This window comes from Nicotiana tabacum, chromosome 17 (genome assembly GCF_000715075.1).
Source record: "Nicotiana tabacum cultivar K326 chromosome 17, ASM71507v2, whole genome shotgun sequence".
Classification (NCBI taxonomy): Eukaryota; Viridiplantae; Streptophyta; class Magnoliopsida; order Solanales; family Solanaceae; genus Nicotiana; species Nicotiana tabacum.
This window is the reverse complement of record NC_134096.1, coordinates 8,020,202-8,164,380: the sequence shown is the minus strand read 5'-3', so window position 1 is coordinate 8,164,380 and position 144,179 is coordinate 8,020,202. Positions and strand designations below refer to the sequence as shown.

The 144,179-nt window shown below is 36.9% G+C and overlaps 5 protein-coding genes and 1 pseudogene across 6 annotated transcripts; 4 read left to right on the top strand and 2 right to left on the bottom strand.

Moving 5' to 3' along the window:
* The first annotated feature begins 30,225 nt into the window (after positions 1-30,225).
* LOC142171508 (sterol 3-beta-glucosyltransferase UGT80A2-like) lies at positions 30,226-50,069 on the top strand. Of its 2 annotated transcripts, none has more exons than XM_075233976.1 (14): positions 30,226-30,596; positions 37,518-37,705; positions 41,476-41,715; positions 43,001-43,112; positions 43,834-44,004; positions 45,345-45,408; positions 45,543-45,600; positions 45,762-45,939; positions 46,180-46,310; positions 47,947-48,049; positions 48,229-48,305; positions 48,761-48,808; positions 48,888-49,037; positions 49,602-50,069. In XM_075233976.1, exons 1-14 carry the CDS (start codon positions 30,416-30,418, stop codon positions 49,767-49,769), a joined length of 1,869 nt encoding a protein of 622 aa, XP_075090077.1. In that variant the 5' UTR covers positions 30,226-30,415; the 3' UTR covers positions 49,770-50,069. The 2 variants fall into 2 exon arrangements, with proteins under 2 accessions (XP_075090077.1, XP_075090078.1); XM_075233977.1 differs by having other exon boundaries at positions 30,458-30,596; positions 37,441-37,705.
* A 1,546-nt stretch (positions 50,070-51,615) lies between these two features.
* Positions 51,616-54,691, bottom strand: LOC107797118 (uncharacterized). The gene is made up of 4 exons (XM_075233974.1): positions 54,345-54,691; positions 52,545-52,606; positions 52,336-52,440; positions 51,616-52,015 (listed from the first exon to the last, which is right to left on the bottom strand). Exons 1-4 carry the CDS (start codon positions 54,586-54,588, stop codon positions 51,878-51,880), a joined length of 549 nt encoding a protein of 182 aa, XP_075090075.1. The 5' UTR covers positions 54,589-54,691; the 3' UTR covers positions 51,616-51,877.
* A 14,382-nt stretch (positions 54,692-69,073) lies between these two features.
* LOC142171681 (uncharacterized) lies at positions 69,074-69,761 on the top strand. Its single transcript, XM_075235367.1, has 2 exons — positions 69,074-69,301; positions 69,472-69,761. Exons 1-2 carry the CDS (start codon positions 69,076-69,078, stop codon positions 69,759-69,761), a joined length of 516 nt encoding a protein of 171 aa, XP_075091468.1. The 5' UTR covers positions 69,074-69,075.
* Positions 69,762-77,299: 7,538 nt separating this feature from the next.
* On the top strand, positions 77,300-81,802 carry LOC142171507 (uncharacterized). The gene is made up of 7 exons (XM_075233973.1): positions 77,300-77,482; positions 78,051-78,082; positions 78,200-78,256; positions 79,676-79,762; positions 80,524-80,612; positions 81,131-81,181; positions 81,301-81,802. The coding sequence occupies exons 1-7, from the start codon at positions 77,409-77,411 to the stop codon at positions 81,322-81,324; spliced, it is 414 nt and encodes a 137-aa protein (XP_075090074.1). The 5' UTR covers positions 77,300-77,408; the 3' UTR covers positions 81,325-81,802.
* Positions 81,803-84,974: 3,172 nt separating this feature from the next.
* Positions 84,975-92,804, bottom strand: LOC142171506 (transcription factor PIF1-like). The gene is made up of 8 exons (XM_075233972.1): positions 92,321-92,804; positions 91,489-92,218; positions 88,061-88,159; positions 87,908-87,973; positions 87,748-87,813; positions 86,465-86,854; positions 85,943-86,018; positions 84,975-85,189 (listed from the first exon to the last, which is right to left on the bottom strand). Exons 1-8 carry the CDS (start codon positions 92,413-92,415, stop codon positions 85,185-85,187), a joined length of 1,527 nt encoding a protein of 508 aa, XP_075090073.1. The 5' UTR covers positions 92,416-92,804; the 3' UTR covers positions 84,975-85,184.
* A 16,856-nt stretch (positions 92,805-109,660) lies between these two features.
* Positions 109,661-125,819, top strand: LOC107786451 (subtilisin-like protease 3; annotated as a pseudogene).
* Positions 125,820-144,179: the final 18,360 nt, after the last annotated feature.

The window sequence follows — 144,179 nt, the reverse complement described above, 5'->3', positions numbered from 1 at the left end:
GGCTGATTGTGCTTATACTACACTTCTTTACCTTGCATGCATATCCTTGTGTTGATGATGTTGTGTACGACGAGGGCTGGCATTGAAGATGTACTTGCGTTCCAGTTATGACTATCACTTGTCCTTGGTAGCATTAGATTCGGATTCTGTTCATTTACATTTCAACTAGATGTTGTAATTATTTCAATTCAGTTTTTTGTAAAAATCTAAGTCTTAGTGGCTCATGAGTTATACTACTAGTTCTTGGGAATTATTTGTATAAAAACAATTTCAGTTATGCTATTAGTATTTCTCTCAGTAAATCTCATTTGAATAGGATTGTTGCTATTTGGCTTACCTAGCGGTTGGGTTAAGTGCCATCACGACTAGTTGGATTTTTGATCGTGACAGACTATCAACATTATCTTTGGAGGAAGCAAAGTCAATGGTGTTACCTTTTCAGTAGCAAAGAAAACAAAGATATCGGTGACTCGCAACAAGAGACTCTTGGAAGTCGCATAAGATGATATCACCTTCACGGAGGACGCTGACAGACTTCTTCTGCCGCACAATGATGCTTTGGTAATTTCTCTCAATGTTTTAAATTTCAAATTAAGCGTGTTCTGGTTGATCCAAGAAGTTCAGCCAATATCATCCAATGGAGAGTTCATGAACAAGCGAAGTTAACTGGCAACATCGTTCTAGAGACAAAACTCTTAGTTGGCTTCAACTTGACTAGCGTGACAACTCGAGGAGAGATTTTGCTGCCCACACATGCCGAAGGGGTAACGAAGACCACTCTTTTCGAAGTGGTGGATGGAGATATGGGTTACAATGTAATCCTCATAAGGTCGTAGATATACGAGATGAAGGTTGTACCCTAAATATATCACCAGTTGTTGAAATTTCCAATGCTTGAGGGAATCAAGCAAATAAAAGGAGACCAGCTGACGGTGAAGGAGATGAACACGACAACTGTTTCCAAAAGCAAGGGGAAGGAGTCCAACAAATAGTAATTACAAGAACCGATGCATTCTCCCATTTTGAATGAAGACGATAAAGGCGAGGAGTCATCGAAATCCCATCAGGTTCCAAGATATTTTTAGGTACCAGAGGAAACGGATGCGACCAAGTCAACCGCGGAAGAGCTCGAGCTAGTAGCTTTGTTCAAAGGGTTTTTGGAAAGGAAGTTTCATCTAGGAACAAGGTTAAATCCTGAGCTCAGTTTAAGAAAAAAAACAACAACAACAACAACAATAACAACAACCACCTAGTAAAATCCCACAAGTGAGGTCTGGAGAGAGTAGAATGTACGCAGACCTTACTCCTACCCCAAGCTCAAGTTAGAATTTATAAATTTTCTTAAAGCTAACGTTGACTGCTTTGCATGGTCGCACTCAGATATGATAGATATCCCATTGGAGGTAGCGGTCCACAAGCTATGTCTGGATCCAAACTTTTTACTGGTAAGGCAAAAGAAATGCCTGATAGTAGAAGTCAGGAATAGGTTTGTTAAAGAGGTAACCCGATTACTCAATATTGGTTCAGTCCAGGAGGTAAAATATCCAAAATTGTTAGCCAACATAGTTGTAGTACCCAAAAAGAATTAGGATGTGCGTAGACTATAAGGATTTAAATAAGGCATACCCTAAAGTCTCATTCTCGTTGTCGAACATTGATAAAATGATTGATGTTGGACGGACACGAGCTAATGAGTTTCCTTGATGCTTACTCCAGGCACAATCAGATCAAGATGAACCCGGAGGATTAGGAAAAAACCTCTTTCATAACAAACATTGACACATATTGCTATAAGGTGATGCCTTTTGGGCTTAAGAACGCCGGAGCCACTTATTAGAGGCTCATTAATAAAATGTTTGAAAATCAGATAGGCAAAACAATGGAAGTATATATTGATGACATGTTGGTCAGGTATTTTTATGTAGGAGATCATTTGAAACACTTCCAAGAGACTTTCGACAATCTGAGGAAGCATAACATGAAGCTCAACCCGAAGAAATGTGCGTTCGGGTTGGTTTCGGCAAGTTCTCGGGGTTCTTGGTCTCGTAAAGAGGGATCAAGGTAAATCCTAACAAAATCAAAACTATCGAGTACATTCCGGACCAATTGACAAGTGTGAAGGAAGTACAAAGGCTAACTGGAAGGTTGGCGGCTCTGGGCAGATTCATCTCAAGATCCTCAGAAAAGTGTCATCACTTCTTTTCACTTCTGAAAAAGAAGAACGATTTTGAATGGACTTCGGAATGCCAACATGTATTTAAAGACCTAAAAATGTACTTGTCTAGCCCCATGTTACTGTCAAAACTAGGGGAAGGTGGCAGTTGTTGATATATCTAGCGGTCTCAAAAGTAGAGGTAAGTGTCTTTTTGGTCCGAGAAGATGAAGGTACGCAATTCCATATTTACTACGTTAGTAAAATATTGTCGGGAGCCGAGGCTCGTTATCCGCACCTCGAAAAGTTGGAGTTGGCTCTCGTAGTTTCCTCTTGAAAGCTTAGGCCTTATTTTCAGTGCCACCCGATAGCCATTGTGACAATATTTCCCTTAAGGAATGTCCTTCTTAAGCCTGAATTGTCAGGCCGTTTGGCTAAATGAGAAGCCACAATTAGTGAATTCGACATTGAGTACAAACCAATAATTGCGATCAAGTTGCAAGTTTTGGCCAATTTCAGTCCTGGTTTAATGCCCTTGGCTGCTAAGAAAGCAGTGCTGGTGTCGGAAATGACATAGGGAGTTTGGACCTTGTTTACGGATGGAGATTCCAATGTAAAAGGGTCCGGTCTCGAAATAGTTCTAACCATACCCCCGGGGGAAACCCTGAGATAGGAAATTAAAATTATGCTGTTAACTAACAATGAAGCCGAGTATGAGGATTTGTTTGCAGGACTGGAACTAGCCCAAGGACTAGGCTCCGAGTTTATCAAAGTGAAATGTGACTCCCAGTTGGTAGTAAACCAAGTGAATGGGTTTTTTGACGTAAAGGAAGAACGCATGTAACAATATTTGAATGAGGTTCAAGTATTGCTTGCACGATTCAGAGAATGGTCAACCATCCACATTCAAAGGGAAGAAAATGTGGAAGAAGATGCATTGGCTAATTTGGGGTCATCCATGGATGAAAGGATCTGATTCTGGTACGGTCGTCCAACTTCTACATTTGATGTTGGAGGTGGATGGTTACTGCGAGGTAATTTCGACCAATTTGGCCTGGGATTGGAGGAACGAGTTCATCAAGTATCTCTGGATGGTAAATTACTCGAGGAACCAAAGGCGTCACGGGCATTACAGACCAAAGAAGCTCGCTACTGCCTCGTAGATGGGCAGTTATACATGAGATCGTTCCAAGGACCGTTGGCCCGGTGTCTAGGCCTTGAAGGCGGATTACATGGTGAGGGAAGTCCATGAAGGAGTTTGGGGGAATCAATCTAGTGCAGTCTCGTTAGTTTTAAAATTAATTAGGGCATGTTACTATTGGCCCCAGATGGAACATGACCCAAATGCATTCATTCAAATATGTGACAAATGTCAACGTCATGCGCAGTTGGTGCACCAACCAGCAGAACCTTTGTATTCGATGTTGTCCTCATGGCCATTCATGAAATAGGGAATTCACATAGTTGGTTCTCTACCACCGGGTCCCGGAAAGGTAAGATTTCTTTTAGTTTTAATTGATTATTTCACTAAATAGGTTGAAGTAGGTCCATACCAAAAGATCGGTGAATGAGAAGTGGTTGACTTCATGTGAGACCACAAAATCTGCCAATTTGGAATACCAAAGGAAATCACATATGACAACGGGTCGTAGTTCATAGGTTCAAAAGTTACAAAGTTTTTGGAAGGCTTAAAAATCAAGAGAATTACGTCTTTACCGTATGACCCAAGTGCTAACAGACAGGCATAATCAACCAACAAGGTAATTATTCAGAACCTTAGGAAGAAGTTAGAAGATGCTAAGGTCAAATGGCCAAATGAGCTATCAGGAGTACTATGGGCATATCGGACAACGGCGAAGTCGAGCACTAAAGAAACACCCTTCTCACTCGTGTACGGTGCGGAGGCTCTAATACCGGTAGAAGTGGGGAACAAACTTTAAGGTTTTCTTGAGCAAATGAAAAGGCAAACACTAAAGTGTTGCTGTTGAAGCTGGACTTGCTCGATGAACACCGGAACTTGGCGTACGTAAGGATGGTGGCTCAAAAGAAAAGGATGGAAAGATATTATAATTGCAGGGTCAATCTCCGTTATTTCAAAGTAGGAGATTTGGTTGTGAGGAAGGTGACTCAGAGTACTCGGGAAGTCAATGCCGGGAAGATGGGTCCAACATAGGAAGGCCATTACCTGGTTTCAGCTATAACCGGTAAGGGATCATATGAGTTGGAAAATCAAGATGGGGTCAAACTACCCAGCAATTGGAATGTGACTCATCTCAAAAGGCATTATTGTTGATGATTCCTGCCGACACTGAAAGTATGTGTTGTACTCTTTTTTATTTCAACCAGTTTTTGTCCCAATCAGATTTTTTTGGCAAGGTTTTTAACGTGGTAGCGACGAAAAACATACTACGAAGGAAGCGTCATCGGTAAAGGAAAGACCTTTAAATATAAAGGCACTAGATTTTTCACATCGATGGTAAACAACTGTGTGGATGGTTAAATAATCTTTGGGTCGATGGCAAGTTTTGCCTTCCATTATTAAAAAAAATATTATTTAACCATTCACAAGTTGTTTCCACTGGTGAATCAGCAATATGGGTACAAGACTTTCAATGTTCAACTTCGCATGATTCACATTCGAATACTAGGGGAATAGTATCTGAAAATGTACCAGAAATTCCACGAGAATCGGGATTAGTATTTCATCACGATCGGGGACTGCGTGTTCAGTCCCGTGAAATAAGTAGTACAAGTTAGCCATATGCATTGGCAATTCTATTTACTTAAGTAAATGAATGTCTATGTACTTTTAAAGGTAAAGGGAATAAAATAAAGTCCTTTTATTTTTATCTTATTTCTTGTCTGAATGATGAGTTAATTTTATTGTTTGAAAGTTAACAAAAACTTCAAATGCTTGTGCTGGAATGAACAGGAGACATGCTCTTCAAGAGCACCGTAATCTTTTAGCAAATGGTAGATTCCGGAAGAGTTTATGCCCGGAATCAAAAGCTATCGGATGAAAAAAAATATACATGAGGCTTTATTCAACTAGACATAAAAAGGATATTTTTGCACAAAACTTCAGCAAAAAATTCTTTTATTAAAGTGCCAAAACTCAATAAAAGTTTTGGCATAATTATATAAGGTAAATAAAAAAATATTATACACCATTCGTACCGCCAGAACTCGTAGGAGGAGGAGAAGGCGGATCCACTGCCAGATCGGGGGCTTCAACTTCTTCAATCTCCCCTTCGGTTCCCGAATATTTGGAACTACTATTCGAGAAGTCAGTCACTACGGGCCGAGAGGGAAGGTTTTCACGAGCAAATAACTCCAGTTCCCCGGCCTGGGCAATACAATTATCTATATTGGTGATTACCATTTTGTCCTCCTCCATGGTCTTCCTCTTTATATGATATATAACATAGGTCTTTTCGAAGACAAGGGAATGCTCTTGATCCTGAAATTTTTCCTGGAATTTATCGATTTTGGCCTGAAGCTCTTCTCTTTCAGACTTCATGGCGCTGAGGCAGGAGTCAAGCTCAACATTTGTAGTTGAGTGAAGCAGGTTTTGCTCCATGGACCTCTTAAGCCTCTCTTCCATTCGGGCCATCTTCTCCTTGGTAGCGTTGGCCTCCTCGGGTTCGGAGCATAAGTTGATCTTCAAGTTATTGATTTTCTCCTCTAAGGAAGGGTCGTGCTCGGAAGCAGCGATGGCAACATCGTGAAGTTCGGCCCACTTAGCCTTAGCTTCTTGAAGCTTTTTATGTAATTGGATAGCTTCTTGGCTATGGTCCATTCTATCTTGCTCGTTATGCTGTAACCAATCCTCAAGCTTGTCCATCTCTGCAACTTTTACCTCCATCACCGGGAGGCGCACGACAAGCTGGTTCCTTTCAGTTAAAAATTGATCTCGCTCTGAAGCAAGTCCTTATTTATCAAGGATCAACCTTTACATGCCTTCAGAAGCAAGAAGGTTGGCCTATAAAGAGAAAGTTGAAGTTAGGATTACCATTATAACACGTAAGGAGAAAAGAAGATAGGAGGAAACTAGTATGGAACCAGCGTCGAACAGTGCATACTGTTATTTATCAGGCACTCCCCAGAAAAGGAGCCTATCTTCTTCTAATCCTTCGTTGATGCCAGTGGCTTCATATAATTGGCAAGTTTCACTAGCCAAGAGAGGATGTGACATTCCTTCGAGATTGAAGAGTGGCAATTCGCCTTCCTTAGGGATCCTGAGAAAGCATAGCATAGACGCTCTCCAAGTTCCCGTGGTCAGGAGACCGAGGAGGAGAAACATCCTTTTCTCGATCAGCTGATGCCGATGGAGGTAATGTAGTTGGTACCAGTGTCAAAGGAGCAGGCAACGTCGATGGGCGAGAAGTTGTTGTTGTAGAAGGAGAAGAAGCAGTTATGGCAGAAGGAGTGTTGGTTGTTATTTACTCAGTGGTCGGGAAACGAGAATCAGCATTCTCGACCAAGTACATCTCATCCCAAAGCGCCTGAGATTCTTCTAATGGTGGGGTTTAAAGCTCCCTCAACTGAGCATTCGATTGAGCTAAAGAAGATCTCCTTTGAAGGGAAGCCTCTTCATTACTGGCTTCTCCTTCATCAACAAAAACAACTATGGCCAGCTCTGATGGTATTTTCTTCGCTCTCTTCCTCTGAGTCACAGTCAAAGAGGAGCGTCTTCTTTTCGATTTCCTATTCTCGAATTGGGGACTCCGAGAGGAGGCACCCTCACGAAGACTCGGGGCAGATCCACGAGCTCTGCTTCGAGCTAGAGCATTTTGCAGCATCCTCCTAGCCTCCTCAGGATCATCTAAGGCAACGACTTCGGGACAGATGACAGAGCCCCTCAGAAGCCATGTATCAAGCAAAAATGGGGTTAGAAACTTATCCATGAGACTTATTGTGTTCGAACAAGGATAAAAGAAAAGAAGGACTTGGCTTACCATGGTGCTTGGCATTCCAGCCATATTTGGGGGCCATCTCCTTCCACCGTCGGGATTATGGAGTTGTAATTTCCAGAATATTTTTAACCCATTAGCCCAGGCCTTGAACCCGTGGTGGTTCCCATCGGGTTGCTAGAACGAAGGAAACAGAAAATCAGCAAAACTGAAAAATGATCTTTTACGAAGAAAGAAATCAAAAAACCAAAAACTTACGAAAAAGGTTCCACGACTCAGGAAAGTCTGGAGTTGTGGTCGGGATGATGTCCCTGGTAGAAATAATGATGAACCGTTCCATCCATCCATTGTCGTTATCGTTGCCTATGCTGGTGAGGAGAACGCGGTGACCATGCTTGCTAAAGTTTATTAATCTCTCACAAAAAATCTTGGGAGAGTAAAAGTTCATTATATGTGCAAGAGTTAGGATTTTCCCGGTCTCAGTGCACAATTGACGAAGCAGGCCACCGTCCACCATATTGATGGGCCTATTGTGTTAAGCAGACCTGATATCGATGGCAAAACTCCAAAATTATTGGGTCGAGCCCTCCACTCAACCCCAAAGAGAACGGACCCAAGGTAAAGGGATACATATAGACATACACAAACCCCTCCTTGGAGTAGGTAACTCTCTCTACCATATCTGGGGTGCAGATTTCAATATCGGGATAGTTGCAGTCCTCCTTCACAGTTGGGATACTGGAAGTGCGAATGGAGGAGGAAAACATGTGAACTGGCCAAAACCGGTGGCATTGAGAAGTTGTAGAAGGAGCTTTTTCTTGAAGGTTGTTTGCGGTGCTGAGCTGAAGAGGTATGGTGGTGCTAATAGCTGGAGGTTCAGACTCAATGTCAACCTCCTTGTCTTTATTTTTCTTTGGTCATACACCGAAGAAAAGACCAGTATTACCAAAGGTAGCAGTGTATGAAGACATAGTGGTAAGAAGTTTGTAAAAAAAAGTTCTTGGTGAGAAAGTTAAAGATTATTAAAGGTTTTTAAGCAAATGCAGAGAAGAAGGAAGACATATGAACGTTGTGGGAGTAAAGAAGTAAAAATAATGAGTAGTAGAGAAGTTATAGACAACAAAAATCGTGGTCATGATTAACTCAAAAATCAGGGAAACATTTGATGTATCGTGGGGCAACACGTGTTTAGGATATTAAATGCAAGAAGACGTGCGTCCTTTCAAGTGTGAGAGACTGTTCAGGAACTTTTCCGCCAAGCAAGGAATCTTCACCTACTTCCCGGTAACACTAAGTTGCATCACCGGAAAGTAGGGACTATCTGTATGGGGTAACATTGGTTGATAACAGGTGGTCTAATGGTAAGATGACACGTGGAGCCGAAGATAGACAAAGGACGAGTCGGGAAATAATTAGTACCGAATACGACATGTGTGACCGGTACAGGATGAATTCTGAAAGGAACGTAGTCGGCGGTAGAAGTTCAAAGATTTTCCATCGGACACCATTCAATGAGGGAATATTTGCTAGCGCTAAATGTGTAGTCGTTATAGAGAATATTTGCATTCAAGGCCTGCGTTACATATTTATCAGTGACACTTTTATTCTCATTCAAAGAGGAGCTTAATCGTAGGATCTTGTTTTCCTAAGTAAAACTATAAATAGTGGGGTTAACGGCCATTGTGGGGGAGAAAACATTCTGCACACAAAAGCTATACTTCATTATTTTGCTTCCATACTTTACTATTTAGCGCTCAATTAAAGAGCTTTATCATTGTTTTATTATTATTATTATTATTTTCGCCTCTGCTCTCGAAAAGGCTGAGTTCGGAACTATGCTTGTTATCCTCTTTAATTTCAATCGTTAAATCTCAATTTTAATCTTGTTTTTTAATCACTTTTTAGGTCAAATCGATTCGCTTGTTTATAAACCATATTATAAATTCAACTGTACCATTTTAGGAGTAAACAGAGGTGCCTTAGTGTATAATATTTATAGATGACATAGTTTTGATTGACGAAACGCGGGGTGGTATTAACGAAAGGCTGAAGGTTTGGAGACAAACTCTAGAGTCTAAAAGTTTCAAGTTGAACAGGACCAACACATAATACTTGGAGTGTAAGTTCAACGATATTACTAGGAAGCGAATATGGATGTGAGGCTAGATATACAAGTCATCCTAGGAGAAGAAGTTTCAAATACGTTGAGTCTATAATACTAAAAAATGGAGAAATTGAGGAGGATGTCACACATTGTATCGGAGCAGGATAGATGAAATGGAGGCTTGCTTCTTGTGTCTTTTGTGATAAGAATGTGACACTAAAACTTAAATATAAATTCTATAAAGTGGTGGTTAGACTGACTATATTGTATGGGGCAGAGTGTTTGCTAGTTAAGAACTCACATGTCCAGAAGTTAAAAGTAGCTGAAATGGGGATGTTGAGATGGATGTGTGTGCATACCAGGTTAGATAAGACTAGGAATGAAGTTATTCAAGATAAGGTGAGAGTTGATCATGTGGAGGATAAGATCCCAATTAGGATGTATGAGAGGTTGGCCTTGATGGGTACGAGGAATGGTAGAGGTAGGCCAAGTATTAGGGAGAAGTGATTAGGCATGTGCCACAGCTGGAGCTTACTGAGGACATAAACCCATGATAGGAGCGTGTGAAAGTCAATGATTAGGGTAGAAGGTTAGTAGTTAGTCGAGCATGCCGTTGTTTGTTTCTTAGTCTGATAGCATTAATGTTAGTATGGGTTCGTTTTATTCTTAGATTGCTATTACTACTTTTTGATTGAGTGCTACCTTTGCTTCGATTTTCTTAATATCTTGTATTGTTACTACTTGTCGCCACTGCTTCTTCTCATCTTTTCTTCAACCGATGATCTATTAAAAATATTCTCTCTGCCTTTTTCAGAGTAAGGGTTAAGGTTGCAAATATATGACGCTCTTCATACTCACTTATGAAAATACACTAATTTGTTGGTGTTGCATAACTTTATGAATTCTACATTGCTAATGTCCCACTAAAATCTTGTTTCAAAAGGGAAAGAAAAAAAAAATGTTGTGATCAGTATTTTATTAGTTTGACGTTTGAATGTATCTTACCATTATTTAATTTAGTTTGATAGAACCACCCACTCAAAAAGACAACATTAAAAAAAAGAAAAGATTATCAGTTAATGAATATAATTTAGGCGTTTGAATCACGAAATATATTCACAAAATCTTTTATTCTCCTAAAAAAGGTACTCCAACTCATGACGAGAAAAAGAAGGAAAATAAAATATTCGCCAACTGGAAACACTATCATATGAAGGAAATCTCAGTTCCGTCAAGCCAAAGCCAGTTGATATTTATAAAATGTTACTATATGTTCAATTATTTATTTGAATATCTGTTAATGTTAGAACTCCTCTTTTCTCGTTTTAGATGGTATTTTTATTATTTAAAAGTCAATGAATTTATTTACCTATAATATTTATAACAAAATAAAATGTGGTTTAGCTATAGAAATTTGTGATTTCATTTTTCTAATCGTGTAAACTTTGCTGCAATATGACTAAAAGTTTAACAAAATTGATATGTTCATCCTCACACTCTAATACTGTCGTTAATTTTTGGGATGCATAAGATACTTTTTATCAATAAATTTGGACTCTAGACAATTCTTTAATAAGTCAAATAATAGTTGTATGATATTTTCTTACGGTTTGAAATATTTTTAGCTATAAAAATTATGAATTCATCTTTATATAACTTCTAGGATGTGAACGTTTTCTATGAAAAATATTTTTTGTTTTTTAATTTATTTTTTGGTGTTGTAAGTAAGTACAAAATATTATTTCAAGAACATTAATATATAATATAGACAAACAATATAAAGCCTCGGGTCTATCAAAAACAATTTATCTCTACCTTCACAAGGTAGGGATAATGTATGCATACATATTATCCCCTCATACCCTACTTGTGGATTATATTGGGTTTGTTGTTGTTATTATTGTTGTTAGACAAACAATATGAAGGTAGGGATAGGAGAGGGAGTTGGGGCGTGGTTGGGGGTGAATACGACATTATAAGTTTTTTTTTTTTTTTTTTTAAAAAAAATCCCTCCCAAATTAGGAGGATCTATAGTGTTTCTACACTTTCACTCCGGCGTGACTCAAATCCAGGACCTAACGATAGTGGGTGGAGGTGCTTTTACCAAATACGCAAGCCTCACTTATCGATTATCATGTTGAAATATCACTTATAATTTTTTATTTTTTTTACTTCCACCAGAGAAGTCATTTTTCTTATTTTTAAGTAACTTATTCTATTAAATTTTGTCCACTAAACATGAAAAAATTTCTCCCTGCTCAAGATTTGTTTCAAAATCATTATTAACTTAAGTAAATATATGTATTGACCCTCGTATTTTAGATCCTGACATTTCTTTTTGATGAAGGGCGTATTCTCTTTTCGTGAAATTTGGACTTTGGACAGTACCAAACAACCTTGGTGAAATTCAAAAATAGCTAAATTTATAAGAGGTAATTGAAAAATATTGACAGTTTCAAAAGTAATCGAAATTTAGCCACTTTTTTATATAAAGATAAATTTGAACGAAAACACTGTTCAAAATCCAAAAAATATTCCAGCATAATATACTGAAGTTCGAATTTTTTACATATGAACTTCCAGCATAATATACTGGAGTTCCAGCATAATATACTGGTCCAGCATAATATGCTGGAAGTTCATACACAGGCGCCCCAATCTCTAGTATACTATGCTGGAACTTTCCGTGTACTAGAGTTTCAATATAATATGCTGAAAATCTCATACACAGGTGCATCAATCCAATATATTATGCTGGAACTTTCCGTGTTGCAGTAAAATAATGGTTATTTTTTAATGATTTTGTAAACACTAAATATTTCAAATACCAGTCCGAAAATTAATAAGATCGTGCTATTTTCGCAACAACCAAAAGGGAATATAAAACAAGGGAGGAAACGAAGAAAAAGAAAAAAAAATTACACATGTAAAGTTGACTTTTAGAATAGATTTTTCCATTTTCTTGTGCATTTGGCACATGTGCTAAGAAAATGGGTGTGTTTGGTACGAAAAAAAATATTTTTTGAAAAATATTTTTAAATTTTTTCATGTTTGGTTGAACTCATTTTTCTCTAATTGGAGAAAAATATTTTCCCTATTAAAAGAAGAAAAATATTTTTCAAAATATTTTTTCAACCTTCTCCATTCTATTCCCTATCCCCACCAACCCACACCCATACCCCACCCACACCTACACCCACCCACACCCCGACCCCCACCCATACCCTAAATAGAAATATTATTAGGATTACTGTCTTTTAATGTTATAAATAGAGTACTTTATTTTTTATTTCAACAAAAAAAAGTACTTTTTTTTCATAATGCAAAAAACACATTTTCTTTCGTTTAAAAGAAATGATGTAGTAAAAAGTATTTTCTTTCATTTCAACAATATGATATAGAAAAAATATTTTCTTTCATTTCAACAATATGATGTAGAAAAAATATTTTCTTTCATTTCAACAAAATGAGTACTTTCTTTTGATGTTGTAGAAAGAGTATTTTTTTTTCAACCAAAAAGAGTATTTTTTTAGTTATTGATCACAAATTTCAACGTTGTTTTTGCGTGAAAAGTAAACCAGCACATTAGTTCCTTTAGGCTTGTATGAATTTTTAAAAGAATAATTAAATTTTTGAAAAAAATAGAGTTTTCAAAATATTGGGCATTGAGGGGGAGGGGGGATGACACAACAAACATGGGGATTTGGGGAAGGGGGTGAGGAGAGTGGCATAAAAAATTATTTTTCTAAAAAATATTTTCTACTCTATAACCAAATATTAGAAAATATTTTCTGGAAAATGTTTTTCACTCACCAACCAAATAAGGGTGTGTTTGATATAACAGAAAATGTTTTCCAAGAAAATATTTTCTTGAAAAACAAGTAGTAATCTTACTCATTTTTCTGTGTTTGGTACGCAAATTAAAGAAAATAACTTCTCAAGAGTATTCATAAATAATTTAGATACAATAAACATGAAACCTTAAACTTTCGAACCAACAACCTTCTGAACCCACAAATTTCATAAACTTCTGAACCGCTAAATTTTCGAACGTGTAAACTCTATAATTTCTAAACCCGCAAACTTTCAAGCACATAAACCTCTGAACTCATAACTTTAGAACTCGTAAAATTTCGAACCTGTAAACTGAACGGAAAAAAATAGAAAATTGAAGTTGGAGGGAATGAGGTTGGGGCGGGGGTTGGGGTAGGTGGGTGGCGCATACAAACCAAAAAAAACATAAAATTGAAGTTGGAGGGGGTTGATGTTAGATGTGAGGGTAGGTGAAGTTTTTTTAAAATCTTTTCCTAACTTTTTCTAAGGAAGCCATTTTCCTCCAATTTCAGGAAAATGTGATATCTAGTAAAATATTTTCTAAATTATTTTGTGCAACCAAACAGTGGAAAATGGGAAAATATTTTTGGAAAAATGTTTTCCGTCATACCAAACACACACCAAGTGATAAAACCACTCATTTTCAAGAAAATTATTTTCCAAAAATATATTTTCCTCCGTACCAAACACACCCAAAGACCTAGTGGGTGTTTGGATATTGGCTTTTAAGCTGGTCGAATAAGCTTTTAAGCTGGTCAAATAAGCTTTTAAGCTCTTTTAACTTTTTTCAGTGTTTGGCAAAATTAAAAAGTGCTTAAAATAAGTCAAAAGCAATAAATTGGGCAACCCCTACTTATTGCTTTTTGGCTTAAAAGTCATTTCTACTAAAAAGCCACTTTATAAGCCAATCCAAACAGGCTCCTAGTCGCAATCTTGAATGTCGTGGTAGAAATTTTCAACTTTTAATTTACCAAAAGTGGTGCTTTTAGTCCTTTCTATGTAAAATACGCGTGTGCGCATATATATATATATATATATATATATATATATATATATATATATATTACAAAAGGAAAAAGAAAAAGGGAAAAATCCCTTTGCCGAAACAAACACTTCTCATTAGTAAACTTCAATTATAAAAATTTAATTAAAAGTAAATCAAGAATGTAATAAAAAAGTTATTAATCTTGGAGTTTAAATAATATAACTTTCACTAATCTCAAATTGAAATAAAAATTCGCGTTTAATCCTAAAACTATCCGTTTGATTATTGTTTAATGGTCCTTTTGGATGGTCCATTAGAAAACGAGCAAGAAAATGTCACCTATGAGAAATTCAAGGTCAATTATGCAAATATGTAAATCATGATTGGCTAAATTTAAAAGTTTGCCTGGACCATGAATGTAAAAGTTTTTATTTAATTACTTTATCTTTAGTTAAAAAGGAGACAACGAGAACAAGAATAAATACCACCATAATAAAAAGGAAAAGTCTGAAAAATTAAAGAACAAAAAGGGAAAAGGACCACACGAATATTGCAAAGTCGTTTTTATAATATAAATGGAAAGAAAAAGGAGTGTTCAAGAATCAACACGACTTGAAACGTCATAGTACTATCAAATTTAAAATGAATTTTTTAATCATTTATCTTCAGTTAATATGGTTTGTAAGAAAGTTTGATAGTTCATACACGTTTAACAGTAACAGTAAAAAAGAATTCATTTATTTATTTTAATTTATATAACACTCTTTTTAATTTTACAATATCATAAATTATTAGAGCCATTTTTTATACACACTTTCACAAATTTCGATTATTCAAATAGTAGAGCCATTTACTTTAACTCTGGTATAAACTTTTTTCTATATTAAACCGTTTTTTTATACACACTTTCACAAATTTCGATTATTCAAATAGTAGAATGAAATATCAAAAAACGGTTTAATATAGAAAAAAGTTCATACCAGAGTTAAAGTAAATGGCTAATGATGATAGATAATTTTGAACTTAAATTTAATATTTTGAACTCTATGTCTAGTATAACATTGTATAATAAAATATAATGGAAGGATTAATAAGCGATGAATTCATACTACAGGTGAATTTTTTTCCAGATTATTATAAAATATTTGAAGTGATTTAATTTCACTTTTCCCTTTTGTCAAGTGAAAATTACAAGAATTTAATGAATTACCAATAATTTGATGGAATTAAAAAATTAAATAAAATCAGAAAAAGTAAAACCAAATAAAACTTGTTGTATGTTTAGTTCGATTTTGATTTATATATTTAAAACACCAAGTTAAACGATTTAATTCTTTTAAACAAACGAGTGAAAGTAAATGGAATTACAAATACCAAAAAAACTAACTTAAATGTGATTCATGTGTCAAACATATTAATTTATCATAATTAAATAATACTAGCTTTAATAAATAAAAATACACTCCATTATTTCCAATCTATGTTACACAATTTTGCTCGACACAAAGTTCGCAGAGAAATAAATACTTTTAAAACTTATAATTTTAAATATGTCATAATATTTTTATAGTCATAAAAATCTTATTAAGGATAAAATAGTAAATTTTTGAAGTTAAAATATTTTTAAACGAACTAATAAGAAAATTGTATTACATATTGAAACATGAAGAGTAATTAGCAATAATTAAAAGTTATAAAACCATAAATACAACTATCCTTTTATTTTATTTTTTTCCTACCCGATACGTTATAGCCGGTTTGAGGTCCGATTAATTTGATTCAAACTGAAAAACTCCACCCTGAAGAATAAAGTGTTTCGTATCAAACAGTGGCATACATGGGATTTTGTATCACTATTTAATGAAGAACCCCAATAAATAACATCTATCATATATAGAGAGAGGGGGAAAGGGGGGAGAGATAAGAGTGTTAGCCCCTTGGTTTAGTTGAGTTTTAAATTATAAGAGGTCTAGGATTTAATTTCACTTAACCATAATTTTTTTAACAATATAGGCTCCCTCAGACCGGGAAGCAATTATTTGTCGAGTAATGTCATTTCTTTACATTCTACATTTTCTCATAATATTACTATATATATTTATTAACATTTCGTTGAATTAATATACCTACATTTTCTTTACTATCTAAATATTAATATATGCATTTTTTGGGGGGTCAAAACATATAATTTTTATATATACTAGTTAGTTGTTCATTACAATGGGCTGATGTGGTACATTGCCCGTCTCCACAAACAAGGAGTAGTCTAATGCTAAATTAACAATATTACAGACGTTGGTCTTTCTTTCAAAAATAGGCCATAAGGTGTCTGACAATAGCATTTCATTGGCAAACACCAGATAAACTACCAAAAAATTATTTTCGCTTTTCCTTTGACAGTTTGTCCGCCACCCTATTTGCCACTCTGTAGATATTGTTTATTTGTGGATGCCCCAGTGCTGTTAGGAGTAACCTGCATTCACAGACCATAATATCATAAATCAAATGACCTTTATTTATGCATTGAATTACTTCTGCTGAGTCTAAGTTAATCTCCAATAAAAAAAAAATTGTTTGATGCTGCCATCTTTAGCCCCTTCATGAAAGTTGTTAGCTTGGGATGAAGTGTATTAGTGCAATGTGTATTTCAAATGAACCCCATTATCCGGTCCTCACTATTATTTCTATTTACTCCTCATATACCTCCTATTCTTTCTTTTGGTAGATTGCACAATCGGTGTTTAACTTGTAAGACCCTCTCCTTGGTGGCTGCCATTTCACCCTTATTACAGGACTTGGTTCTTTTCCTTGGCTTCCCACCGTCACATGTATGAACTCTACTACTCTAATTATAGCATTTTTCTAGGAGGCAGACTCTCTCTTGTGATTGAAATAGTTGTTATTCTCGATGAGCCAAATTTTCCATAAACAGAAGGAAAGTAATGTCCTCATTTCAGGAGGTTTAAAACTATCGTGTTTGACTCTGCTAAGGGTAGAATCCCACTAATTTTGACCAATCAAAAGATTAGTGATCCTAAAGGTGGTTTAGCTCTATTGTGAGAGCTTATCCCAACATTGTTTAGTATTATCACAGTTGATGAGGATGTGCTATATAGTTTCCTCCTCTTTGTTACAGAATAAGCACATGGGACTTAAATTTATCCCTCTGGAGTGAAGGTACTAGCTAGTAGAGAGCCTACCATGAGTCACAAGCCATAGAAAGTATTTAATTTTATTGGGAAGCTTTTGTGACCATACCCAACTGAAGTTGGCCCCTAGCTTGTGCCCCTGTTATTGATTTTGGCCTACAATTAAGGTATAGGCAGATTTGATCGAGAACAACCCATTCCTAGTTTGGTTCTAGACCATATTGTCCAATCTCCCATAATTGTCATTGATTATGGTAGAGTTAATGGTGGTCACTACACTGCGAGGGAGGCTGAATGACAGATTATTGAGGTTCCATTGGCCATTAGAGTAGCAGGAAGATACTCTCAGGCTCTCATCACCACTATTCAGGGGTCCACTAATTATGGTTCTCAGGGGTTCCATGTTAGGGATCCATCTATTCTTATAGAGGTTAACTCTATTACCTTTATGAACTATCCGCCTAGTAGCTTTACTACACTCAGACCACCTATTCCTAACACTTTGCCAAGTCCTAGAGGCTATATGCCTAGTGAGGTTCCTACTAGTGCAGTGTTTGTGAAACAACACTCTAGCCTATATTGCATTAGGGTTGTTATATATTCTCCAAGCCAGGCCTGCATGAGTGGCAGTATTCCTAAGCTCAGCTGTGTGCACACCCATGCCTCCTTCCTTCCTCAGTTTAATCATAGTTCTCTACCCCACTAGGTGCATTTTTTTCTTAACAACAGTGGTACCCCATATGAAATTTCTCTGAATTCTATCAATTTGGTTGCTCACCTGGGTTGGTAGTTTTATGTACTACATGACATGGTTGGGGATACACCCTAGTGAGGACTGAGCTAGAGTGGTTCTCCATGCCATGTTTAAGAAATGAGTTTTCCAGCATGTTAGCATTGCCTGCATACTATCAATGATGAGCTGGAAGTCTCTATTGGTAGGCCTTTTGTGAAAGATAGGGAAGCTTAGGTACTTACCAAATGATTTACTAGCTTTGATGACCATGCTCCTGGCCAGTCTATCTACTTTTCTCTGGTGACAGTTCAAGGAGAAGACAACTTTGGACATAAGGGTGTTGACCCTCTGGCCAGATTTACAACTAAAATCATGAAGAGTTTCCATCATGGTGGTATAATTCTTAGAATTTGCTCTAGCAAAAAGGGTGAGATCATCAGCAAAGAAAATATGTGAGATTTTGGGTCTCGTGTGTGGGACTAATTTTAATGGGGTAGCAACTACCAGTCTGCAGTTGGGCTTTAATACTTCTAAAGATCCTCTCTATATACATAATGAAGATGTAGGGAGACATAGAGTATCCATGTCTAATGCCCCCTACTAGGGTAGAAGAAATCATCCTTCCCTCATTAACCAAGACAGAAATAGAGTTAGAGGTTATGCAAGATAGGATCAATTTAGTAATGTTATCAGGGAAACCAAAGGACACCAATGTGTCCCTGATGAAAGACCACTCCAATCTATCAAAAGTCTTTTCCAGATCAATTTTGAGGATCATGTTGGCATTTTTTCCTTTTATTTTATTAAAATGACTGATGTATTCTTGTACAATAATATTATTATCATTGGCCCTTCTGTTGGACAGGAAACTAGCTTGGCAATGACCTATAATAGAAGGAAGAACATGCTTGATTATGTTGACAATGATTTTGGTAATCAACTTGTACATTGTATTACGTCGGCCTATTGGCATAAAGTTCTTTAGGATTGTAGCCTTTGCATATTTAGGTATCATGCATAGGTAGGTTGTGTTGATAGCAATATTCATTTCAAGAGTATGAAAGACCTGATTTCAAAAGTTGATTACCTTACCTATAGGACATTCCAATATTTTTGGTAGAACAGTGGGTGTAGGCCATCAGGGCCAGGAGCTTTCGTAGGTTTGAAGGCAAACATGGCATTCTTGATCTCACTATTCCTTAATGGGGCTTTCAGGTTAGTCTGCTTCCTATGTGAAAGAGTGTGTGTGTTGTAGGGTGTGCTCTGCCAGCTTGTGGGTGATGAATGATGGTCAGTGGTGTAGATGGATGAATAGAACTGGTATATGGCATCATTAATTTTTTTTTGATCCTCGATCCAATTCTATGTCTCATCCTGAAGGGATGTGGTCATATTACTTCTTCTCCTATTGAGAGTGGAGGTATGAAAGAATCTAGTATTTGCATCATCTTCCATAAGCCAATTGATCCTGGATTTGGTCCTCCTGAATTTCTCTTTACTTCTAATAATAGATGGGTATTCTTCTGAGAGCCGGGCCTCTAGGTTTTGGAGAAAGGAGCTAAAGGGGTAGGCTCTAGACTTTTGGATGCCTCCTAGCGTAGCCAGAATATTTTTTTTTTGTGGAAGATGTTGCCAAAAAGTATTCTATTCGAAGTAGTGACTTGAGATTGAAATTTGGAGATTCCCTCCTGGAGGCTACAACTACCTTCATAAGCCTGTTAAACAACATTGAGAGAGGGGTGACTGCATCACATGGGCTCAAACCTAAAAGGTTTTGTTAAGGTATTGTTTGGGTTGTGCCACAAGTTGACCAACATGGGACAATGATCAAAATGAGTTCTAGGGAGGTAACTAATTGTACTAGATGGGTATTTCTGGATCCAATTATCATTAGCAAGGCATCTATCTAGTCTCTTGGGATTAATTGACTTCTATTTCGATAACTCATGTTAGTCCAAGTATACTTGCTGCCTTTGAAACCTAGATCAATTAATTTATAGTGGTTGATACACTGCCAGAATAGGTTGGCTCTTGGAGAAGAGATGCAATTTTTCCCTTGCTTGTCTCTAGCTCTCAAGACTTCATTGAAGTCCCCACCTACTAGCCAGCTCCCATTATAGTTCTCAGGTATTGCTCTAAGTTGCCGTCAAAGGTTTCTCCTATTTGCATAGGCGTTACTAGCATAAACAGTAGTAAAAATCCAAGGGTTAGAAGATGATGTTACCTTGACCATAAGATTGATGCCTTAAGGGGTGGTAGAGACCTCATCAGTTTTCAAGATGTCATCCTTCCACATGATGACAATGTCTCCTCCTGACAAACTCACAACTGGGTTTTGGATTTGGCCTGAGAAGCCCAATTCCCGAATGAGGTGCTTATGCTTAGCCATCCTAGTTTCCAGAAGGACAAGCATTGCAGGTTTGTGCAGCTTAACTATCTCAACACAGTGCCTCCTAAACTCCCCACTATTTCCCCCTACCATTCCAGATGATGAAATTCATTAACAGCTTGGAGTGGGTGGGTAACTTACTCTTAAGGCATTTGGCCTTCTCTTTCACCAGTGGACCTTCCTAGTTCTCCTGCACATGACTGTCCTGGTTGATTTCCTGGGCCATTACTGGGCTTAGCTTTACAGCTGAGTCTCCTAAGCTTTGTTTTAAGGCTAGCCTTAGATTTACACCGCACATTACCATGCTCTTTGGGCATAATGCGATAAGCATTTCTCCCCCGGGCCTTGTGAACACTATTAGTTCCTACTGTTGCAGGAGCATTGCCTTTGTTTTGGGGACCCCCGGCTTTGCTATCAGTTCCTTCAGCTCTGTGTTGGAAGCTTGTAGGTGTTAGTGGACTTTTCCTGACCATACCATTTGTGTTGCCATTGATGGTTGGGTCATAGTCCATGCTGGTGTCCATGGAGAGATGGATGGGCTGGAAATTTCCTCCCATAGTGAGATTAGTAGAAATAAGGGGAGGGTATGGCTTATCTGGTCCATGAGTACACTCATTTGATTGGTCGACATTATTTGTTGGTTCAGTGCTAGTTGGGCTTGTATCAGGGTTGCTAGCCATAATTGGTGCCCGAAGTTCATCATTGCATGATTGAGGTATGCCGTGACAACTTTGGCCAAGTAGTAGAGGTTATGCATGACCACTGTGATGGGCATTGACCCTATTGTGAAGGTTAGTAGAAAGGTTGTTCCCTGAATAGCCATTTCCATCTATGAGGTTAGGAAATGGTCTGGTGGTAGAGGTGCAAACTTCACAAGGAGGGGCAGTGGTTCCCCTTCTTGGTTATGCATTTGGGCATTGACATGCAGGCTGTTTGGGTTGTTTATCATTTGGGGATGGGTCAGAAAGTTGGTTAGCTCTAGTAGACATGCCACTAGGTGCATTTTTTTCTTAACAACAGTGGTACCCCATATGAAATTTCTCTGAATTCTATCAATTTGGTTGCTCACCTGGGTTAGTAGTTTTATGTACTACATGACATGGTTGGGGATACACCCTAGTGAGGACTGAGCTAGAGTGGTTCTCCATGCCATGTTTAAGAAATGAGTTTTCCAGCATGTTAGCATTGCCTGCATACTATCAATGATGAGCTGGAAGTCTCTATTGGTAGGCCTTTTGTGAAAGATAGGGAAGCTTAGGTACTTACCAAATGATTTACTAGCTTTGATGACCATGCTCCTGGCCAGTCTATCTACTTTTCTCTGGTGACAGTTCAAGGAGAAGACAACTTTGGACATAAGGGTGTTGACCCTCTGGCCAGATTTACAACTAAAATCATGAAGAGTTTCCATCATGGTGGTACAATTCTTAGAATTTGCTCTAGCAAAAAGGGTGAGATCATCAGCAAAGAAAATATGTGAGATTTTGGGTCTCGTGTGTGGGACTAATTTTAATGGGGTAGCAACTACCAGTCTGCAGTTGGGCTTTAATACTTCTAAAGATCCTCTCTATACACATAATGAAGATGTAGGGAGACATAGAGTATCCATGTCTAATGCCCCCTACTAGGGTAGAAGAAATCATCCTTCCCTCATTAACCAAGACAGAAATAGAGTTAGAGGTTATGCAAGATAGGATCAATTTAGTAATGTTATCAGGGAAACCAAAGGACACCAATGTGTCCCTGATGAAAGACCACTCCAATCTATCAAAAGTCTTTTCCAGATCAATTTTGAGGATCATGTTGGCATTTTTTCCTTTTATTTTATTAAAATGACTGATGTATTCTTGTACAATAATATTATTATCATTGGCCCTTCTGTTGGACAGGAAACTAGCTTGGCAATGACCTATAATAGAAGGAAGAACATGCTTGATTATGTTGACAATGATTTTGGTAATCAACTTGTACATTGTATTACGTCGGCCTATTGGCATAAAGTTCTTTAGGATTGTAGCCTTTGCATATTTAGGTATCATGCATAGGTAGGTTGTGTTGATAGCAATATTCATTTCAAGAGTATGAAAGACCTGATTTCAAAAGTTGATTACCTTACCTATAGGACATTCCAATATTTTTGGTAGAACAGTGGGTGTAGGCCATCAGGGCCAGGAGCTTTCGTAGGTTTGAAGGCAAACATGGCATTCTTGATCTCACTATTCCTTAATGGGGCTTTCAGGTTAGTCTGCTTCCTATGTGAAAGAGTGTGTGTGTTGTAGGGTGTGCTCTGCCAGCTTGTGGGTGATGAATGATGGTCAGTGGTGTAGATGGATGAATAGAACTGGTATATGGCATCATTAATTTTTTTTTGATCCTCGATCCAATTCTATGTCTCATCCTGAAGGGATGTGGTCATATTACTTCTTCTCCTATTGAGAGTGGAGGTATGAAAGAATCTAGTATTTGCATCATCTTCCATAAGCCAATTGATCCTGGATTTGGTCCTCCTGAATTTCTCTTTACTTCTAATAATAGATGGGTATTCTTCTGAGAGCCGGGCCTCTAGGTTTTGGAGAAAGGAGCTAAAGGGGTAGGCTCTAGACTTTTGGATGCCTCCTAGCGTAGCCAGAATATTTTTTTTTTGTGGAAGATGTTGCCAAAAAGTATTCTATTCGAAGTAGTGACTTGAGATTGAAATTTGGAGATTCCCTCCTGGAGGCTACAACTACCTTCATAAGCCTGTTAAACAACATTGAGAGAGGGGTGACTGCATCACATGGGCTCAAACCTAAAAGGTTTTGTTAAGGTATTGTTTGGGTTGTGCCACAAGTTGACCAACATGGGACAATGATCAAAATGAGTTCTAGGGAGGTAACTAATTGTACTAGATGGGTATTTCTGGATCCAATTATCATTAGCAAGGCATCTATCTAGTCTCTTGGGATTAATTGACTTCTATTTCGATAACTCATGTTAGTCCAAGTATACTTGCTGCCTTTGAAACCTAGATCAATTAATTTATAGTGGTTGATACACTGCCAGAATAGGTTGGCTCTTGGAGAAGAGATGCAATTTTTCCCTTGCTTGTCTCTAGCTCTCAAGACTTCATTGAAGTCCCCACCTACTAGCCAGCTCCCATTATAGTTCTCAGGTATTGCTCTAAGTTGCCGTCAAAGGTTTCTCCTATTTGCATAGGCGTTACTAGCATAAACAGTAGTAAAAATCCAAGGGTTAGAAGATGATGTTACCTTGACCATAAGATTGATGCCTTAAGGGGTGGTAGAGACCTCATCAGTTTTCAAGATGTCATCCTTCCACATGATGACAATGTCTCCTCCTGACAAACTCACAACTGGGTTTTGGATTTGGCCTGAGAAGCCCAATTCCCGAATGAGGTGCTTATGCTTAGCCATCCTAGTTTCCAGAAGGACAAGCATTGCAGGTTTGTGCAGCTTAACTATCTCAACACAGTGCCTCCTAAACTCCCCACTATTTCCCCCTACCATTCCAGATGATGAAATTCATTAACAGCTTGGAGTGGGTGGGTAACTTACTCTTAAGGCATTTGGCCTTCTCTTTCACCAGTGGACCTTCCTAGTTCTCCTGCACATGACTGTCCTGGTTGATTTCCTGGGCCATTACTGGGCTTAGCTTTACAGCTGAGTCTCCTAAGCTTTGTTTTAAGGCTAGCCTTAGATTTACACCGCACATTACCATGCTCTTTGGGCATAATGCGATAAGCATTTCTCCCCCGGGCCTTGTGAACACTATTAGTTCCTACTGTTGCAGGAGCATTGCCTTTGTTTTGGGGACCCCCGGCTTTGCTATCAGTTCCTTCAGCTCTGTGTTGGAAGCTTGTAGGTGTTAGTGGACTTTTCCTGACCATACCATTTGTGTTGCCATTGATGGTTGGGTCATAGTCCATGCTGGTGTCCATGGAGAGATGGATGGGCTGGAAATTTCCTCCCATAGTGAGATTAGTAGAAATAAGGGGAGGGTATGGCTTATCTGGTCCATGAGTACACTCATTTGATTGGTCGACATTATTTGTTGGTTCAGTGCTAGTTGGGCTTGTATCAGGGTTGCTAGCCATAATTGGTGCCCGAAGTTCATCATTGCATGATTGAGGTATGCCGTGACAACTTTGGCCAAGTAGTAGAGGTTATGCATGACCATTGTGATGGGCATTGACCCTATTGTGAAGGTTAGTAGAAAGGTTGTTCCCTGAATAGCCATTTCCATCTATGAGGTTAGGAAATGGTCTGGTGGTAGAGGTGCAAACTTCACAAGGAGGGGCAGTGGTTCCCCTTCTTGGTTATGCATTTGGGCATTGACATGCAGGCTGTTTGGGTTGTTTATCATTTGGGGATGGGTCAGAAAGTTGGTTAGCTCTAGTAGACATGCCACTAGGTGCATTTTTTTCTTAACAACAGTGGTACCCCATATGAAATTTCTCTGAATTCTATCAATTTGGTTGCTCACCTGGGTTAGTAGTTTTATGTACTACATGACATGGTTGGGGATACACCCTAGTGAGGACTGAGCTAGAGTGGTTCTCCATGCCATGTTTAAGAAATGAGTTTTCCAGCATGTTAGCATTGCCTGCATACTATCAATGATGAGCTGGAAGTCTCTATTGGTAGGCCTTTTGTGAAAGATAGGGAAGCTTAGGTACTTACCAAATGATTTACTAGCTTTGATGACCATGCTCCTGGCCAGTCTATCTACTTTTCTCTGGTGACAGTTCAAGGAGAAGACAACTTTGGACATAAGGGTGTTGACCCTCTGGCCAGATTTACAACTAAAATCATGAAGAGTTTCCATCATGGTGGTACAATTCTTAGAATTTGCTCTAGCAAAAAGGGTGAGATCATCAGCAAAGAAAATATGTGAGATTTTGGGTCTCGTGTGTGGGACTAATTTTAATGGGGTAGCAACTACCAGTCTGCAGTTGGGCTTTAATACTTCTAAAGATCCTCTCTATACACATAATGAAGATGTAGGGAGACATAGAGTATCCATGTCTAATGCCCCCTACTAGGGTAGAAGAAATCATCCTTCCCTCATTAACCAAGACAGAAATAGAGTTAGAGGTTATGCAAGATAGGATCAATTTAGTAATGTTATCAGGGAAACCAAAGGACACCAATGTGTCCCTGATGAAAGACCACTCCAATCTATCAAAAGTCTTTTCCAGATCAATTTTGAGGATCATGTTGGCATTTTTTCCTTTTATTTTATTAAAATGACTGATGTATTCTTGTACAATAATATTATTATCATTGGCCCTTCTGTTGGACAGGAAACTAGCTTGGCAATGACCTATAATAGAAGGAAGAACATGCTTGATTATGTTGACAATGATTTTGGTAATCAACTTGTACATTGTATTACGTCGGCCTATTGGCATAAAGTTCTTTAGGATTGTAGCCTTTGCATATTTAGGTATCATGCATAGGTAGGTTGTGTTGATAGCAATATTCATTTCAAGAGTATGAAAGACCTGATTTCAAAAGTTGATTACCTTACCTATAGGACATTCCAATATTTTTGGTAGAACAGTGGGTGTAGGCCATCAGGGCCAGGAGCTTTCGTAGGTTTGAAGGCAAACATGGCATTCTTGATCTCACTATTCCTTAATGGGGCTTTCAGGTTAGTCTGCTTCCTATGTGAAAGAGTGTGTGTGTTGTAGGGTGTGCTCTGCCAGCTTGTGGGTGATGAATGATGGTCAGTGGTGTAGATGGATGAATAGAACTGGTATATGGCATCATTAATTTTTTTTTGATCCTCGATCCAATTCTATGTCTCATCCTGAAGGGATGTGGTCATATTACTTCTTCTCCTATTGAGAGTGGAGGTATGAAAGAATCTAGTATTTGCATCATCTTCCATAAGCCAATTGATCCTGGATTTGGTCCTCCTGAATTTCTCTTTACTTCTAATAATAGATGGGTATTCTTCTGAGAGCCGGGCCTCTAGGTTTTGGAGAAAGGAGCTAAAGGGGTAGGCTCTAGACTTTTGGATGCCTCCTAGCGTAGCCAGAATATTTTTTTTTTGTGGAAGATGTTGCCAAAAAGTATTCTATTCGAAGTAGTGACTTGAGATTGAAATTTGGAGATTCCCTCCTGGAGGCTACAACTACCTTCATAAGCCTGTTAAACAACATTGAGAGAGGGGTGACTGCATCACATGGGCTCAAACCTAAAAGGTTTTGTTAAGGTATTGTTTGGGTTGTGCCACAAGTTGACCAACATGGGACAATGATCAAAATGAGTTCTAGGGAGGTAACTAATTGTACTAGATGGGTATTTCTGGATCCAATTATCATTAGCAAGGCATCTATCTAGTCTCTGTGGGATTAATTGACTTCTATTTCGATAACTCATGTTAGTCCAAGTATACTTGCTGCCTTTGAAACCTAGATCAATTAATTTATAGTGGTTGATACACTGCCAGAATAGGTTGGCTCTTGGAGAAGAGATGCAATTTTTCCCTTGCTTGTCTCTAGCTCTCAAGACTTCATTGAAGTCCCCACCTACTAGCCAGCTCCCATTATAGTTCTCAGGTATTGCTCTAAGTTGCCGTCAAAGGTTTCTCCTATTTGCATAGGCGTTACTAGCATAAACAGTAGTAAAAATCCAAGGGTTAGAAGATGATGTTACCTTGACCATAAGATTGATGCCTTAAGGGGTGGTAGAGACCTCATCAGTTTTCAAGATGTCATCCTTCCACATGATGACAATGTCTCCTCCTGACAAACTCACAACTGGGTTTTGGATTTGGCCTGAGAAGCCCAATTCCCGAATGAGGTGCTTATGCTTAGCCATCCTAGTTTCCAGAAGGACAAGCATTGCAGGTTTGTGCAGCTTAACTATCTCAACACAGTGCCTCCTAAACTCCCCACTATTTCCCCCTACCATTCCAGATGATGAAATTCATTAACAGCTTGGAGTGGGTGGGTAACTTACTCTTAAGGCATTTGGCCTTCTCTTTCACCAGTGGACCTTCCTAGTTCTCCTGCACATGACTGTCCTGGTTGATTTCCTGGGCCATTACTGGGCTTAGCTTTACAGCTGAGTCTCCTAAGCTTTGTTTTAAGGCTAGCCTTAGATTTACACCGCACATTACCATGCTCTTTGGGCATAATGCGATAAGCATTTCTCCCCCGGGCCTTGTGAACACTATTAGTTCCTACTGTTGCAGGAGCATTGCCTTTGTTTTGGGGACCCCCGGCTTTGCTATCAGTTCCTTCAGCTCTGTGTTGGAAGCTTGTAGGTGTTAGTGGACTTTTCCTGACCATACCATTTGTGTTGCCATTGATGGTTGGGTCATAGTCCATGCTGGTGTCCATGGAGAGATGGATGGGCTGGAAATTTCCTCCCATAGTGAGATTAGTAGAAATAAGGGGAGGGTATGGCTTATCTGGTCCATGAGTACACTCATTTGATTGGTCGACATTATTTGTTGGTTCAGTGCTAGTTGGGCTTGTATCAGGGTTGCTAGCCATAATTGGTGCCCGAAGTTCATCATTGCATGATTGAGGTATGCCGTGACAACTTTGGCCAAGTAGTAGAGGTTATGCATGACCACTGTGATGGGCATTGACCCTATTGTGAAGGTTAGTAGAAAGGTTGTTCCCTGAATAGCCATTTCCATCTATGAGGTTAGGAAATGGTCTGGTGGTAGAGGTGCAAACTTCACAAGGAGGGGCAGTGGTTCCCCTTCTTGGTTATGCATTTGGGCATTGACATGCAGGCTGTTTGGGTTGTTTATCATTTGGGGATGGGTCAGAAAGTTGGTTAGCTCCAGTAGACATGCCACAAATGCCTTTTAAGTCCTCCCTTTCTTCAGTTGGTTTCTATAAACTAAATCTACCATCATTTGAGATATTTGGGAGGCGACGACGACTGTTAAGTCATCCGAGAAGAAATGATGATGATGATGGGGAGATAAGGGCGTAGGAGTTTGAGTGAGAAACAACTCACTCAGAGAGGTTAATTCTCTGTCTCCTTTGCCAATATTGGTAGTATACCCTAAGGATTTTGCCTCAGTCCTGTCCCCCACCAACCGACTTTTAATGGGAATGGTTGGTACCAATTTTGGAGTAGAATCAGGTATGTTATACTTACCCGTTGTAGGTGAGCTTATTTGCCCTTGGGAGGTATGTCAGGTAGAGAGTGTGTGCGTGTTCAAAGGGCGTGCGTGCTGCGTGTGTTCGTTGTTAGGTCTGGGCTGAGGCACGTACCCTAAATGTGGGCTGCTTATCAGTGGCCCATTTTAGTGGTTCTTGGGTCGGATTAGCCTTTGCTGACTAGCCAAATGTGTACTAAACTGGGGTGGCCCATCAGAATTGTATTAGTCTCGTTGGGCTAGTCAGATTTGCAGCCCTACGTTCCCCTTCCCCATAGTTTCCCAGGACGGTGAACTTACCTGAATCCGATGTGAAAGATCCGTTTTACGTTCCACTGCCCATTGCTCCCATTTGCCTATGCTTTTGGGGCTCTGTTGCCTTCCCCTTTTGCCTTGTACTCCTTGGGAATTCTACCGTTTTCTAGTCTTTGCCTTCTTGTGCACAGGGACACGCCATTGGCATTTTCAGTTTTTCCTCAGTCCCTAATGATGCATGTAGTGGGCATTTCTTGGATAGGTGACCGATTCTCTCACACCCCCTTGCAAAATATTCCCTCACCTTCATACTCGATTGGTTGTCTGTGGTTTTCAATTTCCAAGATGTTCGCAGTGGTACCTCAATAGGCACTTGGATGCAGATCCGTGCATATCTGCCTCTAAGGGTAGCATATGTGCACGTGTCTATCTTCAACAGTTTATCTATCTCCATCCTTACATGTTCTAGGATTTCCTTGTCGTAGAACTCAGTAGGTAGTTGTGGTAGCCTAATCTGTATATTTGTTGCTTGGATATTTGAGTTTGCCGGAACAAAATTTGGCTTCCAGTCCCTGACAGAGAGGAAGTGGCCCATAACGAATCATCTCCTCTGTGTAATGCTTTTGTCATATTCTCCTCCTTCACGAATTTGATGCTGAAAAAAATCCCATCCCAGGTCTATGAGGGTTAACTGCTCACTTGGGATCCAAAGCTGTTGTAATTTGTTCTTTAGGATGTGGTGTGAGAGTTTTCGTCCAATACTTTAATGATCACTAAGAACCTCCATGGATGGTAGATTCTTAACTTTTGGTCTTCGCTTAGGATAATTGGTTCAGTATTTTCCTCTTGCAACGACATTTCTAACGATGCCTCTGTCTGGTGATAAATGGGGTGATAGACACTTGATTTTGTCAAATATTTTTCCGCTAAGACTTCTTTGAGTTCTTCTTTGGTATCGTTTCAACTTCCATTGGTGATACGGTAATATCAGGCGGATCCGGGGGTTTCAGTAATGTTAATGAAATTGGGTCCTGCGCAGGGATGAAGATGGATCCATTTTAGAGAAAGGTTGAATAATTATACAAGTGGCCAGAGTCTCTCTTAAAGTTTTTAATATATGCATTTTAATTTTCCGCAACATGTATTCAACATGCATCTGTTACCAAAGATTTTTTTTTTTGGCTTTCTTAGAACTCGCCTTGGGGTTTGCTCCAGGCGGGATAATATTTAGATGCGTAAGTTTTAGTTCTAGTGAGACTTATGTCTCAAGCGCCTAAACGCATCTAACCCTTAGCGCTCGAAGCTCGCGTAACAGTTACTAACGTAAATTATGCGTCAAATTTTCTAATTAAGTACAACATTTCGCCCCTCCAATCTTTTAAAACATTATTTCTGACTCAATCTTGAATCTGGTTAAATATTTTTTTATCACTCTACAACTGTAAATAGCATACATTTAATATTATTTCAAATTATTTCAATCCATGACACGTTTTTCAGTCTGTTGAGCTTGGTTGTCCTCCAGCACAATTTCTTTGTCCTTTTTTCTTTTAATTTTTGTTGTTGCTAAATTCCAGCACAATCAATTTCAGACCCTTTCTCCACTCATCTGAACGTGGTCCCCTTTCTCTCTCCTCTTCTTCTCATTCTCTCTCTCTCTAAAACCCTCTCATTTCAGCAAATTCATCATCACTTCCTCTATATACTCTTTGTGTTTCAACAGACTTATACAAAAATTCGACAGCTTTTGAGAAGTTTCGAGAATCTACCAATGGCGGAATCGTCATCGAAATTTGATCGGCCGAGCTCTTCTTCTTCTAGTTCCGGCGAAGTTTCCGTGACCGTTGAGAAGGACGTTAGTGATGAAAATGGCAGTAAAACTGGTGGTGAAGGTGCTGACGTGGACAATAGAGAGTCAGTTGGTGATTCAGTTGGCATTACTGACTCTTCAGGTTTGTAATCTGTCTGTCACGCAATTCTGCTATTTCTCAGGGATTATGTCAATAGTAGAATTAACATACATAATTGGAAATTTATACTACCCCATTTCTTTTTACTCATCCATTATACTATAAATTAAATCTCTTTTAATTATAGCGTATCAAGAGAGAATTAATTATTTTTTCCACTTGTATCCTTAATTATAACCTTAATAAAGGTAATTTAGTAAAATAAACACTTAATTAATACTTTAGTAGCCGAATCAGTATACAAACAAACAGCTATATGAATGAAATCTTTCTAACCAATTCTGCTATTCCCCAGGTATTCTGTCAATAGTGAATTAATGTAATTGGAAATTAATACTACTTCCTCCGTTCCTTTTTATTCCTTCATTATACTAAGAATTCGTGATCGCGAAGCACAAAAACCTAGATGCAAAAATTTATCTATATGCGAACGCATTTTTTTTACTTGTCCACATTAGCAAATCAAGAGAGAATTAATTATTTTTTCCACTCTTATTTTTTTAATTAATTACACTTAATTAATACTTTTAGGAAGTGTGCAAAATGCATACTGCACGAGAAAAAGGAATGAGGGGAGTAGTATATATTACGACTTGTCATTGTGGAAGCTATTTTGTTGCATTTTATTAGCCGAATATGTAAACAGACAAACAACATATGAAATGCTTTCTCTTTCCTTTCCCGTTTTTATGCATGTGTTTGAGTAGACACGAAGTTTGAGAAACAAACAAATAATATCTTTTGATACCTAAGCTAATAATACGCAAAGTACCAAAATTGCCCATAATAAGAACACAACAATTTAATTAGAGATTGTAAGAGTTCCACATGCTCCTTTATCTTTCTATATCTGATAAAAAGAAATTGGCTTTTATATCAAGTGTGTTCCAATAGGTCATGTTAGAGCCCGTTTGGATTAGCTGATTATAAATAGCTGATAAGCTTGAAGTGCTGAAAAGCATTTTTAAGTGCTGAAACTGATTTTTAAAATAAGCATTTACGTGTTTGGATAGACGTGCTGAAACTGATAATAAACAGTTGATATGTTTGGTAGAAAAGTACTGATAAGTTGTTCTTTTGTTAAAAAGACTAAAATACCCTTAAAGTTTTTACAAAACATTATGAATTAAAAAGTTTCTTTGTAGAAAAAATGATAAACAATGAATATGGAATGAAGAGAAAATTAAAAAATCGGAAAAGGGCCTAAAATGGCCCTTTACTATATGAAATAGGACAGGCTAGCCCTCCGTTAAAAGTTGGTATCTATTCTGCCCTTGCCGTCAACAAATGGGCTCGTATATGCCCTCCATCACTAACGTGAGACTCATAAAGCCACGTGGGATATATGTGAGGGCAAGTTAGACCTAGTTCGAATTGTACAGGGGCATATATGAGCCAGTTATAATAGTCATTTCTCAAACACTTCACAACTCCATATCAGTTTGCTTAGACACCTATTTGACAACATCAAACTAATTATCATAGCAAATAAACTCAGTCATAAACACAACAAATGAACGACAATGACTTCATTAAATCCTTGTACAAAAACATAATGCTTCGTTACATAATAAAAGACAACAATTAAGCCACAATAACACTAACATTACATATCATTTCCCACTGATCCAAAGAACATAACAAAACATCCCAATATCCCACACATGAAAATCCACATCTTCTTCTGAAATTTAGCATCAAGCACAACTGAGTACTCTAAATCGGTCATTTTCTTCATTAGAACATTTCTTTCCAATTCCAAGGCTTCTATTCCTCCATGATCGACGAGCATCATAACATTCTCAAGATCAAATTTTCCTTTGGAGAGCAAATCTTTCACGGATTAGAGCTTCATTTTCCTTCTTTAAACTGCATATGAGATTTGAAACTCTAGGAGGAAGCTCTTCATCTTGCCATTCCCAATAGGAATATTTTTCATCCTAAAAACCAAAAATAAATAAAACAAATTTACAAACAAATCGGAATAATTAAAAAAACCCATCAAAAAATTTACTTACCTCATGCTTCGGGCACTTGAAAAAACTACTCCCAGCATTTAAAGGAGTCCATGCCATGAAATAATTGGCAGCAAGTCCGCAATGACACCTCTTATTCGGCCCCTTTGAGCTACTAGAACATTCTTATATTGTCTTTTGTTATGATTCGACCCCTTTGAGTAATGGTAAAAAATGGGGATATTAAGATAAAGTAATTACTTCCCCTATCCCAATTTATGTGACACATTTTCCTTTTAAGCTTGTCCCCTAAAAAAAGGTACCTCCCTCTATTTAGAAATAATTTAACTTTAAAATTCTCATTTTCCCTTAATGAGATGATTTATAGCCAAGCACCTAAGGGTTTAGCCTAGTGGTCAATGAAGTGGGTGGAGAATCATGAGGTCGCACGCTGAACGCTAATTCAGATTTTTATCCTTATAATCATGTATGAGGTTTAAGGGAGAGTCTAGTAATAATGATGTTGTTGGGAGAAACAAGGGTAAGAAGGTCTTATTAATTTCTCGATGAAGTTAAAGATTATTTGTTGGAATGTTAGAGGGATAAATAACACGGAGAAAAGGCGGATGGTGGATCTTCTTCAGAGAAAGTATAATACAGACATAGTATGCCTATCAGAAACTAAAATGAAGCAAGTGGATCAGCCATGTATCAGGCAGATCGGAGGTTCGAAGTAGACTGATTGGGTGGAATTGGGGGCACAAGGTAGAAGTGGTGGTATCCTAGTTTACTGGGATAAAAGAAGATGGAGTTGTTCAGATAAACACATAGGGCAACATTCAATTACTGTATTTTTGAAGGAAGAAAATACTGATTTTCAATGTGCATTCACTGGGGTCTATGGACCCTGTGATAGGAAAACAAGAAGGATTTTATGGAAAGAGATGGGAGCAGTTTCTGGATTAGTGTCTATGCCATGGGTTATAGGAGGAGATTTCAATGTTGTCAGATTTGAAGATGAAAAGATGGGAAGGGCTAGGAATACAAGAGCAATGAAAGAGTTTAGTAGAACAATTCAGGATTTACCACTTCATGGAGGCACTTTTACATGGTTCAGAGGTAATAGTAATCAATGTGCATCGAGAATTGATAGATTTCTAATCTCAGAGAGTTGGGATGATCAATTCAAATTCATAAAACAAAGAGCACTGCCTAGAGTTACATCAGATCATTGCCCTATTATACTGGAGTGCGGGGAATGGAGCAAAGGGAAAGGCTATTTTAAATTTGAAAACATGTGGTGTGAGCATAAGGATTTTAATGTACTTGTGGATAAATGGTGGAATTCATATTGCATTCAGGGGAGCCCTGATGTGATTCTAGCAAGAAAATTGAAATTGCTAAAGAATGATTTGAAGAAGTGGAATAAAGAAGTTTTTGGTAACTTGGAGGAAATGAAATCTAAGGCTATGTCCAGGTTGGAGAGACTGGACCAAGAAAGAGCATACAATCAGATTAATGAGCATGATAGAATTTCTATCATTAAAGAACCGGAGGAAATTGCTATTGAAGAGGAGATTAGCTGGAGACAAAAATCTAGATGTTTATGGGTTGAAAAAGGTGACAGAAATACCAAGTTCTTTCACAAACAGGCAAATGCACACAAGAGGTTTAATACTATCAATAAAATGATGATAGAGGGGAAACTGGTGGAAGATGAAAAGCTTATCAAAGATTATATTTTTAACTTCTATGAGAAACTGTTCTCTGAATCAGAGAATTGGAGACCTTTGTGGTCAGATGAAGAGCTAGAAAAACTCTCAGAGGATGAAAAAGAATGGATACAGAGACCATTTACTGTGGAGGAGGTGGAAAAAGTTGTCAAGTTATTTAAGGGGGATAAAGCACCTGGGCAAGATGGTTTCAACATGTTCTTTTTTCAAAATTGTTGGAACATAGTTAGGGAAGATGTCTGGAGAGCAGTGGAGTGGTTTTATCAGGAGAGTACATTCACTAAGAGCCTAAACTCAACTTTCATTGCTCTTATTCCTAAGAAAAAGGGGGCAGTGGAAGTGAAAGATTTTAGACCCATCAGCTTGTTGGGGAGTGTGTATAAAATAATTGCAAAGTTGATGGCTGAAAAATTAAACACGATGATAGGAAAATTGATATCAGATAATCAGAATGCCTTTATAAAAGGAAGGCAAATTATTGATGCTGCTATGGTAGCTAATGAGTGTCTTGAATATCTATTCAAGAGGAAGATTAAAGGGGTGGCCTGCAAACTTGATGTGGAAAAGGCTTATGATCATGTAAATTGGTCATGGCTGTTGAATCTGATGAAACATATGAATTTTGGGGAAAGATGGATTGGGTGGATAAAATTCAGTATATCCTCAGTTAGCTTCTCAGTTTTAATTAATGGGAGTCCACATGGATACTTTAATTCTCAGAGGGGGCTAAGACAAGGGGATCCAATATCCCCTATTTATTTTTGCTGGTGATGAAAATCTTTAGCAGAATGCTTTTAAAAGCAGAAAAGTTAGGGTGGATTAGAGGATTGAAAATTAGAAAAAGTGAGAGGGGAGAACTGTATGTCTCACACATACTCTATGCTGATGATACATTGATATTATGTGAAGCTGAAAAAGAGCAACTCTTACACCTCAGAGGAGTACTACTAGCTTTTGAAGCTGTCTCAGGATTGAAAGTGAACTTGGCAAAGAGTAATGTGTTTAGTATTAATGCCGAGCGTTGTATTGATGATCTGGCAGATGTTTTGGGTTGTAAAGTGGAGCAGCTACCATCCACCTATCTGGGTCTACCACTTGGAGCAAAAAAGAATGATGCAAAGATGTGGCAGGGGGTCTTCGATAGATGTAGCAGTAAACTGGTGTCACGGAAAAGACAATATTTATCTCTTGGTGGTAGGCTTACACTGGTCAATAGTGTGATGAATGGTATACCTACTTATCTAATGTCTCTCTTTAAAATGCCAACATCAGTGGAGAAAAACTTGAATACTATGAGGAATAAATTTTTGTGGGAAGGTAATAATGATAACAAGAAATTTCACTTGGTCAAATGGCAGGAGGTGATGAAAGAAAAGAAAGGAGGGGGATTAGGAGTGAGGAATCTAAAGATGCATAACAAAAGTCTTTTATTTAAATGGCTGTGGAGATATAATTATGATGGGAATAGATTATGGAAAAAGGTGATAGATGCCAAGTATGGCATGAAGGACATGTGGGCTCCTCGATCAATTCAATCTTCTTCAAAAGGGGGAGTTTGGAGCACAATTAGTAATCTTTGGAATGAATATAGTCAGTTTGTGAAACTGAAACTTGGAAATGGTAATAATACCCTGTTTTGGTCTGATATGTGGTTGGAAAATGGAAGTCTTAGATCAAAGTTTCCTGGTTTATTAACAACTCAATTAACAAAAACGGAAGAGTGTCAGACTTCTATTCAAGCACTGGCTGGCAGCTAATCTTCAGGAGAGGCCTCAATGACTGGGAAGTTGATGAATTTTCCCAATTGATGCAGTTATTGGATAATGTTAGATTGGAGGAAAACAGGAGAGCCTCATTAATATGGGCAGCAAGTAATGATGGTATTTTCACAGTCAGCAGTTGTTATAGCTTGTTACAAAAACAACAAGGGCTTTATCAGTTAAATTGGCCGTGGAAAGCAATATGGAAGTCAAAAGCACCTATTAAAGTAGCCTGTTTTGGTTGGATTGCAGCAAAGGAAGCTTTTCTAACTCAGGAGAACTTGCAGAAGAGAGGTTTTGCTCTATCTGATCGGTGTTACATGTGTGAAGGAGAGGCAGAAACAGTCAACCATCTAATCATCCATTGCAAAGTGGCAAAGCAGTGCTAGGAGCTCTTCCTAAATATATATGATGTCAAGTGGGCAATGCCTTCCAGTGTAAAGAGTTTGTTGGAGACATGGCAACAACAAAAAGTGGCAAAGAGTCAATAGATAGTATGGAGAACAATTCCTCTGTGTGTGTTCTGGACAATATGGTTGGAAAGAAACAGGATTTGCTTTGAAGGGGAAAGGCAGCATGTATCCAGGATTAAAAACAGATGCTTATTAAACTTGTATTTCTGGTGTAAAAGACATGTAATGGAAAATATGGAACAATATATGAATTTTCTAGAGGAGCTAGGAGGAATGTAGTTGCTTTGTTGTATTAGTTTGGATGTTTGTAATTTTTTACCATCTTGGTACCTTTTAATAAAATCTTACCTTATCAAAAAAAAGCTTCCATATCCTTTTTATGCTTAGCGCTTATAATTTTTTTTTGCGGCTCAATTCAAACGTGGTGTCCTGCCGGCTCTAATTTAGCTTTGTGTTTTAAAGCAAGCAAGCTGGATGCTAATTCAGATTTTTATCCTTATAATCATGTATGAGCTTCCATATCCTTTTTATGCTTAGCCCTTTAACTTTTTTTTTGCGGCTCAATTCAAAGGTGTGTTGCCTATATCTGTCGAAAGTTTTTTCTTCCTTCTCATGGACAAAATAGATGAACATTTATAGGAATAGGCTTTCTCTTGCCTATTGTTATTAAAGTCCAAGAGTCAATGTTTATCCTTCGATTTTTTACTTTTAAAAAAATGACATGCCTTGTTTTTTTTTAATTTAAATTTGGAAAAAGCAACATTTCCTTGCCTGAAAAAAAGATGATATTTCCCTCGTATAGTTCTGACCAGTTATTGCTATACCAAATTATAGTTCTATAGTAAAGAAATATAAAAACATGATTGTCGACAACTTTCAAGATAAAAGAGGAATGAACAGGGCTTATCTGTCATGCATAACAATTAGAAAATGACTGTTTATGAGTTGTGCAACTGGAAATGCAGTTGATTACTGTGGCTTCCGAAGCTTTTTGAAATGGACCATCTGAAGCTGACCGCAAGCCTGCAATTTAATATGCTAGGGACCCCTGCGATGGAACTTACAAGAGTAAATACGTTGCCTCCAGAGATTTTGACTTCTGAGAAGCCACAATCACCTTCGCATCATCTTAAGTTGGAGAGATCAAAAACTGAGACACCAACACATAGTAGCGGATTTGCTCAAGCGGCAGCAAAAATATTTGATAATAAAATTTCTGAACAACAGAAGGTATAGCGCAAAATGATCTCATCATGTCACTTCAAGTTTAAATTTTTTCTTCTATGATTAATATATCATGTCATAATTCTTTTGAACTCTTGTATTCATCCTTCTTCTCTGCTATCCTTTCTGTTGAACATAACCTGCATTCTTTTCCACTTACTTTTAACCTTTTATTAAACGATATGATTGCCAAGACATGTCTATAGTCCAGAATACGGCTTTTTGCAAAACATTCAACTGTAGCATACTCCTGAAATATTGGCAGGAAACATGTCAATCTCCATCCTATTCAGTTGCTTGCGACAGAGCTGGCATTGCTTAACTGCAAAATGGTAGAATCATTTGTCAGGAGACAGACTTTACCCAATGACGAAGTTCAAAAATCTGTCTTTCCTCCGAGAAAAACATGCCAATGCCATTTGAGTAGTGTGAGAAGAATTAGATATGCTTTAAGAGATTCCATTATTTGAGTATACATACTTTACACTTTAGTCCAACCCCCGAAATACATTACTACAGCAACAACAACAAAAAACTCAGTATATTCACACAAGTGAGGTCTTGGGAGGGTAGTGTGTACTACACAAACCTTACCCCTACCTAGTGAAGGTAAAAAAAGGTTGTTTCCAATAGACCCTCAACTCAGAAAGAGTGAGGAGTAAGAAGAAGAAGAGGAGAAAGAAGAAGAATGAGGGGAAAAGAAGGAAAAGGAAGGGGGGGGGGGATAAGTAGTGCAAGATAATAACAACAGGGAATACCGTACCTGAAGCGAACTATACCACATGCCGTAATATAGATCTAAGAATATGAAGGAACATGAGTGATACTAAAACTACCGGTAAGAAAAGGGAAAACTTTCAACTACCTACTAATCTTCTACCCTAATCCTCGACCTCCACACCCTCCTATCAAGGGTCATGTCCTCAGTAAGCTGAAGTCGCGCCATATCCTGCCTAATCACCTCTCCCTAGTACTTCTTTGGCCTACCTCGACCTCTTCTCAAACCCGCCATGGTCAACCTCTCACACCTCCTAACAAGAGCATCAATGCTTCTCCTCTTTACGTGCCCGAACCATCTCAGCCTCGACTCCCGCATCTTGTCCTCCACGGAGGCCACTCCCACTTTGTCCCGAATGGCTTCATTCCTACTATTATCTCTCCTGGTACACCCACTCATCCATCTCAACATCCTCGTTACTATTTCCTAAAATAGAAAAAAATATAGTATTCGTATTTCAGATTAAAAAAAAAAAGATTAGTACATCAAAGAACACAACCAATCCCAAGTTAGCTGGTATTTCGTTAGATATACAATAAAGCTGAATTTGAAATTTACATTGCTCCTTGATATGTGTCCATTGGACCCTTTTCCCCCTTAATAAAGGGTTTGAACCATTGACACACATGTCAATTATGTATTTTTTTCTAGCCACTGGAATAAGATTGGTTAATAAGTGCACAGGAAAGAAAAAAGAGGAGAAGTATCCCCAGAGTTTGGTTTACTTGGGGAGTTTAGAAAAATTAGTGTTACTTATGGAAAGGCAGCCGGTGAACCAAGGGGCAGAAGCTTGGAAGGAGAGACCTTCTTTACTTTCTCTTACTTGGCCTCTATTTTGTGCTATGGCCTATATCTAATTATCAATAAAGCTTTTCTCTTGCCAAGAATGATCCAACTTAATCTTTGGAAGCCATAGCAAAAGAACTCTTGAGACAACTTAAAGTGAGCCCCTACATCCTTTATTTTTTTATGACGGAGAAATCTGTTGGGCCAACGGCAACCTTTGAAATTCGGGGATGATGGGTCCCCCTCTATCCTTATCCACCTAAATACAAGAGTTAGTTCGCTTGGCACAAGGCTCGAACCTATTACCTAAGACGACAAGTCCCTCAACCTTAGCCAATTGAGCTAAATTTTTTGGGGCTAAGCAACTACATCCCTATGGAATATAAGGGCCAAAGTCACAGGAAAAAGCAGGGGTGTCGCAAATTCTCAGTCATATATATTTCAAATTATTTCTTCCCATGTGTTTAAGCCTTAATGGACAGAGTTATCCGGTACTTGTGCTGGTAGGAGGTAGAAGGTACCTAATGGAATTAGTCGAGGTGCGCACAAGCTGGTCCGGACACAACCGTTTTTAAAAAAAAGAAAATATCACAGCCAAAGGCTGGAAAAAGTTTAAAAGAGATAAGGAGACCTTGTGGTTGCCAATTTGGGTAGGTGATGACTTCAGAAATTTGGTTTAGAAGTGTGTATTGGCAAATGTGAAGATACAATCAAATAATGTTATTGTCTTCCAGCAAACTGATTAATCATACTAATAATATGAAGCACTGACTATGAAATGAATGATGAGGTCTATAGAGTGAGGTCCAGTTCATGGAATGTGCTGCTACGGAAAAGAACTGCATTTTCTTTCAACTTGGCGAGATATGTGAAGAGCAGAACTAGCATCTAATTACTTTTGAGATCCTTTACATAATATACAAAATGAAAGCTTGAGAAATAGTAGGCATGCATCGATGAGCAAATGATTGGCATTGATTTCTTAAGGCAAACTATCGCAAAAACTTTATTGCAAACTGAGTTGATGATTTGCTTTGAGCGTGCTGTCGTAGGTAGAGCTTTTGCCTATATGAATTGAGAGAGAAGATCATATAAACTACTAAGTAGGAAGACTAGAGGGCCACTAAATTAAAGTAGTTATCCCTAAGATTCTGTAGCGTTAAAAGTGACACATATATACTGGCTAGCCACATATAAACTTCACTTGCATTCAGGTTTTGCTAAGCCTTATATACTGGCTAGCCATGATTCTCATTCGTGTGGATGGGGCTATTCTCCTAAATAGAACTTTAGGGGTGAGCTTCTGTCAATAGTGTCAAAACAGATCACAAAATCAGTCTTGCCATACAAAGAACGTCTTACCCAATTGCAAAACAAGCAAGGCTCAATCTTCGCCCTTTGACTCATAGTTTGCATTGGGTTTCGATTTCTCTATTGCAGATTCTAAATTAGGTTTTTCTTTCCTTTTTCCTTACTGTCTGCACTTGGCTCTTTGCAGGCTGTTATAAGTCAAATATGGAATGGAGGTCTTAGCGATGCCTACATTAATCTATATATAGTAGTGCGATTAGACTGGAAGCATGTTTTCTGAAGAGGTTACTAGAGGCCTAAAGAAAGGAAGAACAGTGAGTGAATTTTACCGTGGAGAAATATGGGAATGGAGGTTTTAATGATGCCTACATTAATAATTAGAGGCCTAAAGAAGGAAAGAAGAGTAGAACCGTACCCGATGTTCCTTGGCTGCAGGAGAACATTGGCAGCTTAAGCTCAGGACATATAGTTATAGCTTTCTTTTATGAATGAGTAGTTTGGATTCTCAAGTAAACACACCATTTGCAAGTGATAATGTGAAGTGCGTTACTTGATAAAGAATCTAGCAATATTTTTTTTTTTTAGCAAAGCAACTTTCCTAAATATCACGCTTTGGTCAACCAGGCCAAATAGTGTTCGTGAAAGCATGACTATTGCTTTCTTTTTTGTTGTGTGTATATGATAGTTTTTTCATTTATACATCTGACGATATCTTAAAGGTAATATGGAATGTCTTCATTATTATCTTATTTTTTTAAAATTTATGGCAACATCATATAATTTTGTTTGTCTATATTCTGTCATTTGCTGTTTATTTTTACTGGATTTTATTATGTCCGTAAGGCTGGACATATATTCATCTACTGCATGAGATGTGTGTTAACCACTTAAAATGCTGCAGCTCAAATTGTTGAAGAGAATAGCTACTGTCAAAGATGATGGTACTGTAGAATTTGAAATTCCGGGTGATGTTGAACCCAGAGTGCTTGGAACTGGATCTGAAAGTGTGCATAGCGCAGTTGAGGATGAACCTCTTGATGCAACAGAACTTCAATATATTCCACCTATACAGATTGTAATTCTTATTGTTGGAACACGTGGTGATGTGCAGCCTTTTATTGCAATTGGAAAGCGTCTGCAGGTACTTGGACATCATTTGGCAAACAGATTGTATATGTACGAGTTAGGGATGTCACTAGATTGTAGATACATATGTATGTGCTCTTTGCATGTTAATTTGGCGAAACAGATTTCAGCTCTGCTAGGTGTGTATCTTTCTCTATGTACTGAATTCTACAATGGAAAGGGACATGCTACCTTTTCTCTTTCCGGTTTCCCACCTTTTTCCCTTTGGCTGCCATGCTAGCCCGTTCCCCCCACCCCCACCCCCCACCCCCAAAAAAAAAGGTGCAAATCTAAGAAAATTGCAAACTTTTTGTTCTTTTGGCTGCAGTGCTAGTTATCTCACATTTCTTAGTTTATAAAAGTCCAGCCCTCTGAGTGATTGTTATTGACATTGAACATCCAAATACCCTCTCAACCCATTCCAAATCCAAGAAAAGGTTATCCGAAGAGTTTCCTGAGGTTATCTAGGACCTGATTTTTATGGTTGGTAATGCTCAATTTTTGTTTAATTGTTTTGCTTTCTGGGAAGCTGTTTTTGTTGAAAATGGCTCTCTAAACTAGCCTGTAACTGCCTTTCCTTTCAAATATGGACCTAACACCTTATTGCATGAGTTTGTACAGAAACTCGCCATGCCTCTAGTCCATTTCTCAATTAAATTAGGACATGGTCAAGCCTGGAGACGCCACTAAACAAGAATACATGTTAGTGGTTCCCAATTTGAGGCCTAACCCTACCTCTTTCTCTTTGCTCATCTCCTTCACTAAATAGAATTTGAAATGATTCTTAAAGCCCAGACGCTATCCTTTGTTGTACCGCTTCAATTATGTATCATATAAGGTCTTCCGCATATTGATATAGCATTGTTTTTCTGCTGATAGGACATGTTGGCTCATAACTTCAGTTTGTAATTCTGGATCTAGCAGATTTTATTTAGTAATTGAAAATTGTTTCTGTTATAAGTTACAAGGGCTGCTACCATTTGAAACTTGTAACTGCCGTTTGACTTTTTGAGCTGTCACTGGTTAGACAAAATTTTGTAAACTTTCTTTTATGGGCGAATCCTGTGTTTCTGAGATCTTAATCTAATTCTGTTTGACTTTTTAAATAGTTCATAGATTAGGAGAGTAATTGTTCCCTCGATGCCTCTTGCGTGACCCTAATTTTGTTGTAGAAGTTGAACTTTATGTGATGCATTGTGAACTTCCGTCAAAAAGAACTTTTAATAATTTGTCATTCCTTGTCATAGTTGGAAAAGTATGCCATGGTCGTTACTAGTTTATTGACAGAACTGTCGATGCAGGATTTTGGCCATCGAGTGAGGTTGGCGACGCATGCAAATTTCAAAGAGTTTGTCTTGACTGCTGGATTGGAATTCTATCCCCTTGGGGGTGATCCAAAAATTTTGGCTGGATGTATGTTCCTAAATTTCCCGCTTGTTCTGAAACTGATTTGGCAATCTATTGTGGTTCTCCTGTCTCGCTTGAACTTTGCGCAATTGCTGTTCATTTGTGATGGATGTTTACTACTTTTAAAATAATACATTGTGAGATCCAGTAGTCCATTCATCATACACTTATGTAACTCTGCTAAAGCTGGAATAAATGGCAGAGAACCAGCTTTTTCTTGGTTTACATGCTTGTCGAGAACCTTGATTTTAAACAGTCACATGGGAGACTTCAGGAATAAGCACAAAATAAAATAAAATAATAATTCAGTAATAAGCTTCTTGCACTGGTTAGATGCACTCAAGTTCTTATTTTCTCTAATTGAAATAAGTGTCTTGCATTGCATTACTTAGATGCACGTAAGCTTTTTCTTAAATCCACTACAAGTATGCTCTGTGGGAATTGCACTTTATTTTCACTAAACTAAACAACTGCATTATATGCCATGGTTTGCCTTGTGTGCGAATTTTCTTTTCGTGAATTCTCTTGGGCATGAATTTGAGGATTAGTATTATATATGATGTGTATTTTCCTACATATCATTTGAAAGACAAAATTCATAGTTGCATCTGGTGTATCTGGTATATCTTGCAGTGTGTATCTGGTGGATGCATCCGGTCATTCTTGCAAGTCATTAAATATGTAAGTCAACTAGACAATTACAATTTTCTTCCTCTTGCATATACAGACATGGTTAAAAACAAAGGATTTTTACCTTCCGGACCTTCAGAGATTCCTACTCAAAGAGCTCAGTTGAAGGATATTATATACTCTCTACTCTCACCCTGCAAAGAACCTGATATGGATACAGGGATTCCCTTCAAAGCAGACGCAATTATAGCTAACCCCCCAGCATACGGTAAGATTAGTAGTTTATGCATCTTCTATACTATTTTATTCATTTCCTTGTTTATGTATTGGCTTGCCCCTTATTTCCTGTTTTCATTATAGTCAAACTCTCCTATTCCTATATGCTGATATTTTTATTGAGTGATATGCTTCAAGTTATTTTTAAAGGCTGAATTAGTAGTATTATAAATTGAAAAAAGAAGGATCTTACTCCAGCAGTTAGAATAAATATTTCAGGTACAATCCCAAAGCATATACTAAGCTCCTTCTCTTATTGGCAAGGGCAAGTAAAGTGAGTAATGCTTGGACAGAGTAAATTATATTACCTTAGACATAGTAGGGAAAACTTTCCATGTGTGTGTCAAGCTTGAAGTGTGTCCTTTTCTTTGCAGCACACGGGGGAAAATTCTATAATATTTCTCAATTTTTGCTTCTTCAGTTTAGTGGAGAACAATTCACATGTACTAGATTTGGCAAGGGATCAGAGAGTCTGTAATCACCGAAAAGAAACTGTCTCTGAGAATTTATTGATTCTAACACTTATTAGCATATAATGAAAAAATTTATTGCTAACTTGGAGATTCTTTTCAAATTATCTTTCTTTTTTGGATAACCATGGTGTTTCTTTTCAAATATTTATGTTGGATTAGTGCTCATGAAGTTGACATTTTAATGCATAAAAGTAGTAGTTACATGTTAATCCAACAAATGCATTCAAGCGTTAATGTTGATGACCCACGAGTGTATATTCAATATGTATATTTCCATTTAAATTTGGAAGATGGGTCTTACATTTATTATGCCATTACTTCTGATCTGTGAAAATATCTTCTCGATTAGGAGTATCTTTTGTGGATGCAAGTAGTAGTTAAACTCTTGTTCATTGGGTTAGAAGTGCAGTTGTGGAGTGGTGACTACACATGATTGACCTGCAAACATTTTAGTTCTTGCTGTTATAAGGCATAGAATTTGATCTGATCGGTGGTTTTGTGTGGGTTACAGCTAATACAATTGAATCTTTAGTGGAGTTTGACATTTGAGGCAACGATATAACATGTTCCAACTCTCTATCTGGATGTACAAGATGTATTATGCATGCTTGGCTTAGTTTTATTGGTTCATAAAAGACCATTTCCACTTGTCCTAGATAATGCAGGTCCAAGTGAATCAAATATTCTATTGATGATTCACACAGTTTTCAAAAATTTGTTGTACGGCATGGCTTATGGACCTCCTTTCAACTCTGTTGGGGGCATGCCAAAGCTGTTGTGCTAGTCAAACATTTTGGGTGTATACATATGTTAGAGTTATTAGAGTAGTATGTCCTACTAACATTGAATCCCATTTCAGGGCATACACATGTTGCAGAAGCATTGAAAATCCCGATTCATATATTTTTCACAATGCCATGGACGTAAGTTTGCTTGGGTAATGGAGGCTTAGGAAGCTACTTAGTTTTTCATTCTATTCATTTCCATTTAGATATCCTGTTGACAAGTTAGATCTGGGCCTTAATTTATCATCAAATGTATTTTATCTTTTGTACAGGCCAACTAGTGAATTTCCTCATCCTTTGTCCCGTGTAAAGCAACCAGCTGGATATAGGGTAAGTTGGATTTCGGCATCTACCGTTCGTATCTTGTCTTTCCGTGTTTTTTAATGTTGCAATGATGTACTGTACTTTTTTTCTATCTCCCTTCCCACCCTTCCCACAAAAAATAAAATGGTTGGTTTCTGTTCACGTTTTTTCTTTTACGAACTGTGCAGCTATCATATCAGATTGTTGACTCCTTGATTTGGCTAGGAATACGCGACATGATAAATGATGTTAGGAAGAAAAAACTGAAACTTCGACCAGTCACATATTTAAGTGGTTCACAAGGCTCTGAGTCGGATATCCCACACGGATATATTTGGAGTCCTCACCTTGTTCCTAAACCAAAAGGTTCATTCTTCAGATTTCTTTTTACCTGATATAAGAACTCCTTTATCTTTCTCAGCTTTAACTTGTTTATCTGATATAGTGCAAACTTTGTATAAAATCCCTTTTATATTCCATTACTCCTATGAGAGCCTAATAGTTCGTAGTGCATCATGTTGTATCTTTTTCATATTCTGATCCTATGAGATGCCATTACTGTTTATTAAGTTGTCACTCTAGCTTTATACTGTCTGACTTTTGCAGATTGGGGACCCAAGATTGATGTGGTGGGATTTTGCTTCCTTGATCTTGCATCGGGTTATGAACCTCCAGAAGTACTTGTAAACTGGCTTAAAGCTGGTCCGAAGCCCATATACATTGGGTTTGGTAGTCTTGTGAGTTTCTTGGACGTTTACTTTCTTTATAATTTTTCTCTCTATCTATTCCCTTCTTCTCTCCCTTCGATCCAACAAAAAGAAAATACAGAATACTCCCCCCCACCCCCACCCCCACCCCCCCGAACTTGGCATTTCGATAACCTCGACCCTGTAACCAATCTCACCTGATGTGGATGAGACAAACGCTCTGCCACATCGATTTTTTTTTCCATGTGGCGTTTTTTTATAATAAAATATATTTTATTACTTTTTAAAATTTGTTAACCTTTTGGATCATCTTTTTCAGGCCAAATTTGTTAAGAAACTTGGCTGAAACTCCATTATTTAGGCTAATCTTTTTTAGCTAAGAGTAATGGAGTTTCAGCCAATTTTGTACTCCAATAGATTTGGCCTTAAAAAAAATATGCAGTTGAAACAAATTGTTGATGCATTTAAAGAAAGAAATAAAATAAAATACACCAATATAATTCAATTATATTGGATAGAACTTTTTTATTTCACCAAAAAATAATAGAGCTCTAGCAAAATCTTTTTACAGATTTGGCCCCAAAAAATTAAAAAATACACAGAATGTATAGTCATTGCATCCAAAGAAGAAATACACAATTGAAGCTCCACTATTTTGGATAAAAAAAATTTTGGCTAAAAATACTGAGTTCCTATTTGGCCCCAAAAAGAAGAAATACACAGTTGGAAAAAAATAGTCATTACATCTATAGAAGAATAAAAAGAAATGCACAGTTGGAACTCCATTATTTTGGCCAAAACCTCTTTTATTTGGCTAAAAACAATAGAGTTCCAGCCAAGCTTTTACATATTTGGCAAAAAGAAGAAATACGCAGTTACAACAAGTAGTTATTGTATCTAAAGAAGAAATAAAAAGAAATACAAAGTTGGGGTAAAAATATGCATTGTATATGAAGAAGAAGCAAGATGAAATGCAAAACTGGAACAAATAAATCATTGTATATGACTACGTGGCAATAACGGTTGGAAAATACTCCACTTAGAAGCTGATTTGTTGATTTTTCTTCATTCCCACACGCCTAAAATAGAGTGTATTCTAGCTATTTGCCATGTCAGCAGTCTAGGGATCGAAGCTGTCAAACTGCCAAGTTCAGGGGGTAATCAGGACTAAAAATAGTTCAGTTGTGCACTGAATAAACGGTTGCCAAGTTTAGGGGGGTTCGGATGTATTATGCCAAAAGAAAAAGGAAAAGCAAGAAATCTCTCCGTATGTAACCATCTGTCCCTTCTTTGGTTCTGCTGAGGAAGCTTTGAAAAAGGGGCTGTGGTGATTTCTTCTTGTTGTACCTTTGCAGTTGGATTCCGGTAGTTAGTGGTTATCTATGTATATTATGAACTGTGTTCGACAAACTATTATTCCTTTCAGACCCTTATCTCCACATTAAGTGCATATTAAGAGACGCATAAAATGCAGGCTCGCTAGGAAAGGCTCTGCTATACAAACTAGGTTCTAGGCGTTTTAAAGTACAATTCAAATAATGCTAAATATCCTTCACGCTAAACTCGTGCTACAAATCAAATTATTGTTTAATACCCTGACTTCAGCTTTATTTTTTTCTTGAAAATAATATCTATCTTCTAATTTAACTTATTTCTCCTATCTCAGCCTGTTCAAGAGCCAGAGAAGATGACCGAAACAATTGTTAAAGCACTCGAAATCACTGGACAAAGGGGAGTCATTAATAAAGGCTGGGGTGGCCTCGGAAACAGTAAGAAGTTTTCTTCTGCATTTACTTTATTCCGCTTACGAGAAGTTTTCTTCTGCATTTACTTTATTCCGCTTACGAGAATAACCCGTTATTTTTGCTATTGTACTTGTGTATTTGTAGATTATCTCTTAGAGAGGGTATTCATTAGCTTATTTACCTGCTTTTCTTTGTGGCTCCAGTGGCAGAACCAAAAGATTTTGTGTATTTGCTCGATAACTGTCCCCATGATTGGCTTTTCTTGCAGTGTGCTGCAGTGGTGAGTCTTTACTAACCTTGCTTTTTTGTTTCTTCATTCTTTAAGATATCCATTACATTTTATCTTTCTTCTTTAAGCTATACCATAATAATATATCATTCTTTAAGATATCCATTACATTTTATCTTTCTTCTTTAAGCTATACCATAATAATAAGATAAAGGTGGCTTAAGGAAACATTGGAAGAGAAGTTAATGGTTGGTGGGCCGGCAGAATGCAAGCTGGAGACTGACAACTGATTTGATTCAGGACTTTAGGGAGCTCTACTTTTAGAAAACCTTTAATTATCTTGTCCTGGAACGAAAAGGAACGAATTGAGCAGAGCGAATATATGTGATTCATTAGCCAACCCAAACTAGTTTGGGATTGAGCGCTAGCTGATTGATTGACTAAATTACTCCAAGCTTGGTATTTGTATAAATAGCAATATGAACAAATCTTATACTTCCTTTCAGGTGCACCACGGGGGTGCTGGAACAACTGCTGCTGGTCTTAAAGCCGCGGTAGCATTTCTAACTTCCTTATTTCCCCGCTGCTATCTATTCGGGCTATCTATAACGTATCATCTTTATTGGATTGCAGTGTCCAACAACTGTTGTCCCTTTTTTTGGTGACCAGCCATTTTGGGGGGAAAGGGTGCATGCCAGAGGTGTAGGGCCTCCACCCATACCAGTCGATGAATTTTCACTTGATAAGCTGGTTGATGCAATCAAATTCATGCTTGATCCGAAGGTAATTTTACTAAAAGGTTCAGCACATATTCTTTACTGTAATTTGATAAAGTTATGTTTGCGCACACTCCACCCTACCCAGACCTCACTTGTGAGATTTTAGTGGGTGGTTGTTGTTGTTGATAAAATTATGTGCTAAGTGCCTGCTCAAGTCTTTACAATATTCTCCGGATAGCAAGTCACTTGAAACTTTTGTTTGTGGTTACCAATTCAGAGAGATATCACGTGTTCTCTCGGTTGAACTATTATTATTATTATTAATTGCTCTCCAGTTCAGCTTGCATGCATCTCGACTATTCCACCAGGTACCTGCCACCTCCCACCAGCACCGGTACCGAGTAACCCTACCCACTTAGGTTTAGACAGATGGAAAGAAATCACTTTCCATTTTTGTCTCTGTTGGGATTTCAACCATAGTCTTCCATGGTTTTCATCCACATAATTGATGATAGGCCACCCCTTTGAGTGCAACAATATCCTCTTATTTCGTTCGTTTGTGAAATATTTCGAATATTTAAGGTAAGTTTGAAATGTTTTTGATATGAACTGGTGAGATGGTGCACAGGTGAAGGAGCAAGCGGTTGAGCTAGCCAAAGCTATGGAGAACGAAGACGGAGTCACTGGAGCAGTAAAAGCCTTCTTTAAGCATCTACCGCGTAAAAAACTTGAGCCTGAGCAATTGCCTAAACGATCAAGTGTTTTTTCAATAAAAAGTTGCTTTGGTTTTTCCTAAATCTGAATGGTAAAGATGTGCTCCGGTTTTTGTGCATTCTTCACTAGTAAACTATTGTATTCCATTCTTGTGTAATTATGTACTCCTATTATTTATACATATTGCCACTGGTGCTTTTCTGACAGAAGGAAATTACAACCTGTTCCATGCATTGAGCCGTAATTGTTGTAATCATTACATTGTTCCATGAATTTATGTGCACATCGATTTCCCCAAAATGATACCAATTGTAATATTTCATCAAAGAAGAATCTGGTTGTAATGACAGTTCCAAAATATCCTTGAATTCATCCTCAGTCATTTTTTTGTTGTCCTTGTACTACAAGATATATATTCTCTGTTCATTCTTAACAAGTGTAAAAATTTTGTTTTTATTACTTAAACTGGCAGTACATTAACAGGATGAACGTGGTAGAAATGCTCGGAAAATCTGACAAGACAGAAAATACTTCTGACCACTTTCGATATAATGTACAAGCAGCACACGAAGTATAAAATGAGAGAATATATCTGAGCTTTTTTTATGATGCCCGTTTGTAGGTGTCATATGATAGATAACTAAGGGCCGCTTGGCCACAATTTTATTTTTTCTTTTTTCCGGATTTTTTTTTTTTGGAAATCAGTGTTGACTAAGAAAATTTTAAATTTCACTTTTGAATTTCGAAGATTTGAAAAACTCAAAAAAGTTATTTTTCGAAATTTTCACCTTAAATCACTCAGAAAAATTCAAAAACAACTCGAAATTGTATTAATATCCAAACACAACTTTAATTTTCAAATATCATTTTCAAAAAATTCACTTTTTTTTCGAAATTTCACGGTTCGGTTTTCTGTTTGCGATTTTAATAACCAAAACCGAACCAAAGTATTTTCGGTATGATTCGGTTCTCTTGCGGTTTGGTGCGGTTATTTCCGATTTTATTTTTCGGTGCTAGTGTAACAATATGTGCCACATCCATTTATGTGGTGTTATCCTTCATCCAATTTGTTACTGTACATTAGATTCCTAATTATTCTGTTATTCAATGAGACATTTTACTTCACTATTAACAAGTGATGCCATCTTTTGTACTTTAACTAGTTTTGCATTGTCCTAGTGGTCTGTTAATTCATCTCTGTTTTGTGACCGTTCTAACTGCTGTATTTTATCCTGTGTGGTGCTGTCAAACATGGCCAATTGGAAGAGAATCTGTAACGTCACAAAATAAACTGAAGCTAGAAACTGAGAAGAGCTTCATGAGTTTCCTTATCTTCTTTTTTCTTTTAGCTAACAAGATGACTGACAAGGCAACTAACACAGGAACGAGGGCTAAGAAGGATATATCCCTTTTATGGTGAGAAACAAATCTGTCGAGAAAACACTAATGAAGATAGAAAAATCTAAATCTATCAGATCATTGGTAAAAGAAACTCTTAGCTTCTCCCTAAAAGATTTCTTAGTTGGATTGTTTAGATACCCTTCTTTTAAAGTGATTTGATGTGAAACAATCACTTAAACTTTTTAAAAGTTAGTGACTGGAAGTTGTTTCAGAAAATATAACAAGAAGTTGACTAATTGTTATCTGATTAGCTTTAGTTGTGTCATTTAACATATTTTCAAAGATAGGGGTCTTTCGGCAATAGAACCCATATTTTAAAAAAAAATGATTTTTAAAAACCGAAATACTAAAACCGAACCTCGAACCGAACACCAAATTTTTAAAAAATATAAACCGCAAACTGACTGAAAAACCAAATAAACCGAACCGAATAAACTGAAATTATCAGTTCGGTCGGTATTATGCCCACCCGTGCCTAAAAGTGCTAAAAAGCGAAAAGTAGATCTGAAATAACATGGAGGTTGGTCTTTATGCAGTATAAAACAGGGAATTTTTAGGAATAAAAAGGAAAACTGTAAGCATTACAGCATAAATTCTCAGGACACTGCTCTTAAATAACTAATATAGGTACAAGACACCCAGAAATTTACAACCAACCACATTACCCCTTAACGAATACATTCAAGAATAGGGAATTCCTTTACTATAAGATTTGAAAGCCTACTAGTAATATTGGAGCAAGTCAGAGACACTAATAATTACCACGAACAAGATCCATTTCTGCATTTCTTACTTATACTTTTCCATTATTCTCCTTGCTTCTTCTAGACTGTCGTCAACGGAAGTGGTGCCTGTGCCTCCACCACCTTTTGGACCATCGTCTTTGTTCAAGGCTATAAATCCAAAGTAAATGACTCCCATCATCGCCTATACATTAACGAGGAATTTTAGTCGTCAATGAACAAATGTTAGTTTGAAGATCTATTATGAAAAGCTAAGAAGAAGGAAAATAATGAATAAAGCTAAAAGCAGACATGGAGCACTGAGGAACTTTTGAATGTTCCTTCCACTTTAGAGAGGGGAAAAGATAAGTCAGATTGAGGTTTTTGGGCTTTATAGTTTTATGAGTGAACTGTGCTAAGTAATACCAGAAGTTTTTATTGCTGCAACAATGACAATGTTCCCTAAAAAAGTGAAGAATGAAACCAAAGTAGTAGCTATGTGTTCCTGCGGTGCTGGAAACATACCAACGCGAAGAAAGCTGTTGACAGGAATGACTTGAGTGCAAAAAGAGCAAGGGCCCCTGCAACTACGGTCACAGAAATCCTGGCTATCGGTCTTGGGATGGCATCCTAACATCAAACAAGAGAAGTATATGCAATTCGGTAAATGGATAAACACGATCTTCTAGTATCATCATTGATAACATGATCAAATTGACACAAACTCGACTTACAGGTACCATGCTGGTTCCAGCTTCAATTCCATCCTTTCCAACTCTCCATGCAGTTTGAAGAACTATTAAAATTTCAGCACACATTGGAATAATCATTGGAGTCTAGACTATAAGTCAAGAAAATAAGGCAAAGGAAAACTTACTGTTCTACACGAAGCTATCTGAAAATGCTCCTTTTTCTAACTAAAACTTTCCTAACATTTTATATTTTATTCTACCTAAATAGGACATAAAGAATGCAAACAGCGGCTTGTTCTTTGAGTCCAATTGTGCGGAAAAAATGCCTTCTTTAGGGAGAACTAACTTCCAGTACAATTGCCCGCAAAGACCCTGTGCATTGACACTTCCAAAGGATAGTTTTTAAATTTCGAAAGAAATTCTTTTGCCATTGAAGTTTGTTGTCCTGATAAGCATAAGTACTTATCTCAATGCAAGAAGCAGCAAAGAACATTAAGGTCAAACTGCTTCAGAATGCAGTCATGATTCTTTACATGTAAGTACTAACAACTCATGCCCCATTAGAACATCCCAATACATCAAGAATGCTCTATAAGATGTGTATGGTTTTTGGATAGAGCACAAACAAAAATTCTCTTCTAAATATCTTTGCAACATTCAAGTGCTATTTTCCTGAAATTCGGGTATAAAACTTCACAACTAACATCATTTAAAATGTCATAGCATCCAATAAACAAAGGGAAAAACTGGGAAGTACTCCACACCTCCCTAGTTGCCAATGGCTTAAGCACGGTTCCAGAACTACTTCAATTTCTTCCTAGTTCCTACTAGTACTATCAAATAATCTTCAATTTGAAAACTTGATTCCTGCCTTGTCTTTTAATCCAAACAAGCTGTTCTGCGTAAGTCTTGCATTTGGAACAACCCCTATAGTAGAACCAAGCTCCTATATAATAGGACCCGAAAGACAGGCACTATCACTGTTTGATGAGTCAAAAAGCATTTTTAAAATGTTTAATTACAAAAAAAAAAAAAAAAAAAAACTGAGGTAATATTTTTAATCATCCATGAATATAGTACTAAAACAAGATGTAACCAGGAGCGGAGCTACAACCCCGGCGAAGGGTGGTCTATTCAATAGCCTTCACCGAAAAATTATACTCCTATGAAGAGGTGGAGCTAGTGTTGACGTTACGGGTTTGGCCGAACCCAGTAACTTTGGTCCAATCTCTGTATTTGTCTTAAGAAATTCATTCAACATGTACAAGATATTAATTTAGAACTCCATAACTTAAAATGACAAGAATCCCGAACACATAAGTTTCAAATCTTGGCTCCACCTCTACTCTTGTATAATAGGTCACATATTGCTTTTTATACATACATATAGAATCTTGAACACCCTTAAGTTCCTGGCTTCGCCACGGGATGTACCAATGTAGATGCTACTAGCAGAGCAAAAAATCAGAGAATTCCAAGCTAAACAATGGGTTTATTTAATGGTCGCAAACGGCTAATATCAGTTCCACCTATGTACAAAGCATACTCAGTCTCTACACCCAAAAATAGTCCAATGAATCCTCCTAATACTGAACATAAATACAAGAAAACAAATACAACAACAACAACGACGGCCTAGTGAAATCATACCGGTGGGGTATGGGGAGTGTAGTGGGCACACGTTATCCCACCCCGAGAGGTAGAGAGGCCCAAAGACAAGAAAACAAATACAGATTATTAATATAGCCAACCCCAATTGAGATTTTCAGTTAAACAATAAGAAATTAACTCAAAACACTTTAGCTAATCCACAATGTTCTCTATAACAGTAAAAGATTGTACCTTTCAAGAAATTGGATTGAACTGCAAATATTAAGGGTGTGGCCTGAAACTTGTTGTGGCTCCTGAGATTCTTGAATTGTTTGGTGGATAAAGCTGATTGCTTTTTCAACTTTAGCAATGAATTTGAGGCAAAAAATGGTGATGGGTTGAGAGCAGAAAGTGTAATTTGATTTCTTCTGTAAAAACATTTAGGGGATTTCAGTGAAACAAAAAGTATAGAATGAAAGGCAACTGTTGAAGCCATATATATGTAAGTATATATTTTGCTCAGTATGTATTATGATATAGAAAAAGGAACCCCAGAATTTTATTTTAATTATTATGAGCAGAAATCAGATATATAGTGTTACCATTATTCTTTGTGAGGCTATAAAAATTGGATTCTGAACTTGAATTGGAATAAGATTGAAAGAGGTGGTGAACTTGAACTTGAATATTGGGCTTGTGTTTCAGATTGGGCCTAAGGAGAGCAGTCTTGGGGAAAAGTCCATTATGGATGGGCTTCAGGGCCAGTAACATAAAAGGGCCTTTTTTTAAATCTTCAACAGACATTTAGTTAGAAATGACACTAGGTAGCCACTCTAAAGGACTACTATTTCGAAATTAGCCAATGTGCCATGAATTTCAGTTTTTCGGGACACAAATGACCTGAATTATCCTGTAATTAAGATTTTTAGTTCAAATTTTCTGAACAAAAATAAGTATTGACTAATCTCTAAATTACACCACTAAGAATGATTGTTTGTGTACTTCACCGAGATGTTAGGTCTTTTAGGATTTGTTTGAGCCTCTTTTGGGGGATTTTTACACTGTATGTCCGGTTTAAAGATTCATTTAATACATGAAATTTTTACATGCTTGCTCTCTCTTTAAAAACTATTCTCATAAATAATAGTAGACTTTGTTTATTCCAAAAATGATATTTTTTTAAAAACCTTTTTAGCACTTTCACGTTTATAACTCCATTAACTAAGGGATCCCTCTACATTAATACACCTTTTACTACATTTCGTTTTCCTCACTCTTCCATAATTTTTTTTTCTCTTCCATAAATAACACTTACCCAAATATATCAAAGGTTATGAAAGAAGAATATCTCAAAAATAATTCCCTCTGCACAATGAGAATTTGCTTTTTTTTTTAGTTTTAAACTTTTTTCCGTACAATTTTATTTTAACTCAAAATATACCTTTAATATATTTCAAGTAAATTATATTGTGATAATTTACAATATAAATATTCCATCAATATGTCATATATATTTTTTATATGTATTTATACCACATATATAACTTATATATATACATCATAATACATTATTATATTGATATTATTCAAAGAATATTGCTAGCAAATACCTTACATAAAATTTAATCTAAAATGTTAGCATGCCACTAATATGTATATAGAAGAAAAGAAATATGTCACATATACGGTTTATAAACGGATAATTTATACAAATATGCATGTTATATTAGTGCAAAATATAAATGGTATATTAATAATATCTATTTAAATATAATTAAGTGTATAAATAACATATGCATATATACATGATTTTTCCTAAAAAAAATACATGATTTATAATATACCAAAAACATACATAATATTTTTTTTTCACGAAATATATGTATTTTATTTCATTAGAATATATAGATATTAATTTTGCTAGGATTAGTTAAATAAAAAGGTCCATGTATAAAAAGAAAAAATCTGTTATGGAATGGATCGATGATATATATTTAAATATAATGACGTATATAAACAACATATGCATATATATATGAATTTTCCTAAAAAATACATGATTTATAATGTATATATACCACAAACATACATTATATTTTTTTTTCATGAAATATATGTATTTTATTTCATCAGAATAAAAAGATGTATAATTTCGCTACATTACATTATATAAAAAGGTCCATGTATGGAAAGGAAAGAATCTGTTATGGAATGAATTGGTTTCCAACGAATACATAAAACATATTATGGAATTGAGAGAAAAAATAGGGATATGATTGTCTTTTTAAGCAGCTTGATTCTTGTTGATTTGAATTGAATGAAATCTGCTATATGTATAAATATTTTATTGTCATATTTATTAATTATTAATTAATGCTAATCTTTTGTATTATATTTTTAATAGTCTTCTATTAATGAAAGTAGCCCTTTATACATTACTCACTTTGTCCCACTATTTCCTTTTTGCATATCCCCAAAAACAATTCAAAAGTTTATTTTCTTTGATTAAACATCCTTCATCTCTTTGTCCTTAACAACATGGACCCTCCCCATTGAGATATATAATATTCTGAATAAAAAATCATTCTTCTATTTTTCATCAATGACCGAGCCACATATAATGAAATGAACCTGAATCTCCTATATCGAAAAATAATGATGCTTAAATAAGATAAAAATGATTCCTCTATACATATTTTCTAAAGTTGAATTTGAAAAATAGAAGAATTTCATATTTGATTTCTGAAATTACATTGAAAAGATTGAACTACTTTAAATCCAAGTAGGTACACTTTATAAATTTTTGTGCAATGCATGTATAACTTTAACGGTGCCCCAAAAGAGGGTATATATGAAAATATCCCATTATGAATAGTAATTTTTCCTACTAAAAAGTATTTGAAAAATAAATTGTAGTTTAAGAATAATCTTTGAATCTTCAAATATTAACAATTTCATCCTTTTTTTCCAGATTTAGTTTAAGTTCTATGTGCTAACTAACCATGAATATGACTTTTACACTAACATGTTAAGTTGAACCTACAATAACATAACTCTTCGTAGCAAATTTGATATGGTAACTAAAAAATAGAGGAATAACATATTATGACCAATTAGAATTGCACTGATTGTATAAAAAAGTTTACAGTTTCAATATAAATAATAAATTAAATCCTTTTAGATTTATTTACTAGTATTTCTTAGAAGGAAGAAATGAATGCAACTTCACAAGCACCAGGCACCAGCAAACTGAAATTTCACCAATTAATTGCACATGGCTCCCTCAGTCCTTAAATCCACTGCTGGCCAAAAATCAGAGAGACCAAAACTATTAACAAAATAAGGTGCAGATTCACTAGCTAACAATCTAGCCAAATAACACTTATTAATGTTAAATTTTTAGTGAACTTCCTATCGTCTCTAGAGGCCTTCTTAACCCTGACAGAGCCAGGAATTTATGGATTCAAAAATATAAAATGATGCCACTTAGGATTTGAGCAAAGTAATTTTTGAACTTTTTAGCACTACTAGAATTTTTTTCTTATGCCAAAGAATTCAACAATTTATACTGGACAAGGTGAAGGTGATTCAGGATCGACTTCGCACAACCCAATCCAGACAGAAGAGTTATGCGGATCGGAAGGTTCGCGATGTTGCATTCATGGTTGGAGAGCGGGTCTTGCTACGAGTTTCGCCTATGAAGAGCGTTATGTGGTTCGGGAAGAAGGGAAAGCTGAGCCTAAGGTTTATCGGCCCATTTGAGGTGTTTCGGTGTGTTGGGGAGGTTGCTTATGAGCTTGCCTTGCCTCCCAGTTTAGCAAGAGTCCATCCAGTATTCCATGTTTCTATGCTCCGGAAGTATCACAGTGATCCGTCTCATGTGTTGGATTTCAGCTCAGTCCAGTTGGACAAGGATTTGTCTTATGTTGAGGAACCGATGGCTATTTTTTTTGAGAGGCAGGTTCGAAAGCTGAGATCGAAGAATATTGCTTCCGTGAAGGTTCAGTGGAGGGGTCAGCCAGTCGAGGAGGCGACTTGGGAGACCGAGTATGATATGCGCAGCCGTTATCCTCATCTTTTCACCACTTCAGGTATGTCTCTATGCTCGTTCGAGGATGAACGATTATTTTAAGAGGGGGAGGATGTAACGACCCGGCCGGTCATTTTGAGAGTTAGAGCCCCGAACCCCAATTAACTGCTTTTTCCATATCTATGTTTCTCCTTATGTGACTTACCCGGAGATTGTTGTTGTGGTTTTGGACTGATTGTGGGACACTTAGTCCCTAAACAGAAGTTTAAGTCTTAAAATTTTTTTACTGTAGTTGAAACTGTGTAAAGATGTATACATTTATACATAACAAAGAAATGCATTTTTTCTTTTACTGATCAATATAATTTTCAAAAAATGAGATGCAGGTGCCACTGGTTCAGCAAAGGCTTTGAAGTCTCTCTTGCAGAAATGCAGGGTAATGCTGCATACAATAGACCCTTGTGGTCCGCCCCTTCTTCGGGCCTTGCGCATAGCGGGAGCTTAGTGCACCGGGTAATGATCAATATAATTTTCAATTAAGGGGATTCAATTAAATATTCTTACCTAGCTCCGCCTCTTTTCTTAAACTAGTCTTATGATACGCGCGTTGTACGTGTACCCTATGTTATTGAGTAAACTATTTTACAAATTATATAGATATTATTTAAAAATATGTTTGAGCTATAAAATAAGATAAAATAAGCAAAAGTGCTGAAAATTACAACATGAAAGGAGGAATTAGCATATCCCAAAGTAATACTTCTACCATCTCAATTTATGTAATGGTATTTTAACTAAGCAGGTGTTTAAAAAATAAATAAATTTGAATTATGTTCCTGAATAGTAATATTGTTGGAGGACTCTAGTTTTCTAGAGGCAACCAATGGATATAGAAAATTATAAAATCAAAGTAGATCGGTGTATATCCGTGACATTAAAGCAATATCAGTTAAAGCTGATTTTCTTGATTAAAAGTAAACTACAACAATCTACAAGTAGCATAAGAAGCTGACCTTGGCCCTATACGTCAATCACTAATTGACAGTATGACTATCTCCATGCATCGCAGTGGAATACATAAAGTCAATTTCCCAAAGTTATAAAATAAAAATTACACATAAAACACCATAGGAGGTATCAAGAAAATAAAAATAAAATCTAAGAATGGTACATACGCCAAAATGATATCTCAAGTAATACCAAAATATAGCATAAATCATAAAAGGTAGTAAAACAAAACTACACCACCGAACTTTAACTAAAGCTTCAATCACATGATATCAAGCCAAGGATGAAACCAATATAATATTGACAAAGAAAAACGGTTGAGAAAGTAATAGATTTGTAACTAAACTCATTCTTTTTATTATTAAGGTTCTTTCATGTATGTGCTTTTCTATTTAAGTTTTTATTTGCTTACTTGATTACGAATAGGAGTGTTATTTTACCGATTTCATAGGAATGAGTTTTTTAAATCTGATATAGTAATAATGATATAAGAAACTAAACCTACACAAAAGAGAGAATGAAAATTACATCCTAAACGAACACAAAAGGAACAATGAGAAAAACACACACCGTAATTAAAAAGACAGAATCTAAAGAATCATAAAACTAAAGAAAATAAAAACCTACGAAAAAGGATCCCAAGAATCCTAACACTAAAGGAAACAAGAACCAAAGGAAAAAAGAACTCTCGAGGCCAGAATTCCAAAACCCCAATAATACAAATTCTAAAGAATTTTAAACCTAAAAGGAATTAAGCACACAACACTTTTTGATTTTTTCCAAACAAATTAACGATTACATTTACAAGTATGTCCAACATATAACGCACAAAAAGCGAACGGCATTTCGATAGGGCCTTCGTGCTTTTAATATAGTATAGATTAAATAAGATATTATTCTTCCTCTCAAACTTGGATATATATTCTAATACATAACTTAGATGACTGAGGAGGATAAATAGAAATATATTCAATAGAAAAAGGATTTAAAGGATATATATATAGATAATCTAAAACTTTTACTAGTTTAACTTATTATAGAAAATAATTACAACTTTTAATAGGTTATTAATTAATGCGTATAATTAATATTTACCTCTAATTACTTTATATTTATAAGTGATCTGATTACAAATTCAAAATCTAAATTCCATGAGTTCAAACTAGAGGCGGATCCATAATTTGAAGCTTATTGGTTCCTACATTCTAGTTTGTTTTCTATATTCTAACTTCTAATATATTTGTGTACATATTATGCAAGGCTTGATCTTCATTGCTTACCTGTGACTATTGTACCCGTGTTCGCTTGGAGCATAGGGCTGAGTGATCCTTTCTTTTAATCGTCTAACTAATTAGATTTTCAAATATCTGCCTCAACATGAACCTCAAATATTGCTCCTATTTTATTTCTATTTAACACAATTCGGCATGATTAATATGTTAGTTTTCTAAAAAGAGGGCAAAGAAAAGTCTCTCTTCTCTCTCATGCGATTTGTGCAAGTTAGCTAACTGTACGCCGGAATCGTCCATGGCAAGAGGGCGAGGACGAGGACGAGGACGAGGAAGACCTAAGAAAGTTCCGCTAGTTGCTTTTGGGAGCTCAGTGGAAGATCGTGTACAAACAGAGGAAGCCCGACCTAAGATAGCAGAAACTACCTCAATACAGATAATGAAGGATAAGAGAAATAACGCACTGGGATCTACAACAAACCCTAAAACAGTGGCACAATGACTACAATTAAGTGAGGAATCATCTCCTAGCCCTGAAGGAGAAAACCCCCAAATTGCAAACCCTAAGTCAATTGAGGGGCTGCCAATTGCTAATCCTAAGTCAATCGAAGGGATTGCAATGACCAAGGATACAGAGGATACACAAATGATAAAGGAAACAGAAGTGATTGCAGCAAATAGTACACAACAGCCACTGGGAGAAAATGCTACAGTAACCAATGAAACAGTGAAAGATGCAGAACAAGCTAACAAAAAACGAGCAAAAGACCCAAAGCATATGGGGACATGGACTAATCTGTTTAAAGGTAATAGGTCAATTACTAATGCCATGACCCTTTCATACACCCCTCCCCAACTGGTGGATGGCCAACCACCAGTATAATTGGAAGAAAATGAAGTAGTACCAGAGGAAGAGAAATGGAGATGTGCATTAATAGCTTACATTATTGGTGAGACTCCAGGATATAATGCAATGTGTCGTTACATTGAGCAAAATTGGTCTAAAGTTGCTATTCATAATGTTTATTATCATGAAGAAGGCTACTATGTGCTTAAGTTTCACTCTATCAGTGATATGCATGATGTTTTCTATGCTGGGCCATATACAATAAACAATAGACCGATAATCTTGAAACCTTGGACACCCGAGTTTGATTTTAGCAAGGAGTTTCCAACTGACATCCCTCTTTGGGTGAAATTTCCTAATCTACCAATGAGTTGCTGGAGTAGTAAGTCATTGAGCAGAATTTCTAGTGTTCCAGGCACACCCTTGTATGCTGATGAATGTACTACTCAACAAATAAGGATATCTTATGCACGAATGCTAATTGAAGAAAATGTGAGTCGAACTTTTCCTGATGAAATCACTGTGATTGACCCAAAAGGAAGAAAATTTCAGCAATAGGTAACATATGATTGGAAGCCTATGTTTTGTGAGAAGTGCCGGATTGTTAGTCATAGTTGTCAATCCAGAGCCAAACCTCTAGTGCAACAACAACAAAGGAAAAGAGATAACAAACATGTCACATATGAATGGAGATCCAAGGGCCCTATAGTATCATCTACAGAACAAAATATTGTACCAGAATAGTCTCTTCAATAGAAGAGACAACAAGAGGATCCTAAGCAGAAGAGGATAATAGATGAAGGTGTACTAAGGCCACCAAATCTAGAACAACCAAGAAGTTCAAGAACAACCGGTAAACATGCACACAAATCAGCAGAGGCAGGAGAAAATTATATCATGCATCATACAGAGGGTAAAGCCAGTGCAAGTCCATCTTTTAATCTTCAGAACTTCCCTGAGCTCAGAGCAATACCTACAAAATATGGGTCAGAACCAAGTAGAAAGGGGCATAGTGAAAACAAATTCATACTCCTGGATAGGTGTAGGGATCCATACTTTACTCTAGAAAGTGGTTATTTTGGAATGCTAGAGGAGTAAATAAGAGGTGGATAGGTGTAGGGATCCATACTTTACTCTAGAAAGTGGTTATTTTGGAATGCTAGAGGAGTAAATAAGAGGTATAAACAAAAGGGATTGAGAAACTACATGAAAAATAATAACATCAAACTGGCAGGATTGGTAGAGACAAAAGTTAAAGAACACAATGCCCAAAAGATAATGCCAAGATGGGAGAAACTAATGAACTACCATGAACCAACAAATGAGAGAATTTAGATAAGCTGGGATCCAAATTGCTATACAGTGCAAATGCTCAAAACTGAAGCTCAGCTAATACACTGTCATGTTAAAAGCCATACAGGTCCTATGAATTGCTTGCTAACTATTGTAAATGGTTACAATACAATAGACTAAAAGACAACCTTATGGGGGAACTTGAAAGAGGTGGCACATGGGATAAGCATCCCATGGATAGTTACTGGTGACTTCAATACAGTACTATTACCATAAGACAAAATATTTGCGAACCCAGTCATCTATGCAGAGACTAAAGACTATGCTGATTGTATGCGAGGCTTAATACTCAATGAACTCTAATGGAAAGGTGAATACTACACATGGACCAATAAACAAAGTGGTACGGATAGAATCTACAGTAGACTAGACAGAACATTTTAGGAATCATGAGTGATGATGCAATGGGACACTTACCTGTAGAATATGACATTCCCCTTATATCAGATCACTCTCTAAAGGTACTAGCTAGTAATGGCCAATCTAAAGCACAACATTAAGGTACCATTTAGATTTTTTAATGTATGGGCTAACCATGACAACTTCTTACAACTTGTAGACCAAATATGGAAGAATAATATGGCTGACAACAAGATGAAAGATATTTGGCTAAAGCTAAAAGCTCTCAGGCCCATGTTAAAGCAGCTTAACAATGAAGAGTTCAAGTTTATATCTCACAAGATTGAGAAGACTAGAGCTGAATTGATTAACACTCAGAAATAAATCAGTAACCAATATTCTGATGCGTTAGTAAAAATGGAGAGACATCGGCTACACAACTTGGGGAAATGGTCTATGATTGAGGAGCAAGTATTGCATCAGAAATTCAAGGCACACTAGATAAGACCAGGGGATTCTAACACAAAATACTTCTCAGCTATTGTCAAAGAAAATGTACAAAGAAACCAGATTAATGAGATAACTTTAATGTTTGGCACTAAACTTTTAGACCCTCAAAGCATCAAAGAATAGATTGTAGCTTTCTACAAAGGCCTAAAAATTTGCCAGCAGTCAACAAGTACACCATGAGGAAAGGCCCTACCCTATCCCACAAACAGAAACTTGACTTATATACAGAGGTCACTGAGCAGGAGGTATTCAAAGCATTGAATTCAATAGGAGATGAGAAGTCTCCAGATGTAGATGGTTATAACTCTTGCTTCTTCAAAAATGCCTGGCAGGTAGTGAAGGGAGATATAGTGGAAGCAGTCAAAGATTTCTTTAGTACTGGAAAAATGTATAAGGCATTCAATTATACTGCTATTACATTAGTGCCAAAAACTGCTTACCCTACCACAGTAAAGAAGTATATGCCAATTGCATGTTGTTCTGTCCTATATAAGATTATAGCAAGGATATTGGCATCTAGAATGCAACCAATGATTGCTGATATCATCTGTCAAGCACATGCATGCTTCATACCAGGACAAAAAATTGCTGACAATATCATACTTGCCAATGAACTAGTGAAGTCATATTCCACGAAGCAAGTATCACCTAGGTGCATGATCAAAATTGATCTTCAAAAGGCATATGATTCTGTTAAATGGCCTTTTCTGGAGCAAGTCATATTTGAACTAGGTTTCCCACCTCAATTTATCACATGGATAGTGAAATGTGTGCATACAGTGAACTATACCATTGTGATAAATGGGGAACCAACTGTGCCTTTTAATGTTGCAAATGGCCTCAGAAAAGGGGATCCAGTGTCCCATTTTCTCTTTGCTATGGCTATGGAGTATCTTAGTAGAAGCCTCAATAAACTCAAAGAAGTAAAAGATTTTAAATATCATCCTAGATGTGCTAAACAGGGAATCACTCATCTCAGTTTTGCAGATGATTTACTTATGTTCACTAGCTTGAGCCGAGGGTCTTTCGGAAACAACCTCTCTACTCCCTCGGGGTAGGGGTAAGGTTTGCGTACACACTACCCTCCCCAAACCCCACTAGTGAGATTTTATTGGGTCGTTGTTGTTGTTGTTGTTACTTATGTTCACTAGAGGTGACCTAACATCAGTAGCAATAATGCAACAATGCTTCCTTCACTTCTCTACAGCTTCAGGCTAATATGGGGAAGAGTTGTGTATATTTTGGAGGGGTTCAACAACAGGAGAGAGAAGCAATCTTAGCTAAGTTGGGGTTCAATCAAGGACACCATCCTTTTAAGTACCTTAGTGTACCACTATCAACAAATAAGCTAAACCTTATCCAGTGGAATCCACTTGTTGACAAGATTATAGCTAGAATTACTTTCCGGACGGCCAAAAAAACTCTCTTATGCATGTATGGTTCAGTTGGTACAATCAGTTGCGTTTGGGGTTCAGGCATATCGGGCTCAATTATTCCTAATACCTTAAAACATTCTGCCACTCATAGAGGCTTACTGTAGGAGCTTTGTCTGGTCTGGGACTAACACAGTCACAGAGAAAGCACTGGTAGCATAGGAAAGAGTGTGCTTTTCAAAGTTCATGGGAGGACTAAACCTAATTAACATCAAATTGTGGAACAAAGATGATGTGACAAAGACATATTGGGACCTTGCTCACAAACAAGATAAGATGTGGATTTGATGGGTACATGCATACTATATAAGAGGTTAACAAATCCAGGATATAGGCATTCCTTAACAAACCTGTTAGATCATTCGGAAGATAATGGAAGCTAGAGAGGATCTAAAGCTAATACGAAATGATTGATCAAAAAAGAATAACATCACTAGCTTGATATATAAGCAGCTACTACCCAACAATACCAGAGTGCCGTGAAAATGTCTCATGTATAGAAATGATGCTCGACCTAAAGCCAAGATAATTATGTGGCTAGGATTACAGGGTAAATTGTTGACCACTGACAGACTCATAAGATGGGAAATAAATGTAGAAGTAAAATGCAGTCTATGTCAAGCCCAAGATGAATCAACAGATCACCTGCTAGCAGGATGTGAATACACCAAGAAAATCTGGGAAAAGACTCTGCAGTGGCTTCAACAGCAAAGCTACAAGTATACACATTGGAGCCACCATCTGGAATGGGCTATCAAAAGTTAAAAAGGGAGATCACCACAAGCTCAAATATTCAGGATGTCATATACGAAATGTCTATATGCTATATGGATGGAGAGAAACCATAGAATATTTTAGAAGAGGAGTAAAAGTTGGAAAGCAGATGCAAAAGAGATAGCAGTGATATGCCATGTCAGAGCAACACCACGCGTCCAAATCATCATGCACAACCTTCAGTTTTAGTAGATAGTTTGTAGTTTATAATGTATAGGCTTTGTCTTTAGGTGTTTTTTTATAGATAGCTGACTGAGTTAGTCGAGCTATGATTATGTAAAGATTTACACTAGTGATTAATAAAAAAGTTAGTTTAAAAAAATATATGTTAGTTTTACTAATAAGACGCAACAAATGCAGGTAAATTTTCTATTTCCTCTGCTCTAAATGCAATTAATGTTACTTGGCATTATAGGATGGCAGGCATTTCAGCAAGGGGCGGAGGAGCCTTGAGATAGCAGGTTCATCTGAATCTAATATTTTTGTTGTCGCATAAATTTATATGTAAATTCACTAAAATTATAGTAAATAGTAAACATAAACTCATAATATTAAAAATATAATGAATGCATACTAAAAACCTTAAGAATTGGACGGATAGAGAACTTAAATTTAAATCCGTCTTTAACCGCAACTAGAACAATTATCTCATGATAATTTTCGTGATCATATAATAAGTGCGCATTAATGACAAGCAATATATATGCTGTGAGGTACAAGTGTAGCCTCCATATGATTAATTCGTGGCAACCAGATGGAGACTTCAATATTATTGCATTGCATATTTACCAAGAAGATATCTTAAACAAATAGAGAATTTATGTGAGTCATGTATATGTCCTAGGTTTTCGCAAAGGTAGATATATGCTGCCTTTACAATGTAAATAATTTTAATATTATTGTGTATTTTAAATGGTTATAATATGTTATTTACAATATACTATTAAGAGTTGGTGGTGCGAATGGATATAATTCTTCTATCTTTAACAAGAGGTCTTAGTTCGAGTTTTGAGAATAATTTTTTTTTGTGATAGGGAACGCTGCTTACTTTAATGGTTCTTATAGGCCCGAATCCGAATTAATCGGGATCTTAATACGAATATTGGACTTCGGGTGAGAAACAAAAAGAGGTTATTTATATATATTTGTAAGTTAATAAATCAGAATTTTTTAGACGATTACTTGTTATGTAGATCATTTAACCCGATGATGTAAAAATATCGGCATTGATCCACAAGAAGCTCAGCAAACTCTTGAAATAGTGGAAGCTAATCTGAAAAAGCCTGAAGGAATAAGGCAAAAATTGAGGCAAATCTAGCTCTTCGGCGAGCTAGAACATAGGTGGACGTCAATCTGATTTCATAACTAGTTAGTACATCCAAGTAATAAAAAGAAGTTCTCCACTTGATATCTCGTTTTTCTTATCTCGCTCAATTAAAAGGAACAAGAATGAAAAGCCCAAACTTCTCTTCACTACGGGATTGATCGAATCTATCGTAGACACTCGAGAGATTTTTACATGGCAGACTAAAATAAAAGACTAACAGGCGTTACAATCGAGCAGAGAATTATACTTTTATTTCTTTGTCGAGATTGAAAACAAGTTAGAATGTTAGGTGACTTGCACAATATTAACATACAGATGTTAAACTCTTCAGAAGAATTCGGCTATAACTGTATACTATGTCAAAGCCTGCTATAAATTTGAACATATACCACTTGGCCCTTCAATTTTTATTTCTGGCACTACCAATGCACATATTTGTAATATATATATATATATATATATATATATATTCAATTATTATCCATTTAAAGTAGTAGGTAATAGTAGTGTATTTCTTAGCATCAGGATGGGAGTGACCAGAATTGTGCATAGTTTGGTAAATACCGAATTACCATACCGAAATAAAACTTTTGGTATTTGGTATGGTATTTGGTTTAAAATTTTACAAAATGTTGGTATTAGATATAATATTTGGTAATTAAAAAAATAATACCGAAATACCAATACCGTGCCGAAATATATAATAAGTTACACAATACACATTATTAACTATAACATAATACTTCTTTGAATCTAGTAGTAATGCCTATGTACTTCTTTAGGAAAATTGAGGAACAATGTAGGTTGTAAATTTTGACTCTTATCCTCTAATACTTTTACTATTTTGGGGTGTTTCTTCTCGTGTATTGAATTGCATTTGTTGGATTAATTCTTGTTGTATTCTTTAAGTTCAGAAATTAACTCTAAGTAAGTAATAAGATATTTTTAATGATTAAATTTATTCCTTTATGTACTTTTTTCTCTTGATGGATTGATATTTGCTAGTTTTGAAGAATTTTTTTATCAATAATGCTTAGAACATTTTTATTTTTATATTTGTGAGCACTTTAATTAAGAATATTACAGTTTATGACTCTATACATAGTTAATATTTAAGCCGAACAAATCGAAGTTATCGTACCGAATAACCCAAAAGGAAAAAAATCGAACCATACCGAATTTAATTAGGTACGGTATTGGTATAGTATTTTAGGAAATCAAATACCGAATCGAAATATCTAAATATCATACCGTACCGACTGACAGGGCACAGTATTAGTAATGATCAGTATGTGTAAATCAATGCATTGGTTTGGCCCATAATTTCCAGCTAGCTTGTAAAGCAAATGGCTGAAAGTTAGTTGAGACACAAAAAAGAAAAACAAAACAAATACTTGGTGTAAATTTGGTATAACATAAGTCATTTTTTAGAAATTGTTTCTGAGAAATGGCTTATTATTTAAAAAATAATTTTTTTTCATTTTTTTTCTGATATTTGATTAGATAGTACAAAATATTTTTATTGAATATTGATAATAACATTAGCAAATGAGATAGTATTTTGTGAAATATTTAACTACTAAAGATCGATATATAATAATGTCTAAGTGTTTTAATTTTTTCATATTTGGTTGGTTTAAATATTTTGGAAGATATTTTTACGGCGAACTCATTTTTCTCCGATCGAAGAAAATAACTTACCTCCTAGAGGAAAATATTTTCCAAAACTTTTTCTCGATCTTTCCCATTCTTTTTCCCACGCCCCCACCCACCCGACCCACCCCTCCCTCCACCGGAACCTGCGCCTGCGACCTCCCCCACTTGCCACGGCTACTCGGCCCTTACCCATTTCATCTTATATATTATTTGCCTAAATTACCGAAAAATTTCCAAGAAAATATTTTCCAAAAAAAAACCAATTTTGTTCGTACCAAACACAGCCGATGAGTTCTTTTGTTTAAAGAGCCATTTTAAACAGGAGCCATGATATTGCATTGAATCCCATTTAATGCTTACCATCCCTTCTCAACTAAGACACCAAACCATTTCTATCTATAAAAGGCTATTGAAGGAACCTGGTATCATATGTCAAGGGTGCTTATTAAAAAAAAGAGAGGCTTATTTAAAAGAAGTATGGCTAAGTTGTCCAACATGGTATTTGTTTTTCTTGGTTTATTAGTAGTTGTTTGTACCACAAAAGCAAGAGAAGTGCCTAGTGAGAAAGGTCTTACTGATCAGAAAAATTTTGTAGGGTTTGGTGGTGTTGGAGGATTTAGTGGTATTGGAAGCAATGGGCTGCCTGTTGGTGGAGTTGGTGTTGGGGTAGGTGGTCTTGGTGGTGGTCTAGGTGGTGGAGTTGGTGGTGCTAGTGGACTTGGTGGGGTAGGGGGACTTGGTGGAGCGGGGGTAGTGGGTTAGGGGGACTTGGTGGGGCAGGGGGTAGTGGGTTAGGGGGACTTGGTGGGGCAGGGGGTAGTGGGATAGGGGGACTTGGTGGGGTAGGGGGTACTGGTGGACTTGGTGGATTAGGTGGGGTACCGGTAGGGGGTGGTGCTGGTGGACTTGGTGGATTAGGTGGGGTACCTGTAGGGGGTGGTGCTGGTGGACTTGGTGGATTAGGCGGGGTACCTGTAGGGGTTGGTGCTGGTGGACTTGGTGGATTAGGGGGGTTGGGGGGTGGTGCTGGTGGACTTGGTGGTGCAGGGGGGTTAGGGGGCACAGAGGGGTTGGGGGGTGTAGGTGGGTTGGGTGGAGCAGGGGGGTTGGGGGGTGGTTGTGATGGTTCAGGGAGTGGGGTTGGAAGTCTTCCATCGCCATAAGAGGATATTTCATAGTTTAAGTCGAGTGACATTTTCATGCAAGTTTGGATATCAAAGTTTGTTAAGAGTGTAATTTCGTTCTTTTTATTTATTTAATAATTTATTTGAGTTTGTTTGAACGTTTTGCATTGTATTAAGTGACATATTTGTTGAGGTTTTTATTTTAAGATGAATATTCTTAAAATGAGGGTGAATGGGAAATGGAGGGAAAATGAAATTTTGAGTAAAATTTTAAGTTTCCCCCTCTTAACAATGAGACATTGTCCCATATTGGAAGTGGAAGACATTTTTGGTGGGTATATATATAATTGCTCTTCTTGTAGCTCTTAAAGAGTTAAGAAGAAAGCAAGCCTCGCGCCGTCGTCGTCGTCGCTCGCTCGGCTCGGCTTCGGCTTCGGCTTCGGCTTCGGCTTCGGCTTCGGCTTCGGCTTCGGCAAGAAGGGTGGACGTTTTGGTCTTGCACTCCCTCTTGGCTGCTATAAATATGAGCAGCAAGTGTTGAAGAAATTGCTCAGAACTCAATTGACAATTCTCTCAACAAATTGGCTATACATTGCACTCCTTCCTCTCAGAACTTCCATACGTTTTTCTGAGTATATACTCTTTCATTCTGCATTGTTTTTTTAACTTCAAACAAAGCAACTGTAAGTGTGATTTGCTACCGAACTTTGTGTTCGCCGAAACACTGGGGTTTGAAGTACCGCTACACCAGTGTGTAATTCGTTCTATCCTGGGAGGAAATAATCCATTACCTTGGGTACTAGGAGGGGATTAAATTCCTTAAGGAAACACTGTGAATTCAGTGGGCTCGAATTTATAACTGTTTCATTACGTTAATTTATATTTTGCAGAATTAGAATTATTATTTACAAATACAGCATTATTGACGGGGAATAACAATCTTAAGGAATTTAATATTTATTTCTGTATTTTTGTTATTCTAATTATTCTGCAAACTAAAACCTTTGTGGTTTGTGTACTCCCGTTTTGGAGAGTTAAGCCTTCGTGGCGTTTTGTTGGATATTAAAATCTACGTGATTTTTATTCCAGTTTGAAAACGTGTATTAAACGTTTGTTTGTGTCATTCTTTTACAGAAAAGATGATGACTGAAAACGAAAACCAAGCTGTTCCGATGGCGACTGCCAACGCAACGACAAGCCGAACACCGGCGTTGGCACCGGCAGAAAAACCCGGAAAATTTTCCGGGATTGATTTCAAGCGCTGGCAGCAGAAGATGTTCTTCTACTTGACTACGTTATGTCTACAGAAGTTCATCAAGGAAGATGTTCCTGATCTGCCGGATAAAACTCCAGATAATGAACGCTTTCTCGTGATTGAAGCGTGGAAGCATTCTGATTTTTTATGTAAGAATTATATTCTTAGCGGACTGGATGATAATCTGTATAATGTATACAGTAGCATGGAGACATCCAAAGAATTGTGGAATGCGCTTGAAAAGAAATATAAGACTGAAGATGCCGGGATGAAGAAATTCGTTGCCGCAAAATTTCTGGACTACAAAATGATAGATAGCAAGTCTGTTATTACTCAAGTCCAGGAATTGCAAGTGATTATTCATGATCTACTTGCTGAAGGTCTTGTAATCAACGAAGCATTCCAAGTAGCAGCAATGATTGAGAAGTTGCCTCCATTGTGGAAGGACTTCAAAAATTATTTGAAACACAAACGAAAGGAAATGTCCCTTGAAGATCTCATTGTTCGGTTGAGAATCGAAGAGGACAATAAAGCTGCTGAAAGGAGAGGCCGTGGAAATTCAACAATAATGGGAGCAAATATTGTTGAAGCTAACAAGAAGAGGAAGAAGGCTTCTGGTCCGAAGTACAACCCAAGCAAGAAGCGGTTCAGTGGAAACTGCTACAACTGTGGGAAAACTGGACACAAGTCTACGGAGTGTCGTGCTCCGAAGAAAGACAAGAAAAGGGGTCAAGCAAACATGGTAGTAAACCATGATGATGTTGATAACTTGTGTGCCATGCTCTCTGAATGTAACTTGGTGGGAAATCCTAAAATGTGGTGGTTTGATTCTGGAGCCACTCGCCATGTTTGTGCAGTTAGAGAGGCTTTTGCTACCTATGCTCTTGCTGAACCCGGAGAGACAGTTTATATGGGAAATGCTTCAACAGCAAAAGTTGAAGGATATGGGAAGGTATTTCTAAAAATGACTTCTGGCAAGGTCATGACTTTGAACAATGTCCTTCATGTTCCCGAAATGAGAAAGAATTTAGTCTCTACTGGACTTCTTGTTACGCACGGTTTTAAGTGCGTTTTTGTATCCAACAAGGTTGTAATTAGTAAGAATGGAATATTTGTGGGAAAAGGTTACCTCACCGAGGGCCTTTTCAACCTAAATGTAATGGTTGTTGAAAATAATAATAATATTTCAGCTTCTTCTTACTTACTTGAGTCAAATGATTTATGGCATGTACGTTTGGGTCATGTCAATTATAAAACCTTGCGGAAAATGATTAACTTGGAAGTACTGCCCAAGTTTGAATGCGAAAAATTAAGATGTCAAATATGTGTGGAATCTAAGTATGTTAAACATCCTTATAAGTCAGTTGAAAGGAATTCAAATCCTTTAGACTTAATTCACACAGATATTTGTGACATGAAGTCAATACCATCTCGCGGTGGAAAGAAGTATTTCATAACTTTTATTGACGATGGTACTCGATATTGCTATGTTTACTTACTGAATAGTAAAGATGAAGCAATAGACGCATTCAGGCAATACAAAAATGAAGTTGAAACGCAACTTAACAAGAAAGTAAAAATGATAAGAAGTGATAGGGGTGGTGAATATGAATCTCCTTTTGAAGAAATATGTTTAGAATATGGAATTATTCATCAAACAACAACCCCTTACACGCCCCAATCTAATGGGATTGCGGAAAGAAAGAATCGCACATTAAAGGAGATGATGAATGCGTTGTTGATAAGTTCTGGTTTGCCACAGAACTTGTGGGGGAAGCCATTCTTACGGCTAATCGAATATTAAATCGAGTGCCCCATAGCAAAACACAATCCATTCCATATGAACAATGGAAAGGAAGGAAGCCCAACTTGAATTATTTTAAAGTGTGGGGGTGTTTGGCAAAAGTGCAAGTTCCTAAACCCAAAAGGGTAAAGATAGGACCGAAAACCGTTGATTGTGTTTTCATAGGATATGCGACAAATAGTAAAGCATATCGATTTCTGGTTCATAAATCAGAAAATCCCGACATTCATAATAATACGGTTATAAAATCAGATAATGCTGAGTTCTTTGAAAATATATATCCGTATAAAAAGGAATGTGAGTCGTTTGGTGAAGGATCTAAACGATCTCGGGAAGAAACAAAAGAAAGTACATATAATCAGGAGGATCCAAGACGCAGTAAACGTCAAAGGACGTCTACTTCATTTGGACCAGATTTTGTGACTTTCTTATTGGAGAATGAGCCTCAAACATTTAAAGAAGCTATGACTTCTTCGGAATCATTGTTTTGGAAAGAGGCAGTCAATAGTGAAATAGAATCCATATTGAATAACCATACATGAGAATTGGTTGATCTTCCTCCTGGAAATAAACCTTTGGGTTCTAAATGGATTTTTAAGAGAAAAATCAAAGATGATGGCACTATTGATAAATTCAAGGCAAGGCTCGTAGTCAAAGGGTATAGACAACGAGAAGGTCTAGACTACTTTGATACGTACTCTCCAGTTACAAGAATTACGTCCATACGGATGTTAATAGCATTAGCTGCAGTGTATGGTCTTGAAATTCATCAAATGGATGTTAAGACGGCCTTCTTAAATGGAGAGTTGGAGGAAGAAATTTACATGGAACAACCTGAAGGGTTTGTGGTTCCAGGTAAAGAAAAGAAGGTATGTAGACTTGTTAAGTCTCTTTACGGACTAAAACAAGCACCCAAACAATGGCATGCGAAATTTGACCAAACAATGTTGTCAAATGGTTTTAAGATAAATGAATGTGATAAATGCGTGTACATTAAAAATGTTCCAAATCACATAGTCATTGTTTGCCTATATGTGGATGATATGTTGATAATGAGTAATGACATTGCCAACATAAATACTACTAAGCGTATGCTCAATAGCAAGTTTGATATGAAAGACTTGGGAATTGCTGATTTAATTCTGGGAATTAAGATCAATAAGACTCCTCAAGGTCTGGCATTGTCACAATCTCATTATATTAAGACAGTACTTGAAAAATTCAAGCACTTGGGCTTTAAAGTTGCAAAGACTCCAATTGACGTGAATCTTGCATTAGCAAAGAACAAAGGCCAAAGCATATCACAATTGGATTATGCTCGTGTATTGGGATGCTTAATGTATATCATGAATTGTACACGACCAGATATAGCTTGTGCTATAAGTAAACTGAGTCGATATACGAGCAATCCAGGCCAATCTCATTGGATGGCAATGAAACGAGTTTTGGGATATTTAGAACATACCCAGAACTTTGAATTGCACTACAGTAATTTCCCTGCGGTGATTGAGGGATACTGTGATGCAAATTGGATCACCGGTTCAACTGATTCTAAGTCCACGAGTGGATATGTATTCACTATTGGTGGAGGAGCGGTATCTTGAAAGTCGTCCAAACAAACATGTATTGCCCGCTCTACAATGGAGGCTGAATTCATAGCCTTAGATAAAGCCGGTGAAGAAGCTGAATGGCTCCGGAATTTCTTGGAAGACATTCCATTTTGGCCCAAACCGTTGGCACCAATATGCATACATTGTGATAGTCAAGCGGCAATTGGAAGGGCTGGGAGCGTTATGTATAACGGTAAATCTCGTCATATACGACGAAGACATAAAACCGTTAGGCAATTACTCTCTAGAGGAATTATCACGATTGACTATGTAAAGTCAAGTGATAATGTGTCGGATCCACTTACAAAAGGCCTAACTAGAGAGGTAGTTGAGAAATCATCAAGGGGAATGGGGCTATGGCCGAGAACAAGTCATTGTGGCGGTAACTCTACCTAGAAGACTGGAGATCCCAAGATCTAGGTTCAAGGAGATCAAACAAAGTCATTAATGACGGTTCAACATTGTCAAATAAAATTTTAGTCCATTCTCGTGATGAGACAATGTTCAGTATCAAGGATAAAGCATTAAGGCTTTTTAATGATTTCTAAATTTGATACGGGGTATATCAAATAGTGTATCTACAGGATGACACGTTTAGGAATCACCTATGTAAGTGTGAAGTGTTAGCCGCTTCAAGGAGAACTTTGTGAGGCCAGTTCTCTACGCACTTATGAAACCAGGCGGTGTTCATGGCTGAAACGAACACAACAATGAGAACCAAAGACGGTTAAGGGTTGATTGTGTGACTTATGGTTGTCTAGGTATACACCAAAGATCGACGGTTCAAAGATATCAAATCTACCGATTGACCGAGTATATCCGACATAAGTTTACTACGGAAAGTTCAAAGGGAAACCTACTTATCCAGATGCGATTAATCCTTGCTTGTAAATCACACAATTTTTCCATGCATACTTCCGTGATATAGCCATTCCCCATTCATGTGGGGGATTGTTGAGGTTTTTATTTTAAGATGAATATTCTTAAAATGAGGGTGAATGGGAAATGGAGGGAAAATGAAATTTTGAGTAAAATTTTAAGTTTTTCCCTCTTAACAATGAGACATTGTCCCATATTGGAAGTGGAAGACATTTTTGGTGGGTATATATATAATTGCTCTTCTTGTAGCTCTTAAAGAGTTAAGAAGAAAGCAAGCCTCGCGCCGTCGTCGTCGTCGCTCGCTCGGCTCGGCTCGGCTTCGGCTACGGCTACGGCTTCGGCTTCGGCTTCGGCTTCGGATTTGGATTTGGATTTGGATTTGGTCAAATGATCGATTGATTGATTAATTTTTTGGACCAAATTTATTTGTTAATAGTAAATATTAACGTAAGATTATCCGTATTTGTAACGGATATTTTCCAATCCGTGTATTTGATCATTGGCAGCCGGATAATGGTCTTTCCACCATGAAGTGCTTACTCCACCATGAAGTGCTTGCTCCACCATGAAGTTAATGCTTGCTCCAACAAGAAGGGTGGACGTTTTGGTCTTGCACTCCCTCTTGGCTGCTATAAATATGAGCAGCAAGTGTTGAAGAAATTGCTCAGAACTCAATTGACAATTCTCTCAACAAATTGGCTATACATTGCACTCCTTCCTCTCAGAACTTCCATACGTTTTTCTGAGTATATACTCTTTCATTCTGCATTGTTTTTTTAACTTCAAACAAAGCAACTGTAAGTGTGATTTGCTACCGAACTTTGTGTTCGCCGAAACACTGGGGTTTGAAGTACCGCTACACCAGTGTGTAATTCGTTCTATCCTGGGAGGAAATAATCCATTACCTTGGGTACTAGGAGGGGATTAAATTCCTTAAGGAAACACTGTGAATTCAGTGGGCTCGAATTTATAACTGTTTCATTACGTTAATTTATATTTTGCAGAATTAGAATTATTATTTACAAATACAGCATTATTGACGGGGAATAACAATCTTAAGGAATTTAATATTTATTTCTGTATTTTTGTTATTCTAATTATTCTGCAAACTTCTTTATTTCGTATACCTATATACTCTTCTCTTATTTTCATTCGGTTGTTCAAATGAATTTCGCCGTTCTTTCTTAACTACTAAAATTAAACGAGTAATATCACATCGGAATGCTTATAACTCATTTAAATAAAACATTCTATGAGCACGAGTGGATGTATATCAAAGATAATTGCGACTCATTTGAAGGTTTTTGCGTCGAGTTATTTATAAATAGTTATGTATATTTATGAACGTAATAATTTACATCCACGTCTAATGTAAAATTCTAAATCAGTTATTGCCCATGAATCAAAACAAGCCAAGATAGAAGGACTAAAGAAGGATATTGGGATCAAGGAATAAACTAATTAACGATATTAAGAGAAAACGTTAATGATATTGAGTTAATTTCATTTGCCAATCAAACGTTAATGATCATAGTAGTTTGAACATTACACATAATGGCAAGTAGATCGAATGGAACTGTGTGGCACGCGAAGTCTACGTGTAAAGGTAGATTTTACGAGATCAATTTTTAAGGTTTTTAACATTAAATTTATTATTAAAGTTATGAGTTCATATTTACTATTTATTGTATTTTTAGTAATTTTTATATATAAATTTATATTTCGCATCAAAATAACTAGGTTCACATAAATCTACGACGGATTTTTATTATCACAATAAGGTCGTACAATGAAACGTAATGACAATGTAGTATTTCTTAGTTAAATTTATTTATCAACTTTTTATTAAACATATAAGAAAAAAACAGAAAAAGGAGAAATATATATTTGAGCTTGTTAAAAAAGTGGAGGGTAAAACAATTTGACCTAATTTTGGGGAGTAGATTGAATATAAACTCAAAGTTAGTGGACCAATTTGGCATTTTAATCAGAAACCTGCAAAAACTCCAAAGGTTTATCTACAAATTTTCCTCTTCGGTCTCAGCTGGGAACTGTTCTCCGTTCTACTCATCACTTATAAGCAGCGTTTGATTCTTTAGCAAAGAAAATACGATAAGTCAAAACCGTTCAGAAGGAAAATGGGACCTAAAACTTGCAAAGTATGCGACGATGCACAGTCAAAATACAAATGTCCCAATTGCTTCATACCCTAGTAAATTTCCCTTTCTTTCTCTGCTAATTATTTGAATTATGCTTATGTTGCTTTTACATTTAATTCTGGGTTTTTAGTTAGATGATTCATACGGTGGACTTAATTAGTTTGGGATTGAGGGGTAATAGCAGTAGGTTTTGTTAATTTAGTAATGAATTTAAGTTCTGTGCCTGACTGTGGAAAAAATATTTACACAACATGTCACTTTCTCTATTTAATACTTTTAATGAGTTCAAGGTATATACAATATAAGTGTAAAGAATTTTTTTACCTTAGGTCACCTTTACCTGTTATAGCTGGTACTCTGTATTACAAATCTCACAGTTTAAGGAGACTTACCTGTATATATTCTTGAGTGATCACTGATCTGATAGTGTGAAAAATCCTTACACTAACGATATAAATAACTTAAGGTATGGTAAGTAACTTGTTATAACAGGTTAAACTACGTTGACGATGTAAAAAATTCATTATACTATCGGTTCATATAACTTAAATGGGTTGTGTTATTAGAAAGGTTATGGAAAGACCCATAACTTTTTTGGTTGTTTTTGTTTTGGTCTTGCAGTTGTTCTTTGGTCTGTTTCAAGAAGCATAAAGGTTTGTTCTTGGAAACACATTCTATGAATCTGATCATTCAATGTAGGCACTACTTATTTGTTTCTGTAGATTAAGATGAAAATGGGTTATACATGAGCTTATTTATGGATTATGCAGAAATTTTCTGTGTGAAACCGGAACCAGAACTGGAACCTTCTTCTGTGGAAAAGCTTGGTAAGTATAGCTTCTCAAATAAAAAGTTGAACTTTTTTCATCTTTGTACCTCTGCATAATCACTATAAGAATGTGAATGATATGCATATTTTTTTCCCTTTAATTGTAGTTGAAGTTTATTGTCTTTGTTATTATTTCGTAATCAAGAGCTTTAGCCTTATTTGGTTGTCATTTAACTATCCTTCTTGCGTCTAATGGCGCATTACGTTCAATTAGCATGTTGAAAACTTCGATATTGCACGAACCTTCTCTTTGATGAATGAGTTTCTGGAGAATCATATTGAAGTTTCTGTCTGCTATGTATGTATAGTTTTAATTGTCGAGTTAATGGACTAATGAGTAATGCTTCTTACAACTTTTTCTAAGTAGCATCCTCAACTGGCTTAGCGCTGCTCTCATTTTCCTGCATTCACATCTTATTGTTAAAACTATTTAGAACCACTATCTTATGCATCTTCATTAAAAAGATTAAGGGATTTATGAGAATAGGAAGAAAGAAGTGAATATTCTCTTGGTCCTTAGACTACCTTAATTTGTAGTTTGGATTTTTCAAACTCAACGCCTACTTCTTTTGGAGTAGTGTTTCACCTTCTATGTTTCTTTCTTTCTTTTCACAATTATTTTGTATTACTAACTGTGTGAAGGAACCAACATTTTTATGTCTTTCTCATGTAAATAACCGAAACATCTATTATTCCGCTTAAATCTTCATGACATTTTCTTTTTGAGCATATTTAACCTTTATTTTCCGGAAGTGCTATAAGCTTTCCCATTATCAAATGGGTCTTGCGTCCATCTGAATAGCCATTTCACTGCTGGCAAGGGTCCATCAGTGGGTAAGGTACGAGTGGAATAGAGGGAAAGTGAAGGGGAGGGTTACAGGGAACCGGAGGAGGAAGGAGGTGGGTTATACAGGCTACATGAGCCTGGGGGTTAGGTCGTCCGTTATTACAGGGCTTTGGATATTTCTTAAAAGCTGATGGTTAAATGGCTGCAAAAGAGGAGGGTTGCTGGGGTAGATGGGAGGAAGTAGTTTTGGAGGTTTCTGCGGAAGGTGCTTACTAGGCTTGTGGATAGCTCGGGGGATGGTTGCTGACTTGCTGGTTTTGGATTTAATTGTTACAGTGGTCTAGCACCATAATCTAAAGAGATGGAGGCATTTTTTTTTGTTGTTTTCTCCAAAGAGCATTGAATATTTGTCTTTGCGTAAAAGGCAAGTTATCATCATCAACCCTCTTGCCTATTGCTATATATTTAAAAATGAGTCAGCATCATCTTACACTTTGACTCCGACTAGTTTGTGTGAACCAGTGATGAATTCAGCTGGTATAATTCAGGCATTATTTGGTGGTTTCATTTAAGCTTGATGTATGGTATGCTACTTTAAGATTGTATCATGCCTCAACTTATATCTATCAGCTTCTGCTCCGGAATCACATGTGGAGAAGCCAATCTGTGTTGCTGAGCAAAGCGAGGTGCTGAATCAGTTGCGACTAGAGTCTATAGGTATGTTTCACAAAATTGTGTTGTAGAAAATAATACCGATTCTCAGGAAGCACCTGAGTATCTCATTCACTGCATGATTTCTGTAACATAGCGAGCGGATGACATACAACTGCCCACGCTCTTCATGAGCTTATCATATTTGTAAAAAATGCACATACTTGCGCTTCGAGAGGCAACCTCCAGATAAAAATTCTTGTTTCTTAAGGAGGGATATGGTGACGCTCAAATGGAAGAGAAAAACGTGACGTGTTTTCTCATATTACCTGAAATACACTTCATGTTCCTTTCATAAGACTGAATAAATAGTTTCTACAACATTATAGCTTGAAATCGGGAAGGATTTGTGCTTCACTATCATCTTTTATTAATTCAGGTATCATTTTGTTTCCAGTATGATTTATGATATTAATGCATATGTTTTTGCTTAAGGTAGAAGGACATGATTTGCTATGAATCTCACCTTAGTAAGAGCCAAAGCTACTGATACCGAGTTTTAACTTTGATTTTACTACTATACTTCTTCTATATTCTAGTTCTTCAAGAATTGTAGACCCCTTATTGGACTTTGTCTATAAATTTTTCAGATTTACAGCCCGTTGATTGACCTTTCTATAACCCTCCTCCCAACAAAAATACTGATTTATTAGACTAGACATTGAAGGTTTTGTTAGCATCTAATGAGTTTCTTATTATGTGCCAAACCAATATTCTGTTTCTTGAGTTATTCATTTCCCCTGTGACATCTTCTAGCTTTGTTGCAGCTTCTTCCAATGAAATTCGTGAGGCTATACGGAACAAAGAGCTTCAAAATCTCATATGCAGCATAGATTCTTCTATGGATGCAGAGGCTGTAAGTACCATAGCTCTGCTTAATTTTTATTTATTTATTATGTGTGTGTGTGTGTGTGTGTGTATGTATATATACACACTTACTTTGCCTTACCATAGACCTACTTAAATATCCAATATTGTGCTATTTTAATAGATTTAGGGTGCGAAGTCAAGTCAAAGGGCAATATATCTACTTTAGTCGAAATGCTAATTGGAAAAGAACTTGAAATAAATATTTGTTCCAATGGAACCTTCTCTCCTGCCGTAGATTGGACGTAGATACACAACCCAAACCATTATTCTTTTTATACTCACAAAGCAAATAACTATATCAAAAAGCAGACAGTGGAAGGAATGAATCCGTTGTTAGTTCCTATAAATGATCATTCAGGAGTATTGTGAATATTTTTCAAAAGACAAGAATCAAATAATTTTATGTGGTGGAACAAAATATTTCTCATCTACCCTTTGACTAGATCTTTTTTCCTTTCTCAAAGGAACGTTAATGCTGCTTCAATTTCTATTATCGTTTGTCAGGAACTTGACAAGGCAATGGAGAAAGAAGAATTTCGCATATTCAGTGAAAAGGTAAATGTGGCATTCCTCCTTCACTCTAGTCAGTATACATATATTATCATACTTTAATAATAACAATTCTTACGAGGCAACGTTTTTTTTTTGTACTGCTTGATGTGATGTGCCTGCAGATTTTGTCCATGATTAGTCAATGAAGACTTCAACAGATGCATGATTTCTTGACAATGAATCGTATTGTAACAAAGGAAGATCTTCCCACATGGTTCAGAAGCTATCATTAAGTTGTTGGCACAAGGGATAATATCTACCAAGAAGATTTTGCAAGAATCTTACGTTTTGGTTGAAGATGTTAATGATACAAACTGCAGATAGTTCTGATTCAGCATCTCCTTCAACTTTCATTAGGAAAAACAATCTGGTCTTCTCCTTGCAGTTTAGTTCATTCTACGCTCACGATCCTGCTCTTCTTCTATCTGCTTCTACTGCAAATTGTTTGTACCTTGAATGAAGTGTGTAGATAAACAGTTAAAGTTAAATATTTAGACAATATGTCCTTCCTAGTAATCCAAGGGTGGAAGAAGGAAAGGAAGCTATGATGACCTAGCAACATCTCTAAGTTTTATCGTACATTTTGCAGTTACCATTACTTAAAATAGAGTAACTTTGTCTAAAGACTGCCCGATTTGCAAGGTGTTATTCCCCCTATCCCATTTTATATGTCATGCTTTTTTCTTTAGTCTGATCCAAAATGTCTTGACACTTTTCTATTTGGGAAACTATTTAATCTTAGCATGTTATTTTACCCTTAATGATATGATTTGTTGGAACCTACTTAATATAAAAGCTCACTCATTTATTTTTTTAATAAGAAGAGAACGGAAAGATACGTAAAGAAAGAACAATCTAGGTGTTAAAAGTTTTCTTTAATTTCTTAAACTTTGTGCCAGATAAAAATGAAACGGAGGGAGTAGGAAACAGAACTGTGACTAGGGTTGTTCAAAATCGAACCGAAATCGTTATTCGAATCGAACTGATGACTTATTGGCTTATTGGTATCGAATTATCGGGGTAATGGATGAGAAACGGATTGAGATTTTATAATTAACGGTTTGAGGGCGGATTACTTAATTTTTTTATCGGATAAACCGTTAACTCGTTAAAATTTTTTATATTTACACTTTTACCCCTATGTATATAAAGTACTATTAAAATCCTAAATGGCTAAATCCCTAATTTCTATTTCCTAATTCTCAATTGTCTGCAGCCATGAGCCACCAGAGGCAGAGAAGTCGTCGTCTCTCTGAGAACTGAGAAGTCGAAAAATCAAAATTTGAATCTGCTCGTCGCCTCGTGCTCATAAGTCATCACTCGTTACTCATGACACAATAAGGCAGTCTCGCACTCGTCTCAATCTGAATCTGCTCGTAGAATTTCATCATTTGATTATAATAGGATGATTACTACTTCTTGTGAACTACTTATCATCAATTTGGAAGTGTTTTCTTGGAAATTTAGAAAGCTTATCTCAACTTTCTACTCAATCTTCGTTGTCTTTCGTTCCCATTGTTGTTTGTATATTATTATTCTTTTTTCAACTTCTTGATTCAATTATAGGTGGCTGCCTAGTTTTATATGAATATTAATTTTTCTCACATGTTGTACCTTTATCTATTTGCATATTATAGAATCGAATTACAGCTTCTAGCTAAGTTAAGCGCCAGAGCTTTGAGGGAGAAGACTGAAGCTTTTGCCTTTTGATTGATTATGAACGAATGTGCTTTTCTGGTTTTACAAATTTAGTTAATATGTGTAATGACAATATATGTAGTCTTGGTATTGATTGAATGATTGTTTCAATTTTTTTTTATTTGGTTTAGCCGATAACCGTCTGATAATTGTTAATCTGATACCAATCCGCCCGTTGTCTTATTGGATGGCTAGCGGATTACTACATTTATAATCCGATAACCGTTAAGTGTAATTATCTGCCCGATAAGCATCCCTAACTGTGACAACAAAGATATAGGGGGGAAAATAATCTGAAATAGCCTGATTTACTACTGGTAATTGAAAAATAGTCATACTTTCAAAAGTAATTAAAATTTAGCCACCTTTTCATGTAAAGATAAAATCTGAACAAACACACGCTTAAAAATCCGAAAAAATTCCAGCATAATGTATCGGATAATTTATCATTTTATATCTAATTTATCGTTGTTATTTCCCAATATTTTGAATTTATAATAGTCAAAGTTAATTTTCCAATAATAATAATTAGGGGTGATATAGTAAAATTATCATGTTATTTATTGTTTCTTAAGGAGTGTGCCAAGTCAATACTCCCTCCGGTTCACTTTAATTATTTTTAAAACTGTTTTCACACATATTAAGGAATCAACATTTTAACATTAATTAACAAAAAAATTGACCATATTAATCTTAATTTGTTCATTGAAAATATAACAAATACTTTTAGCCTCTTTACTCCAAGGGCAACTGTTGGTTCTTTAAAAGATGGGGCAGCAAAAAGATTAAAAGTATTGATTGAAAATGTCTCTCAATTTTTTATTAAACATAGAGGGCTTTAAATAGCCAACTTGAGAGCATAATATGCAAAAAAATTTGCATAACAAGATTCAAAAAATCTGAAATATCTCAACAAACCTAAAAAATCTAACAAAAAATTTAAATTGAAATTCATTCTAATACTAAGCAACTTATTCTGCTAAAAAAGTTACTGCGGTAACTGAAAGCAACAAAATTTCAACACTTCTCCTTTGCTTCAGTTGCTGCAATTTAAAAAGTTGCTCCTCCTCAATCCTTGTTTTTGTTGTTTGTCCTTGAGGATTGTTTTGAGTATCGCTGAAATTGCACACTTTTATAGTGCTGTTTATTTTTCTTTTCTTCTTTCTTTTTCGTCTTATGGTTTTGTGCATAAAAAATACCGTGAGTGACCTTGTATTGTCTGAAATCTCTTTTGAAAGTATTTGATTCTAGACAATGATAAGATTTTCATGGATTGCTCGTAAGAATTATTCTTCCATTACAACATTCAATAAATCATAGGTTTTAAGATATGATTTTATTTTCACTGAGCAAATCCGATAGTTTTCTCCAGTGAAAGTTTGTGGGGCATTCAAAGAGAGACTGTTGTTTGCCATGTTTGAAAATGGGTTTAAAAATTGATATTGGTTAAAAATAATTTGAAAATGATTCTTTGGAAGAACTCACAGATCCCGTAGGACCAATGAGCTCTTGATACCACTATTGATTTTTTAAAAGATGGGGCAACAAAAAGATTAAAAGTATTGATTGAAAATGTCTCTCAATTTTTTAATTAAATATAGAGGGCTTTAAATAGCCAACTTGAGAGCATAATATGCAGAAAAATCTGCATAACAAGAATTCAAAAAATCTGAAATATCTCAATAAACTTAAAAAATCTAACAGAAATTTTAAATTGAAATTCATCCTAATACTAAGCAACTTATTCTGCTAAAAAAGTTAATGCAGTAACGGAAAGCAACAAAATTTCAACAGCAACTTTGAAAAAAAGAAGTTAATTCATTCTTCATATCTGAAAAAATCAAATATTGTGGATCACAAAAAAAAAGGGCAAAAAATTAATTAAAGTGGACAGTAGGGAGTAATGGATAAGTAAACTTGGCCGGAGGGAATAGTACTTTCTGTTTCTGTGTTTATCTTGTTACAAGTCTAGCAATATTATGATCATAGAGAACCATCTTGCGGAAATTTGTCTCTTAAAAGTTTGGAAGAGTGTATCGCGCGACGTCTGGGGGAGAGAGGTCAAATACCGCAAGAAATAGACGCACTGTAGATGTAATATTCTAACAAGTTTGACAACCAGCAGTTGATTTTAAAGGGATAAAAATACAATATATAAAGCAATACTAATTCTATCATAATAATTACAAATTAGTGAAGTTATACTCGTTTTAGTCAGCCAGTGTAGACTGCAGTCTTGTTTCTCTTAAATCTCTTACACTACAAAATTTGGTTGGTGAAAAGCTCTCTTGGTCGATCCACCTTGTAATCAACCTGCAAAACCACAGAAATTGAATAAAATACCAAGTTATTGCCAGTTTTCTGAATTTTGGCACTGATAGTCAAGAAGTCATATTACCTAAAAAAAGAGACAATATTTTTTAGCATCTTCTTGCGTAATTTATGCAAAAACGACAGCCCGGTGCACTAAGCTCCAGCTATGCGCAGGGTACGGGGAAGAGCCGGATCATAACAGTCTATTATACGTATTTCTGTAAGAGGTTGTTTTTATGAGTTGAACCTCCTGATCACATGGCATCAATTGGTAAAGGCTCCCCTTCACGTAATTTGTGCAAGAGATTTAAAAACAATAAGTTAAAGTTCTATGCTTGCTATTTTCTTGTTGCTCGAACATATACTAATACATTCTCTATCTATCTCGTTTTATATGACACTCTTTCCTTTTTAGTGAATTCTAAAAAGGATGACACCTTTCTATATCTAGAAACTCTTTAAATTTCTCATTTTACTCTTAATGACATGCTCTTATAGCGATAGAAATGTTATGGCATGTTTAAGATTACAAGTCCTAAGATTCAAGTCTTTCTTTCATAAATTTCGTGCTCAGTCAAATACTGTCATATAAATGAAATCGCGGGAGTAACAAGTTAACAATGTAAGATACTAAGATGCACTTATTTTTGCCACCCTTCGCTGTTGACAAATCTTTTCCTTAATCTTCAGTCTGGTATAACGACCATAATAATGTAATACGTAAAAGTATGAGCATCTGAATCATAAACTTACCAGTTTGATGATTTGCTGGACTTTCTTCTATGCGGCTGCTTGGGTTACTGCTGCTGGGCTGTTCCGCTCGCTGATTCTGCATTCAAAAGCTGTGTATTATGAAATGTTTTTTCAAAAGAATATGCAACAAATTAAGGTAATGAGAAAACAAGCTGTTTTAGACGGTTGACCACAGTTGATATTAATTTTAGTCTCTGTTGCAAGATGCAATTCTGGGTGATAGTTCCGTTGACCACAGTTGATATTAATTTTAGTCTCTGTTGCAAGATGCAATTCTGGGTGATAGTTCCACATGAACATCGTCACAATGACAATATGAATATATGTGAATCCAGATTTAGTTGGGTTTTCGGCATTTTTCTCATGATTGAATGAGTGTGAAGTGTACCGAGGTTAAGGTACAATCAAAGATCGAGATGTTAGCAGATGCAAAATTAATGAGTGCAGGAGCTGTTATTGAACTCCAAATCATTTAGACTTATAATAAACAAATATAATGAGTGAGAAGAACAAAGGACTTGCCTGTGGTAACACTTGTGCCTGGTGTAGAGCATAATATTGTTGATATGGATCACCAAGATTTGGAAGTCTGGGCTGATTAGTATTATGTCCAACAAGTGAGTTCATTATTGGATGATCTGGCTGGTTCGCTGCTCGGATTCTGGACGGATCAGGTACAGGAACTGGCGGCAAATGATATGCTGGAACAGGAAATCTAGGAGTCATTTGTGCTACTGCTGCAGCTGTATTCTGCATTGCCGGACCTGGCATTAGAGATGGATATGGCACCATTGGCCGGTTCATGCCCATTCCCGTACCCATCCCCATATGCATACCCATTCCCATTGTTGGCATGTATTGCGGGACTCCAGGATATATCATAGGGACCATGCTACATCCCATGGACATCATCTGCAGACAAGTAGCTATCATCAAACTGTATCCTAAACTGACCACTTAATTTTTTTTCCCTAGGAGCTTAACTGAAGATGCAAGACATGTCAACTTATAAGCAGTATTTTACATACTGGGATCATATATAATACTGAACAGAATAACATAAATAACGACATAAGAAGCAGCACCAAGAATAGGTGAACAAATCCTGGAATAACAGAAATATGTCGTACATAGAATTATGGGCAAAATACAAAATTGGCCAGTAGGCCAGTCGAAACTAATTGCATTCGCTAGCCAAAAAGTGTATAAAATATGTATGTTATATGTATATAACACACATATATATCTATACAAAAAATATACATTTTGTCGGCTGTTATTTTTGGGAGCGGCTAAAAATTATACATTTCATCTTGAATATTATTATTCCAGTAGATGTGTCAAAGCAAGAGTGAGTTTCTGGTTCCTAGTCTATTAAAATAAAAAAGTATTGGTCCTTGCAATTAATTAAAGTCCAGCTAATGAGTCCTTTCAATAAAATTTGATTGGCGAAGTAGTTCTACGACTACCTAACCACTTATGACTTCAAACATACTACCATTTACATAAATTTTAGATCTGATAAGAACCTCTATAACACCAAAGATCTCCTCATGGAGTAGTAAACTTCTACAAAGAAGAAAAATTTAGAAGGTGAACCATCAACATGGAAAAAAAAACGAAGAAATGACAAACACAAAAACAACTAGTAAAGAAGTCTTTCATTAGAAGGCTAACAGCTTTCCAAACCTCACTATATCCACTGACATATTGTATCAGAATATACAAATTAGTCAAAAGACGATAGCACAAGATGCAATTGATTGATTACTAATGGACGAAAAGAGAATGTCAACAAATATTACCTGCACTTGCATTTGCAATGATTTAAGGTACTCAATCGCTTCATCCAGCATTGAAGCTTTGTCTGACTGAAAGTTGATAAAAGAGTAGCTATAATATGAGAACAAGAATTCACTTTCCGTTAAGAGCAGTACTCTGATGAACAGAACATAGTGTAAAAACCTTATTGCACCGCGGTATGAGTTCTTGTAGAGCCTTCATCTTCTCATTTATTCTATCTCGACGTCTCTGCATTCACATATTTATTATCCAATCATACTAGAAAAATAGTTATACCATCAAAACCTTCAGACTGAGACTTGGAAAAGTATATACCCTTTCAGAAAGATTATGAACTTCTGCGGCACGAGATCTCTTTGTGGATGTAGAACTGCTGGTTTGCTTCTTTGCATCAGCAGACTCAAATTCAGCATCCTAGGATAGTAGAAAAGACAGCAAACGATAATGACATAATAAAGGAACATCTGGACCAACACATATCAATCAAGGAAAAGAATTGGAATTATCATAGCATAAAGGCTGCTATCTGAATGAAGATTATGCAGTTATATGTTAACTCAGGAGTTACTACAAATGGCATGTGGACAGCTAGTATGGGTCGAATGAGTTTTAGTTAGAAATGGGGCGGGTCATTTTTATCCAATCAGGCCAGCCACATTTTAAAAAAAAAGATGAGAACAAGCCATTTACCGGGTGGGGCAAATATGATCCAAAAGTATGACGGTAAGGGTAGTTATACTTAAGAAACTGAAAAGGAGGGTAGATGTAGCTTATTTTCGATATTAGAGGGTCAAATATGACCCTTTTTCGTATTTTATTTGTACATCTAAATCATGTTAGTTTATATACTCGAGACATTTCTATTGCTCCTACTTATCTGTTTATACCTTAAAGAGCCAGTTCAACTTTAATGCTGCTTACTGCTAAGCTTATTCCTTTCAAATTGCAGATTTGCATTCCTTATCATTCTCCAATCGAGAGAGAGTAGCAACAGAGCTATTGCCACCTTCAACCCAACCTCCAAATGCATCTCAAAATGCCAATTAGGCTAAACCACAAGGTCTTGAAAACCAATAGATTTATGATAACTAGCTAGCAATGATGTACTCGAGGAAGAATAAAGTATTATAATCCAATAAATAAACATTAATTGTCTCTCATCCCATTTGATGTGAAAGTATTACTATTTGTGGGAAAAGCATATTTTTCTTTGACTGCAATTTTCTCCAAGTTGTTTTTAAAATATTTGAAATTATTAACTATGTTGACTTATGGTAATACTTTTCGTGCATTTTTCAAGCGATGTATTAAAAAAACTGAAGAATATATGCCCGAAGACACACGAAAAATTAGGTGCATTGACACACTTTCATAGAAATTGAAATGGATGAAGTAAGATTTTTTAAATTTATTTAATATTATGTATATATATTAGATTCTAGAAACTACTAGTATATGATTTTAAAATATTGATGTCATTTAGAAAAGGTTATAATATTTAAGAAGAGAGGCGTTGATACGATTACAAAAAATGAGAAATACAGTCTGACGAATAATTTTATACATTGAAAAAGGGGATAATAACTTTTCTTTTTAGTTTTTCACAATAATAAAATAATTTTAGCTTTTAATTTTTTAAATTTTGTCCTTAATAAAGTGACTCATAATTATACAAATATTTACAACTATTATACAAATTTCAGATCATAAAATTCAAAGGTCTACAACATCAAATAAAATACTCTCTGTGTTTTAAAAAAAATGGCACTTTTTTCTTATTAGTTGTTTAAAAAAGATTTACATCTTTTAATATTTTCTTAATAAGAAATATTTATAGCCACACAAATTATATGACAGGTTTCGGACTAAAAATTTTAAATTTTTACAACCATACAAATATTATAATTTATTTAAGATCATATAACTCAAAAATATTTTATTTTTTTTATTAAAGTTTATGCTAAAGGACAATCTATCAATCGAAAAGAGAGAGGAAAAGAAAAAGAAAAAAAAGGGAATGCCCTATAAATTGGGATGACCAGTAGAATTTGTATTTTGTGATTGTGCCAACAAGGTGCTTCGTCGACCTATTAATACATGAGAATCCGTGTAACTAATTTGTGGTGAACGACGATACACGTGTCGCAGTTAAGATACTCTTTTGACCTAACTTGCCACTTGGCACATTTTACGTATATTCCGATGACGTGGCTTCCTTCTGGCCATGAACTCTCCGCAGCGCTAATTGTGTGGAAAAATACAGTAAACGACACTCCCCAAACACCCAACGTGCAAAATATACAGTGTGATTTTATCCGTTGGAATAGGTTCATCATTTTCTGAGAATTAACAAATATTATTTGGACAGACAATATTTACACTGATAATGCAAATTATAAAGTAACTTCCAATATTTGTAATAAATAGGATACCTACCATCTTTTATAAAATTTAGTGCATTATATTGTACGCATTGAAATATATTATTTCTTTTGTTTTAATTTATGTAAATATATATTTTTTTAGTCCGTATTAAAAAGAATGACATCTTTCCTTATTTGAAAATAATTTTAATTTATACAATAATTTATAGTCACACAAAATATATGTGATTCATTCTACATCACAAGTTAAAAAATCTTCTCTCTTTTTTAAAACGTCGTGCCCAGTTAAATAGGTTCACATACATTGAAACAGAGGAAGTATATTATTATCAATACAATTTAAGTTATCAACCTATTTTCAAATGACTTAGTATTTGTATTATTTTTATATATTTTTTTGATTTATATTACTACCCGTTATTTTTTTTTTGCTTTGATTAACTTATTATAGTAACTTACCTCTATTTTTCAATTTATGATATCATACTTGCAACAAAGAATTATATTATTTTAGATCAATTTCATTTGATACGATAAAATATTTATTAATATTTGAAATTTAAACTCTTTTCAAATTAGCTCATTTGACTTAATATATATTTAATAGATATGATAATGTAACAAATATTTTGAACCGTTAGCAGCGATGGATCTACATGGTCACTCGTGGGTGCTTAAGTACTCATTAATTTTGACCATATTTAGTAAATGTACATAGATAATTATAAAAATATTTAGATAGATATTAAATGAACACCCCACAAGTAAATTTATTTTTTCTTTTCTTTTGAAATTTTTATTTGCAAGCACCATAAATTTAAAATATTAGATTCGCCCCTCACAATTAGTATCGGGAAATTACACCTTTTTGTAAGTACGAATCTCTCGCAAAATAATCTAATGGGTTGATTGTGGAAAATTCTATTGTTTGTAATAAATAAAAGAAACCGAATGTCATTAGTTTATCATAATTAAATAGCAAAGCACTGCTACTTAATAAACAGACCTAAGAACACATATTATTTAACTAGGTGTTTTGGACATAAGAATTGTATGAAAAAAAAAATTTAAGTGAAAATAATATTTGAAAATTAGAGTTGTGTTTGGACATGAATACAACTTTGGGACCAACTTTGGGACGCTATATTTTTTAATGAAAATTTTGAAAAATAATTTTTTGAAAATTTTCAAATATTCAAAAAGTTCGAAATTCATTTTAAAGTCAAAACTGAAAATTTTGTAAACATTGATTTATGAAAAAGTGAAAAAATTTCGTGAATAAGTGAATTTTTTTATGGCCCTAAATAGGGAATTAAAAAAGAATAAAACAACCAGAAACTAATCTAGGTGCTTACTCACCTCACTACGTTCTTCATTGTCAGATTCTCTTCCTTTCCGTTTCCGATCCTCCGCCGGCGTAAGCGCCGCCTCCTGCAGCGGCGGAAGCGGCTGCAGTTCCGCACTGGCACTTACACTACCTCTCGAGCCACTTGCCGATGACGTCCCCATGAATTCACATGCCGCCGTCGACATTTCCCTGCCGCTGCTTGTTTCTGCCGCCGCCGTAGTAGTGTCAGTCGTGGTCCTTCCTCCGCCATTCCCGGCGGAAACTGGCGCTACATTATCTGATACCCGTGAAACCTCTGCAATTGGAGTTTCATTCGATTCGACAATCGTTGATGCCCTAGCTGTGTTACCAGAACTCGATTTACAATTTTGCGATTTTGCTTTAGGCAATCGCGAAAAATGCCCGAAATTCTGTAACCTTTGTGAAAATTCGCCCTCAGTACATCTCAATTGAGACGGAGGCGGATTCGAACGGATCTCCACCGTGGTAGTATCTATCTCTCCCGGCGGCGGCACGGCGGCGGTGACAACGGAGGAGCTCGGCGTATTATAGAGAAAATCGGCATAGAGATCACGCTCGAAAGAAGAATCGTCGAGTGGATACTGAAGCCACGTGGCCATTTCATCCTCTTGTATAAATAGTGGTGGAGCTGAAGCTGCTACTGTTTGAGATCTTTGATTTTGGCTTTGGGCAATTACTTGTCCATTTTGCCATATTAGCTCCATTATATCTTCATCCACTCTGTTGAAAGATATGCATTAACCACACTTGTCGAATCAGTAAATTTCAAATACCATACCAAATACCGAAAAAAAAAAAAAAAAAACAATTCATGAAACTTACACTGTGGACTTCTTTGACGGGGTGGTGATACCAAAAGTTGTAGGAATATTCGAGTAGTCGTCATCCATTTCGAAATTAGGAACAGAGTGATTCATCTTGTGCAACTCAACTTCATAATCAGAACTCAAACTTACAGAACAACAACAAACAATTTCAACATCCTCGTTCAGAGTTGCTCCGTGAAACTATATCGATAGTTTAACGTGTTATATTTCAACCTAGACTTACTGCCGACTTAGCTAGCTCTATTTATATTATTATAAAAATACGACATAATAAGGTATGTATTCTTTTTTGATAAATTTCCACTTGTGGGTATGAGAGAGCAATTTGCACTACTACTTGACGATTATGTTGGGTTTGTAAATGGAGAGCGAGTGACAACTAATGAGTAATATATATAATGAAGAGACAGCGGTTAAAGAACACAGGCTTCTTGTGTTTAATGTCTTTTTGCAGGCAAGGGAGTCAGAGAGATAAGGTCTCCTCTCTCTCTCTTAAAAATTAAACTATGGGAATAATATCAGGGGCGAAGTTGGAAGCATGGCGGTTCGGTCAAAGACAATAATTTTTACTCAAATAATATATTTATATTAAAAAATTTATTAAATATATACGTATATTAAATTTAAAATTTAATTAGTAACTTTTAAAATTATCGTTTTAAAATTTGAACCTATAAATTTAAAATTTTTATTCTTTTTTTTTGAATAATATAATACTCCTTACGTTTCAGTTTATGTGAACTTATTTTCTTTTGGTCCGTTCCAAAAAGAATGATTCTTTTCTAAATTTGAAAATAATTTTGCTTTAACTTATAATTCTACCTTTAATTAGAAATTTTTATAATCACACAAATACTTTGGATCCCTTTTTGACTTGTTTAAGACCACAAATTTTAAAAGTTTTATTTTTTTTAAATTTTATGCCCAATCAAATATGTTTACATAAATTGGACCGGAGGGAGTATAAGATACGAAGCTAAACGACGAAGTGATTTTGATGCTATATATGCATCGGACACGATATCTTTTCCTGTCACATATATATAAACACATTTAACATTTTTCCATCAGTTCCTTTTCTACAATTAAACAACTTATTTTTGTTTCTTATTTGATGTCTGATATTATTTTGGAGTCTGATTAATTTATATTCGTACTGAAATTTTTTAATTTGAGAGTAAAACGCTCTCTATTAAAAGTCGTTTGAAATATCTTATTTTCTCCTGTTACTCCATTAAGATTCTTAAAGAAACTCATTATTGTTTATGTTATAAATTCATTATTTTAGAGCTGCATCAGCCACCGCCATTGACATTTGCTAATTTCTGGCACTTGCAGGCATCAGAGATACTTAAATTGTTTGATATATACACACCATGGCATGGAGATATTAGTTTAATATTTTAATATATTATTTTTCGTACTTAAAGTTATCATATATATGACTACTGAAATAAGTCTGAACATCTTTGAACCAGTATATGACTTGCTGTTTCACACCACTCTTAGAAAATGAAAGAAGCTCTAGATTATCCGTTTCAATTTATATATATATTTTTATTAAGTTCCATGCATAAAATATTTCGTATTTATGCAAGGATTGTCAAAAGGTCACACCCTAAGAGGTGCAATGCATATGCTAATGCAAACATTAGTGACTGCTTTCACGAATAATATTTCTTTACTAGTTTATCTAGAAAAAAAATATTTTTTCATATTTGAAAGTAATTTTGATTTTTTCGTCAATTAGAAGCTTTTATATGCACATAAATATTACTATAAAATATTTAAGGTTGCAAGTTTAAAATATCTTATGGCAACACAAATGTTATAATATATTTAAAATTATAAGTTTTAAAATGTTTATTTTAAACTCTGTGCCATATCAAATTATGTCACATGAATTGACACTAATAAAGTATATAAGTAGTATTGTTAATTAGCAACTAACAAAGCAAAGATAAGGTGTTTTAATTTCAAATATATATATATATATATATATATATATTATTTTATTTTGTTCGATACGTATTCCTAAACTATAAGACTTTGATTCAAATAAGATTTTATGACAATTATAAATAGGTCTGAACTCTTTTATGTATGAAGGGCAAGGTACATGTCCAAATCTCAGTGACAAATCATTTGCTATAAAAAATGTTGCACTTGTTTTTGTGGGTCCTTTAGGAGACAAAGCATATGTACGACGGTATCTATCTATATCTGAAAATTTAGATTTATATTCGCTTTTGGATATTAAAATAAGAATAACCCCATATTTGGATAATGTGGGATCGGATTTCCACCTAAAGTTCTTTATTTTACAAATGATTGGGACAATACTGTATAACTATCAATATTCAATCAACTAGCCAAACAAAGGTCCTAATAAAGTGATAGGTATTAATTTCATTCTTATTAAGAGCGTACAGGTTCGAATTTTAAATATAAAATCGTCTTTATAAAGAAGTATTTTATCCTATATAAGTATAACATTTCTAGACGTAAATATGAATTTAGTTGGGCCCAGAATAGAAATCAGAACCAAAAACAAAAACTATGAATAAGCTAATTAGTAAAAAGATAATCTGATAAGTGCCAACTAGAACATCGTTAAAAAATCTTCGTACCCTTTCTTTATTATTTAAAGAAAACTTTGATTAATTAGTTCAATCATAAAAGTTAAAAACTAGTGATTTTGAACATGTGCTTAATATAATTATCTGTCGTGTGTTGTTCTAAACATTATTATTATGACAAAGGTGTTGTGTTTATTTGTTTAATCCTAAAGTGACAATAAAAGTAAACTCTTCTCAATCAAATAAAATGTTACTTTTATTGTTAATTGGGATTAAAGCGACACGTGATGCCATTAAGTAGTTAATTATACTTATTTTAATTAATGATGGATTCAAAATTTAAATGTTGTGAATTCTAAATTGAAAAAAAAGTATAATTTGTATGTATATATAATTATTTTTTCCTACACATGTATAAAATTCGGCCTTAAAGACTAGACTCTACTGAACTAAGAACACATTGTTGGATCTGTCGTTGTCGCTGGCTCAACTAAGTAAAGCAGCGGAGGAGCCACATGTAAGTTCAATTGAGTCGTCTGTGTCCGAAAATTAACTGTACAATAGAGTAAAAATATATGATTTTTTTCAATTTTTTTGAAATAACTTTTTTTAATATAGTGGTGCAGTTCAAATATATATATATATATATATATATATATATATATATATATATATATATATATATATATTGTGAATTGTTAGATAAAAATATTAAAGGATGAAAATCTCATATGTTTCTTCTTCTTTTTAACTTGGAAGAAAGAACTATATATTTCTATATTATTAGGAACGTGGTCCAAAACATGAATGGACCATATGTAGAAGCTATATCCGAATATATACCATAGTACATGCACCTGAAAATGAAATAGACCTTATTTGAAGCTGACCATTTTTCCTCTTTTTTTTAATTTTTATTATTTGGATTAAGTTATATATATCTTCATTGTAATGATTTTGTTACGTCAATGAATTTTAACTTGTGATACTAGCAATTATTTTATTTTATCAGATTATTAATTAACGTTCATCAAAAGATTTACTTGTAATTACCTAATAGTAACCTGATTATGTAAATATTTTATGCGGCAGCCAACCAGTTTTATGTTTTTGCAGCTGTGTGAATGCTTAATGTCGTAGTTAGTTTTTGTAATAGTTGGATCTTCCACCTTAACCAAATATTTCTGTTTGAATTTTGAGAATGAAGAACTTTTTGTACCGAGTGTTCGGAGGCTAATCCAGTGCTTCAGCATTAGGTTCATCCAAGCCCTGTATTCCCGATGCAAAGTCTAGATTTTTATGTAAAACGCATAATTTTTTAATGAATATTAGGTCTGAATTCATAATGTTAAAAGTACAAAGTTTAGTGCAAATCTTAAAGATCAAATTTATCAAGTTAAAATTCTGAATTTGCCTGCATAGCGTTTACCCTCTTAGTGCACCTATTAGGCTAGAATAAAATCCTGCTTAGTCAAGCCAGTAAATTTTGAATAACGAATACCTAAAGATTTTTTTTTCCTGTGGAAATGTTGGACTTTTTTTTTCCTTCTAATTGTGTTAGGGACGATATAGTCAGCAATTTCAGGTTTTGGATTGCCCCCTGTTACAGGTACATTTGTTTATGTATTAGTCTCGAGACAAGAATTATTAATCTGTCACTAGTTTTGTTCCAACATTCTTCCAAAGCAGTGGACGCAATAATTCTTTAGTTTATTTAGGCAACATGATGATTTTTTTTTCATTTCAATATTCAAAGCTTTTCCATTTGGTTCAATATTTATTTTGGGGTCCCGACTAATTTGGATTTGTGGCGCGTAAAACCTATTAACGTTTATGGACAAAAGTATCTTAACTGAAACACGAAAAATTCCAGCATAATATGTTGAATTATGGAACTCATGCATATAAACTTCCATCATATTATGTTGGAACTCCAGAATATTACGAATTCCACCACATTATGCTAGAGTCTTATATATAAAGTGTGAATCTCAACCTATTATGTAAGAATTTTTTTGGATTTTTAACGGCATTTTTGTTTAGATTTTATTTTCACATGAAAAAACGACCAAATTTTGATTAATTAAAAATTAGCCATTAATTTTAAAATTATGTCTAATTTTCAATTAGTAGTTATAAATTACTATTTCTAATTTTTTCCTAGACTTTTTCTGTTCTTAAGGTTTAAAACTGAGACTAAAAGTTAAGAATAATGAAAATCTTTTTCATTCGTATATGAAGGACTCCAAATGTGAATATCTGAAGCCTTGGTTCGATGGTGACATCTTGGCCATTGTAATCTTGTCCTCTCGAGGACTCCAAATGTGAATAATTATCATATGGTCCCATTTTCTATTTAAATTTGTAATGCAGGGGGAGAGCATCTGCCCCCGAAAGAAAATTGAGGCGGCAGTGCAGCACATGGGTCTATATTTGACGAACCAAGTGACAATTCCCCAATTGTCCATTCATTCATCAATTTTGTTACAATTCTTTTTTTGATTTTTCACCTATATATATATATACCGTTGTAGTTTTATGGGCTAAAAATTATCATAATTATATGTGGGTCAAGTCAATATTGAGAAAGCCTTTGAAGGCTTCCACGCGTCAACGATTTGATTTCAACAGAGGATGAAGACGAGGTCGAGATGGCTTAACAAAGGACGAAGGCGAGATCGAGTTGACTCAACATAGGACAAAGACGAGGACGAGTATTCCCTTCAGTAAAGTAGTAACGGCTAAGATTTAGAAATAGGGCTCCCCAGAGAATATTCCAGGGAATGTTCCTTCTAGTTGTACTATTTAGGGTTTTTTTTGGCTCATGTGCCCTTATAAATAGAAAGAGAGGTAATTATAGAGAGGATTTGACACTCATTGTAAAGAACAATACATTGACATTCTCTGAAGATTCTTATTTTATCATACACATACAAAATACATATTTTTTCCAGATCTTTATCTATCTTTTCTCCCACGATCCAAGGATGATCCGAATATTCAAAGGGTTAACATCATCTATCTTTGTGAGAAAGAATATCAAAGAATCTCACCCTTTTGGGTGACTCACATGCATTTATTTACATAAATGTCATTCATCATTATTTACTGCCATTTAATGCTACTTTCTTTATTCTTGAATCATTGAATATAACTTTATTGTTGACCTTTATTGCTACTCAAATAGTATCCATGACCCCACTATAAAATCAATTAATCTATCTTTTGGTTATTAATATTGGCTAAGATTAACTATATTTTATTAGAGAATCTGATTGTTAAAACCTAGATCTAAATTATGGGTCAAACAGTTTGGCATCGTCTGTGGAAATTTTCTCAGCTAGTATTTTAGTTTCCATTAGATCTATGACTCCCGTGACTTGTTAATATAACAAACCATAAAGTTTATCTCTCATCTCCGTGCGTACAAAAATTTTCATGGCATGTAACTAAGGAAACGAGACGAGGGCAACAAATAATGTTCCCCCTAAGACCTCATGAATGCCGTCAACGAAGGTTATGACACCCAAGGCGAGGAAGTGACGCCCATAGCCTCTCCCAGAATAGAGAGGTCGCATGTCCCTTTCTACAGCACAACAAAACCAAATGGGAAAGGAGCTTCCACGTCCACCGGAGAAGGGGCACCACCCACTATGGAAAAGCTCCTCGAAACGTAGCTAACTGACACTCTAGTCAGCGTGATCAACAAACAAGCCCCATGCATGACCGAAAAAACCACAAGGTCCCACATAGCACAACACCTAAATGGCTCCAACCCTAGGTAATACTCACGAGATGATTGACAATGCAGGTGATAGTGTCCTCGTCGTCGTACTGAAAATAATGGAAGAAATAGAAAACGAGAACAAGACACTCAAATAACAAATGAGGGAGCAACAAGAACGGGTAGATAAAATACGTGGCGCCCCCAAATTGTTGCCAAAAAGGGACGTCGGTAGGTTTGTGGAACAGCCATACAGTGAGGAAGCAGCCCCACACGCCATATTAAAGACCTTCAAATGGCGCCATATCTCAGAAGCAACGATGGGACGACTGACCCCAAAGATCATGTGACTTACTACGTTACCGTTGTGAAAGGAAACGACCTCACCAAAGAGCAGGTGTCTTCCGTCTTGATGAAAATATTTGGCAAAACCCTCACTAGAGGGGATGATAACAACAAGGTCGGGAATCCGAACTAGAGTAAGAATTTGAGAAGTAAATGTGGAAGCAATAGTGTAAGAATTTGAGAAGTATATGCGGAAGCAATAACAATAAGGAATTGAACAACTAGAATTAAAGTGCAGAAAATAAAGAATATGGAAAAATTCAAGGAAAGAATTCTAAGACCTTCCAAGAACGCAAGTTCTATAGCCTTGACAAATCCAAGAAACAACTTTTTGATTTATTGATGAAATCAAACGCCTTTACTAAAAAACAAATCAAAATAATAGATTCGAATATTGACCGCTTTACGAGTAACTTGAGACAACAATTAATAACTCGTATTAATCGCCTTCTAAGAATACCACAAAGTAATCAATGATATCACAATAAAGAAGTTACTTACTACCTTGAACTATGAACTAGTAAAGGTTGAAAGATAAATCTCAAAGCATAAGTAACAAAGGTTCAAAAGAACTCTCAAAGTATAATATTCTTAATCAATAATGAAGTCCTCAATGAATGAGAAGGAACTCCTTATTTATAGGAGTAAAAGTCCTTAAATTTAGGTAGGGTGGCTGCTAAGACATAAAAAGTCATTAAAATTAGGTAGGATGGTTGCTAAGGAATAAGAAAAGTCATTAAAATTAAGTAGGGTGGGCGGCCAAATCCCTTTGGGGTAGATTTGGACCTTAAAACTACTAGTTTGGGCCATTGGTTTGGACTCCAATTTGGCTCTTTTTCAAACATTCCCTTTTGGACATCTTTTAAGCTCATTTTGAGCTCTTTTAGGTACCCTTTTGCTGGATTTCAAGGGTCGAGTATGGGACCCAATCTTCATCCTCTTGGACTTCAATTTGGTCACCAAATAATTATAAAACTTGTACAATTCATCTCCTTTGGTATTTATCTCGTCATCTACAATTAAAAGCTTCTTCAAGTACTGTCTTAATATAATGAGATTGTGACAATGCCAGACCTTGAGGAGTCTTATGGATCTTAATTCCCAGAATTAAATCAGCAACTCCCAAGTCTTTCATATCAAACTTGCTATTGAGTATACGCTTAGTAGCATTTATGTTGGCAATGTCATTACTCATTATCAGCATATCATCCACATATAGGCAAACAATGACTGTGATTTGGAACATTTTTAATGTACACACATTTATCACATTCATTTATCTTAAAACCATTTGACAACATTGTTTGGTCAAATTTCGCATGCCATTGTTTGGGTGCTTGTTTTAGTCCGTAAAGAGACTTAACAAGTCTACATACCTTCTTTTCTTTACCTGGAATCACAAACCCTTCAGGTTGTTCCATGTAAATTTCTTCCTCCAACTCTCCATTTAAGAAGGCCGTCTTAACATCCATTTGATGAATTTCAAGACCATACACTGTAGCTAATGCTACTAACATCCGTATAGACGTAATTCTTGTAACTGGAGAGTATGTATCAAAGTAGTCTAGACCTTCTCGTTGTCTATACCCTTTGACTACGAGTCTTGCCTTGAATTTATCAATAGTGCCATCATCTTTGATTTTTCTCTTAAAAATCCATTTAGAACCCAAAGGTTTATTTCCAGGAGGAAGATCAACCAATTCCCATGTATGGTTGTTCAATATGGATTCTATTTCACTATTGACTGACTCTTTCCAAAACAATAATTCCGAAGAAGTCATAGCTTCTTTAAATGTTTGAGGCTCATTCTCCAATAAGAAAGTCACAAATTCTGGTCCAAATGAAGTAGACGTTCTTTGATGTTTACTACGTCTTGGATCCTCCTGATTACATGTACTTTATTTTGTTTCTTCCCGAGGTCGTTTAGATCCTTCACCAAACGACTCACTTTCCTTTTTATACGGATATATATTTTCAAAGAACTCAACATTATCTTATTCTATAACCGTATTATTATGGATGTCAGGATTTTCTGATTTATGAACCAGAAATCGATATGCTTTACTATTTGTCGCATATCCTATGAAAACACAATCAACGGTTTTCGGTCCTATCTTTACCCTTTTGGGTTTAGGAACTTGCACTTTTGCCAAACACCCCCACACTTTAAAATAATTCAAGTTGGGCTTCCTTCCTTTCCATTTTTCATATGGAATGGATTGTGTTTTGCTATGGGGCACTCGATTTAATATTCGATTAGCCATAAGAATGGCTTCCCCCCACAAGTTCTGTGGCAAACCAGAACTTATCAACAACGCATTCATCATCTCCTTTAATGTGCGATTCTTTCTTTTCGCAATCCCATTAGATTGGGACGTGTAAGGAGCTGTTGTTTGATGAATAATTCCATATTCTAAACATATTTATTCAAAAGAAGATTCATATTCACCACCCCTATCACTTCTTATCATTTTTACTTTCTTGTTAAGTTGCGTTTCAACTTCATGTTTGTATTGCCTGAATGCGTCTATTGCTTCATCTTTACTATTCAGTAAGTAAACATAGCAATATCGAGTACCATCGTCAATAAAAGTTATGAAATACTTCTTTCCACCGCGAGATGGTATTGACTTCATGTCACAAATATCTGTGTGAATTAAGTCTAAAGGATTTGAATTCCTTTCAACTGACTTATAAGGATGTTTAACATACTTAGATTCCACACATGTTTGACATTTTGATTTTTCGCATTCAAACTTGGGCAGTACTTCCAAGTTAATCATTTTCCGCAAGGTTTTATAATTGACATGACCCAAACGTATATGCCATAAATCATTTGACTCAAGTAAGTAAGAAGAAGCTGAAATATTATTATTATTGTTTTCCACAACCATTACATTTAGATTGAAAAGGCCCTCGGTGAGGTAACCTTTTCCTACAAATATTTCATTCTTACTTATGACAACCTTGTTGGACACAAAAACGCACTTAAAACCGTGCTTAACAAGAAGTCCAGTAGAGACTAAATTCTTTCTCATTTTGGGAACATGAAGGACATTGTTCAAAGTCATGACCTTGCCAGAAGTCATTTTCAGAAATATCTTCCCATATCCTTCAACTTTTGCTGTTGAAGCATTTCCCATATAAACTGTCTCTCCGGGTTCAGCAGGAGCATAAGTAGCAAAAGCTTCTCTAACTGCACAAACATGGCGAGTGGCTCCTGAATCAAACCACCACAGTTTAGGATTTTCCACCAAGTTACATTCAGAAAGCATGTCACACAAGTTATCAACATCATCATGCTTTACTACCATGTTTGCTTTACCCCTTTTCTTGTCTTTCTTCGGAGCACGACACTCCGTAGATTTATGTTCGGTTTTCCCACAGTTGTAGCAGTTTCCATTGAACCGCTTCTTGCTTGGGTTGTATTTCGGACCAGAATCCTTCTTCCTCTTTTTGTTATCTTCAACAATATTTGCTCCCATTATTGTTGAATTTCCACGACCTCTCCTTTCAGCGGGAAAAACTATTTGCAACTGAATCATTTAACACACAATAGCTTTCAGTTCATACAGAGTAATTAAAGATGGCTACAGTGCCACCATTAGCAGAGCTAAACTTTGTTGTGATACCTTTTCTTTCAACAATAAACGTACTATTTATTCGGATCATAGAAGTTACTGATACTTGACTGAAGCTAAGTGATTATTAATTAAGATATTGTTAAGGTACTTTTTGTTAATTATATTTTATTTTGATTTTTTTGTAGCCAAGTGATGCGGCTAGCTGATCCATTTCACCCATGGATGTAAGAAGATCATTTGGTGGAAGTAATCCTAGCAACAACCATTGAAGTTGCTTGCAAATGTATCGTACTCGATTGAATGGTCATAGTAGATCTTTTGTCCATAATAGTTGGAGTAGATGTTCTGTTTAAAGTTAGTTTTAAGACTAACTATAATACTGATGTTTTGTGTTTAATGGATGGATTAGTTGTGTTTAAAGTAAGTTTTTGAGACTAATGATAATTTACTTTAATGTATTTTATGGTTTATTAATATATTGATGTTACTTGATTCTAGTAAGCAAATTATATAATCTGATGATGCTTCATTATATTAACATAATTGAAATCGAATCAGTTATGGGTAACAATTGCCAAAAAAAAAATAATGAATAGCGGAGGTTATAACTGATGCAATTTAATGTATAACAATATTTTGTTAAAACTTGCGGGGGTTAAATAAAAATATTGTAGGGGTTTTGACTGCCGCTAATTTTTTATAAGTGGGTTCTTAAAAAGTCAAATATCGAATTACGGAGGTTAGACCGACGCTAAATACCCGTCGCTATATGATAACGACGGTCTCCCAAAAAATACCCCCGCAAATTGATTGCGGCAAACATTATTGCGGGGGTTTTGAAAACTGCCGTAACAACATATTGCGGAGGTTTCTGACCGCCGCAATATGTAAATAAAACCTCCGCAAATTTAGCGCTTTTTGTAGTGTCTATCTCTTATTGAACCTAAAACTCTTGTTGAGGCTCTGCATGATACAGACTGGGTAAATATAATGCATGATAAACTCAACCAATTTGAGAGAAGTCAAGTTTGGCATCTGGTACCAAGACCCAAGGACATATCAGTAATAGGCACAAAATAGGTCTTCAGAAACAAACTTGATGAAGATGGAACAGTTACAAGGAACAAGGCAAGATTTGATTGCGGCGAACATTATTGCGGGGGTTTTGGAAACCACCGTAACAACATATTGTGAAGGTTTATGACCGCCACAATATGTAAATAAAACCTCCGCAAATATAGCACTTTTTTGTAGTGTCTATCTCTTATTGAACCTAAAAATGTTGTTGAGGCTTTGCATGATGTAGACTCGGTGAATGCAATGCAAGATTAACTCAACCAATTTGAGAGAAGTCAAGTTTGGCATCCGGTACCAAGACCCAAGGACTGATCAGTAATAGGCACAAAATGGATCTTCAGAAACAAACTTGATGAAGATGAAACAGTTATAAGGAACAAGGCAAGATTAGTGATTCAATGATATAGTCAAGAGGAGGGCATAAACTATGATGAGACCTTTGCTCCAGTTGCAAAATTGGAAGCAATTAGACTCCTTATAGCCTTTGATACTTACATGGAATTCACTCTCCATCATAAGGATGTCAAGAGTGCCTTCCTCAATAGCTATCTAAAGGAAGAAGTGTTTGTCAAGCAACCTCCGGGATTTGAAAGCAAGGAATGTCCTGATCATGTGTACAAGCTTGACAAGGCACTTTATGGGCTCAAGCAGGCTCCAAGAGCATGGTATGAAATACTATCAAAATTCTTGCTTGAGCATGACTACAAGAGAGGTAAAATTGACAATACTTTATTCTTGAAAGAAAAAGGTAAAGATCTCTTGCTAGTTTAGATATATGTTGATGGTATAATCTTTGGAGAAACTACTGATAAGTTAAGTAAAGAGTTTGCTAAACTAATGGGGAGTGAATTTAAAATGAGTATGATGGGTGAGTTTAATTTTTTTAGGCTTACAAGTTAAACAAAACTCAAATAGAACTATGATCCATCAACAGAAATATGTGAAAGAGTTGTTTAAAAGGTTTAAAATGGAAGATTCCAAAGAAATTGATACTCCTATAGCAACAACTACAAAATTGGATATAGATGAACCTGGTTCATCTGTTGATCAGAAGTTGTAAAGGGGAATGATTGGTTCTTTGTTATATCTCACTACCAGCAGACCTGACATTGTTTTCAGTGTAGGCCTTTGTGCTCGATTTCAGGCAAATCCAAAGGAGTCTCACTTGACTGTTGTCAAGAGAATCTTGAGATACTTGAAAGGCACCACTTACCTTTGTCTATGGTATCCAAAAGGTAGTAATTTTAACTTAGTGGGATATGCTGATTATGCAGATTTTCTTATGGATAAAAAGAGCACCTCAGGTATGGCACACTTTCTTGGCTCATGTCTTGTGTCTTGGGCTACCAAAAAGCAAAATTATGTGGCCTTATCTACTACTGAAGCTGAGTATGTTAATGTTGCCTCATGTTGTGGATCAAACAATTATTAATGGATTTTGGAATTGATGTAGGTTGTATCCCTATATTCTGTGATAACACTAGTGCAATTAGTATGACCAAGAACCCAGTTCATCATAAAAGAACTAAGCACAAAGATATTAGGCATCACTTTTTGAGGGACAACTATGAGAAGGGTTTGATCACTGTAGAATTTTATTCTACTGACAAGCAAATATCTGACATATTCACAAAATCTCTAAGTAGAGATCACTTTGAAAGGAACAAGTTAGAATTAGAGATGATTAAGATCACCTAAAAGGAACGAGTTCTAACTCAAAAATTGGTTAGAAAATTATGAATTTTTGTACATAATTAGATTAAATTTTGCTTAGTCTCATACATTCATAAGTATACTCTTGTGCCATGTGCTAAAATGACTCATTAATCTCTAATGATATTATCTCTATTTTCATGGAAAATTCAGACTTACACAAGAGATTTCTCAGTGAAGAACCTGGTTCATCAAGATTACTTGGTATGTATTCTCCACTATGCATATTTTGGATAATTATATTTGGATCATGATTAGTAGAAGAGTACCATTTAATCCCAAACCCCTTTGAACTTATCCGTTATAAAATGAACCAGCTTCATTCAAAAGGAGTCTAAAAGTGCCTAGATTCTAGGGACACTCTTTAACATCTTTTCAAACTGAATTTCTATTTGATTAGACTTCTGAAAGGCTATCGTTACCCAATTAAACACCCCCTTATTAAATTTATTAGGCCTAGTGTTTCTTCACTTCAAATTTTCAAGCCATCAAAATACTCTCCATCTTCTCTCATCTTCCAAAAACACTCAAACTCATCTTTTCTTATACGTAAGCACAGAAACGGCTAACCCCTCTGAGAATACCTCATCATCACCGAAGGAAACCTCACCCACACCATCTACTACACCTTCAACTACTCCCATATCTAATAAAGGAAGGGTAAAATAATGGATCGCAAGGTTGTCGTTGTCGGAGAGCAAATCAAGAAAATAAATGAAAAATTAAAAGCAAGTAGGGAAGAAGAACCCCAGAAATTTGATGAGTCATTCAAATCTGCAACTAAGAGGGAAGAAACTGTTTCTTCTGAGACAGAGCAGGTAACATCTGGCCTAAAAGTTACTCCTGAAATTATCTCTGAAGTTGCTACAAATCTAGAAACTAGGTTTGTTCTAGTAGGAGCTGTGGCTGGTGTTGAAACAACTGTGTCTGGAAATATTGGTGGTAAAAATGTAAAGAGTAAAGAAAAAGAGAGAGAGAGGGTGATCAAAGTGTTGTGAGGGGAATGGGAAAATGAGTGGCTGAATTTTCACCACTCATGTTGGTTTAACTAAAGAATCAGGTGATATGGTAGTTTAGAGTGAGGAATCTGCTGGAGAAGAAGAGAGTGTGAGAGAAATAGAGGGAAGTGGATCTGGAGAAGCTGCCGTGGGATTAGTTCAATTAGGGAAAGATGCTCAAGAACATGTTCCATCTGAGCAGGAAACCCACGCAGACTTACTGAGAAAGGTATCTGACAATTACAATCCTAAAAGGAAAATGAGATTAGGAGTGAAAGTTCCTGGTACTGCTAGGGCAAACAAGAAAAGAAAGGATGCTTCGTCTATCCCTGTAAAGACTCCTCCTACAAGAGGAAGATCTACAAAGAGTCATAAGAAGCAAAGTGAGGTTGAGCTGGAAAAAGCCTTAGAAGAAAGTAAGAAAAAAGCTGATGCTAAGGGAAATAAGAGGATGGTTGAGCCTGTTGAGGCAGTTACAATTGATGAGATGGACCTGGTCCTTCGGGATGAAGAGGAGACAGAAGAAGTGAGTGTTGTGACTCCAAAGGCTAAGAAATTCAAGACTTCCACAAAGAAGTCTGATTCAAAGACAAAGTCTGCTGAGCCATTTACTCTGCTAAAAGAACTAGGTCTATATTGAAATCGAGAAAAGTGAAAATAGTGGAGGAAGAAGAGCGGAGTGGAGAAGAAGAAGAAGAAGAATCTGATGTTGAGAAGGACAAGATGGTTATGTTTGGGAAGAGAACCATCTTGAAAGGTAGACTCCTCAGGGATTTGGAGGAGGAAAGGATGTTAATGCTGCTGGAGAAGATATAATTTCAAGGTTGGAAGGACATGGTCTTTCAGATGGATGGAAAGCTGGCCAGAATTGAGATTGTGGAGTTCATGGCGAATTGTGAGATCAAAGATTGTAAGGTCACCAGTGTGGTCCAGGGAGTGACAGTGAGTTTTAATGATAAAGAACTGGGAGAGATCTTAGGTATACCTGCTGAAGGGTACAATGATTATAAGAAGCTCAAATGGCCAATTCTAGAGAATCTCCCTGCTGCCCTTGCCATTACTAGTAAGTTTGGTGACGATGAAGAGGAGTTTGAGCCCAAGGCTATTTACAAAAGTGAGATGAAGCCACCCCACAAAGTGTTGTTCGAATTTGTTAACAAAGTTGTGCTGCCAAGGCAGGAAAGGAAGCACATTGCCACATTCATGGACCTAGTCCTTATGGAATGTTTGGACAGTGGGAGGCAAATCAATTGGCCTCGATTTATCATCCAGCTTCTTGGAAGGGTTCTAAATGGAACCAAAACTCATGCCATACCTTATGGTTTTATTCTCACGGCTGTACTTGCACACTTCAAGGTACCCATCAAGAAATGGGAAGTTGGTACAAACAAGGATCATTTTAGGGCAAACACTCTAACTACTTGTGACTATGTAGTCCAAACCACTGCCAAAGAACCCGGTTCATCCAAAACGGTACCAATATATAGCAAAGTACGAGCTTTGGTGCAAGAAAGTGGGGCTAAGGATGATGAGATTGATAGGCTGAAGAAGAGGTTGGCTGAAGTAGAGACTGAGAGAGATGCTCTCAGAGCTGAGCTGGCAAAAAAAGGAGAAGAATGATGGCATTCTTCAGGATATGCTGAAACTACTCCAAGCCAAAAACCAAGAACCCGATCCTTCCCAGCCTTAAGCCTCCTAGCCTAGTGTAGACCAACAAGTGACCCAATTCGGGATTTTTTTGTTTCTTTTACTCATGATCCAGTATTTATATTTCTTTTTATGCTTTGTGGTAGGATTTTATCAATCAATGAAATTCACTACTTTTTGCTCTAATTGTTTGTTGATATTTCTTAGATGGCTAATATCCTTAGATTGATAAATGATGCTTAAATCCATGATTGCATTTGAAGTAGCCCCAGTGACCATGAGTAATTTCTATTGAAATCTAGTTATCTAACACGATTATGCAGCTTTTTGATGATGCCAAAAGGGGGAATTAGGTTGTGCTTTTACTTTGGACTGCGATGTTTATAACCTGATAAACCTGGTCCTTGATAATTAGTGACTTTAAAAAGGTATAATGTTCTAACTTTGTGTTGATGTTGAGCTGAGTTGAAACAGGCCCTACGCTTATGAGAAGCATAGAGTTTGTCGTCATAAAAAAAGGGGATTTGTTAGCCCAAGGAACTTAAGCATGAACCAGGTCCATCTACAGTGTACACAGACATGGGTAAATTCAAGCACAAGGGATGCACGTGAGGGATATAAGCTTAACTTATTATATATGATATCTCCTGATAGAAATGGTTGCGTAATTGATAAGGAAAATGACTCCTTACTCAAAGAGAACACTATCCAAGATTAGAAAGGAGTTAGAAGTTGAGGTTAACTAGAAATCTTCCACCAAAGAAGAGTATAGCATTGGAACTCCAGTTATTTCCTATTCTACTAACTCTATATATTATAGGATGTTCTCACTTTACAGGCACGTACAAAAGCTAAAGTTAAACGTGAGTTGAGAGCAAAATAGCAAGGCATTTTGCAAGCAATTCTTGTGTGATTCAAGTGTGCGAACCTGAAGCTACATGAACCAGATAGAAGAACCAGTTCCAAGTGTCTGTCTTTTATTCTAGTTTCGTTGTTGTAGTAGGTGTTTTAAGTTGTACCTTTCAGCTTTATCTAGAAGCAATTGTATTAGGTACTCTGAGTATTCAAGTTAGAGTTAACTTGAAGTTGTCACAACAGTTAGAGGCTGGTTGCCACAACGGGATTAGAGGTAATCCTTAGGTTTACAAAGAGTTTTGTAAATGTTGTTTTGGCTCAGTGATTTAGTGAAGTGTTGGGGAAAATCCCACTGAGTAGTAGGTCGTGATTTTTTCACCTTTTGAGCCGGGTGTTTTCCACGTAAAAATACTTGTGTTCTTTACTTTCCTTATTTATTATTTCTGCAATAGTATTATAAGAAACACATAGAAGAACCGGGTCCTTCTATAATTTGTGTACGTGAAAATTAGACACCACACAAATCACCCCCTCCTCTTGTGTGGTATTGAAGTATAAAACATCAGCATGATTAGCTGTTACTCATGGCCAACTATTCAGAGCCCTTTAGAAACTTAAATAGTTCACGTTGAGTCCCCAGAAAGCCAAATTTCCACTCAATCATCATTAATGGATTTGGAGAGCTGGTACTACTCTTTCTTGCAAAAGTCCATAGCAAGCTCTAGCTCAAACGAAGATCCGCGGTTGATTCATTCGTATTGAAATGTGATGAAAGTCTTTGCTGCACGATTATCAGCAGAACAAGTGAAAGAAATGGAGAAGAAACTAGGCTTTGTATCTGCACAACCACATAGGATATTGTCTTTACACACTACTCATAGTCCAAGTTTTCTTGGATTGCAGCAGAACATGGGTTTATGGAAGGATTCAAACTATGGAAAAGTTATGATTATTGGATTCTTGGATACTGACATTTCGCCTGACCATCATTCATTTAACGACGATGGAATGCTTCCTCCATCTGCTAAATGGAAGGGCAAGTGTGAATCTAATTTCACTACAAAGTGTAACAACAAGCTCATTGGTGCGAGGTCCTAAATACAAAACAGTTATTCACCAATAGATGATGTTGTACATGGAACCCACGCTTTGCTGGAGGTTTTGTGGAAGGTTCCAATGTGTATGGGAATGCTAACGGCACTGCAGTTGCGGTTGCCCCTCTTGCTCTTTTGGCAATTTATAAGGTTTGTGACTCTTTTGGTTGCGCTGACGGTGATATTTTAGCTGCCATGGGTGCATCTATTGATGATGGTGTTGACATCCTATCTCTTTCCCTTGGTGAAGGTAGTCGTAACTGTTGCAGAAACCGAATATATAGAGAGTGATTAAATCACAACTACTATATCTAAAGGTAGCTAATAAATAGTAAATGAGACAATAATAAAATGAACACCAGAAATTAACGAGGTTTGGAAAGATTTAATTTTTGCCTAGTCCTCGGACACAATCAACTCAAATTTATTTCACTCTAAAAATACAAGTAAAATACTACAAGAGAGAAAGAAGATTCAAATGACTTAGAAGATAACAAGGAAAGTGAGAGATGTTTACAAATGAACAAAACCCTTGCTATTTATAGAAGGGAAATGACCTTAATAATATCATGAATGACATCATATTAAGTGTGAACATACAATGTAAATGCATAAAAAATGCATCTACCAATTTCTTCCTAAAAGGAGGCTTCAAATGTTCACACTAGTTTACATTAATCTTGTCAAATTCAATAGTAACTTTGATAATGAGGAGAAAGAGGAGTGCTAACCGACTTCGCATATGGTACTCTTGACATATACTCTCATTCAGCTTCATTCTTCGGCGACAAAGCAGTACTAAGCTTAAAGTGAGGAGCAAGAGGAGTGCTAACCGACTTCGTGTTCTCATTTATGCCAAATCGATCTATTACTCTCTTCAAGTATTCTTTCTGAGATAGATAGAGTTTCTTTGAATGTCTATCTCTTTTTATCTCCATGCCAAGAATTTTCTTCGCCTCACCTAAATCCTTCATCTCGAACTCCTTTCTTAGTTGTATCTTCAACTTCTCAATTTTCTCTTGACTTTTGGAAGCTATCAACATATCATCAACGTATAGGAAAAGATATATGAAGGATCCATCTTCAAGCTTGTGCAAATACACACAATGATCGTATTTGCTTCTTCTGTACTTCTGTTGCAACATAAACTTGTCAAATTGTTTGTACCATTGTCTATAAGATTGTTTCAATCCGTAGAATGATTTTTCAAGTTTGCACACCATAATTTCCTTTTCAGCAACTTTGAATCCTTCTGGCTGAGTCATATAGATTTTTTCTTCCAAGTCTCCATGTAAAAATGCAATTTTTACATCTAACTAAACTAGTTCCAAATTCAACTGTGCTACCAAAGCCAACAAAACTCTAATGGAGGAGTGTTTCACGACCGGAGAAAATGCGTCATTGTAACCAATTCCCTCCTTTTGAGTGTACCCTTTGGCCACAAATCTTGCTTTGCAGCGAACATCTTCTTGTTTAGGAAATCCTTCTTTCTTTGCAAATACCCATTTGCACCCAATTGCTTTCTTTCCCTTCGGGAGATTGGCCAATTTCCATGTGCGATTCTGATGAAGGGACTACATTTCTTCATTCATGGAAATCCTCCACTTATCTTCTTCTGAACTTTGGACTGCGTCTTTATAAGTGGTAGGAACATCATCAACTACAATTGAGGTTGCACAAGCCACCGTCTCTATGAGACGAACAGGTTTCTTTATTGTTCTTTTTGGCTTGGTTGTTGCTATTGATTCAAGTTGTTGTTGGGGTTCTTGAGTTGGAATCTCCCCTTCCACTAACTCTTCTTCCAAGGGAAAATCTTCTATCGTTTCCTCGTTTTCTCCCTGTGTTGGGAAAATTAATTTTCCCTCAACTCCGCCTGCTTTGAAGTACCATCAGTTTGTTTGACATCTTCAACTGTCACCTTATATATTATGCTAGATTCATCAAAGGTAACATCTCTGCTGAATATAATTTTTCTTGTCTCTGGACACCATAATCGGTATCCTTTGACTCCAGAAGTAATCCTCATACATATAGCTTTCTTTGCTCTCGGATCCAATTTTGACTCTTTCACATGATAGTATGCAATTGAGCCAAACACATGTAAAAAATTATAATCTTCAGCAGGTTTTCCATACCACTTTTCAAATGGTGTCTTGCCACCAATAATGGCAGATGATAGGCGATTAATGAAGTGGCATGCATATGTTATTGCCTCAGCCAAAAATTCTTTGCCCAAGCCAGCATTGGACAATATACACCGAACCTTCTCCAGCAAAGTCTGGTTCATGCGTTCTGCCACTCCATTCTGTTGTGGTGTATTTCTGACTGTGAAATGTCTCAAAATGCCATCATCTTCATAAATCTTATTGTAAAGTTCATTTTTGTATTCTCCACCATTATCTGTGCGAAGACACTTTATCTTTCTGCCTGTTTGAGTCTCTATCATCGCCTTCCATTTGAAAAAATTTCCCAGTACCTCATCTTTGGTTTTCATAGTATACACCCACACTCTTCGGGAAAAGTCATCAATAAAGGTTACAAAATAATGTTTCCCACCTAATGAAGGTGTTTTGGAAGCACCTCAAATATCAGAGTGAACATAATCCAAAATACCTTTAGTATTAAGGATAGCTGTTCCAAATTTAACCCTTGCATGTTTCCCCTTGACACAATGCTCACAAAACTCCAAATTGCAAGTCTTTACTCCTTTTAACAATCCTTGATCTGATAAAATTTTCAAGGATTTTCCTCCAGCATGTCCCAAGCGCATGTGCCATAGCTTGGTTGCTTCTGCCTCCTTGTCATCACTGGATGTCACTGTTGTTGTCCCAATAACTGTACTACCGCGATAGTGATACATGTTATTATTTCGCCGAATTCCCTTCATTATCACCAGTGCACCGGAGCATATTCTCGTTACCCCATTTTCTGCAACGACTTTGAGCCCCTTTGACTCTAGGGCTCCTACAGAAATGAGATTTTTCTTCAATTCCGGTACATATCGAACATCTGTTAATGTTCTGATCAATCCATCATGGTTCCTTAATCAGATTGAACCAATACCATATGCGGTAAGAGGATTGTTATTTGCGGTGTGAATAACTCTACATTCTCCTTCTTGAAAATTAACGAACCAGGCTTTGTTGGGACACATATGATAGCTACAAGCTGAATCCATCAGCCATATGTCAGATGGTTTGAATGGCTCAGTTGTAACTAGTGAGAAATCAGAGTTGTCACAATCAACTACATTTGAATCCATGACAGCCTTCCCATTGTTAGGTTTGGCCTTGTTTTTCAACTTTGGATAGTTTTTCTTCTAGTGCCCCTTTTCTCGGCAAACGGCACATTCATCTTTGCTAGGTATGGATCTTGACTTGGATCTTCCTTTCTTCGGTCTCATATGATTTTGAGAATTACCTCTCACGACCAGTGCTTCTCCTTCTCCACTCTTTTGTTTTTCTCTCTTTCTTTGTTCATAGTTGTACAAGGCAGAACAAACTATTTTGAGAGACACTTCATCATTCCCATGAAGTAGAGTAGTTTCGAGGTGCTCGTACTCATCGGGAAGTGAACTTAATAACATTAAGGCCATATCTCCATCACTAAAATTCACGTCCATATTTTGCAAATCTGTCGCCAACTTATTAAAGATGGTGATATGATCATTCATTATATTACCAAAAACATATGTGAAGCGTAACCGTCTTTTTTTCATGTAAAGTTTTTTTGACTGTTTTTCTTCAAGAATTTATCCTCCAACGTATTCCACAATTTACTTACAGAAGTTTCTTTTGTGTATGGATACTTCTATTCTCTTGCGAGGTAAGATCGAATAGTACCACAAGCAACGCGGTTGATAATCTTCCAATCTCCTTCTCCGATATTGTCTGGTTTCTTTTCTTCTATGGCAATATCTACCCCTTGTTGAAAAAGGACATCAAGAACCTCAGCTTGCCACATCTCGAAATGTCCTGATCCGTCAAAAATTTCAACTGCAAATTTCGCATTTGACATAATTCTTGTCATGAACGAAGATGCCAGTGACGTATTACTGACACCCGATGTGGACTTTTCATTTTTATTATCTCCTATTTTTGCTACAGATACTATTTATTTGGTGACAGTACAGAACACCAAAGTAATTCTTTTATGATGTGGAAGTTCAGACTATGCTGCAACCGCAGAGCATATTAAATTAGAACCTTGGCTCTGATACCAATTATTGCAATCACAACTACTATATCAAAAGGTAATTAATAAATAGTAAATGAGACAATAATAAAATGAACACCAGAAATTAACGAGGTTCGGCAAAATTTGATTTTTATTTCACTCCAAAAATACAAGTGAAATACTACAAGAGAGAAAGAATATTCAAAGGACTTAGGAGATAAGAAGGCAAGTGAGAGATGTTTATAAATGAACAAAACCCTTGCTATTTATAGAAGGGAAATGGCCTTAATAATATCATGCATGACATCATATTAAGTGTCAACATGCAATGTAAATGCATAAAAAATGCATCTACCAATTTCTTCCTAAAAGGAGGCTTCAAATGTTCACACTAGTTCACATTAATCTTGTCAAATTCAACAGTAACTTTGATAATAATCCCATCATGCTTGGTGCATATAGTTCAACAGAAAGAGGCATTCTTGTAAGTTGCTCCTCTGGTAATAGCGGTCCACTAGATAGAAATATTGCAAATAAAGCCCCATGGATTCTGACAGTAGGTGCTAGCACTGTTGACAGAAAAATTAAGGCTACTGTTAAGCTTGGCAACAATAAAGAGTTCGAGGGCGCATCAACCTTTCATGCAAAGGCTTCCAATGTAACCTTTTTCCCTCTATTTGATACTTCAAATGACATTGTGATGGGTTTAAAGTATCTTAGATTTATGTTTTGATGATCTAACAAACTTATTGTCAAGAACTAGATAAAGGATCTGATGCACACTTAGTATATTTATCCATCAATGGACTTATGCTAATGTGAGTTGTATGACTTCAGATAGAAAAGAACCAACTCAGGGACCTGATCCCTTGGAGCTTCCCTAACAGCAGTACGAAGTCAACTCTACAGTTGGAAAGTGACTGCGTGCACTGTACATTCTACAGTACAGAAACAGTGCAGCAGTCACTGACCAAGTGTTTACATAATCTAAGTGATGTCATTCAAAGGATATTAATAATAAGCATTACAACAAAACATCACTTAAACACTTATGATATTCAAACAAAAGCATTCAAGATCTGATTATCAAGCATTAAAGATGCAAGTGCATCAAGAACAAAGTGCAACACTACTACAGACCAGTTCCATAACAAGTCTTTTATATGTCCTTAGTTGAGTTGTATCTTTGTATTGGTTATTTATTGTAATTCCTACTTTGCTTATCTAGAAGCTTAAATTAGGAATCTCAAAAACCACAAACCCGTAGAGCTTGTGTCGTGACTAGAGTTAGTCATGAGTTGAAGTCTTTGTAATATGTGTATTTCAAAGTGGCTTGTAATAGGTGCATTGCAAGTTAGTGAGGAGTTAAGAGTTTAATTCCTAGGTTGCAATAGGTTGTAATCTAAAGATTGCTCAGTAGTGAAGTTTGAATCCTACCAGTGTAGGTAATGGTTTTTTTTATCCCCTTGAGCAGGGATTTTTCCATGTAAAAATATCTCGTTTCATTTACTTACTGTTAGATTAGCTAGTTCTGTGGGAATTGTTATAGGACCAGGTCTCTATACAGTTTGGTGGACTCATACATTCTATCAATTGGTATTAAAGCAGGTTCTTTCTAAAAGGTTAACACCTAGAGAGGATCCTCACCATGGTTGCTCCACCAAACTTTGAGGAAGAACAATCAACTTACAGCCCCCCAAGATTCAATGGCCAATACTATGGGTGGTGGAAGACTCGAATGTATGACTTCATAATGGTAGAAGACTCCGAGTTATGGGATGTTATTTGTGATGGTCCATATGTCCCAACAAAGAAGGTAGGAGAACCTGCTGTAATGGTGCCGAAAACAAGTAAGGAGTACAATGACGCTGACAAGAAAGGTGTAGAGAAGAACTTTCACGCCAAAAAGATTTTGGTGTGTGGTATAGGACCTGATGAATATAATAGGATTTCAGCATGTCAGTCTGCCAAGGAGATATGTGAAGCTTTACAAACGGCACCTGAAGGAACTACTCAAGTAAAGCAGTCCAAGATCGATATGCTCACCACTGAGTATGAGATTTTTAGAATGAAGGATGATGAATCCATTCAAGACATGCATACTCGATTCACTTCCATTATAAATGAGCTACACTCTCTCGGAGAAATCATTCCTAGGAACAAGCGCGTGAGGAAGGTTCTTAGCGTTTTACCCAGCTCCTGGGAAAGTAAGGTTAATGTTATCACTGAAGCCAAGGATCTGCAGACATTGACTATGGACGAGCTAGTTGGGAATCTGAAAACCTATGAGATGAAGAGAAATAAGGACAGTGAAAGAAGAGAACCAAAGAAGGATAAGAACCTGGTACTCAAAGCTGAAAATAATAATTCGAGTGAGGAGGATAGTGACATGGCATACCTTACCAGAAGGTTTCAGAAAATGGTTCGAAGAAATGGAGGTATACCAAAGAGAGGCAGTTCCAGCAAACCAAAGAATTATGAACTCAGTCATAAGTGTGAAAAGCCAGGGCATTTCATCAAGGACTGTCCTCTTATGAAGCAAGAGCATTTCAAGCACAACTATGATAAAGCAGCCAAGAGGAACCTGGTTCCTAACAAACGCTTCAAAAGAAAAAACGTAGCTAACAATGTTGTGAAGCAAGCTCTTGCAGCATGGGGAAACACCTCCAGTGAATCAGAAGAAGAAAATGATGCAGGTGATAGTTCCATGATGGCAGTTGAAAATGAAGCAAATGAATATGACTCAATATTTTCTTTGATGGCTCAGTTAGACGATGATGAAGATGATGACAATGATGAGGTAAACTTTAGGGATGTTCAGAGGAATCTGAAATCCTACTCTCCCAAGAAACTCATGTCATTAGCTAATGTTTTGATTGATGCATATCATAGTCTTGTGAGTGATAAGGATGCCTTGACCATAGAGTTAGGATATGCCGAGCAGACTAGAGATGACTTGGTGGTTTGTGCAGTTGACCTGAAGGAAACTACAGAAAATCTGAAAAATGAGAAGGAGGTTCTAATAGAAAAAATTACTAATGTAGAACATAAAAGAGATGATTTAATGGTAGTTGTAGTTGACTTGAAATAAACCACATAGAACTTTAGTAAAGAAAAGAATACCTTAGTGGAGAAAGCTACCATTACTGAGCAAGAAAGAGATGATCTCTTAGTGGTAATCGTAGACTTAGAGGAAACAATTGAGGGACTTAAAGCAGAATATAGGCCTGGAAATTCTGAAAAGGGGAAGGAAGTAGCTAGTAAGGCACATATTAAACTTGAAAATGAGCTGAATAATGTGAAAACTAGTTTGTGTGCTGAGCTTCAGAAAAATAGGCAGCTTCAAGCAGAATTGGAGAAAGTAAAAAATGATCTTGAGAAATCTCTTAAGTGGACCTGGTCCTCAGATGCTATTACTGCCATATACTTTAATAATGGTAAAAACAGGCAGGGAATAGGGTTCCAAAGGGAGAAAGTTTCCTATAACTCTCATGAAAAGTATGTCACTGTACCTAATAACCGGCTTTGTACCCACTGTGGGAACAATGGGCATTTCAAGGAAAATTGCCAAGCAAGAGTCCAGTCTGTTCAGAAAAACAAAGTTTTTGCTGAAAAAGTAACTAGTGGAAGAGGACCAGGTGCCACTCACAAAAAAACGCATATTGCCTGCATGGACTAGAAGAGCTCTCATTCATCCCTTTTCTCATTATAAGGGACCCAAACTTGTTTGATTCCTAAATCTAACCCTTGATTTATCTGTGCAGGGAATAGTGAAAGGAAGCAGTCAACAATGGATTATGGACAGTGGATGCTCTAAGCATATGACTGGGAATACCATGGACTTCCTTTCACTAAAAGCACTGCAAGGAGGGAATGTATCATTTGAAAATGGGAAAAAGGGTACATTCTTGGTGTTGGAAAAGTTGGAAAGTCTCTCTCACACTCAATTGAGAACGTGTACTATGTAAATGGTCTAAAGTATAGTCTCTTGAGTGTTTCTCAAATCTGTGATAAAGGAAACAAGGTGGAGTTTTTGTCAAAGGTGTGCACAGTTACTAATCTGGTAACTAGTAAAGTGGTACTAGTGGCCAAAAGATACAAGAACATCTATGTTGTTGATTTCGAGTCCCTACAAAGTGGTGATATGAGCTGCTTGAAAGCAGTTGATGATGATGCAGAGTTATGGCACAGAAGGTTGGGACATGCAAGTTTCTCTCTTCTGAACAAACTGATACAGAAGGACCTGGTTCGTGAATTGCCAAATTCAAAATTCAAGGAGCACAGAGTGTGTGATGCATGTGCTAGAGAAAAGCATGTGAAATCCTCAATCAAGCCAAAGAAGGATGTCAGCACATCAAAGCCACTTGAACTCCTTCATATGGATCTATGTGGCCCTATGAGAGTGCCAAGCAGAGGAGGAAAAAGATATATTTTTGTGATAGTACATGACTACTCAAGATTCACTTGGACACTGTTTCTCAGAACCAAGGATGAGACCTTCGAAGTGTTTGCAGCCTTTGTCAAGAAAATCCAAGTAAAGATGGAATCAAAAGTGGCTTGCATCAGATCTGATCATGGAACATAATTTAAAAATGCCAAGTTTTATGAATTCTGCAGTGAAAATGGCATCACCCATAACTTCTCAACTCGAAGAACTCCACAGCAAAATGGAGTTGTAGAAAGGAAGAACTGAACCCTTGAAGATATGGCTAGAATAATGCTTATTGATAGTGGGATAGCCAAAAACTTCTGGGCAGAAGCCATAAATACAGCCTGCTACTTGGTTAACAGGTGCATGATCAAATCCTTCCTGAACAAAACTCCCTATGAACTGCTCAATGGAAGGAAGCCCAATATGACACACCTAAGAATATTTAGGTGCAAATGCTATGTTCTTAACACTGGAATTGATCAGCTTGGAAAATTTGACGCCAAAAGTGATGAAGGAATTTTTCTAGAGTATTCCTCTCAAAGCAAAGCTTACAAGGTTTACAATAAAAGGACTCAGTGTGTGGAAGAAAATGTTCATGTAATCTTCAACGAGACACTTCCATCTGGTGAGAAGAGCAACAAGGATGATCAAGACAGTGAGCCACTACTGGTTCCAAGAGAGATCACCGACATGGAAAATGGAAAGGAAGATATGATGAGTCAAATGAAGGATACAAATGAAGACAATGCAACCTCTTCCTCTCTAACTCAAGAGGAACCAGGTACACACATCACAACCACTGAAGCTGAAGAAAGAGTAGCTGATGCAGTTCAAAGTACCCCACAGGCAGCAGAAAGAGGAATTCAAGGGAACTATTCAGGATTACCTAGTTCCTCCATTAATGAGATTCAGGTTCCAAATTGGAAACATAAAAGCTCCCATCCTCTCAATAATATAATAACCCCCATTGATTTTGGAGTCCAAACTAGATCAAAAGCCAGAAATTCACTTGCCTTCTCAGCCTTCCTCTCCCAAATAGAACCCAAAAATATTAAGGAAGCATTGAAGGATGCAGACTAGATCACAACTATGCAGGAGGAGTTGCATCAATTTGATAGGAAAAAAGTATAGCACTTGGTACCTAGACTCTCAGATAGAACCATCATAGGAACTAAGTGGGTATTCAGGAACAAGCTTGATGAGCATGATGTGGGAGCTGAACTTTTTCTTGGGTCTTCAAGTGAAGTAGTCCGCGAAGGGAACTTGTATTAGTCAGCAGAAATATATCAAGAAGCTTTTGAAGAGGTTTGATATGGAAGCATCAAAGGTGATTGACACCGCCATTTCCACTGGCGCTAAGCTAGACATGGATGAATCTGGCTCTCCTGTAAATCAAAAAATGTATCGAGGAATTATTGGATTACTCCTCTAGCTCACTCCCAACAGGCCAGATATTGTATTCAGTGTGGGTTTATTGCAAGGTTTCAATCAAATCCCAAGGAATCTCATCTAAAAGATGCTAAAAGGATTCTGAAATATCATAAGGGAACACAGGACTTGGTTCTGTATTACCCTTCAGGTGATAACTTTAATCTTGTTGGTTATGTTGACGCTGACTATGCAGGTTACCTTGTGGACAGGAAGAGCACATCCAGAATAGCTCATTTCCTAGGATCTTGTCTGATTTCATGGGGTACAAGGAAGCAAAATTCAGTAGCTCTCTCAACAGCTGAAGTAGAATATGTTGTTGCAGCGTCCTGCTGTGCTCATCTCTTGTGGATCAAAAAATAATTGGAGGATTTTGGGGTATACACTGACTGTGTACCTCTATTCTGTGACAACACCAGTGCACTCAACATGGCAAAAAACTCGGTCCAACACAAGAGAACCAAGCACATTGATGTGAGACATCATTTTCTCAGAGACAACATGGAGAAGGGGCTTATTTGCATGAAGTTCCATAGTACAGAAGACCAAATTGAAGATATCTTCACCAAAGCTCTAAGCAGGGATCATTTTGAGAGAAAAAGGATGGCACTGGTGTTAATCAATCCAAATTGAGAACCTAATTCCCTTCCCTATGGCTATGAAAATTACATTCATGTAAATCTAGCTAAAGTGTTTTCTGGCCAAGCTTAACTCACTTCTATACCGTTGCAGGTAGACACGCATGATGATTATAGAAGCTGAAGGAAGAATGCATGAGCGGCAAAAGAGAGTTGAAAATCTTTTTAAAAAGACCGGTCAGGAACCTAGTTCTTGTACCACAGGTTAATAGTCTTGTGTTTTTCTCATGCGTATCTCAAAAGAAACAAAATTAACCGCCACGTCATCCACCTTTTCAAACCTTGTATATCACGTCTTTTCTTTCAAATCTTTTCACTTCCCTCTGCAACGGTGCATCTTCCCACAAACCTACCGCCATTTCAGAACCCTTTTCTCTCTTCCCTCATCATTATCCTTTCCCTCCTTAAAAATCCTTCATTCCTAACCTTGAGCGATCATCCCTCTCTTTCTCTCTCCATCCTTCCAGAATCTTCAATCTAACTATCTACCATGGCTGAAGAGCAAGCTATCCTACCTACCTTGGAAGGTAACATCTTCGACTCATCTGCCACCTTCGAAACACCACCAAAAATCCCCTCTTCCATCATTACTGACACCGATATATCCAAACCTGATTCCCTTTCACCTCTTATCTCTCTCACCACTCCATATGACCCTATTCCTTCGTTAAGTGTTGAGGACTCAGAAACCTCAAAAGTCAACACTGTTTCTTCTCTGTTGCCTGATACTCTCAAAAACCAGAAGAAGGATGAAAAAGAGGGTGAAACTCAACAAAAAAGGGTTTTTGAGGAAGATATTGATCAGTACATAAGTTTTCCAGTCTTGGACACTATTTCTCCCATGGAGTCTTAGGAAAAGGAGGCCACTGAAAACATATTGGCCATTGTTGCTGAGGGACTGGTGAATGAAAGACCTTCTACCATGCCTGAGTCTCAGGGGGAAGGGACTCCGCTCTTAGGAGAAAAAGGAACAATGGTGCTCTTTGAACCACCTGCACCTGAAGAAGCTACTGGGAACCCTGCTGATGAACCTGATCCCCTCCCTGAGGAAACAGGTCAGGAATCATCTTCCCAGGTCAGCTTTGACCCTGCTCCTTCTCCTCACTTTGACGCTGAGCCGTTGGAGTTTATCCCTCCTGTTGTAAGACCTAGTGATGAGGATGATCAGGATGATGTGGTTTTCAGTGCTCGCTTCAAGATTAGAAAGCCCGTGGTCACTCCTGAGCCCCCTTCTAAGAGACCTACCACAAGGTTGCAAAAGAAGGAGGCTTTTGAGGCTGCCTTGAAGAAGAAGAAGAAGAAGAGGAAGAAGAAGAAGAAGAAGAAGAAGAAGAAGAAGAAGAAGAAGAAGAAGAAGAAGAAGAGGTTGATGAAGGTAGGGAAAATTGTGTGTGACAAAAATATTTTAGTAGTAGAGGTGGATGAGGATGCTCAAGAGGAACCAAGTTCCCTGGTTGAGAGATCTCAGAAAAAGAAACAATCTGTTGAGAGTGCTTCAAAGGAAGTTGTTGAAAAACTAAGTAAAAAGTGGAGGAAGAATCTGTGTCTGATGATGATATTCTGGTAAAATTAAGTGTTAAGGGCAAGTCCATTAGCAATTTTGGCAAAAGAAAGTTGGAAACTGTTGGGGAACCCGGTTCTGCAAAAAACGTGAAAAGTGTAAGTGTACTAGGGCAAGAAAGGTTGAGACATCAAAAGGTACTGTGGGGTCGCACTTCTGACCCAGAGATTTATGAAATGGCGGGTATGAGACAAATTCTTGAGATGGTGTAATTTAAGCAGTGGGGCCATCTGTTCAAAGATGATGTGGCCAAAGTATATGAGGATGAGGTCAAAAGCTTCTATGCCGACCTCTTTACTGTTGAAGATGACCACATCTGTGTTTTAGTGAATGTAGTGGATATGGTATTAGATGCTACTGTGTTGGGGGACATTCTCAAGGTTCCATCTGAAGGGTTGTCATCTGTGAGAGGTGCTTGTGGCTCTAATTTTAGGCGCGCCATTGTGAAAGAAAAAGTTGTCCAGCATTGGGAACGGGTACAAAGAAGGATATGCTTCTTGTGTACCAACTATTGTTTGAGTTGGTTAACAAGGTTCTGCTCCCTCGTGCTGAAAGAAGGTCCATTACTTCCAAGTCTGATCTATACTTAATGGAAGCACTAGATGAGTTCCGTTCTATCAACTTGCCTGCCATTATGATTGAACATATACAGAAAGTGGCAGCTTTCAAAGATGGGAACCATGGACTTCTGTATGGCTTTCTTCTCACGCTTGTCTTCAAGTTCTTTGATGTACCCTTAGGAAATCCCAAGATGGGGACCAGAAAACAAACCTTCTCAAAAACTACACTGGAGGAATGTGAATGTATTGAAAAGGTTGGAGGAATGGGAAGCACTTCGACGATCTCACAGCTAATCAACGCCCAGAATAGTGCCACAGAGGAGATCAGGAAGTTGAAGGCAAGGAACACTATTCTTGAGACTCAGCTTAGTCAGGCTAGAACAGCACCAGGACCCTCCAGTTCATCAAGTGAAGAAGTTGCTCGTCTGTCTAACGAAAATGTTGAGCTCAGGCAACAGGTGGAGAACCTGAGAGAGAACCTGCTCACAGAGCAAATATCCGCAAATGCTCGGATTGACCTTGTTCTCAACACTCTTGTTGCCTCCTCCAAGCCCTCCTCCTCTAGTGCCCCCTAAGAAAATCTTCCAATGACTAGTGTCAAGTTTCTATATTTTATTTTGATGACTTGTGGTAGTTGTTTTTGTCTTTTTTTTATGTGGATGGATTTCACCTGTACTGCTCCCGCTTTCAACAGTCCAAACTTGCCTTTGCTGTAATGGAAAAGGCTTATGTTTTATAAAAATCAATGAAGACTCTCTTTTGCTGTTAAATGCTTGTTTTTTTCTGCTTCTCTTTTCTATCATGTTGTGTGCACACATGTGGCATGAGTTAGCTAGGCTAGATTTCTTTATGTTGATTGCTTGCTTGGGTATTTTTAATGATGCCAAAAGGGGGAAGATAAATTGAAGAATAAATTGAAGCAGGGGGATCTGATTAAGGGGGAAGCATAGAGTCCGGGGGAACTTGTGAAGTTCCTGGTACTTTATCTAGTTTATTGTGCTCTGCAAATGGTTGTCAATTTTAAAGTTTGTCATCATCAAAAAGGGAAAAATTGATGGGTTTAAAGTATCTTAGATTTATGTTTTGATGATCTAACAAACTTATTGTCAAGAACTAGATAAAGGACCTGATGCACACTTAGTATATTTATCCATCAATGGACTTAAGCTAATGTGAGTTGTATGACTTCAGATAGAAAAGAATCAACTCAGGAAAAGTCAACTCTACAGTTGGAAAGTGACTGTGTGCACTGTACATGCTACAGTACAGAAATAGTGCATCAGTCACTTCCCATTGGGAAGGGCTTTTTACCAACCAAGTGTTTACATCATCTAAGTGATGCCATTCAAAGGATATTAACAAGAAGCATTACAACAAAACATCACTTGAACACATGTGATATTCAAACAAAAGCATTCAAGATCTGATTATCCAGCATTGAAGACACAAATGCATCAAGAACAAAGTGCAACACTACTACAGACCAGTTCCATAACAAGTCTTTTATATGTACTTAGTTGAGTTGTATCTTTGTATTGGTTATTTATTGTAATTCCTACTTTGCTTATCTAGAAGCTTAAATTAGGAACCTCAAAAACCACAAACCCGTAGAGCTTGTGTCGTGACTAGAGTTAGTCATGAGTTGAAGTCTTTGTAATAGGTGTATTGCAAAGTGGCTTGTAATAGGTGTATTGCAAAGTGGCTTGTAATAGGTGTATTGCAAGTTAGTGAGGAGTTAAGAGTTTAATTCTTAGGTTGCAATAGGTTGTAATCTAAAGATTGCTCAGTAGTGAAGTTGAAATCCTACCAATGTAGGTCGTGGTTGTTTTTTATCCCCTTGAACAGGGATTTTTCCACGTAAAAATATCTCGTGTCATTTACTTACTGTTAGATTAGCTAGTTCTGTGGGAATTGTTATAGGATTAGGTCTCTATACAGTTTGGTGGACTCATACATTCTATCACATTGACACTATTGGTTGCGATAAAGGTATGCTGGCTGACCCTACTATTAGAGGAAAAATAGTTTTGTGCTTTGGAGGTGGTGTTAATACGAGGAGTGAAAAAGGACAAGCAGTAAAGGATGCTGGAGGTGTTGGCATGATTATCTTCAATGAGCCAGAATATTGTGTTACTACGTTAGCCGGTACTCATGTCCTTCCTGCACTGGATATTACTTATGATGATGGAATGAAAATTCTTGACTATATGAATTCAACAAAGAAACCAGTAGCCAGAATTATATTTCAAGGAACGGTAATCGGCAATAGAAATGCACCAGTGGTTGCTTCATTTTCTTCTCGAGGACCAAGCTGGGCTAGTCCTGGAATCTTGAAGCCTGACATTATTGGTCCTGGTGTTAACATTCTTGTTGCTTGGCCTACCTCAGTTGAAAATAACTCAAATACAAAATCTACCTTCAATATTATTTCTGGCACCTCCATGTCTTGTCCTCACCTCAGTGGAATAGCTGCATTGTTGAAAAGCGCACACCCCAATTGGTCTCCTGCAGCTATCAAGTCAGCAATCATGACAACTGCTAATACAGTAAACCTCGCCAACAAGCCCATCCTGGATGAAAGGCTTCTACCTGCTAACGTCTTTGCCATTGGAGCAGGACATGTCAATCCATCAAGAGCAAATGATCCGGGGCTAATTTATGATAACCCTATTCAGAGACTATATACCTTATTTGTGTGGTTTGAATTACACAAATCGACAGATGAGAAACATTCTACAATGCAAGGTGAATTGCTCGGAAGTGAAAAGTATTCCCCAAGCACAACTGAATTACCCTTCATTTTCCATCACACTCGGAGAAAATTCTCAAACATATACAACAACAGTCACTAATGTTGGGGAGGCTAAATCATTTTATAGCGTGGAGATCGTTTTCCACCCCGAGTTTCAGTGACCGTTAAGCCCTCTACTCTAAAATTCTCTAAGTTAAACCAAAAGTTGACATACCGAGTGATCTTTTCCGAAACAACCAATAGTTCAAATAATGTTGTAGTTCAAGGATTCTTGAAATGGGCTAGCACTACACACTCTGTAAGAAGTCCAATAGTAGTTGTGCTAGTCTAGTAAAACTGTCTGATCATTGCATTTCTGGTTTCTTTTCTTTTTAGTATTTTGTCCTTTACATTATGGAAGGCTTTGCAATTATTAAGATCTATTATGTTTTGGAAGTTTCATTAAAATATTATATTCCCATTGTAGTTGTTAATGAAATGGATGTTGTTTAATTATTTTATGGCATCCTTTTTCTCATATGAAACTAGTCGGAAATTAACAACCAAAGAGCCACTTCTCTCATCAGTAAAGAAGGGCCACTACCAAGTTATTGTTACGTGTTTTCTTAATTTTCTTACCATACTTAGTTTTACTTTGTCTTGTAGGAAAAGGTTTGGACTTCTATAAATTGAGGATCCTTCCTTCTCATTCAGTAGCATCCACAATGTAATCATAAGGGGTTTGAGAGTCTTGTTTAGGGGGGAGAACTTTTCGGGACAAGTGTGTCACTTGTGTTTGCCTCTTTGTGAGGTTGTTCTCTCAATATTTTGTGCTCTCTTTTAGATAATGGATTGCTCATCTCCGCTGTGGACGTAGGTTAATTAACCGAACCACATTAAATATTTGTGTCTCTTTTGTTGTTTGATTTATCATCATTCAATGTTGCTTTAATAGCTTCTGCATGACACCTGACTTTTTCGGTTCTAACAGTTATGACCAACTTAACATCGAATGACTCTCGATAAGCGAAAAGTACAAAATAAATTGGGATGGAACTAGATGGATTTTATAACTTAATTTGAACATTTTTTTCATCACAAACATACTTCTTTTGCTATATTTTTAATGCTATTTAGATTTACTCAATTTTAAAAAGCTGAAAGTTCAGATTAATATAACACCAAATTGTTATGAAATTAAACATAGCCCAATCTGATATAGTTCGTTCTCGTCTACTTGTGGGATCACACTACGTATGTTGTTGTTCAAGATTATGAAAATTGTATTGGCATTCAAAGTAATAACAATTCCAATATGAGGAAAATATAAAAAAATAAACAAACACTATCACTACATTGCGTCAATCAAGCACCACAACTCTCAAGATATAATGTCTAGTATTTAGATGGGAATGTCAACATCCAAACCACAAAAGTTGGAGTCACAAAAACATAAAAAATTATCAAGAAAACCAGTATGTTGAAGTGACGAGGTTATGGAAGATTAAGGTTCAAATTCAAGCAAAGACAAAAAATAGTAGAGAATATTTATCAACATGTCAAAATTTTAGTGGACAAAGTAACCTCATACCTTTGTCGGTGAAAAGCAGCAGGTGTCTCAGACACTAGTCGAGACGCTTTGATGGACAAAGTTAGACGGGACCCAAGCACTACTTTATGATCCCAAAAGAAAAAGAGAAAATGAGGTTGACGTGGAAAAAGATAGTCAAGAATGAAGAAACAAAAAGAGTTGTTGCTCAAAAAGATTCAAGAGTTTTGTAATTCAAAAGAGTTAAGCATGCCAATAATGACAGAGGCCAACTCCAACTTCTAATAAGTGGACAAAATAACATCCACATGGTACATGTTATATACAGAGAAATAAAAGTTCCCAACTTTGGATCATTATAATATGCAGTGAAAAAGGGAAAGCAAGGCTGAATTGACCTGGTCCTTAATTTCTTTTAGTGCCATTACCAGCTCTTTTTTGACATAGGGAATAACTTCATCTTTTTTCTTTTGATTTCCACATACCCGCCATAGGGTCTGACTAATTCGTATTTATGATGGGAAGTCCTACTTTTGGGGGTGGGGTGAGGGGAGGGATAAAACACTCCTTACTAAAGGTGATTCTATGCCCAAGACTCGAACCTGAGAAGTGTAATTAAGGATGAAAGTGTAGTTACTCTTCCACTACAACTTTATCCAAAAAGAAAAGATAAGCTTAAAGGTACACTTTCGTTTAGAAAAAGAAAAAGTAGAGTGATCTGTTTTTTTTTTAAATTTCAATGGACCATTGGAAGTAGTAGATAAAGATTTACAGCTCAAAAAGGATTTTTCTCTAATCAAACTCCTCCAAAACTCTAACTATGTATTAATTCCAAGCAAGTTGTGATCGACTATATAAATTTTCACTGTCTATTTTGCTCCATATATTTTTAAGATATCAAAATTGGCTGGCTGCAAACATAGTACAGGCTTGTAGATGGTGATTAAGAATAATCAATAATATATGAAAGAGTTCACCTATTCCTAGGTAGTAATTTGTTCACGTCAATGTCCTTTTCTTTTCTTGCTTTTCTTGAGTCTTTCTTTAACTTTGTTTTTTCTTCTAATGATGGTATTCCTTTTTCAACACAACAATACTATAATCAACATGATGTGATTTATGTGAATTAATAATTGAAAAAGTTTCAAGAGTGTTGAACCAGAAAACCAGTCAAAATTAAAGGGCCAAAGCACTATATATACTACTAGTTGTTTAAAGAATTTCAATCGCATTACATTTCTCCTATTGCTCAGCGAGTTCTCCTCTGCACATGCTTTTGACACATGTCCCGTCCACAAATCCAAGCTTACCATTTCCTCTCAGTGCTTACTTTATCGCCCTACTCCAGAAGGCATAATTTTCTGGTCCTGTGAGCTTTATGGGAACTGGAACTAGACCTGGAGCATCAGATGCTTGAAGAAACAACGGGTGATTATGTTCTAGCAAGGTCATTTTGTTTATTTCCATGTATGCATTGAAGATCCGCGAATCTCTTATTTCAGAGAGATTCTACTATCGTTCGTTGAAACTTCGCGTCTGAGCCCTAGATTCGAGATCGCTGCTCTAATACCATATTAATTGAGCTAGATTGAGCTAGCAACGACTGGAAATCATACATGCAACTGACTACAATCAATGAAACAGTGATGAATTCAATCATAGAGAAGGAGAGATGAAGAGAGGAATATTTAGAAGCTTTGGTAGTTAATTTTGTTATTCTTAAATCTGAGATCAATGTGATCTCCTTTTATATCTAATTACATGTACTCTTAGCTCTCTCACTTTGCAGGGTTCAAAATGTCGAAGAGGGGAAAGGCGTTGAGGGTTTGAATTATGAAGATTTGTGTATTCAGCCAGATGTAGAATTGCCAGAGGGTTACAAACCTCCTAAGTTTGAAATGTTCGACGGAACTGGTGATCCGAAGGTGCACTTGAGAATATATTGTGACAAGCTTGTCGGAGTTGGCAGGGATGAAAGAATCCGCATGAAGTTGTTCATGAGAAGCCTCACGGGAGATGCCATGTCTTGGTACATCAGTCAGAACCCAAAGAAATGGTTTAATTGGGTAAGCACGACATCGGATTTCATGGATCGATTCAGCTTTAACACAGAAAATGCAATAGACATTTTCTATATTCAAAATCTCAAGAAGAAGCCAACGGAAACTTTCCGCGAGTATGCTACTCGATGGAGGTCTGAAGCTACAAAAGTAAGGCCAGTGCTGGAAGAAGAACAAATGAATAAGTTCTTCGTCAGAGCTCAGGATCCGCAATACTACGAAAAATCGATGGTTATTGAAAACCATAAATTTTATGATATCATCAAGTTGGGAGAGAGAATAGAAGAAGGGATCAAAAGTGGAATGGTGACAAATTTTGAAGCACCCCAAGCCAAAAATAAGGCCCTACAGTCAGGAGGTATCTCCAAGAAGAAAGAAGTAGGTGCAGTAATGGTAGCCCAAGGTCCGAAGTATCCTCTCACATACCAAACACCTTCACCCACATATCAGCCTTTACCTCCCAGATACCAACAACCTGCCACCACTTACCATACGTATAACACCCAACCCGCATACTACCACTTACCACCAGCCCACCAAAACTACCAAAAACCTAGACTAAATTTCGACCGCAGACCACCCAGACAATACACCCAAATTGCTGAACCTATAGACCAACTGTACGAGAGACTGAAGGTTGACGGTTATATCACTCCCATTCCCACTGTATCCATGGAAAATTACTCTCAATGGGTCAATCCAAATAAGACATGTGCCTATCACTCAGGCATAAAAGGTCATACTATTGATGAGTGTCGTACTTTGAAGGATAAGATTCAGACATTAATTGATACCAAAGTCATACAGGCAAATGAGGCTACACCCAATGTCTGTAACAATCCTCTCCAGGATCATAGGGATGGAGGGGTAAACATGATAGAGACCGATGAAGAATGGGACTCAGAAGGGTCAATTGGACTCATTCGAGAAGGGGATAATCCTGAAACATCTCCAGTCACTCTCACACCTATCATGGTACAAACTCAGGCACCAATTGAAGTTGAGATAGCTGCACCAACTCCGTTTGAGGTTGAAGTAAAAACACCCTTCACCGTGATGGTAGCACCTACACCGTATTATAAGTCTAATGCTATACCATGGGATTATGTTGCGGAAGAAAGAAGGAAAGGAAAGGGGAAAATGGAAAAAACTGGTGCAACTCAAGGTATGACCAGAATTGGTAGGGTTTACACGTCTGAGCTTTTGGGGGGAACAATTAAAGAAGCCGCTTCCAGGCAGCCCATCATTGAAACTGGCCCGGATAATCTTTGGCGAAAAGTGCAAGCAAGGGAGTATTATGTGGTTGATCATTTGAACAAAACCCCTGCTCAGATATCCATTCTATCACTACTACAGAATTCTGAGGCACACAGGAATGCGGCGATGAAAGTGTTGAATGAGGCTTATGTACCCAACAACATTACCAGTAGAGAGATGTCCAATATGATAGGACAAGTATTGGAAAGCCACAAGATCACTTTTCATGAAGATGAGCTACCACCAGAAGGACTAAGTCATAACAGAGTACTGCATATCACAATGTAGTTTGAGGATAAGTTCATTGCCAGAGTCCTGATAGATGGGGGTACAGTCTTAACACATGTCCACTAACTACTCTGAAAAGATTGGGTAAAGGTTTGCAGGAGATACGATCAGGAAGTATGAATGTGAAAGCATTTGATGGGTCTCAAAGGTCCACAATTGGGGAAACCAACCTCAGCCTACAGATGGGCGCAACCTGGTTTGATGTTGAGTTTCAAGTGTTGGACATATCTGCTACCTACAACCTATTGTTGGGACAACCTTGGATATATGCCATTGGAGCCGTAGCTTCTACTCTACATCAGGTCGTGAAGTTTGAGTGGAACCATCAAGAAGTGATCATCCATGGGGACGGAAGTAATCCCATTTACACCTGTCAAACTGTTCTGGTCATCGAGAATAGAAGGAAGATGGGTGGAGAAACATACCATCGCATCGAGCGTGTCAATGCAATTGAAAGGGACAAATGGTGGAGCAGTATGATAGATGGAATATTGGCATGGACAGCGTATGATCCTGGCAAAGGTCTCGATAAGAATCTCGAAGGGATCACCAAACCAATACAGCTAAAGCGTCACGGCACAACTTTTGGGCTTGGGTATGAATACACCTAGCACGAGTATCAGAATTGGTCGCCACCATGGCGTGGTCCTTATTACCATCTAGAGCAACCAGTACCACATTTGAGCCAGTCATTTCATTAAGCTAACATGATGTGGGAGTCTGAAGAAGATGAAGTTCTAGCCGGTATAAGGAATCTGTTTCTGGATGATGAAGACATGGATTGTAGTGCGATAGTTGAGGAGGAGGAGGAGGAGGAAGGCCTCATTCTTCATACCGTGGAGAAGGGAACTGTTCTCAAGAACTAGACTGCTGCACCATCAAGGGCCCATCGAGTTCCTAGGTAGCCTGGCAATTAGCATCATTTATTTTAAAAGCAATTTTATGAGCATTAAGACATTTTCAGTATTTTGTTTTAAGCATGTTTTGTTTTGAAATAATTGCTCGGGTCATCGAGCCGTACCTGTTTGACGTTTTCAAGATTTATCTAAATGCATTGTTGTTTTTAGTATTTATTATTATTCTTTACGATTTTTCTCTATAACAATATTACTACCTATCCCGATGAACTTACGACTGTGACATGTAATGAGACAACGTAACATAAGGATAATGATTAAGAGGATCTGGAAGAGGATATAATACCCGAGGAAATTGTCAGAGAGGTGGAAAACTTTGAAAACAAGTCTAAGCCCAATTTGGATGAGACTGAAACAGTTAATCTAGGAGACTCCGAAACAGTCAAAGAAACACGTGTAAGCATTCACCTGTCACCATTAGAGAAAGAAGAATACACTCGTTTCCTGAAGGAATATGAGGACATATTTGCATGGTCCTATGATGATATGACCGGTTTGAGCACGTCCATAGTGGCTCATAAACTACCTACCAACCCAATGTGTCCGCTGGTAAAGCAGAAGCTCATAAAGTTCAAGCCAGATATGAGTTTGAAAATCAAAGAAGAAGTCACCAAGCAGATCAAAGCTAAGGTTCTCAGAGTGGTTGAATATCCAACTTGGTTGGCTAACATCATGCCAGTTCCGAAGAAGGATGGGAAAGTCAGAGTATGCGTCGATTATCGGGACCTAAACAAAGCAAGTCCAAAAGATGATTTCCCGTTACCCAACATACACATATTGATCGACAATTGCGCCAAGCATGAACTCCAATCCTTTATGGATTGCTTCGCGGGATATCATCAGATCTGGATGGATGAAGAGGATGCCGAAAAGAAAGATTTTATCACACCATAGGTGGTGTACTGCTATAAAATGATGTCGTTTGGTCTGAAGAATATGGGGGCCACTTATATGAGGGCCATGACAACTATTTTCCACGACATGATACACAAGGAGATAGAGGTATATGTGGATGATGTCATCATCAAATCCAAGAAAAGTATAGATCACATAGCAAACTTGAGAAAATTCTTTGATCGTCTTCGAAGGTACAATTTGAAACTAAATCCCGCAAAATGTGCCTTCGGGGTCCCCACAGGAAAATTATTAGGATGCATCGTCAGCCGCCGAGGAATTGAGGCTATCCAGGATTTGCCACCTCCAAAGAACAAGAAAAACATGATGAGATTCTTGGGACATCTTAATTACATCAGCCGCTTCATAGCACAATCAACCGTGATTTATGAGCCAATTTTTAAAATATTAAAGAAGGATGCTGCAACCAATTGGACTAAAGACTGCCATAACGCTTTTGACAGAATCAAAGAATATTTGTCCATACTGCCAGTCCTGGTCCTGCCAGAACCTGGTAGACCACTGCTACTCTATCTCTCCATATTAGATGGGGTTTTCGGTTGTGTCTTGGGACAACACGACGAGACGGGAAGGAAAGAATAGGCCATATACTATCTGAGTAAGAAGTTCACACCCTACGAAGCACGGTATTATTTGCTGGAACACACCTACTGTGCTTTGACTTGGATAGTCCAAATATTGAGGCACTACTTCTGTGCCTATACCACATATCTCTATCAACGATGGATCCTCTGAAGTACATCTTCCAAAAACCCATGCCTACAGGGAAGCTGGCAAAATGGCAGATATTGTTGAGTGAATTCGACATCGTCTATGTGATTCAGAAGGCGGTTAAGGGACAAGCATTAGCGGATCATCTTGTGGAAAATCCTATAGGAGGAGAATACGAACCACTATTTTCCTAATAAAGAAGTATCATTCGTAAGAGAAGATATAGTCGAAGCCTACGACGGGTGGAGAATATTTTTCAATGGAGCCACAAACTTCAAAGGAGTGGTATTGGAGCCGTTTTGGTGTCAGAAACAGATCAACATTATTTGGTATCCGTGAAACTCAGATTTTCGTGCACCAATAATATGGAAGAATATGAGGCTTGCATATTGGGGCTCAATTTGGCCATTGGCATAAATATCCAGGAATTACTAGTAATTGGTGATTAAGATCATCTAGTACATCAGGTGCAGGTAGAATTGGCTACAAAGAATACCAAGATATTACCATATCTATATCATGTGCAAGAGATGATGATGAGTTTCACGAAGATAAAGTTTAGACATATCCCGAGAATCCAGAATGAGTTCGCAGATGCATTGGCCACTTTGTCCTCCATGATACAACATCCAGACAAGAATTTTATCGACCCCATTCCGGTAAGGATTCATAATCATCCAGCTTACTGCGCTCATGTTGAAGAAGAAGCAGACGGGAATCCATGGTTCTATGATATCAAGGAGTACTTGGCAAAAGGATAGTACCCAAAGCATGCAAATTATACTCAAAAGCACACGCTCCGAAGATTGTCCAACCATTTCTTCCAAAGTGGAGGAATTATGTACAGAAGGACTCTAGACTTAGGATTATTAGGTGTGTTGATACCAAGGAAGCTTCCAAACTGCTCGAAGCGATACACTCTGGAACTTGTGGACCACACATGAATGGTTTCATTTTAGCCAAGAAGATACTGGGGGCAGGTTATTTTTGGATGACTATGGAAACAGACTGCATCAGGTATGTCCAGAAATGTCATCAGTGCCAAATACATGCAGATATGATACGGGTGCCGCCAAATGAACTCAATGCAACGAGTGCACCTTGGCCTTTTGCCGCTTAGGGAATAGACATCATTGGACCAATCGAGCCCGCCGCTTCAAACAAGCACAGGTTCATTTTAGTGGCCATATACTATTTCACAAAATGGGTTGAAGCTGCATCTTACAAAGATATAACCAAGAAAGTCGTCGCAGATTTTGTCAGAGATCCTATTATTTGCTGATTCGGGGTTTCAGAGTCCATCATCACCGACAACGCCGCCAATATCAACAGTGACCTAATGAAAGCTATCTTTAAGACCTTCAAAATCAAGCACAAGAATTCCACAACATACATGCCTCAAATGAATGGAGCCGTGGAGGCTGCAAACGAGAATATCAAGAAAATACTGAGGAAGATGGTAGACAACCACAAGAAATGGCACGAGAGGTTACCATTTTCCTTATTGGGGTACCTGACCATAGTCCGCATATCAACCGGGGCAACTCCCTATTTGTTGGTCTACGGTACTGAAGCTCTCATTCCTACCGAGGTTGAAATTCCTTCTTTAAGAATTATACATAAAGCTGAACTCAGTGATGCAAAATGGATAATAAGCCGCTATGAACAATTAACTCTCATTGAGAGGAAAAGAATGAATGCAATGTGTCATGGTCAAATCTATCAGAATAGGATGTCCAGAGCTTTCAATAAAAGGGTCAAACCTAGACAATTCGCACCAGGGCAGCTCGTACTGAAGCGGATCTTCCCACATCAAGATGAAGCCAAAGGGAAATTTTCGCCCAATTGGCAAGGGCCCTACATGGTTCACCGAGTACTAATAGGAGGAGCACTCATACTCGTAGAAATGGACAGAGAGGTTTGGCCAAAGCCCATCAATGCAGACGCAGTCAAAATATATTATGTTTAGAATATTCACATTTCTTTATCTGATGTAATTGAACTACGCTTGACCTGATTCCCGTTTAAGAGGGGATACGTAGGCAGCCCTGTGGGTTCGGTCACAATTCAATAAAATTCTCATTTTCCCCACAATCAGAAACTAGGGAAGAATTTTGAGGAGGACCCTCAAAATTCCGGGGCAAGATTAGCCAACGGCACCTTGTGCGGAATATCCAGAAAATTGTCTGAATAACTGGGGGAAGTTTTTGAGGAGGGCCCTCAAAATTCTATGGCAAGAAGATCGCAATGTCTCTAATAATGTCGAAGTTTCTGATTCATCTAATTTATTTAATATTACTGTGTTTTATATAACTATGCACACATATTTTTCGGAAAGCTCTATTTTTAGCCAGATGCTACCCATGGTAACTCGAGCAGGATTTCAATGCAGAGCAAAACAAAGCAAGCAGGCGGAGGCACAAACCGACCTCCCCATAAAACCCATAATTTTCCTTTAGATACAGGAACAAGGAATAGCCGCGAGTACGTGCGCACCTTAGAATCACTATCTTCATAACAACAAAGCTACCAAATGCAAACATATCTACAGCTAAGAAATACTCTGCTATCACTTATTATCTATTCATTGCATGAGACTAAGCATTGTCTCCATTTTTCATGAGGCTAAGCTCTTCCTCCTTAATTGCACAAGGCTAAGCTCTGCCTTTCCTATTGCATGAGACTAAGCACTGTATCCCATCTTGGATGAGGCTAAGCCCTGCCTCCTTAATTGCATAAGGTTAAGCTCTGCCTTTCTTATTGCACGAGACTAAGCATTGTCTCCATATTGCATGAGGCTAAGCCCTGCCTCCTTAATTATATAAGGCTAAGCTCTGCCTTTCCTATTGCACGAGACTAAGCATTGTCTCCATTTTCCATGAGGCTAAGCCCTGCCTCCTCAATTGCATAGAGCTAAGCTCTGCCCTCCCAATGCACGAGACTAAGCATTGTCTCCAATCCTGCATGAGACTAAGCATTGTCTCCAACCTTGCACAAGATTAAGCATTGTCTCCAATCTTCAACAAGACTAAGCATTGTCTCTTCTTGCATAACCACAAATGTTGCGCTGTTCAAAACCTTGCATTATTCTCTTCTTTCGGCGCTAAGCTCTGCCCCCGGTTCTACACAAAACTAAGCTATGTCTTGTTTCATCTCAAGCATCATGTCTCATGGGCTAAAGCATAGCCAAATTTTCCGATGGCGTCATAGTCTGAAGGCATCATCCTCATAGCCGGAAGACACCATGCCATGTCTTGAGGATCTCTCACTATTGCACATCATTATTCAAAGGCATCATAGTTCGGAGGCACCATCTTCATAGCCCGAGAATATCATTTCATGGCCTACGAATCCCCTATCTCACAATTCATGGCCCGAGACATCACGGTCTAAGGACATCATCCTCACCGTCCAAAGACGATCTCCATATTCCAGAGGAAATTTGCATCATGCTTAAATTTATGCAATAATCTATATGTATTTGTATGCATCGTATTTTGAGTTTGCAGGTGATCCAAAAAGTAACCGTTCTCTTAACTGGAGCAATCTTCGCTCCGGTTTCCATTCAACGTTCATGTCCATCAATTATTTCAAACGTAACCAACCACCGTCTGTTACCTATTTCCATATGATAACCATTCAAATATCCATAACCATTCCCAGATACATCCGTTTACAATCCCGATATCGTCATATCCAGAATATCTTGTACGCTCTTACAATAACTCCATTGGTTTATTCTACCGTTGGATCCATAACTACACATGGCCTGATTCCTGTAAAACCAGGGATATGTAGGCATCTTAAAAACCAGGGTCCAACATATATTTTTCAAAATCACCCTGTTCGGTCAAAATCGATCATCATTTCTTTACCCGACAACTCTTTCATCCTTCCCAGGTAAAGAGGGGCAGCTGTTGATACCCAATTTTTCCCTCATATTTTTAAAATATATATATATACTTTCAAATATATATATAGCACATATGCATCATCATTTGATTTACAAGCATACACAAGTATTTTTCATAATTTTTAAAGACTTTAAATCAATTTATTTCTGCATTTTTATTATATAAATATCCAATAATTACCCTACAAATTATTTTTATGATGATTTAATCATCTAAACTTATCATTTATACCAATATGAGATTTTAAATATTTTCAGTGCATTTATAATAATTATATTTTTATTTATTTTAGGGCCAAATTGCACATTTTGCAATAATAGCCAATATACATATATAATTACATTATTCATACCTAAAATGACTTTTTATATTTTTATAATATTAAGTAATTATTTTTAATCATTTTCATGCATAAATGATATTTTTGTTATTTATTTGTTAAATAGTGGGTATATAAAATCTAGCCCTAAAATCCCCTATTTTCGGATTTAACCCAACACCCTTACACTAGCCCAATACCCTTGGCCCAAGACCCATTAGCCCAATCCCCATACCCATTTAAAAAACAGACCCATGACCCTTTTAAATCGTGACCGTTGATCTCTAAGATCAACGGTACACGTTACACTGTCCCCTTTAAACCAACCTAAACCCCTAACCCTAATCATTATATACCACTTCGCCGCCCTGGAATTCCCTCATCTCTCATATCTCATGAACCCTAGCCGCCGTTCCTATCAAATCCCCCAAAATCCGGCCCCAAAATGGAATTCACCATGGATTCCCTTACCTTATTAACCTTTCCTCACCACTGGCCACTCGTCTATGATCTTACTTAGTTGCTTACCTAACATGGCAAGCAAATCTTGCCAAAATCGAACCAAATCGGTTCACACCGCTAATTTATGTGATTATTCCGTCTATGTTCATCATTAATTATTTGTGAGTAACGAATATTCTTCATATCTGTTGATGATTCTTACCTACCCCAAATTAGGGTTTTCAAACCCTTTCAATCGGACCAAAATAGATCTGATTTTCTGATTTTGATGTTATTCCACTTCTATTCATCTTATTTTGAGCGATGTTTACTTTATTTTCCACTGATTTCACACTTTTCCTAAAACTAGGGTTTGAAACTTTCTTCTTTTCTTACCGATTCTGGTGAATCTTTCCTTTCTGTGTTCGATTACTTTCTTCCCTTATGTTTTTCCTGATTTTTACTTTAATATTTGTTTAAATATTCTGAATAATTTTTGTTTTGGTAATATTTGTGTTTCCTGGAATATTTGCTTAAATATTCTGAATAATTTTTGTTTCAATATTATTTGTGTGTCCTTTAAAGTCTGCCTTAATAAGTTTGAACAATTTGTGTTTTGGTATGTCTGTGTATTTACCTTAAATATTCTGAATAATCTCGGGTGTTTCCTTGATTTGTTGAATCCCTTGATTTGTGCCCTAAATTACCTATAACTGATTCTGAAATATTTTCTTGCATATGACTGATTTGTTTCCATGTTTATGTGCTGATTTCTATCACTATATATACCCTTCCCCCATTCCCTTTTAAAAGGACCTTCGACTACTTTCTGAACTCACGATAGACTTACTAGACCTAAGGTTGTTCTGATTTTGCATTATATTCTATAACTTTGGCCGGCTGGAAGCCAAGGCCAGTCAGCTCTGAAATCTTGCTATATACTGTGGACTTCCATACTCTGTGCATTTTAAAAATCTGCCTCTTTGCTATTGTGTTAACATGATCACTCGATCCTACACCCGCTCTAGTGTTTGTTTGTAATTTGGAATAGCTATCTCATCAGGTTCGAATTGCTACTTTATCCTTTGATACAAACTGGATCATCTTTGGTTAGATCATTATAACAAAATTACCTACTACTTAACATGATTTTACTGAGTGTGTGTGTCTTGACTTATCACTGTAAGCATGATGCCCTCCCCCCTTCTATGATGTTGTTATGGTTTTCTTGATAATAACACTAGGTTATGTACTTAACATGATTCAACATGCTTTAACTCATGCTACACCTATGACTTTGCCAAACTTGCAAACGTGTTCTTTACCAACTTTTAGCATGTGACTGCTACTGTGCTGAGTTTGAAACCTGTTTATCAATTTCATTAAACTAGTTCTTTTTTTAAGTTCTATTTAAGTGTCTGCTTGTTGACTCAATTTGGTCATGTCTGTTTAAATCCTCAATTCATGTCTTGTCAATTTTGGTCTTTCTTTCTCTGTCACCTAAGCTCTTTTAAATCCTATTCTTAGCCAATGCTGCCCAAGTTCTATCCTTTGGCCTCCCTAGTGTGAGCACTGCTCAGGGTTTATTAGAGACCCTTGTGAACTCTGACACACTAGGATTTGGTCCCTAATCCCTCCTCTGAACTATTCTTGTTAACCACCCTAGTGTGAGCACTGCCCTGGGTTCTTGAAGCCCTTGGGAACTCTGACACACTAGGGCCTTGGTTCTATATGCTCAACTCTATCTTGTGCTCACTGGGTGAATCATTTAATTCCTAGTTGTTGTATGTCTATGAGTGTGTAACTTGGAGACTGTTGTGATTTGTGAGAATAAAGGCCAGGCCTGTCCAGACGTATTTTGGGCCTGCTGTAGTAGGGCTGCTTATCGGGCGGATTGGGCGGTTATATACTCTTAACGGTTTGGCTTATCGGTTATCGGCTTTTAAATATATTAATCCGCTAGCCACCCGATAAGATATCGGGCAGATTGGTATCGGTTTAGCTCTTATCGGGCGGTTATCAGGCGGTTTATCGGATTGTTTGTTGACCGCTATGACTCAAAATAAAATTCCTAAGAAGAGAGCTATTTCCAACGTATTTCCCAGTAGAATCATCTCTGGGGATGAGCCTATTAACAATTTATAACTATCATAAGAAATAGAAGAGAACACTGTGTATAATACATGATAATCAAAATTATCTAATAGTAACTAAATGGAATAGTAAATTATAACTAAATGTGTAATAGTAAATTAGTAATAGAGAATAGAGATAGAGTACTGGAAGTGGAAGAATGGTTTTTGATTATTTAATATATATATATATATATATTCTTAACGGGTTAACGGATTATCCGTTAAGAAAATTGAATAATCCGCCCCCAAACCGATAAATCGTTTATAAAAAAAATTCATTCCGTTCCCCGTCCGTTAAACCGTTAAACCGATACCAATAAGCCATTAAGCTTCGGTTTCGGTTCGATTTTCGGTTTCGGTTCGGTTTTGAACACCCCTATGCTGTAGGCTCCCTATAGTTATTCTCCTATGTAATTCATGCTATTCATTCTGGATCTGTAATAATTATTGTAATAATATTTGGGGTATTAGTGAAATTGGGAAAGGGAGTTTTATCTTATATTTGCAACAAATAGGATTGAAATCCTGCCTATAGGTTCAATAATATGTGTTTAGTTATCGCGTGTTAGAAATCACGCCTATAGGTTTCCTATTATGTTAAGTAATTATATGCTAGCAATCCTGTCTATGGTTTCAATACTTGGTTCAATTGTTTTCTATTTGTGCTTATTAGAAACTATGCCTATAGGGAATTGTATGATTCAATATGTGTTTACATGCTTCCCTATTCACAAATTGTAGAGATCATGTCTATAGGATCTAAAATCAGATTAAATTATAGAAAGCATGCTTATAGGTCTGAATCAGTTTAATTATCATCTTGCTCGTTTATTCAGGAGTTCTCAACACTGTGTCATTATTTTCACTAGAAAATATGCTTATAGGACTAAATAAGTAATTCTGAATATCCTTACGTGATTACCATTATTTTTTATTGAGTAGAACACCTAGACATCATGCATATAGGTTTAATCCTCTTATGCTTAAAATTAGTAGGCAAATTATTTAGGTTTCTGGAAATCGTATTTAGGAAATGGCTTTTGCGTGTAGCTGTCTGCTCATTAATTTCTTATCCCATAGAGATCCTGCCTATAGGATTCTGCAAACTTAACTCATTAAAATCTATCAATGTTAATCGGTTTGGCGTGCATTTGTTGTCTAAATGCGGAGGCTAACTTGAGCCCTTATTTGCTTATATGTGAAAGTCCTAAATATTTTTCTTGTCGCCTAGTATTTTCCCTTTTGAGCAACCTAAGTTAATGTCTAGAACCACCCTGAAATAGAGGTCCAAATGCCTCCTGGACCATAGGCATGGGATGGGTAGTGCACGCATAGAGTACGACTTAGAATTGACTAGTGCGCTTTAGGTAAACAACTTAAAGATAGTAATCGGGTAGAAGGAGATGATAGTCTGTGTCCGCTGAATAATATGAGTAACACCCCATCTTGAGGGAGTTACAAAGTATTATTTATGTTGCACGGGGTGATCCTTTAGGCTAAAAAACTTAGGACCCCCTCTACCTTTGTTTAAAATCAATCATTTTATTTGCACAAATTTCTTCCCTTCTCTTAGACTAATTCATATAATTCGAGTTCGTTCGGGACCCACCGTTGTAGACCTCGAGGAGTGCCTAACACCTTCTCCTCAAGGTAATTTGAGCCCTTACCCAATCTTTGGTGACGCGAACTGGTTAATCCAGAGTTATTTGCAAAATAGATGCCCTAACGCACCCTAATCCGTTAGGTGGCGACTCTCTCTTTTAGTACCCTTCCTTTAAAAAGGTTTTCACGCCATCAAAGCCTAATTTCGCGAGAAAGAAGGGCGCGACAATAGATCTGATCCATAACAACAGTATCGCCCACAGGTGTGGACACATAAACAGGAGTACTCAAGGACTCACGAGAAACACCTAGGAAATGAGAAAATAGAGATGACACATATGAATACGTATATCATGGATCCAAATATACGGAGGCATCTTTGCCGCAAACAAAAATAATACATGTAATCACGGCATCTGAGGCCTCTACATCTGGTCTGGCTGGAATAGCATAGAACCGAGTTGGAGCGCCACCTGGTTGGCCTCCTCTTCTAGGACGACCCCTACCCACCTACCCTCCACCTCTGAGTGGTCGGCCAGCTAGTGGAGCCACTGGTGCGGTAATCATAGGCTGGTGACCCTACTGCACTGGTCTACCCCGAAGCCTGAGGCAGAATATCCGCATGTGACTGAAATTCCCGCACTCGTAACAACCTCTCGGTGCGAGGGGCTGCTGACTAGAAGTATGGCCCTGGTGACCTGAATACCCACTGGAAGAACCCTGAATAGCTAGTGGGCAATAAGAACTCTCTGGCATAGTAGTGAAATAAGGTTGCACTAGGGTACCCCGAGGTGGCGGTGGTGCTGGTTATGGGGGGCCTTCTAGACTTCCTTCTCACGAACTGACCTCAACCCCCAGACGATGCACCTCTGAACTCTCTAGAATATCTAAACCGTTTATCCCTTATAATCTACTCTCAGCTACGCTGACGCACACCCTCAATCCTTCAGGCTATCTCCACAACCAATTCATATGAAGTCCCCATCTCAACCTCTCAGGCCATAGTGGCCTGAATGCCAGTATGTAAACCCGCAACAAACCTCTGCATTCTCTTTGCATCAGTAGGGAGTATCATAAGTGCATGGCGAGATAACTTAAAGAACCTCGCCTCATAATCGGTCACTGACATCTGACCCTACTGGAGCTGCTCAAACTGAAACCGCAACTCTTCCCTCTAGGAGGGTGTAATATACTTGTCCAGGAAAATACAAGTGAACATGTCCCAAGTCATGGGAGGAGAATCTGTTGGTCTGCCAAGAAGATAAGACTTCCACCATCTACGGGCTCTGCCCTCCAACTGAAAGGTAGCAAAGTCTACCCCGTGGGACTCCAATATCCTCATGTTATGCAGTCTGTCCCTACACCGATCAATGAAGTCCTAGGGATCTTCATGTTGCTCAACCCCAAAGACATGAGGATGTAGTGTGGTCCATCTGTTCAATAGCTTCTGTGGCTCGCTGGCCGCAGCTGGTCTGGGTTCAGGTGTAGCTGTTTCCACTGGCTGGGATCCACTCACGGGTAGTGCACCCTGGGTCTAATATACAATGGTTGCCTACCCATGAGCATGTGCAGAAGGGGTCTATTATCCCTCGCCCGCCTGAGATGTGGCTGGGTCTGCCGGAAATAAATAGGCCTGAGTCATAGTGTCCATAAACCGCAGCATACAACCCATGACCTCCTGGAATTCCGGTGCAGACGTGAAAATCCACCGGAGCTGGCTCTGCTACGGGAACCTCGCCATGTTCCTCAATAATAGGATCATCTGCTGTACCCACTGGTGGCATAACTGGAATAATTCTGGGACGTCCTCATCCCCTACCACGGGCTGGAGCCCTCCCTCAGCCTCTAACAACAGGGGTAGAAACTCTTCCTTGGTTTGGAACCTCATTAGAGCGCTCTCTCACCATCTGTGAGAAAATAATAGAAAGATATTTATTACTACATCATTTGCAAGATGGGAGATATAGAAAGATAGTTTTCCTAACACCCTATAGGCTCTCGAAGATAAGTACAGATATCTTCGTACCGATCCGCAAGACTCTATTAGGCATGCTCATAACCTGTGAGACCTACGTGAACCTAGTGCTCTGATACCATGTTATCACGACCCAATTTCCTATAGGTCGTGATGGAGCCCAACATCACAGCTAGGCAAGCCAACTAGTGATTTAAACATATATTCATTTCTTTAAAAATTATCCGAGTAATAAAACTCTTCGTACTTGCAAATATCAAGAAAATATGAAAGATCTAATAAATTAAAAACCAAGAATATATCCAAAATTCTACTAGTGTGTATGCCAAGACCTGGTGTCACAAGTGTATGAGCATCTAGTAGATTATACAAAAAAGAAATTCTAAATAATGTCTGAAACAAAATAGACATAATACAAATACAAGAAGAGGCACTAGTTGCTGCAGAACGGCTCAGAAAGGCAGCTCACCACTAAGCCTCTGGGTAACGTGGGTACGCGCCGGTAGGTCCTCCTATAGCACCTGTCTCAGGTCCTTCACAAAAAGTGCAGCAAGCATAGCATGGGTACGTAAATAACGTGTACCCAGTAAATATCAAGCATAATCTCGAAGAAGTAGTGACGAGAGGTC

Bases quoted from the DNA above. Each gene is read 5' to 3' on its own strand.
- LOC142171506 (XM_075233972.1), bottom strand. From the start codon at position 92,415: ATGAATCACTCTGTTCCTAATTTCGAAATGGATGACGACTACTCGAAT. The intron at 88,160-91,488 runs GTGAGTAAGCAC...CTACTATCCTAG, and splicing joins ACAATGAAGAACGTAGTGAG to GATGCTGAATTTGAGTCTGC. The intron at 86,855-87,747 runs GTAATATTTGTT...ACTTGTCTGCAG, and splicing joins CATTGCAAATGCAAGTGCAG to ATGATGTCCATGGGATGTAG.
- LOC142171681 (XM_075235367.1), top strand. From the start codon at position 69,076: ATGGCTAAGTTGTCCAACATGGTATTTGTTTTTCTTGGTTTATTAGTA. The intron at 69,302-69,471 runs GTGGTGCTAGTG...TTGGTGGATTAG, and splicing joins TGGTCTAGGTGGTGGAGTTG to GTGGGGTACCGGTAGGGGGT.
- LOC142171508 (XM_075233976.1), top strand. From the start codon at position 30,416: ATGGCGGAATCGTCATCGAAATTTGATCGGCCGAGCTCTTCTTCTTCT. The intron at 41,716-43,000 runs GTACTTGGACAT...CTGTCGATGCAG, and splicing joins CAATTGGAAAGCGTCTGCAG to GATTTTGGCCATCGAGTGAG. The intron at 43,113-43,833 runs GTATGTTCCTAA...TTGCATATACAG, and splicing joins TCCAAAAATTTTGGCTGGAT to ACATGGTTAAAAACAAAGGA.
- LOC107797118 (XM_075233974.1), bottom strand. From the start codon at position 54,588: ATGGCTTCAACAGTTGCCTTTCATTCTATACTTTTTGTTTCACTGAAA. The intron at 52,607-54,344 runs GTACAATCTTTT...AAATTTTAATAG, and splicing joins TCAATCCAATTTCTTGAAAG to TTCTTCAAACTGCATGGAGA. The intron at 52,441-52,544 runs GTAAGTCGAGTT...GTTTGATGTTAG, and splicing joins CTGGAACCAGCATGGTACCT to GATGCCATCCCAAGACCGAT.
- LOC142171507 (XM_075233973.1), top strand. From the start codon at position 77,409: ATGGGACCTAAAACTTGCAAAGTATGCGACGATGCACAGTCAAAATAC. The intron at 78,257-79,675 runs GTAAGTATAGCT...TATATCTATCAG, and splicing joins TTCTTCTGTGGAAAAGCTTG to CTTCTGCTCCGGAATCACAT. The intron at 79,763-80,523 runs GTATGTTTCACA...GCTTTGTTGCAG, and splicing joins GTTGCGACTAGAGTCTATAG to CTTCTTCCAATGAAATTCGT.